This window comes from Myxocyprinus asiaticus, chromosome 24 (genome assembly GCF_019703515.2).
Source record: "Myxocyprinus asiaticus isolate MX2 ecotype Aquarium Trade chromosome 24, UBuf_Myxa_2, whole genome shotgun sequence".
NCBI lineage: Eukaryota > Metazoa > Chordata > Actinopteri > Cypriniformes > Catostomidae > Myxocyprinus > Myxocyprinus asiaticus.
The window spans coordinates 37,329,099-37,462,703 of record NC_059367.1 but is presented as its reverse complement, the minus strand read 5'-3'; the positions used below and the strand labels follow the sequence as shown (position 1 = coordinate 37,462,703).

The window sequence follows — 133,605 nt, the reverse complement described above, 5'->3', positions numbered from 1 at the left end:
GAAGAAGAGGCCGTGAGAGCAATTACAAGACTGCAGACAAGTTGAGTCAACGAGTCTAACATTAGGCTTGCAACCAGTGTGTGACTTGCAATGACTTTCAGATAGATCAACTTTTTACAAAGAATTGCTGTAGGTAATTTTCAGGGCCCAATCTGCTGCAGTTTGTCTTGCAGACCAAAATTGTCTTTTAGCATAGTAAAAGTGGAGACATTTTTCTGTATACGGTTCACAGCAGACATCTCGACTTAAAAATAGAGCTAACAATGTTGGTAACTGAGTGATCTATCCATATAATTCAGACAGTTGATCAAGAAAAGTGATTGATAAAATAACATCAAATTATATACTGTAGCTTTAGAGAAACTTTTGTTTAAAAAAAATACTTTGTCTTCAAGGTATTCCAACATTATTTTTTGCAAAGCTAAAAGTCATTTTAAATACCTGTGATGGTACTGAATTAAAACTGTCCCAGTACAGGTACGGCTTCAAAAACAACAGGTTTAAACCATGCATAATGACAGGTTTGAACAGTTGAAACTCTCCAGGATTGTGTATTTAAGTTAGGTTTAAATTTGTTTCTATATTCTGAAAATTCTGAACTGATTTATGATCAATTTAACTGAATTTATGTTCAGCCCTGCAGTCTTACTGAGGAAGAATTGTGTCCCATTTTGAAGTAAACAATAGGAGTGCTGTCATGCAATTTAATTAAGTCCAATTCAATTATGGAAAATACAAAGACATATGCTTCAAGCTTCAGTGATATGATTAGAGAGATTCAGGCAGACATCTGTCTGAGTCATTTCTTCCTTCATTTCACAAATCATGAGGCCCTGATTCAAGTAACCATTTACTCTGATCTCTCTCATGACTGAAGTAAAAGATGAATTCAGGAGATAGCAAGATATTAGATAGCAGTTAAAGGAACAGTTCACCCCAAAATGAAAATTCTGTTTTATTTACTCAACGTCATGTTGTCCCAAACTTACATGACTTTTATTCTTCCATGGAACACAAAAGGTGGTTAATTTGAAACATATCCTCGCTGCTCTTTTTCATAAAATGTAAGCCAGTGGCGTGCACAGACCTCAGTAGCGAAGGAAGGATAAAAAGGGCACAGAGTTGTTGCTTTATTATTTTTTATTTGAATGAGTAGCATTTATACATACATAACTAATTTTGTTTGCTTTTACTGTATTAAAGCATTTTTTTTTTTTTTTCAATTGTACAAATATTCTCCTTAATTTATCTCCTATGTTCTTTCATTCTTCACTATAAAAAAAAACCCTATTCATCTTTCTCACCTACAAAAACAGTCCCATGGTATTACAATGTTCAGTCATGGTCTATGATGCGGACCATGTCTGAAAACATGTCTTGGCGTGCCATTAATAAATACCATGGTAATCAAATATGGTAATCATTCAGTATGGTAATCCTGTGGTAAAACCACCATGCTTTTAATTCTGGTAACTTTAAGAAAAGCATTTTTAGGGGGGCCTGGGTAGCTCAGCGAATATTGACGCTGACTACCACCCCTGGAGTCGCGAGTTCGAATCCAGGGTGTGCTGAGTGACTCCAGCCAGGTCTCCTAAGCAACCAATTGGCCCGGTTGCTAGGGAGGGTAGAGTCACATGGGGTAACCTCCTCGTGGTCACGATTAAGTGGTTCTCGCTCTCAGTGGGGGTAAGTGGTAAGTTGTGTGTCGATCGCAGAGAATAGTGTAAGCCTCCACTTGCAGAGTCTCTGCGGTGTGATGCACAGTGAGCCACATGATAAGATGCGCGGATTGACGGTCTCAGAAGCAGAGGCAACTGGGACTTGTCCTCCACCACCTGGATTGAGGTGAGTAACCGCGCCACCACGAGGACCTACTAAGTAGTTGGAATTGGGCATTCCAAAATTGGGGAGAAAAGGGGATCAAATAAAAAAAAAAGAAAAATAAGAAAAGCATTTTAACATTTTTTGGAGTACTTTGTGTAGCATTAAAGGGATAATTCACCCAAAAATGAAAATTCCCTCATCATTTACTCACTTTCATGCCATCCCAGATGTGTATGACTTTCTTTCTTCTGCTCAACACAAATTAAGTTTTTAGAAGAATATTTCAGCTCTGTAGGTTGATACAATGCAAGTGAATGTTGGCCAGAACTTTGAAAGTCCAAAAGCATATAAAGACAGCATAAAAGTAATCCAGATGACATTTTATAGTAAAAAAGGACTTAAATATTGAACTGTTTCTCAGTGTCGTAACACTATTGCTGAGTTCGGAATGGCATACTACCCATACTACTCTTACTACTTTCGCCATATGTGTCTATGGCAGAAATAGTATGAGTAGTATGGTAGTATGCCATTCCGAACTCAGCCTATGTTATGTGCGTTCAAGTAATTTTAGTCGAAAAAACTCACCCCTTGCATTTTAATATTTCTTTTTCACTCTTTTTCACTTTCTAGCAAAGCCAGGAAGCTTTTTTAGTACCAATGCAACATGAATATCAAAGCCAAGCATTAGGTGTGTAATAATGCTTTATCTATCTATTTTATTATTCTTGTGCAGCCACATATAATGATGGAAAATTTTGTTTTGTTGCAAACACTTGTTGCTGCATTACACCAGATAAATTAGTTGTATTTTCTGGCAAGTGTTATCATTATTCTTCATTAACAGTACGAAAAAAAAATACATAGGCTATATACTAAACTCCTCAAAATCCTAAAGTAATCTGAATTTTTCCAATTACAATTAGCTTTCACCGTGATTCTTAAATCAACACGCCAACAACTCGGAAAGTCTGGGTTCAAAGAAAATCCCAAGTATCTCACTCATAATTACGACTTTGTGGTGATGCTCATGTGTGCTTAACTTGTAAATTTACGATCATTCTGACATGACTTGTACAGAAGTCCTTTTCGAGTCAATTCAGTCCACTCGGCAGCCATCTTTGGTACATAGACTGGGCAGCTATTTTCTATGTAAACAAGTGGCATAAAAGAACAACTCCTACGATTTAACTACGATTAAAGAACATATTTATAATCATCAGTAAAATCTGACAAAACAATTTTCAGGCTGGTTCAGCGAATGCATATGTGTGTTCACGAGATGACTGACAGGTGGTGATGTCTGTTTCTAAAAGGTGATTGGCTCTTTTACCTGTCAGGTGGGACTTCCTTTATACATCCGTTGGCCATTCAAATTTTTATCCCATTAATTTTAATAGAAGTGGTCCATCTCTGCTAATAGTCTCTGCTTGAACGCACCATTGCCCTCTGTCAAAGCTCTGAAATGGACTAAAACAGTCATATGGACTACAAAATTGGCACATCAAAGCGATTTAACGGCATTTACTTCATAGGAGAGCTACATTGCTTTCATTTAGTTCCTCATTTAAAGCTATTGCATACCTTCAGAAAACTTACAAAATAGTAGCACTAATTTTATTGAGCTTTTTGCCCACTTCCCCTTTTATTACGTGGAAAATATAGGTTTGGAACGGCATGTGGGTAAGTTAAATATTGTATTTATTTTTTATTTATTTTTTTTGCAAACATTTTAATCATCTTGACTGCCATAATTTGCAGAATAATTTTAGGAATATTAAGCATGTCAGTTAATTGTGCTGACTAAATTGTGCAAAAACAAGACCAAGGAACACATACTACATGACACGCCCACTCCAAGTAACATCCCCGTTGGATCACAAAGCGATTCTATTGGCTGAAAGAACTTTTAAACTCCTCTGAAATTGCTTTATGATTCATGTTGTCTTAACCATAGAAATACATACATAGATGCTTTATACCTCTCGTTTGGGTACGTCAACCGCGGCGCCATCTTGGAACGGTCAACAAGAAGAGCTGTTTGAATGTTAGTGAATGGAGAAGAAGCCTCAGACTTCTGCATAAACTGCTATGAATTGACTGACTGGGTGCTAATTTTCAGTACGTTTGCCATGATACATTCATTTATAGAGGACTTTATTTGCAGTTTGATACAGGTGGGAAAAAACCTGTTTTAGAAGTGAAGTCAGGATTTTTTTATACCATCTAAAATATTGTCCAATGTTTATGGAAAATCAGATAATCTGAAAGTTGGCTGGAAAAGACAATAGACTTTTGCAGACCGTATCTGACAATTTTCGTTTGTGTTGAAGGAGGGCTCTTGACCTATCCAATATGGCGGACGAGCCGATGTATCGCGGTCCATAGAAACAGCTGCTAATATAACAAAAATAATGTTATATAATGTAAATATAACATAAATATATTTTAAATTATATTTAACATATATTATTATCAAACCAAAGATATATAAGTTTAAATTAAACATTTCTCTGTTCTGTTTTCTCCAATTATCACACAAGCTAATTGGTTAGCCTATATTAGCTTAGCATAATTTCTTTTCCTCTCATTTTCATCACGTTTACCCTCACTGTCGCCACCTAGTGATACGGCGGTATGATTGTATTCCATAGAACTTTTAAATTGCGGTGTATTAATAATTTTGCAAATTGTTTAGTTTTAGTGGCTAGGATTAGGAATAAGGGTAGCGTTATGGTTTAGTTTAGGGACAATGATAGGTGTAGTTGTAGGGTTGTGTGGGACTTCAACTAAACACAACAGGCACATTGTATGAATGTGACATCCATCTGTTGAAAGACCTCAGCATTTCACAGTTTCATTGCAGGGGGCATAACTTGAAGTGAACATGCCTTGTAGTAGTCTTGAAGGATGCAGACAGACCCTTCTCAAAAACTCAATGCCACATCATCATGATCACGGCCTACATTATTATTCTATTTCAGATTTAAAAATTGTGTATGTAGAAAGAGCCTGAAGCCAGACTTTTCTAAATGTAAAATGATCTATCGTTTTTCTCTCCAAGGTACCACTGTGTCTGTTCAGACAAGAAATATAAATTTTGCCAAAGGGCTAGTTGACAGGCAAAGATCATATGGCCCCACCCTATGCATGTAAGTGTGCTGCGATCAACCTGTGGAGGAAATCCGATCCATTGCGAGTAGGGCAGAGCATAGCCTCAGGGGGACAGGTGCATTAATGGGGGGTGGGGGGGGGGGCACTTGTAAGGAGACTTTTAAAATTAATAATGGCATTAAATCTGATCCTATCCTATTTAAACACACAGACATGCTTCTCCTATTTAATCATTCTTTCCTTTCTTAAAATGTTTTGTTGGTTTCCTAGTCAAATTTCAGTAGCTTCCTTTTCCACTATTTTATTTGTCAAAATGGCTTTGTCTTTTAATAACAAACAAAACAGGATTGAAGATTGATTGACATGTTGAGGCCCTTGTATGCCCTCTGTCATTTCTACCCAATAGATTCAGTTCCATACGGACTCCTGTCAGCAGTGCAGCCACACACACACACACACGATTTAGTCAAGGGGTCACTGACACAAACATGCCCCACCTATGGTTAAAGGGGTTAAAGGTCAAATACCCCTTTGTCTGTCATACAGTGAGAGCTGCAACTAGACATTCTAACATTGAAATGTAGAGGATAATTAGTAGAGTAGCATACATAATGTTAGGCAGCAGCAAATACTAAATAAATGTGTTATTCCAATAGACCTTATTTACAGTGGCGGCATATTTGATTTTGTTGTGAATGAAAACAAAGCTGTGAGGGATAAACTCAAGTCCTTTTCAATGACATGAACTGTATAAATCTCCTAGATCACATCTTAATTTCCACAAATCTGGAGTGGTTTTTTCTGCAAAAATTTCTTGAAAAGATGTTTTTTTTTTTTTTTTTTTTTTTTTTTTTCTGTTTCTTGAGGGGAACAATCAAAAACACTTGGGCTAAACAACAGTCCAGCCCATTGAAGAGACTATAAGTCTATCCCTCACAGCCTCGGTGTCATTCTCGTCAAACATTTGAGATGGCACTGCTGTGAATAAGGTCCAGCTGCTGCAACCCAGTCTCATAGAATGAACATTACTACATTTTTGCAAACGGACTTTTAGGTGCCGAATTCTACGTTTCATCAAAGTTTCCTGATGAAATGACCACTAGAGGCGGTACAACAACTGTGCATTTTGTTCACTTTCACACAAATCACGACTACAACGGCTGATTATGACTTTATAAATAATTTGAAAAGTTATAAAATTATAACTATTTTTTTTATTTTCTCCCCTTTTCTCCCCATTTTGGAATGCCCAATTCCCAATGCACTCTAAGTCCTCATGGTGGCGTAGTGACTCGCCTCAACCCGGGTCGCGGAGGACGAATCTCAGTTGCCTCCGCGTCTGAGACCGTCAATCCACGCATCTTATCACGTGGCTTGTTGAGCACATTACCGCGGAGACATAGCGTGTGTGGAGGATTCACGCGAACCACATTATAGCGACCATGAAGAGGTTACCACCTGTGACTCTACCCTCCCTAGCAACCGGGCCAATTTGGTTGCTTAAGAGACCTGGCTGGAGTCACTCAGCACGCCCTGGGATTCGAACTCACTCCAGGGGTGGTAGTCAGCGTATTTACTCGCTGAGCTACCCAGACCCCCCAAAATTATAAATGTTTATGCATTTTTACAGACTCACCTACATTTACACACTTAATCCAATGTGATTAGCTTGCACGGTAGTGTTGGACTTTGGACTCAGAAGACCGCAGTTCGAGACCAGTCAAGCATACTAGCTGACGTGTGACAGAGTGTCATAGAATGACACGAGATGACGTGGTTGCTTCAGAAAATGTGTTTTTCATTTCTCATTTTGTTTTTGGACACTATTGGTTAGGTTTAGGCATTGGTAAAGGGTAAGGATGCTTATTTTGTGTCTACCTCTCATTTGATTTTAGAATAATATTGGTTAGGTGTAGGTGAAAGTTTTAGGTTAGGGAGGTATGTTTTACTCATTAAAACCTCATAATATTCACCTTAAAACGACACCATTTCACTCGCTTTTGGCGCCCCTCGCTGGACATTTAACTAAGAAACTGCAACAAAATCCGTAATAAGGCACGCAATTTCGTTTTGTTCATGAGACCAGGCTATCCAATAGTTTGAATGATATACAGTACCAAAATAATGTAATAGTTACCTAAGAATTTAATTTATTTTAAGGGATCACAGTTTAAAGACTTTCTTCTTTCATTTAATCCCTTAAAACAACAGACTGTGGGATTTTTTATTTATATTTAAGATTAAAATCTTACACACACACATATACACACACACACACAAAGTAATTCTGCATTGCATACACATGGTTGGAATAACAAACTCAAACTTTAGCAAATCAACAAGCAAATCACAATCAGGAAGCAGACACCCACTAGATATCAATACTAGACAATGCACCATATAGAACTCATGCAAAAATAAATGTATGCGAGTTTGTCCTCACCTAACGTGAATATAAAAAGATCTTTGAGCAGCTGCAGTGCAATACAGTATTTTCATTTAGACGGCAATCTTCGCCCCTTTGAAGATTAGTGATCCCTAAATACTTTATCTACAAATGTCACATTTTCCTTTTCAAAGAGTAAAGATATCAGAGACAGTGATAAAGAGTCTGCTCTGCACTTCACTCACTAATTGAAGATGCTCCATTTCAGACTGAGATATCAGATTCTCCATGGACATGTTCTTGAATGGGCTAAATAGAGGAAAGGTGGTTATATTGGACTGTTTCTACTACTGAAGACAACACCTTGATTTGTTAATCTTAGAAATACCAACGTCATGACTAGCTACATAGTTGGTGTGTGTCCTTGGTTGGGTGAAATGTTGGTGACCTGTCACCCATGACTAAATTCAAAGGGTACATATTCTTTTTCTTGCCACTGTATATAGAGTGGCAAGAAAAAGTATATGTACCCTTTGGAATTAGCTGGTTTTCTGCATTAATTAGTCATAAAATATGATCTCATCTTCATCAAAGTCACAAGTATAGATCAAATAAAATGTAAGCTAATAAACAATTATAATCTTTCATGTCTTTACTGAACACATCCCATTAAACATTCACAGTGCTGTGGAACATGTAAGTGAACCCTTGGATTTAATAACTGGTCTATCTTCCTTTGGCAGCAATAACCTCAACCAAGCATCAAGGTGGTCTTTGGCAAATTTTAGGCACACAGAAAAGTTTTTGTTGGAAAGCAGCAGCTTCCTTTGTAGTGTCCTGCCATGGACACCATGCCTGTTTAATATTTTCCGTATAGTAGACTCATGAACAGAGATGTTAACCAGTTCCAATGATTCCCTCAAGTCTTTAGCTGGTTCTTTTTTTACCTCATTGAGCATTCTGCGGTGTACACTTTGAGTCATCTTGGCTGGACGACAACTTCTAGGGAGAGTAGCTACAGTACTAAATCATCTCTATTTATAGAAGATTTGTCTAACTGTGGACAGATGAATATCTAAGCTCTTCGAGATAACTTTGTAACATTTTCCAGCTTTATGCAAAGCAACAATTCTTGATCGTAGGTCTTCTGAGATCTATTTCTTGCAAGGCATGGTCCATGTCAGCAGATGCTTCTTGTGAATAGCGGACTCAAAATGTTTGAGTGCTCTAACTCACACCTACAATCTCGTTTCATTAATTGGATGCCAGGTTTGCCAACTTCTGACTCTAATTTGCTTTTGTTAACATCATTAGCCTAGGGGTTCACTTTTTTCAACCTACACTAAATGTTTGAATGATGTATTCAGTAGGTACAAGAACAATACAATATGTAAATGCAGGAAATTCCAAGGGGTTCACATAATTTTTTCTTGCCACTGTGTGTGTGTGTGTGTGTATATATATATATATATATATATATATATATATATTATTCAAATGAATAAAAGGATGACACTATATTGTTTGTTAAAATGTACCTGAAAATCAAATCCAGGTGAAAATTATTTTTATAGAATTTCTTCATTTTTTTTTTAATTAAACATTATTTTGTTTGTTTTTATTGCTAGTAATGAAAATGTTTGACTTAATTGCTAGCAAATAAAATTTGCTATTTTGTATATAAAGTGCCCTTCCTTCAGTTTCTTCCTGCTTTAAAATGATGCTCCCACTTTATTTTAGGTGTCTTTAACTACTATGTACTAATATTAAAATACATAAAATACAATGTATTTATTGTATATCAACATGTTATTCTGGAAAAATCTCACAAGATTCACATTTGGTGCCACTAAGGTTGAGGTACAGGTAGGTTTAGGGGTACAGTTATCAGTGTACTTTCAGTATAATTACAGATGATATTAAATGCAGGTACTTTATATGCAAGAACACATGCAACAACATGTATTTACGTAAGTACATTGTATCAAATGCTTAAGTACATAGTGGGTAAATGCACCTAATATAAAGTGGGTCCAAAATGACTAAATATGAATGCATTTGTACACATCTCAATAGTCTATCCATGAATAAACCACAGAATATGCAGCTAACATACTGATTAGTGCACTCACTGTAGCATTAAGGATACTTTCATTGATTTTCTTGCTGTAGTTTGGCCTGACACTGTTCACTTGCCCTCTATGTAACACTTAATGCTTAGAAGTACATGGTTTACATCGGATTCCTCTCGACTTGATGTGGTTCAAGACTGAATTTTTGCTGATGTTGTCAAGTTCACACTTCCAGGCTGCGCCACAGCTGTCCTGATCTTGCTCTTTTCTCCACTTCCCACCATCTGTCCAATGTGATAATACAATTCACTCACACCCCCTCACTTCTCTCTCTCTCACACAGATAAGAGCATAGATGCTGCTTCAAATGTTGCCATAGGAAGAAGAGACGAAAAGGACATATGCCTTCTTGAAACAGGTAATTGTAGCCATGAACAACAAGAGTTGCCAGGGTTCTCCAAAAAGGGACAAGGACAAAGATAGATGTAGACTTCACAATGTATCAACATTTTGGATGCACTTGACTGTATTTGTGCTTGTCATAATCTTAAAAACCCTTCTGATCTAAAGTCTTATGGTTGAAATTGATTTTGTAGAAAAATATAAATTGTCTATATATGACACTTTTAAATAGATTAGTTGGACCAAAGTGTGAAGGAAAAGCAGCCAACAAGTGTCTAGCATAAATATACTGTAGTAATAATGAAAAAATTAGTAGGCCTATGTGTATTCAAACATTTGACTAGTAGTGTATTCAAAAAACTGTTTGAACAGTAAAAAATTTATAAGTTTGGGGCTTAAAGTTATTCAGTTTCAAGTTGGACAACTCGGAAATAAGAATTCAACACAAGCTGTTACATAGAAAGTAAAAGCTGATACATTTATTGATGAATTTGAAGTGTAAATTTAGTGTCCACAATGCAATGCAACAATCCCAATCATGCCTTTTGAGAAAACAGACAGTACAACCATTGTTCCATTTCTGTTTGACCTGCGTTTCCTCTCAGTACAAAACAATGTACCGCAAATTAAAATGTACTGCAACTGTCCTATAAATATCTTGTACACACGCAACATGACAATCGACATTACATTTATACTGCTATATACCCTGTAACCTTCAACCATAGTCTTAAACCATATAAATCAAGCCTTGGCTGCAATAACGTAAGCTGGTACCGGGCAACACAGTTCACTTGGCTGCAGCAAACCTACGTGTTGAGGAAGTGATGCATCAGCCATTGGCAGGGAGCCAGTCACCATTGGAAACAGTGGCTTCAATCTGATGCACTTGTAGCATAGAACCTTGTTAGGAAGGGTCATCCACACTTCTATAAATAAAGCACTAACGGTTATGCTCAGCTTTCAGCTGGCAATTACACAGCAAGCTATGCATTATAATATTTAATCACCCCTACTATCCTACGCTAAATGAGTCAATTTTGTTGTAAACAATTTATGTTTGTATGTAAACTCGTCAGCAAGATATTTACAAGGTTGTTTATGAAGTTTATCGAACCTTGCGGAGTAACGTAAGTGATCAGCAGATCTTTCCCATATCAACAGAGGCACCCTTGCTGTCAAAGGAATAGTTCTCCCAAAAATGAAAATTCTCTCAGTACTCTCATGCCATCCTAGATGTTTATGACTGTTTTTCTTCTGCATAACACAAATCAATTTTTTTAGAAGAATATTTCAGCAAGTGAATGGTGACCAGAACTTTTAAGCTCCATAAATCACATTAGGGCAGCATACAAGTAATCCATACGACTCCAGTGGTTAAATCTATATCTTCTGAAGCAATGCAATCACTTTGGGTGAGAAACAGAGCAATATTTCAATCCTTTTTTCCCTATAGTTTACTATTAATAGTAAAAAAGAACTTCAGAAGATACAGATTTAACCAATGGAGTCGTATGGATTACTTGTATGCTGCCCTAATGTGCTTTATGGAGCTTAAAAGTTCTGGTCACCATTCACTTGCATTGTATGGACCTACACAGCTGAAATATTCTTCTAAAAACCTTTGTTTGTGTTCTGAATGAGGGTGAGTACATTTTTGGGTGAACTATCCCTTTAACACATTGTCATTTAATTGCATGGAAGATAAATGCCTAGGTACATTTTCTCCAAAGATATTTGGAGAACTACTGTACAATTGTGTTCAATGGAAATTTCTTCTTCTTTTTTTTTTCTTTTTTTCCTATGACTACTAAAGAATGTATCATTAAGAGGTACTGACTCATTAAATGGAATAGTTCACCCAAAAATGGAAATTCTATCACCCACCCTTGTGTTGTTCCAAACCCGTATGACTTTCTTTCTTCAGTGGAACACAAAAGGAGACGTAAGGCAAAATAACGGTCACTTTCATTCAATTTCATTGTAAATCATGACAGAATTTTCATTTTTGGGTGAACTTTCCCAATGTAAGACAGAAGATGAGAACCATAAAAAAAGTAGGCTAGCTGTTTTTTCAACTATAGTAGCAGATATACATATAGCTTAAATCTGACATTGTACTGAGTACCATCTGGGAGATAGTAGCAGTTATGAGCCACTTCTGCCAGGCTGCAGCAATGATACACACACACACACACCAAAAAAAAAAAAAAAACATATAGTAACAAAACTGGCCATCTATCAGCTCTTAATAATATAATTTCATCTACAATTCTCATGAACGTTTTACAGTCTCTTTCAAAAAAGCTACACTTCAAAAAGTTCTACATAGGCACCCTGGTACAAAAAAGCAACACAATTCAAATAGTGTAATAAAAATAAGGGTAGAGTGTAAATATATTCATATTTATACATTTCTAGCTATATTTACAAGAAAAGTTGTCAGTTGGATAAACTGTTTGCCCGATGTTAAAATACAACTGGGCAGACCTTAGTGGAATACATTTTCTTAAGTATTTGGTCTGAGAAACAATAGAAAGGTCCTTGTTAAACATCACCAGAAAAAAAAAACTGTCCATCACACTTAATGATATCACTTCTTTAAGGTTTTATCTACTGTACATGACAAAGGAGGATGTTTCAGATATTTCGTATTGAAAAGTCTTCAGAAATGCACACGCTACTACTCTTTGCTCAAGTGCCCTCAGTAAAAGACCAGTTTGTTCTCCTCCAGTTGTATAAAAATAGCCGTAAAGTGGCGATGTCCATCCCAAGCAGTTCATCTCTTGGCAACTCTGTAGTGTGCTATGTGGCAAAGCGTTATCTCTCCAAGAGTTCATGGGCTGAGTCCAGCCAGGTAGCACATTAAAGAGTAACAGGTTCAGGAAGCTCAGCGCTTTTTAAACGGCACTCCGCGGTTGGGGTGCGGGGGGAATTTGGGCAGGCAGGGTTCATCAGCACCAGCGTCGTGGGAGAACACAGAGTCTTCACCAGAGGAGCAGGTAGAGCTGCGTGTGTCTGGGAAATTTGGAGAAAATTGGTCCAGAGACACCGACAGGTCCAGATACTCCTGAAATTAAAAACAAACATACAAAATTGAGTGCAAACAGCATTTACATGAGGGGCAGTATTTAAGATGGAATAAGTCATTTTAATCCAATACACTTTTTGTCAAATTCCACGAATATCTCTTCACGGTCCACTAGCTGTCCATTCTGTGTGTGTGCTGGAAAAAAAAAATCTGGTGTTTGTACATAGCCCTAGCTCTGTAAATGGGAAAATATACAAAGTGGATCAGACCGATCCACACAACACTATAGCGCATGCATGAATTTGGTGGGCGGAGCTTCTGAAGGACCACTGATGGGAGGGGTGTGTTTGTTTGGCTGTTGAGTCCAAATATCAAACAGTCTTTCTCAGGAATTGCTTACTCCACCTTTAAGACGGAAAGTTCACTAAGAAATATTAAGATTCTTTTTGTTGTGATCAGTTAAAAACATTACTCTCACAGTGGATGATTGCCTCAAATATGAACTTAAAGGGGTAGTTCACCCAAAAATGTAAATCCTCTCATCATTTACTCACCCTCATGCCAATCAAGATGTGTATGACTTACTTTCTTCTGCTGAACACAAAGACTTTTAGAAGAATATCTCAGTTCTGTAGGTCCATACAATGCAAGTGAATAGTGGCCAGCTCCAAAAAGCATATAAAGGCAACATAAAAGTTATCCACACGTCTCCAGTGGTTAAATCCTTATCTTCAAAAGCGATATGATAAGTGTGGATGAGAATCAGATCAATATTTAACTCCTTTTTTACTATAAATCTCCACTTACACTTCCACAGTTTTCTCTTTTTGTTTTTGGTGATTTTCATTCTTTGTGCATATTGCCACCTACTGGGCAGGGAGGAGAATTTATAGTAAAAAAAAAAAAAAAAAGGACTTAAAATATTGATCTGTTTCTCACCAACACCTATCATATCGCTTCTGATTATATGGATTTAACCACTGGCGTCATGTGGATTACTTTTATATTGCCTTTATGTGCTTTTCGAACCTTTGAAGTTTTGGTCACCATTCACTTGCATTGTATGGACCTACAGAGCTGAGATATTCTTCTTAAAATCTTCCTTTGTGTTCTGCAGAAGAAAGAAAGTCATACACATTTGGGATGGCATGGAGGTGAGTAAATTACGAGTTTTTATTTTTGAGTGAACTATCCCTTTAACATTGTGTCATAACCAGCCATGACATTAAACATCTATGGAGGCCCTTACAGAACAGAGAGGGAATTTATTTTTGGAAATAGTTTTGCGTTCCCTTGCAATAGTTTTGTGTCCATGTAACCATGGTTTTACTACATAAACCATAGTTGAACTATGATCATAGCAATCAAAACATTTCCCATGCTTTTACATAGTAACTATAGTTGCACTATGGTACTTGTAGTAAAAAAAAAAAAAACAACCACAAAATGTACCATGGTTTTACTCAGTAACCATATTTTGACCATTTCATAATAAAACCATAGTAATAATACAGGAAATCCAAAGTATGGTAATAATAAAAAAATTACAAAAAACATTCTCCCCCAAAAACATGGCTACTACAGTACATGTTACTATAGTAACATGGTTAATTTGTTGTATATGTATCATGCTTTTTAAAACCATGGTTCTTACAACAACAACAATAAAAACAAAAAATGGTTACTATGGACCTTGTTACTGCAATTTTACTATAGTGAAACCATTGTTAATTTTCATAATGGCATGTTTTAATGGTTGAAACCTTGCTTTTAAAAACAAGGTTACCACAAACTAACCATGGTGTTACTATAGTAAGCCTGCAGTAACCATGTTTTTGGCATAATGATTTTGACATACTTTTGGTCTTCATGTATTATTACTATGGTTATACTATGAAAAATGTGGTTACTATAGTAAAACCATGGTTAATTATTATAAGGTATGGATAAAGCTATCTCAAGGCAACCCAAAATAATTGTGAGGGAACGCAAAACTTTGTAAGGGAACGCAAAACTATTTAGGAAAATAAATAAAATCCTCCATGCCCTCAAAGGGGATCCGTAAACATCATGTTTCATGCCATGCAGCATTTTCGTTTAAATGTCAATTTTTTAATCGTGATTAATTGCATAATTCTTTGTAGTTAATCGCGATTAATCGCAGTTTTTGATAGTGCTGAAATTTGACACTATATATAATTCTTTTCCTGTCAAAATGCATTTATTTCCATCTAAGGAAAGAAAACAAAACAATATGTAACAACATAAAGCTTTATTCACATTTTTCCAAACAAAGCTTCTACAGTATAAAGATAGAAATGCACTAAAATAGCATCAATTCAAGTCACATTAAATGCTTTTCCAAAGTATAAGTGGGATATTGACTATTTGAAAGGACTAGTCTCCACATAGGTTGCATATTCATTGCAATGGGCATTAAATCCTTTAAACTCTCATCCTCCACAATATTAAACTACCGGTAGACTGTAGCTATCTGCTTTGTTACAGCAATCGTAAAGCCGCATTCATGATTCGCCTCAGGATGTCAGCGCCAGCGTCAAGCGCTACTTTGAACTCCACATGTTGATCTCGTTTTGGTGATAGTTTAGACTTGATGTGCTTTTGTGGTAATTAAAATGCACCTTAAATAGGCTATAAAACTCTTGATTTCTATCGCAAGTGCCATTCGGGCTTACTTTGTACATCAAATTGTGTAAGGAGCTCCTTTCCCCATCACATTATCACTGACATGGGAGCGCTGTTGTGTGTGTATTGTGAAGTGTGTGTCAGTGTACTGACACGGGCGGACACATCGCAAAGATTCCGTTCTTCAAACCAGTGTTTATTCTGGTTTATGCTGTATTAACGGAAAATGCCTTAATAAACGTTTTTAATTAGTCACATGCATTAACGCGTTAATTCTGACAGCTCTAATTCATAATATATACTAAATATATGAAAAGTACATATTTCTTCATGTCTTATCAGAATAATTTTTAATTGGTGAAAAATTCTAGCACAGTAAAAATACATGCCAAGTCTTGAAATCTCATTTGTGGATTCACCTCAGCTCTGATACAGCTTCTGCAAGGACTCACCTGATTGGACGTCATAGAGAGGGTGCGGTCTAGATCTTCTACCAGCTGTTTGAAAGTGGGTCTTTGAGATGGAACAGCATGCCAACAATCTCTCATCATCATATACCTGCAAGACAAACAGTTGTGGGGTGAGTTCCTCTGAGATCCTTCCAAAATCAAAATTTTTATGAGCAACAATGATGGCTCTTACAGTTCGTGGGTACATGTGGAGGGGCGGTCCATGCGGTGGCCATCCTTAAGCAGTTTAAAGAGTTCCTCTACAGGAACACCTGGATACGGTGAGCCACCAAGAGTAAAGATCTCCCACAGTAACACTCCAAAAGACCACCTAACACACAAAGACACCATCAGAGAGGCCATTATTATTATGTATAGACTTGCGTTTTGTATCCCAGTAAGATTGAGAATATATTCAGACGTACACGTCACTCTGGTGGGTGTAAATGCGGTCAAACAGAGCTTCAGGTGCCATCCATTTCACTGGTAAACGACCCTGTGGAAAACACAATTACTTCATTCAGCAACTCATTACCTCTATGAGGTTACACAACAATCGATATCTGTTTATAACAAATGCTGCATTCAAGTCCTCCTGGAAAGTTCCACCTTACGAGTTTGGAAATCGCAGTGACGACCTTATGTACATTCAAGTTTCAAGTGATTTTTGTCATATTAAAATGGATACATTAAGCAATTTAATATTTCTTTTTCTCTTTTTAACTTTCTGACAATGACACTTTTTAGCACTAGTGCAACAAAATGAAGAGGAGCGATATTTGATGTGTAATTGATCTATTGCGGCCCTAAAGTGGAGTCAGAAATATCGTAATTACAAGTTCAGAGCACAAGTGAAGTCATATTTACAAGACGTTGGAAAGGGTGTGTCGACATGAAAGATGATAGAAAGTGATGATTTTGCTTTATTTTATTTTATTTTTTATACATTTCAGTGCTTTGTTTCAATAATAATTATTTGTTATATATGACAGAGCTTAAAGACACCTAAAGTAACGCTAATGACTCACCCTTCACAGTTTGTTCTGTGCAAATTAAATGGTAATTTGTTAGATACCATATAGTTCAAATAGCTGTTAAAAGTTGATTGGTTTTGGTTTTCAAGATATAGATAGAATCTCCAGCCAGGTTTCCTAAGCAACCAAATTGGCCCGGTTGCTAGGGAGGGTAGAGTCACATGGGGTAACCTCCTCGTGGTCACTATAATGTGGTTCGTTCTCGGTGGGGCGCGTGGTGAGTTGAGCGTGGATGCCGTGGTGGATGGCGTGAAGCCTCCACACACGCTATGTCTCCGTGGCAACGTGCTCAACAAGCCATATGATAAGATGCGTGGGTTGGAGGTCTCAGACACGGAGGCAAATGGGATTCATCCTCCGCCACCCAGATTGAGGTGAATCACTACGCGATCACGAGGACTTAAATAAAAGCACATTGGGAATTCCAAATTAGGGAGAAAAAAAAAGATATACATAGACCTGTCCTCATAGACCTTTATGGTAATTCGGACAAAGACACTGCATGCAAAGTTGATCTGACCAACGGTACCATAGTTAGATCCATTTTTAGATTTTTAATCATTATAGCGCCATCAAGAGGCAGACGTCTGCAAATTTTGTGTTTGCCCTCAGAATGACCCCTTACATATCTGTACCAAATTTGGTCATAATATCTCATTCCGTTCAAATGTTAAAACCGTTTAAGTAAAAGTGGCCACACCAGCTATCAACGTTTTGGCGTACCTTTGCGACGCTGAATCGAAAGTTCAAACTTTTTTTTGATAATTATTAATATTGGGACTCCAAAGAATATTTCTGCACTATTTGGTTCCTATCAGGCAAACAGCCTAGGACTAGCTAGAAAAAGTATGTTTTTTAAATAATCTTAAATATTTAACAAACAATTTGATTCACACCAATGGTTCTTGAGGCAAAGTTGTTCAGAATAAAGAGATCGATCATATGGTATGAATAACATGTGTTTGTGTGAAACACAGCCATATATACAACCATTTATACGCATGATAAATGTGATAGCGCCTTCCGGTGGCCAATTTTTGTCACATTTTTGGCAAAGAGACAAATAGACCTACCATGTTTCATTCCGATCTGCCTTTTTTAACACTATCTAATAGCTGCTGAAATTTGATTGGTCAATGTTTTTAAAGATATGAAACTGTCCTCGTAGGCTTGGACAAAGACACTGCATGCAAAATTTCAAGTTGATTGGACCAACGATTCCATAGTTAGAGCCATTTTTAGATTTGTAATTATTATAGCACCACCAAGAGGTAGAGACACACATTTTTTGTGTGTGTGTGTCCTCAGTATGACCCCATACATAAGTGTACCTAATTTGGTGATAATATCTCATTCCATTCATGAGTTATGACCGTTTAAGTAAAAGTGGCCACTCCCACTACGTATGTTTTGGCGTACCTTTGCGACGATGAATCGAAAGTTCAAACTTTTTTAATATGTTTTCATATTGGGACTCCGCTAAATCTTTCTGCACTGGTTTGGTTCCGATCAGGCGAATGGACTAGGACTTAATTTTTTTCAAACAAAAAGGAAAACAAAAGGGTGGAGCAACATTTTGATGGTATTCCAAAAGAATTTTGTTTCTAGGCCTTACGGTACAAGAGTTATGACCCAAAATGTGACACATTTTTTTTCTTTTTGTTCACTGTAGCGCCCCCCTTTGGCTGATCGGGGCGAGTCCATGCATATGGCTAGCCATCCCGAGTACTACCAGGTTTGGTCTGCACTATCAGTTTTAGGGGAGAAAAATTATAATAATAATAATCCTTACAATTTCAATAGGGTTTCAGCCCTTCGGGCTAATAATAAAATCAGTACAGATACAATAGGGTTCCAGCCAGTGGTGGTGCACTACATTTACTCTGTTACATTTACTTGAGTAACTTTTTGGAAAAAATGTACTTTTATGAGTATGTTTTATGGTGGGTACTTTTCACTCTTACTCAAGTACATTTCTGATGAAAAAAATGTACTTTTACTTTGTTACAATGGGTAGTGTTCCTGTCGTTACTTTACTGGTTTTAACTGAACTTCACAGCTGCGTGCTGTCACTCGAGTTGCGTTCAACACTACAGCAGCAAGCGCGCAAAACAAACATTTCTTCACTCCACACAATGCCTTCATTTTACACCAAGCCAAGAATATATTTCAAGATTAAAATTGCAGCTGCATCTTAAGAAAACAGGGTGAGGTAAATTTTAGAGATTGTGATAATGTGGGCTTGTCTGTGTCATGGTGATGCTCATTCATTTTCAGCGTGAGTCTGTAACTATGGGCTCTTATGACCTCAGTTTCTAAGTTTACATTTTTATATCAGCGCTGCAACATATCAGTGCCTACTGTATAAATCCTTGAAAACATCCACGTTAAGTGCAAATGTTTTGCCCTGCCTATCGCGATTGTGAGCATTTCTGCACATGCAAGGTTGCTGCATGCACAGCGTTTGACAGAGGTATTGTCTTATGGATAACAAGCTTCCAAACACAGAGATAAGGTGCCATTTACTCTTAGTATACAGAACTAATTATCTAAATTCTTTCAACACCGAACTAAATTCACGCAGGACGTAAAAAGCTGTGAAAAATACGACAGAAGGCATGAATAAAGCATTAAATATAATTTGGGACTGTGTGACATTGTTCACGTTTTTCACCGTAATAATTACTAGAAAACAGTTTCCAAACTTCTCTTCTAATTGACAGATTCGTCCAAATCTGAGAAGTGTCCTTAAAGTGATAGTTCAGCCTTTAATTAATATTCTGTCATCATTTCCCTGCCCTCGTGTTCTTCCAACCCCGTGAAACTTTCTGTATTCTGTGGAACCCAAAAGATGCTATACAGAATGTTAGAGACTGACAATCTCAGTCACCATTCCCTTTCAAAATTTGGAGGGAAAAAAAACATGAAGTGAAAGTAAATGATGATTAAGGCTAGCATTCTGTCTAACATCTCCTTAAAGGATTAATTTTCCCAAAATTGAAAATTCTCGCATCATTTATTCACCCTCATGCCATCCTAGATGTGTTTTTTTTTCTTCTGCTGAACACAAAGATTTTTAGAAGAATATCTCAGCTCTGTTAGTTTATACCAGAATGCAAGTGAATGGGTTCCAAAACTTTGAAGCTCAGAAAGACATAAAGGCAGAAATAAAAGGAATTCAAATGACACTGGTTCAATCTAAGTCTTCAGAAGGGATCTGATAAGTGTGGGTGAGAAACAGATCAATATTTAAATAATTTCTTACTAACAAATCTTCACTTTCACTTTCACAATCTTCTTCTTGTGTTTTTGGTGATTCAATTATTTGTACATATCGCCACCTACTGGGCAGGGAGGAGAATTAATAGTAAAAAAGCACTTTATAAATTATAAAGTTATAGATATTTATCTGTTTCTCACCCACACCTATCATATTGCTTCTGAAAATCACTGGAGTCATATGAATTACTTTTATGCTGCCTCTATGTGCTTTTTGGAGCTTCAAAGTTCTGGTCACCATTCACTTGCATTGTATGGACCAACAGAGCTGAAATATTCTTCTTAAAATCTTAATTTGTGTTATACAGAAGAAAAAGTCATACACATCTGGGATGGCATGAGGGTGAGAAAATGAGAGCATTTTATTTTTTGGTGAACTTTCCCTTTAATTTGATGCATGGAAGAAAGAAATCATATGGGTTAAGAACAACATGGTGGTGACAATTTCCATTATTACAATAATATTAGTAATAATAGTTATATTATTAATAATAATAATCATTCTGTAATGCATGTTAAATGTGTATCATGTACTGGAATATAGGAGAGCAAACATCCATTACGTTATATGTGAAAGTAACTAGTTACTCACTACTTGAGTATTTTTTAAAGTAAGTAATTTTTAAAATTATTACTTTTACTTCTACTTGAGTAACTGTACTTTTTCTTGAGTAAAGTTTTTGGCTACTCTACCCACCTCTGGTTCCAGCACCTTCGGTGCATGGACCCCTACATTTAATAAAAATTCAAATTTAGTAATTTTAAATATAAATTTACTTAAATTTAATCAATTTACAGAGACAAGAAAAATATGTGATCCCTTTGGAATTAGCTGGATTTCTGCATTAATTGGTCATAAAATGTGATCTCATCTTCATCAGTCACAAGTATAGACAAACACAATGTAAGCTAATAAACAATTATAATCTTTCATGTCTTTACTGAACACATCCCATTAAACATTCACAGTGCTGTGGAAAATGTAAGTGAACCCTTGGATTTTTGGACCATTCTTCCTTACAGAACTGCTTCAGCTCAGCCATATTCTTAGGATGTCTGGTGTGAACGGCTCTCTTGAGGTCATTCCACAGCATCTCTATAGTGTTAAGATCTGGGCTCTGACTGGGCCACTCCAAGAGGTGGATTTTCTTTTTTTTTAAGACATTCTGTAGTGGATTTACGATGTTAGGGTCATTGTCCTGCTACATCACTCAACTTCAATGAACTTCAGCTGGTGCACAGCAACCCTGACATTATTAGGTATGGGAATCGTTAGGAATTTAACGATTCCAGTTCCAATTCCTTCCTCTTAACGATTCTGTTCCCTTAACGGTTCCAGTAATGATTCCCAGTAGTTCTTTTACTACTTTTGAAGAAGAATTATTTGAAAATAAGAAATGCAATTCTTATTGGATTTACTGTCCTCTGCAGTCTGTTGCCAAATGATGAGATCCTTTAAGATTTCTACAGAGCAGATATAACAAACCAGAAATAAATGTAATACAATTCTTGTAAAAGGTGTGTTTGCTGACTTTTTAGAGGCATATATACAATCCAATATTTGATCCTAACTAGGCCGAAAATATTCTGGACAGTTTCTAAACAAACAAGATATGTGATGGCATATTACATTCATTCATTCATTTAAAAAAAAAAAAACATTTTTATATAAAATTCCTTTTATTACAAAACTCGTGTTTCTTTAATTAAACATTGCCATATGAACAACCAGTCAGTAACTGCACTGCTTGATTAAAGTCTCACAGGTCTAAAGTCACATGGCATAACAGTAACAGTTCCAGAGACAGTTTAGACTGTGTTCTGTTGTCTAATGTTGTACTTCAAGCTTGTAAGACTTCAGCAGTTCTTATTTAATTTCAAGTTGGACATTCATAACTTGCACATGCACCGGAAGCACTTTATGTTTCAAGCTGTAGATTAAAAAGAACCAGCTCATCTAAATCATTCTTTCGGGAATTGGACCATACCGGAAGCGCTGTCTGTTTCACGCTGTAGATTCAACAGAGCCGGCTCATAAGAGTAATTTGTTTGTGTGTTTTATGCTTTTGACCCAGTAGAGGGCAGCGCTGCTACAGAAATGCGCTGCTGGAAACACTGTCAGAGTATTTCAGTATGGTGTTCCAGCCGCATCGGCAGAAAATTCACACAGGGGAATTGTTAACGGAACCGAAAGTCACGAAGATCATCCGATTCCAGTATTTTGTAAAGAATGGAACCGATTTCTGAACAATAACCGGTTCTCGGTTCCCAACCCTAGACATTATCCTGTAGGATTTCTTGATAAACTTGGGAATTAATCTTTCCCTCGATGATGGCAAGTGGTTCAGGCCCCAAAGCAGCAAAGCAGCACCAAATCATGATGCTCCCTACACCGTCCTTCACCGTTGGGATGATGTTTTCATGTTTGTATGCTGTGCCCTTTTTACGGCATACGTAGTGCTGCAAGTTCTTCTCAAACACTTCAAACTTAGATACATCAGTCAACAAAACATTTTCCCAGTAGTGTTGTGGAGTGTCAAGGTGGTCTTTGGCAAACTTCAGGCACGCAGCAATGATTTTGTTGGAAAGTAGCAGCTTCTTTCGTGGTGTCCTGTCATGGACACCATGCCTGTTTAATGTTTTCCATATAGTAGACTCATGAACAGAGATGTTAACCAGATCCAATGATTCCTTCAAGTCTTTAGCTGGTTCTTTTTTTACCTCATTGAGCATTCTGCGGTGTACACTTTGAGTCATCTTGGCTGGATGGCTGGAGAGTAGCCACAGTACTAAATCGTCTCCATTTATAGAAAATATGTCTAACCGTGAACAGATGAGTATCAAAGCTCTTCAATATAACTTTGTAACCCTTTCCAGCTTTATGCAAAGCAACAATTCTTTATCATAGGTCTTCTGAGATCTCCTTTTTGCAAGGCATGGTCCACGTCAGCAGATGCTTTTTGAGAGTAGCAAACTCAAAATGTTTGAGTGCTTTTTATAAGTCAAAGTAGCTCTAACCCACACCTCCAATCTAGTTTCATTAATTGGATGCCAGGTTTGCCAACTCCTGAATCTAATTAGCTTTTTTTTGTCTTCTTTAGCCTAGGGATTCACTTACATTTTCCACAGCACTGTGAATGTTTAATGGGATGTGTTCAATAAAGGCATGAAGTATAATAATTGTTTATGTGTTGTTAGCTTCAGCACATTGTGCTTTGTCTATATTTGTGACTTTAATGAAGATGAGATCACATTTTATGAGCAATTAATGCAGAAAACCAGCTAATTTCAAAGGGTTCACATACTTTTTCTTGCCACTGCATTATCATAAATTCTCTATCTGAATAATATCTTATATTTATGAAACAATTTGTATACCCTGGACGTAGGTGCATCCCATGTGCACTTGAAGGCTGCATATGTATTTTATCATTATCTTGCGACCACAGAAAATGATAGAAAAAGTAGTTTTGTTGCGCAAGCCGGACATTAAACTGGTAGTAAAACTTCAGAAACTGGCTAAATAAGTAGTATTTTCTGGCAAGTTTTATCGCTATTTCTGAGTACACAAAATGTGTACAAAACTATACAATCAACATTGACAATTACTAATTATTATGATCAATACCAATTTGCTTCTGCCATGATTCTTTAATTGATATGCCACCAACTCAAAATAAACTTTGATAAATTACTGTTAAATACGACTTGTGTTATCTGCACTCATCTTGTAAATACAATTATTTCAACATGACTTAAAGGCAGCAAAAGATAACTAGCTGAGATAGTTTCATAGTATTAATTCAATGAGCGCTTTAACATGCACATTCTTACACTGATTATGCTTAATAAGCCGACCACCTGTGTAGTCATGTAAACGCAATAAACGCCTTTCATTTATCGGTGTTAGGTCATAAACAGCATAAGAATAAATTGATCGCCAAGGATAGATTTTTGCCAATTACTCCCATCTCGCTTTGCATGTAAATGTAACGCACTCATGAGAAACTAAATAGCAATCGAAGAAAATGTTGTATAGCAATTTAACATTTTCAATGACTTCTGCCTTATAAAGGTCTTACATTGGTGGTCTTCTTGTAGTAATCAATATGATGGATGTCTCTGGCAAGGCCAAAGTCTGCTATCTTCATAACGTTTTCTTCAGTTACTAGGACATTACGGGCAGCCAAGTCTCGATGAATACACTGCAAGAGAGAAAACACACACACGTGCATTATTCAAGGGAACAATTAATCAAAGTCAAGGAGAAGACTTGGGTCAACAGCAATACCCTCAAGACAAACTATCCAGTCATATGTCAATCTGACTGGTATCACCAATGACAGAAAAATAGCAAGTGAGATGCCAACCTTCTTGGATGCCAGGTATTCCATGCCACGTGCCACCTGGTAGGCGCAGGAGACAAGATCTTTGAATGACATGTTCTCCACAGGCACCTGGTCAGGGTTGTAGCAGTACTCCATTCCGGGAGGACGACGTACACGTAGGTATTCTCGTAGATTACCCTTTGCTGCAAACTCTACAATGACGTAGAGTGGACCTGAAGCAAAAATATGAATATATTTCAGTCACATAAAATGTAGGAATACAACACAAGCTGATCACAAAAACTGGTGGAACGATATCGGTTTTTCAATGGCTGATACTGATGTCTAGAGATCAGAGTGACCAATATAATGCAGATATTTATACATCACAATTTAATGAATGTAAATGTGATGCAAAGAATGTAACTTGTTCAACATTACAACACTTATTTAACATTATTTATTTAATGCACTAATAAAAGGTGTTTATCATCCACTGACAAAGCTGTTGGTAGAGTTGAACAAAAAGCAAAGCAAGTACAGTGATCAACCAATGCTGATAATTTCAAAATGAACAAATGTTTTTTCTTACAAATTATGTGTGATTTAATAAAGAATTTAGGTTATCACATTTATCTAGCTTGTGAAATCACAATAGCTGGGCTGATGACAACATTCTGTCCTTTTGAAGTCAAAAGAGCAGCACACCTAACAAATTGATTATATAATATGAAATGAGCTCAAATTTCTCCCTCCCTCCACCCATCTGTCTCTCTCCCTCTTTCTTCCCGTCTCCTCTACTCACCATCTTGTGTGCAGGCTCCCAGCAAGTTGATGATGTTCTTGTGTTTGCCAATAATCTTCATCATTTCCATCTCTGAGATGAGGTCTGACAGGTCCTTCTCTGTGGCGTCGGCTAAAAAAGCAAAATTGATGAACACACGTATATTAGTGTGACAGGTCACGGAACCTTCAACTTCGAAGGCCATGAGGGAAAAACAGCTGGAAGCTGACAGCCAGTTCAGAGAGGGGTTTTTTTTTTATTTTTTATTCCTCCCTAGATGAAAGGTGTGAGTTTTTATACAGTATATCTGATGTGGACTTGACATTGGACATTGACTCTATTTTGCTGACAATTAATGAACAATTACAGGAAGCATGGCCTCCCTTAAAATGTAATCAGAAATAATATTTAACGTACAAATTCTATATTTTTTGTATATATATGAATAACGATAAATGTCGTTCATCACACAAAGTGATCATATGGCTTCAGGAGACTTGGAATATAGTGCACAAGTTGTATCGACTGTGATTTCATGGCTTTTTTTCTTTCTTTTTTTTTCTTTTTAGAGTCACAATTCAATATCCTTATACAGTGAACAGGGTCCCCACCACTTTTGACCTATGAAATTCCTTGACTTTTCCATGACATTTCCAGTCATTTGTAATTACTGGATACAGACATTAAAAATAAGTTTTATTCAGACCTTTTTGCGAAAGAATAATTCAGACTGATTTGCGAACGGACATCAATATGGCTTGCGAGCAAATTTTACTCTAGAAAAGAGCAATATCTAGCTGACATTGCATTTTTCTTTTTTTTATCCCCCTAATTTGGCATGCCCAATTCCCACTACTTAGTAGGTCCTCGAGGTGGTGCGGTTACTCGCCTAAATCCGGGTGACGGAGGACAAATCTCAGCTGCCTCCGCTTCTGAGACCGTCAATCCACGCATCTTATCATGTGGCTCGCTGTGCATGACACTGTGGAGACTCATGCTATTCTCCGCGATCCACGCACAACTTACCACGCGCCCCACTGAGGGCGAGAACCACTAATCGCAACCACGAGGAGGTTACCCCATGTGACTCTACCCTCCCTAGCAACCGGGCCGATTTGGTTGCTTAGGAGACCTGGCTGGAGTCACTCAGCACACCCTGGATATTGCATTTTTAGTGCTGAGGGGGAAAAAAATGCATATTTACTAGGAATGCACCAATATAAACATTTCTGACCGATGCTGATTTTAACAAAAACCTATAGGTTGATACTGATATTTTGTCATCAGATCACTGTTTTATTTTGGAATTATGCTTTAAAAATGTACAAAGAGGTACAAAAGCTTTTTTATTGTTCTAAAAATGTATAATATCCATTGAACATGGATTGGATCTGTTGAACACATGACAGGCTATCGTTTTAAAGAGAGCCACAATTAAAAATAAATAGCAGATAAAAAGATACAAAAATAACTAAATATGATAACATGATGATTGATACAAAAAAAAAGGTTCTAAAACATTTTTGCACTTTTGTTTTTGCATTCCAAAACAACAGAACTCACATTTTACATGTATGTGCTGTTTATGATAGAACATTACAAATTCATACTATGCATATGTTGGGCAATTCCATGAAAATGTCAACCACATCAATAATTTTTTAACCAAAGGAACGAAAATTTAAAATTCTGTATTATAGTAGTATAATGGATTATGCCATCCAGACCGCTAGAGGGTGCTACTTGACCACACAGCGCTGACTGGAACGCTGAATGCAGACTATGGGTGCCTCTCAATTAGATGCCTAGTTCTCAGTAGTCAGGGCACTGATCAGGGAGTCTGAATTTTTAAAAGCTGTCTTGATCGCAAAATCATTTTAGGGCACTGAAACTTTCGCTCACTAAAAAATCCCACAATGCACCTTAAAAACCAGGTAGCATCGTTGCTCATTGTGTTCCCTTACTGGAAAAGTCGTCATCTCTTCTGAAGTCTCTCAAGCCATTAGAAGACGAGTGCAAGTGTAAATATATGAAGTCAAACCCTTATTTTCTCTTTAAAAGAGATGTTGTTTGTAATGTATTTCATCCATAATGACCATGAAAGAGAAACTTTTAAATATTAGTTGTTAAAAGTAGGTTTAAAATACAATACTTTCTACTTTTATTCCTTTATTTAAAGTAATTTATCTTTCATAATAACACTACGTTTGTCTTCAACGAAAATCAACGATAGTGACATTTATATAGCAATGGTGTTGATTAATAACAGCTGTGCTTGAATGCGCGAGCTTGTTAGTGTCACAGGTAACTGAGTCATAAGTGTCCCACTGTTCAGTGGATTAACACCCTTGCTAGTGCCCGAGTTCATGTGCACAATATATTGATTCATGACATAGAGCACTAGGGAGCTGATTGAGACACACCCTATATTTTCCAATGCAGCCTTTTAAGGTTTATTATTCGCGCAAAGCAATATTGCGATTTCAAGCTTAATTCAATCAATCGTGCAGCATTGATGGATATCATACCAATGTCTCAGAAGTCAAAGTCTGCTGGTTTCAAAGCATTTTGAATGGTTTCCCTTATCATGTAGTCTATAGGTACAACCCCAATTCCGAAAAAAGTTGGGACAGTATGAAAAATGCTAATAAAAACAAAAAGGAGTGATTTGTAAATTATGTTCACACTTTGCTATATTGAAAGCACTACAACTACATATTATATGATGTATTTCCTTGTGAATTTCATTGTTTTTTTGAAAATGTACAGTAATTTAAAAAAAACAAAAAAATCGAGATGGGCAATTTAAGACTAATAACAATTTGAGGACTTGAAATAAGGCGATGTGAATCAGGAGATGTTAAACAGGTGAGGCAATCGTGTCATAGTACTGTATACTGTATAAGAAGCCTCCATAAACAGCCTAGTCCTTCAAGAGCAAGGATCTTTCAAGACTTGTCAATTTGCCAACAGATGCTTCAGCAAATAATCCAGCACTTTGTTCCCCAAAGACAAATTGGAAGGATTTGGGGAATTTCACCCTCTACAGTGCACAATATAATTAAAAGATTCAAGGAATCTGGTCAAATCTTGGTGCATAAAGGGCAAGACGAAAACCACTTCTGATAGCGCTTCTCTGATCCCTCAGACATCACGGTCTTAAAAAACGGCATTCGTCTGTAATGGATATCATGAACATGGGCTTGAGATAACTTTAGTAAACCTTTATTAGTCAAAACCACTCGCCGCTGCATCCAAAGATGCAAGTTAAGACTTTATCATGCAAAGCAGAAGCCATACATCAACACTGTCCAGAAGCACTGCCGACTTCTCTGGGCTCGGTCTCATCTTAGATGGAAAGTAGAACAGTGGAACTGTGTTTTTTGGTCTGTAGAGTCCACATTTCAAAAAGTTTTTTGAAAAACACAGCCGTCGTGTTATCCGGGACAAAGAGGAAAAGGACCATCCCTGTTGTTAGCATCAGGTCCAAAAGCCAGTGTCTGTATGGGCCAGGGGTGTGTCAGTGCCCATGGCATGGGTAACTCGCACATCTGTGAGGGCACCATTAATGCAGACAGATATGTAAAAATTTTGGAGCAACACATACTGCCATTCAGCACCGTCTTTTCCAGGGATGTCCCTGCATTTTCCAGCAGGACAACTTCAAACCAAACACTGCCCGGATTACAAGTGCATGGCTGTGTAAGCAGAGCATGTGGGTGCTAGACTGGCCTGTCTGCAAGGTTAAGGTTAGGGAACACTGGGTGAAAATAATTCCCTTTCGTGTTTCACAGGAAAAAAAAGTTTGGATTAGTCATTCTTGTTCCACTTTTGCTGGAACAAAGTCATAATTCTGATATTGTATGCAGAATATAATATTTTTACTAACAGTTTTCATTGTCCTGTCAATGTCCCAGGTCTGCTAAATCTTTGTTAGGTTTTTAAAAGCTTCTGTACACACTCTGTATCAGTGTCAGAGTGTTTGCTAAAGTTTCTGGCCATTGGATCGCTGAGGAGAGGAAAGGGAGACATCAGTATTTACGCCAGAATAAACACACACTGCTCTGGTATGGTATGTGACACAAGAGCTCCATTAATGTGCTTCAGGGTCAAAGTGGAACACAGACGAGAGCTCAGTAAACCATCACATTCCTCATGAGATACACAATTCCAGGCAGAGTTTGCTGACGTTTTCCCCATTTTTATACCATACACGATAAACAAAAAATAAGCCCTTACATTTGAGCATCTTGACAGCAACCTTGGTGACACGACTGGGTTTGTCTTTGTCCATGCCCACAGCCTCGGCCATCACCACCTGCCCAAAGCAACCTTCTCCAAGTGGCTTCCCAAGAACAAGCCTGAGTTACACACACAAACAAAATTATTTTTTGACAAAGCACTGTGTTAATTAGTCAACATTAATTTCCACTGAATAAAAGTAATCAATATGACTCCAGTGGTTTAATCCATGTCTTATGAAGCTATATAATAGGTGTGGGTGAAATCAATATTTAAGTCCCTTTATAATACAGGGTTGCTGCAGAGTTTTTAAAATCAAATTTAAGACTTTTTAAGACCTTTTTCAATACTTGAACTAATAAAATTAATACTGTATCCCCATACCAAAACAAAACCACACCATCTCAAAACAAATCATGTATCACAGACTCTTACTTAAACAGGTAGGGTCACACATTCAACATGGCCTTAACATTGATTATCAGTAAAACAGGGTAGGCAATATATATATATATATATATATATATATATATATATATATATATATATATATATATATATATATATATATCGCTTGTCATAAATTTCTGATCCTATCCTAATGACTGTGAACTGCTACAAGCCCCCGCGTGCTTGAAGAAAATACAACAGTGCCGTGTTTTCACTTTGAAGGATGCAGCGCAGGCATTTATTGAATTAAATCGTATTCTTCTTAAGTTTGATAATCACATTAGGTCATATCACGATTTCTGTCTTTTGTTGTATCATTTAAGATATTTAAGACTTTTTATTAACTTAAATTTTGGAAAGCTGAATTTAAGACATTTTTTTAACTTTTTAAGGATCCACGGGAACCCTGTAATAAAAACTACCCTCCATGCACAGTAGGTGGCAATATGCACAAAGATTGTGAAGTGCCTGTGAAGTGCCTAAAACAAAAGAAGAAAGTGAAAGTGGAGGTTTATAGTAAAACAGAGACTTAAATTTGTATCTGTTCTCACGCACACCTATCATATCGCTTCTAAAAATATGGATTTAACCACTATCCATATGGATTAATTCTATGCTGCCTTTATGTGATTTTTGGAGCTTCAAAGTTCTGGTCACCATTCACTTGCATTGTATGGACCTACAGAGCTGAAATATTCTTCTAAAAATCTTTGTTTGTGTTCAGCAGAAGAAAGTCATACACATCTGGGATCATGAAGGTGAGAAAATGCTAAGAAAATTTTCATTTTTGGGTGAACTATTACTTTAACATTTACTTTTAAAAGGGAGCATGACATTTGAAATGGAACCTGTAGTAGACATGTGTATTTAATTTATATATATATTTCATCCTATTTAATAAATTAACTTTCATTTTATGGACCATAGTGGAAAACCCCTTATTTTTCCATAATGCCCTAATTTAATATTACTATTTTTAAGGTTAATTTAAAACAATGTGGTGAACATTTTGTGATACTGTATGGAAAAATTAAAATCTGTCAAAATACATTTTGTCTAATCAGTTGAGACAAAAAAAAATCTACATATCAGGGAGTAAATAAGCACAATAAGTCAAATGTCTACATAGTTATCAAACTTTTATTTCAAAAGTGCAAAATAAATCATGTTTCCATGATCTGGCCCTATTAAATGTACTGTAGTTCAGTACAGTCAGTGTGTGTTAGCATGTTACCTGTCTCTGGGTACCTCCCAGCGAGGGTCCTGGGGCAGTTCATATTCAGAGACCCCTGAGAGCATAGGGGAGCCACTGGAGGAGAGACGGGAGGTGCGGACCAGCTTTCCCCCTGAGTGCATTGAAGAGCTGGAGTCCAATGACACCTGCACACAAACACTTAAACCTTACTCTCCATACAAAACTGCTGTAGAAATAAGGATGAAACAAAAAAAATAGGTTGTGTGTATGTGGGTACCTTGCATGAGGTGCTTTAACACCAACATTGATAAAATATCACAAATGTCACTAACCATTTTACTGACATCCAAGAAACAGAAACGATCACAATAAACTGTCATGCTCAACATTTTAAGATGGTAATTTATCTAAATACAAACAATAAAAAAATAAATAAATAAAAAGCTCAATTAACACGGAGGACCAAACCTGCAAAAACAATAAAAGAATACATTAATAAATTAAACAATGGGGTAAATGTTTAATTATTTTCACACAATTAGCCCTAAATGTATATATTTTTGTATTAATGTACTCTTTTATTTATTCATTTCTGTAAAAACATTTATTCTTGTATCTATTATTTCTGTATTAATTGTATTCAATTATTTCTTTATTTATTATTAGTTTATTTATTTTCATATTTATTTATTTATTTACTTCTGTATTTAAAAAAAAAAAAAAAAATTATTCCATATTTTATTTAACTAGAATTTTTGCAGCTTTGGTCCTCTTTAAATTTTCAATAAAAGCTTAAGTTTGTAATTTCACCAAACAAATGTGAAAAAAAAATAAAGACATCTTTCCCAAACACTTCCTCCACCTACCAATGGTTGGGCAAACAAACAGTCCCGCCCCAAACTCACACTATTGGTTGAGCCAGCGTTGCCATGTTGGGCTGGTTGGGATACTCAAACAAACAAGGGAATGTTGTGACAGTGCCACAGAGTCACAGTGTTTGTGAAAATCACCCTACGAATGGCTTTCTTATTGTTGTCTCTGCCTATTAAACTGGTACAGGAGTGTTTTTTATCATAACAAAACTAATCTTTAAATTAAAAAAGGAATACCATTAAAACATCTTCAAACTGAATTGCGGTCCTGGGTGACCTTTATGGTCTTACTCTGACCTCTGACCATTTTCTTTTTGAGATAATGCTTATAGTATAGTACATTACTATAACACCCCAAACACTAATGTTAACATAACAAGGAGCTGTTGAAATAAGGTGTTTTTATGTTTAGTGGTAAAAAGATCAAACCCCCTATCTACTTTCTGTTACCTGTCTGCGCAGTGGGATGCTCTTGGCCAGCTTGTGGACGGCCAGCTGGCTGTTGAAGTCGCTCTTTTTGGCCGAGCTGTGCATTTTGGCCAGTACGGCGGTCACCACCATCACACAGATGAGGAAGAAGCCCACGCAGTAGATCAGCACCTCCAAGTACGTCTGGTTGGGCAGCTGAGTCGGGGGAACAGCTGGATTTTGAAAGGAAAGAGCAATGCAAGGTGGCAGTAGGGGAGGGAATGAGCTTGCTGAATGCTGAAGGGATGAAGTTGTGTTCATCTATAATTTCAGTGCTAAGATTAACAAGGGAAATCTATTCTATTAAATGGCAAAGAGATTCCAGGATTCAGTACCAGCAGAGCTTTGACCAAAACAGCAATTGACCCAATGCCAAGTCTTGCCTTAAAGGTGCACTCAGTAATTTTTTTACACATGTCGTCTTGGGCTTACACTGAGACACAGGGGTGGGGAAGCCTCATTCAAATGTAAAACTTTTCAGTTACAAATGTGTGGTTATGTGGGCATGGCCGAACGATGTCTGTGGAGAGCAAGGCCGGGACAGGAAGAGCGGTAAGGATTGACACCTGGGGCGAATTATCTCTAACAACTGTTTTGTGTTACAGTATAGAGCTGGAGAGAGATAAAGAGCAGCCAGAGCTGCAGCTGGAGGGAGAGAGACCTGAGTCTTACAGTCCTCCTGAGACTTTGTGTTGTGCGAACAAGGACATTGTTGAGTTAATAAGAAGCTAATGAGTTTGTGTGCAGGCTGAAAAGCGACACGAAATAAAATCACCCTGAAGTAAGCTGGTTCCAGATTCCTCATTTTCCCTTAAACTGACCTGAGATTGTCACACAATGCCATTGAAGAAATTCACAATTCACAGTCAGCCATAACTAATTTAATCTATGAGTGAAAGTGTCCAATAAAAGGACAGTTACTGGGATTAAGCGAGAAGTACTCGGTTGGTCATGTAATCTTAACATGGCAGCCCATATGAGGTGATCCTCTCTATGTAGATTCAAACAGCTTTTATAATCTTACTGTTATGACTGGAGTCTTCATCTCATGTGAGTGGTCATGATTTTATACATATGTTTCAAAATGATTAAGGAGAACAACTTTTTTAAAGAGGAAAAATTGACTGAGTGCATCTTTAAAGAAATATTACATACCAATTCTTCCTTAGCAAATGTTGCCGTCCACCATATTACCAGACAAGCTTTTGCTATTTTCTAAGCAAGTCTACAGAAGTCCTGTGCGTTTGAATAGTAATTTTAGAGAAAGCATTCAAAAGTACGGTAAAACGTTGTTGCCAAGGCACTTAGAATTATGAAGCCCATTTCCACCACATTGAGGAGAAAAAAAAAGAAGAAGAAAAAAAAAAAAACAGGCTTTGTTAAGTCATAATTATGAGATAATAAGTCATAATTATGAGATAATAAGTCATATATATGAGATAAGTCTTAATAGATTTAAAGTCATAATTTTGATATAGTAATAATTATAAGATACTAATTCATTTACGAGAGAAGTCATACAACATTCAAAGTCATATTTTGAGATAGTAATAATTATGAGAAACTAATCGATTGAGTAGGGCTGTCAGTTTTTTTAAAATTTTTAATCGCGATTAATCACATATTTTTTGTAGTTAATCGCGATTAATCGCATATTTAAAAAATGCAAGAATTTGACACCATATATACTTCTTTTCCTGTCAAAATGCATTTATTTCCATCATAGGAAAGAAAACAAAACAATATGTAACACCATAATGCTTTATTAACATTTTCCAAACAAAGCCTTCCATAATATATAGACAATGCACTAAAATTCCACCAATTCAAGTCACATTAAATGTTTCCCAAAGTCTAATTGGGATGTTGACTTATTGAAAGAATTAGTCCCCATAGGTTGAAGATTCATTCATATTTTCATTAATTTCATATTTCTATATTCATAATTGTACATTTAAAATATTTCTCTCATAACATTATTTATGCATTTGCAACTGCTGTGTAAAAGCATTTATTCCTGCTCTGTGAAAATACACCTAATTGCCACTTCAGATGCAGCTTCTGTGCCACCTTTGCTGTGTTAAGATGCCGTCAGTCCCCATAGGTTTAATATTCATTGCAATGGGCATTAAATCTCTTAAACTCTCATCCTCCACAATATTAATCTGCTGGTAGACTGTGACTATCTACTTTGTTACAGCAATCACGAAGCTGCGTTTTCTGATTCGCGTCAGAGCGTCAACGCAAGCATCCAGCGCCAGACTGAACTCTGGGCGGACACTCCCAACAAAAGTTTATGCTGGTTTATGCTGTATTAACAGTAAATGTGTTAATCGCGCTTAAAAATTAACACATTAAACTTCAAATTAAATCGCATGTGATTAACGCGTTAATTCCGACAGCTCTAATTATGAGATAAGTCATGATAGATTCAGAGTTATAATTTTGAGATACTAGTTCATTTACGAGATAATTCATACTTTTTAGATTCAGTCAAATTTTTTTGATAAAAAGTCCTTATTATGTGAAATTAATTCAATTAAGAAACAAGTCATAATTATTCAATTCAAAGTCATATTTATGACCTAAAAAGTCATCATTAAGATACTAAGTAAAAATTAAGAGATAGTAAGTCATAACTGTGAGATTAAAAGTCTTAATTATGAGATACTAAGCCATAATTATGAGATGTCATAGATATGAGTTTAATCTTTTGTTTTCTCACTGCATAGAATCATAGTGGGCTAATCAAGGGTGAACACACTGATACATTTTTCAAATATTGTTCTTTAAATTATGAAATACTTGCCTTATTAGCAGAATTGCATCAAATAGTGCTGTGCAAATGCGCCCTTGAAAGGATTTTAAGCAAGAAGAAGCTTTGCCGCAGAAAGAACAAAACAAAGGTGGCTGAGGTGGCATCTATCATTCAACAATAACCTCTGGTCAAAAAATATAGGTGAATACATTGCAACTAATAATTATGATATCTCATTATTATGATGCAGTAGCTCACAATTGACTTTTTGTCATAATTATGACTTAGTATCTCATAATTGTTTACTTTTATCTCATAATTATGACTTTGAACCTAATAATTGACTTTTATCATCATGACTCCGTTATGAATTTTTATCTCATAATTTTAACTTTTTATCTCATAGTTATTCATTTTTACCTCATTATTTTAACATTTATTTTATAATTATGACTTTGAACCTAATAATTGTGACATAAATTATGACTTAGTATCTCAGAATTATGACTTTTTATTTTAGAATTATGAATTTGAATATAATACTTTACTTTTCATCTCTTAAATATGCAATACTAAGTCAAAAGTTTGCCTTGTCAAAGAACAATTTTTTACACGTGGTGGAAACAGGCTTCCATATATAATAGTGACAAGGTACCCAGAGAGGACACTACATGCTAATTACTTAATGTTCATTTTAACTTAACGTATTAATACTGATCACAGTAGAGGTGATTAGTAATTGCTGTAAAATTATGCCTGATAAAAATGGCAGATAAAACACGTTGCAAAGTCACACTTACTTTCACCCACACAAGAATAATGTCCACTTTGAATTTGTAACAATCAATGAGCAAATTATTATAATTTAAAAAATAAATACATTTGTTAATGTAAATCTCTTATCTATTCTTTTGGAAATTCAGTAAAGCTTGTATGAATGAGCAACAGTAACTAAGGGGAAGGAGCTTAGCCAAAGGTCAATTGTTGCGGGTCATGTTATTGCTCGAAGTAAATGCATCGCAATAATATGAAAATGGACTTTGCTTCAGTACTGTAACAATTCCTGCAAAGTTAGGGTGTTTGTTTTATTTTAGGAATCTTTCAGCTTGATACAATTTTTTATAAATATTGCATAAGCAGGAGGCTTAGTTTTCAAGGCTGTGGATGAAAGTTTTTTTTTTTTTTTTTTTATACATAATTGCATGCACATTGTCAATTCTTCGTTAAACCATAAACACTCTTATGCACACACATGCACAAACAAAAAACCCACCAAAAACACAAATCTGTAGAGCAAAAAACAGAGCCTTTCACATGACTGGCACACTGCATGGGACACAAACTCCTATTGTAGCATCATAATTACTTCTTTCATGGATCAGGTTTCACGGCACATTCTTCTGCTTATGTGACAAGCAGAAGGAAACCACTGCTCATGATACTTGGCAGCTCTCACTTGTCGATTAGGCCAAAAAACAGCCTTATGTAAACTCATATGAGCCATTACATTTGCAACCCAAATACAAATGTAAATGGAGAGGAATGGCTAATCTGGGTGGACAAAATCTGAGAGGCTGTGCATTTCAGTATAAATGGAAAGTTAGGTTATGGGGCTAAAATTACACGAGAAGCCTGAATAATAAAGATATATCCTAAGCTATTTGGTTGCTTTTTGCCCCAAGGCTCTGGTTCATAATACTGGGTTTCATTCACACAATGCATGCACACAAAAGCTGTTATTGTATACATTTTCACACACCACACCACACCACAAAACAAAACACATGCAAATGCATTTCACTGACACACTCTACTCCACTTTCCCTTCTCTTTTAATGACTAAATGAAAAAATCAAAGATGACAAATAAAAGTGAATATAAAGCTAAAATGTTCCTGAGTTACCACGCTTGTGTAATGGTTTTTGCAGTAAGAGTTAGGCCCACAATTAGCAGATTGTCTTTTCCTCTTGCAGCATGCAAATACAAGAAGATCGACATTCAACGGCGAGAATTAAAAATAGTTTTCATTCTCAATGTTGAATGTTTCAACATCACAAATACCTCAAAGCACACTTTGCGTTCAAGGATTTGTCTGACAAGCATCTTTATAAATTGAATCCATTCAAAAATTGAATCGATCCGAACTCCAGGTGAGGTATTTATCAGACAAACCCAAGGAGGACATGTCCCTTTGAGTTCCCCCAGATGTCAACATTAAAGGAATAGTTCACCCAAAATGAAAAATGAAAATTCTGTCACCATTTACTCAATCTCATATCGTTTCAAACCCGTATGAGTTTCTTTCTTTCACAGAAAACAAAAGGAGATGTTTGGCAGATTGAAAGCCTCAGTTCGAATGCTGACTGAGACTAATGTACTGCCTAACATCTCCTAGAAAGACAGTTGGTTTGGAACACTATAAGGTCAAGTAAATGATGACTGAATTTTCATTTTAGGTGAACTATCCCTTTACCACTCCTTGGGACGCTTGTCCAGAGTTCAGGCATGCAGAGTAGTTAATTAGGAACAGGTTAATCTTGAAAAACTAGGAAAAATAATTTTATAATGGAAAGAAGTGTTAAAATGGAAACAAAGCTTTCTCAAACCACAAGCCACAATGTATCACCTGTTCTCAGTTGTTATGTTATGCTTTACATAACTTAAGTACATGGTGAGAACAATGGTTGCAATTTGCACACAATGTCTACCTGGGAAACTTTACATTTTTCGTTTGAGATTGTGGGTGGTTTGGCTTTGCCGGTTCCACTTTTCTAAAGCAGTGTTTCTCAACTGGTGGGTCGCAAATAATAAAATGCACCTTACGTTATGACCGTATACTGTATAGTTTGGAGAGCAAAATAAATATATTTATCAACTTTTAAAAGAGAGGAGAAAATGCTTCCCTTTTCTTTTGTTGTTGATGCCAAAGGCTGTGCATCCAATCAAACTCTATGGTATTTTGGCTTGTCAAATTAGGCAGATGTCAAAATATACATGTTGGTTAACACCCCTTGAAAACCATGAACAAAACTATGCAAAGTAAAAAAAAATAAGGTCTCAAGGTCACTTACAGCAAGAATAATCATGGTTTATGTTGACCAAAAATGTGTTTTTTTGTACGATGAATAACTGGCTTCCGAAAGCACAAACACATTTAAATGTAAAGAGATATTTCAAAACAAAAATTGTCAATTTTCCTATTCAGCCTATGACATGTTATTAATTTTATATAATGTTGGGCCTATGCAGTTCATCGTAATATTAATACATTTAGTACCACTTTACAATTAAAAATTAATTAACAGTTAGTTAACTATGTTTATTAACATGAACTAATTATGAACAATACTTTCAGCATTTATCAATCTTGGCTACTGTTAATTTCAACAAACTAATACATTTTTAAAAATGTGTATATGTTGTATATGTTTACATTAATGCACTATAAACTAACATGAACCCAATGAACAATTGCATCTTTATTGATAAACATTAACAAAGATTAATACATTATGTAAAAATATATTGCAAATTTTTAGTTCATAATACCTAATGCATTTACTAATGTTCACAAATTAACCTTATTGTAAAGTGTTACCATAAATTTCAATGCTTCATATGTACGATAAACTGTTGGGTTGCCACTTGATGTCCACGAAAATGTAAAAACACCTAATTTAACCCTATAATGCTGTGTGTATCAAATATGATACACAACGTTTGACAGCTCCCGTTTCACTCTCTGTTCAAGCTGACGAGCCAAACAACCTATGGTATGTACTGTAAGTTCCACATGGCGACATCTAGTGGTTATTTGTGAAAAAAAAAGTGGTTTCAATGTTTCAATCAATCTATTTAAAATGGTGGCAGACTTGCGCAAAAAGTGACTCTTATGTTGGGATAAACGACAGCTTATTTTAATGAAGTAAAAGTGACAGTAATGATTATATTGTTACTGATTATTTTTAATTTAATTTTATTATTTTTTTAAAGTCTTGTTGCTGTTTTGTATTGTACACTGGAAGCTCCTGTCACCAAGACAATTTCCTTGTATGTGTAAGCATACTTGGCAATAAAGCTCATTCTTCTGATTCTGATATTTTAGAATGAGTATTTGCTGAATACTGAATAAGCAACTTGTTCTTGGTTAAAATGTTGTATATTATTTTATTGAAAAACCCCCTTTGAAATCCATGTATTAAATATGATACAACAGGCCTTTGAGGCATATCTTTCAATCACCATTACATTCCATTCATGCCCACAAAGAAATAAAAAAATAAAAAAATAAAAATATCAGAGCTTCGAAATTTCTGACATATACATCTTATAAGATATATTTAAAGTGTGAACTAATATTTCTGTGTATTTTCATATATGCAGCCTGCTCTGTCATTATAAATATCTCATTATTTTACATTACAAGCTATTATGATGTCATCTTACCATATGTTCCAGAGACCCAGCTAAAACAGTTTCACAGAATATTTTATTCAAAATTTAAAGAAGTATTTAGAAACCAAAATTCTCAATTTTACTATAGCCTTTGACATGTTATTAATTTTAAATATTGTTGGGCCTACGCAATTCATTGTAATATTGATAAATGCGGTAACATTTTACAATAAGATAGTATTCATTAACATTAGTTAACTACATTATTAACATGAACTAACGATGAACAATACTTTTTCAGCACTTATCAATCTCGGTTAATGTTCATTTCAACAAACTAATAAATATATTTTTTTTAAAGTTGTATATGTTAACATTAATGCATTATTAACAAGATGAATAACATTTTTATTAATAAACATAAACAAAGATTAATTAATGCTGTAAAATATATTGTTCATTGTTAGTTCATAATACTTAATGCATTTACTAATGTTAACGAATGAAACCTTATTGTAAAGTGTAACCATAAATTTCAATCCTTCATATTAAGGACAGTTTTGTTTACTTTTGTTTGATAAAATGTTGGGTTGCAACTTGATGTCCACAAAAATATAAAAACAAAATTTAAAGAAATATTTAGAATCCAAAATTGTCAATTTTCCTATTCAGCCTTTGACATGTTTTTAATTTTACATATTGTTGGGCCTATGCAGTTCATAATAACATAGATACATTTAAATGTTTGATTTTCAGGACATTTTTGTCTACTTTTGTACGAAAATGTTTTTGATACTGTGTAGGGTCGCTGCTTGATGTCCAGTAAAGAATGTTGGACCAGAGCAAAACCAGTTGAGAACCACTGATCTAAAAGAGAGAGGAAACATGTCATTTTAACATGTTTCAAGTGACATTTCACCAAATGTCTGTCAACAAATGAAGAGCAAAACCACAAAGCAGAAACACAGGGTTTAAAGAATAGTGCTGTTCACAGAGATCAAGTATACTGCAATTTGCTATAGAACCACTGCATGCAAGCACAAAGCTAGTGTTTACTAGAGTCTTAAATACAATAGCTTATGCTTTCCACAAAGTCAAACTATAGTACGTTTGATTTGATGGAAACCATTGGTGCCGCACTGCAGTGGTTTGACTGAATTCGACCCAAAGTGTGAACTGCTGTTGTTAGACAGAGAGAAACCATAAACCAAAAGAGCACCAAAAGAACCACAGATACCTTTATAGACAGTCAACCATGCAGAGTGATGGGAGTGGCCGATAGAATTCCCAGCCAAGCAGGTGTACTCCCCAGCGTCCTCTAAAGACACATTCCTGATCTGCAGTACCTCCATCTCCTTATCCGTGGTGTTGACGCCTGCCGTCTAGACAAAAGAACCAAAGGATGAATCCGGAATGCTCCGGGAAAAAGCACCAGAGGAGAGAGAGGCATAGAGTTTGGACAGGGTAAAAGAGTTAAGAGTAAACAGGACTGTTCCCTGATTGGAAGTGGATCCTTCGATGACCCTGCTGATAGACGTTCGGTTAGTTGGAGAATAGAGCGCATTGCTCCACCTGCTAGAGACCCAACACCTGAGGACGAGTCATTAGAGAGGAGGGTGACATCCACCCACCTCACAACCCTAGTGTCCATCTCCACATGCACAAGATGGGCCACATGGAACATTGCCCAGCAGAAACTGTAAAGAATTGCTCTTTCATACACAGGAGGACTAAACATTAGAGAAGAAGATACAAAGTGATTGAAAAAGAAGTCTTGTCAAAGAATGAGTGGCATAAAGAAGACTTTGTAAGAGTAGGGATGCCAAAAGTACTAGAACTTTGGAACCAAGTCGATACAATAAAACATTTTATTTAAAAAAATGATTTTTCTAACAGTATCAGCAGTGCTGATTCAATTCAGTAGCAGAGTGCTCAGCCATTTTCAAGTTGCCGTAATGCAAATATGTGAGTGTCTATTATGAAAATTAAAGTAATATCCAGGATGAGCAGAAAGGTAGCTTTCTTATTTTAAGGACACAAGTCTTATAAGCCGGTCTATGCGTTTGAATGACAGTTACAAACTAATTAAATCGTTAGGCTTTTCAATGACCATTAAGGCCAAAGTATACTTTGTATACAAAGTATACTCGTGCATGGATGACACAAATTTCATCATCAGCACAGTACGCACGGATCGTCCACCTGTCTAGAAAAACTGGGCTGCACATGAACTGTCCTGAACTGTGCAGATGACGATATTTGCTTTGTGTCAGTGTCTATGCATGTCGTCTGCACATGCGCCAGCCACTGACTGTCCTAAAGAGCATCACAAAGCTGTAATGTGCGCATATGTCGAACACGTCTGTACGGGCTCTCGGGCAAAAGAGTATACTTTAAATCTCTGAGCACTCAATGGTGCACAAGACAGAATGGCAAGTGGAAAAACTAAACATATCCTAGACTTTACTGTAGACCGTAGTAGGTGATGATAGTCTAATAAATGCATGTGTGAATGTCCAATGTTTTGAGGTTGCTATCTTTACTCAAAAAAGGATTTTTGCAGGTCGTTCAGTTTACTTTATTAAAATAAACTACGGTAACAATTCAAGAACATTTTGTCACAATTTGATTTAATTGCGTTCTATCCTATTAAATTTGTAAAATTGAAGTTTAATTAATCCATTTGAGTTTGGACTACATAAATACTTTTGTAGCATTGGGCAGGGGATGTCCATTTCCCAGCATGCTTTAAAATAAATTAAGTTGGACCAACATAAGAAAGTTAATTAAATTAAACATTAGTAAATTTAGTTTGATGAACCTAGTAAAACTGAGTTAAAACTACTATAGCACATTGATTTGACCAAATCCAATTTAATTATGTTGGCTGAATGAAGCTGACTTAATCTGAAAGAAATTAAATTGCTTGTAAAAACTCTCAAATTCAATTAAGTAAGGGTAATGGCTTCATTTTTTGAGTGTATTTGTGATAATCTTATTAATTTTATTGTACATTTGATTACTTTTGTATATATTTTTTAAGTTCTGAATGATTACTTACATAGTACTTGATACACTTCAAAACTGAAAAACATTTACTCAATTAAGAAATACTTGGCTACATATCAGTGTTTTAATTTAATTTGTTAATATTTATACTTATAAATAAAATTTTACATAAAATAATGAGTTAACTAGCATAGTCTGGATTGCTGTGTTATCGAAATTGGTACAGAGATTAATTATTTTTCATTTTTTTGTTTGTTATTGAAATGTAAGTATTTTGACAACCCTACATGGAAGAAAGAAAGACAACAGTTTTTAAATGGTCATGGATCAAAGTAGACCTGAAAAAAAAGAAGAAATAAAAACTGTGAAGCAGACCAAGCCAGAATAAAGCCATTGAGTGAGGTGAAGGAATTAAAACAGACACGTTTTCAAGGTGCCACTGAAATGCCTTTGAAGGGCAAGAGAAGCCAAGTAATTCTTCATAGGGCACAAAACACCCTTATTAGGTGGGTAAAGTATAGCACAAGGATGGAGAGAAGGAAACTTCCAGTATAAACAAAAGCCAAAATACTTCCAGTTGCTCTGCTGGGATTTTCCATGGCGTCATTTATGGCAAGAGGCACCACAGAAATTAAAAATGGAGCGACGGAGAGGGAAGATTTGTTATGGTCACCTATAAGTCTGTTAACAACTCTCTCTACTTCTGTCTAGCCATGTATGTCTGTTTAGTCTGCACAAAATATCTGTCTCTGTAGTAGGGCGCATGTGTTACCTTGGTAGGGGTGTTTAATGACGGTGAGCCATGCTGATTGGTTGGCTTGGCCTATATAATTGGACACTTTACATATATATTCCCCACTTTCTTCTTCGGTCACGTTGTACAGCGTCAAAACCTGTGTGTCCGAGCTGTTGACCCCAGAATGCTGCGGAGGTCAAACATATGTCATAGGTCAAAAACTTTTTTAAATCACTGTGATTCCAATTTTGCTGTAGGACACCACTGTGACCTTGTTAGAACTCTGCATTTACTGTTCTTTAAGAAATAGATTATAGTAGTTTGCCGAAAACACATTTCCTGAGGTTCTCTGTCCAGAGGTGAAAGTTACCTTTTGGAAAGTTACTAGTTTGAGGGAATTACTAGTAAAACAAAGTCACAGAAATCAATTCTGGACATGCACATTTAACAGTGTCAAAAGCTTACAAGAAGTGAAAGAACTGTTGACAAAAAATTATTTTAACTTATTACAGTTTGCAAAAACAAACCAATTTATTTATGTTTATTTTTTAAAGAAATCCACTTACAGTGGTTGATTGTTGTATGTTTGCCCCTTAACAATATATGCCAATGGTATACCAATATTATCCTTGATGAATATTGTAAACTCTGATTTGTTACTTTGTTATTATGTGATCACAGATATGACACATTTAACTGTAATTGACGTGAAAATAGTAAATTGTAACTGACATATGCTGGGTTTCCATCCAACTATTTTTATGCAAATGTAAAATTTGCACTTTAGAAAACCAAAATGGAAATGCATGATATGCACATAAACTCTTAAAATTTGCTTGAACATTTATGCACTAGGCAGAGGTGGATTTTCTAGAGTTTCACATAAGTCAAAATGCGCTTTAAAGGTGTACTCAGTAACTTTTGTCTTTGTGTCATCTTGGATTTACACTGACACCTAGTGTCTTGGATGCAGCATCATTTCAAATCAATAGTTTTCAGTTTCAGATGCCACTGTAGAAATTTATTATTCACAGTCAGCCATGATTACTTTAATCAATGAGTGAAAGTGTCAAATAACAGGATGGTTACCGAGATATAGCGAGTTGTATTCGGCTGGTCATGTGATTCTAACATGGCAGCCCCCATGTGCAGACCCTCTCCATGTAGAATAAAACAGCTTTTATAAGATTACTGATATGACTGGAGTCTTCATTTTAATGTGAGTGCTCATGATTTCCTACATATACTGCAAAATTACAATTAATGTCTTACGGAGTTAAACTTTTTTAATGAGGAAAAAATTACTGAGTGCACCTTTGAGTCACTGAAGTCGAATCCACCACTGCAGCAGCAGCAAGCATGCCAAATAAACACTTTCTTCACTCCACACCATGAAAAAGAGTAGCTTCATCATGCAGTGCCTTTAATTTACACCAAGACAAGTGGATATTTCAAGATTAAAATTGCAGCGTGGTAAGTTTTGGCGATTAAGATAATGTGGGCTTGTTTGTGTCATTGTCATTTTCAGGGTGATTCTGTAACTATGGGCTCTTATGACCTCAGTTTATAAGTATACATTTTTATATCAGTGTTGCAGTATATAAGTTCCTAAATCCATGTAAACATCTGCGTTAAGTGTAAATGTCTTATGCTTTGCGGATCGCATGCTTGACTTCTGGAGCACGAGCTGACAGTATGCCTGCGCCTGCACAGCATTTCTGCATGTGACAGATGCGCCGTGTTTTTCTCATGGACAACAGAGCTCTGAACTTAAATAAGCCCAACATGCTTCCAAATACAGAGATAAGTTGCAGTTTACGCTTAGTGTACAGAACTAATAATCTAAATTATTTCGACACTGAAAATACTGAAACACTGATCTAAGAATCCATACAGGACTTTTAAAAAGTGACAGGACTTTTGAAATAGTGACAGTAGGTGCTAATAAAGCATGATCTTGTTTCGTTTTATTCAGCATTACATATAATTGGGCCTGTGGGACCTTGTTCACGTTTTTCACCATAATTACTAGAAACTGGTTTCCAAATATCTCTTCCAATTGACAGATTCATCCAAATCTGTCAAGCGTCCTTAAAGTGGTAGTTCAACCATAAATGAACTACTTTTACTTCTACTTGAGTAATAATTTTTTTAAGTAATTGTACTTTTACTTGAGTAAAGATTTTGAGTACTCTACCCACCTCTGTTGAGTGCTAGCGCTCCCAGATATATGGAGGATGGCGTATGGGCATTGCAGCCGTTTCAGCCCTCATTATTGGCAACATTTAATAAAACGATGTACAATTGGCCCTATACTGTAAATAAAACTCTCTGCGAAACAAGGAGGTCATTCGGCTGTTCCATCATGACAAGGCGGCTTCCTCAACATAATGCGCATGATGTAGTCAATGGAAACGCGCAATGATTTGCAGAATGCACTTAAAAAATGTGAAACATTTAGATTGAAACACAGCTAATGATGTAGTAAACATAACCATAGCTTGTAGGCAATGTCATAATGTTCAATTTGCAATGTTGAAAAATGTTGATCATGTTGAAACTTCAAGGAAGTTTATAAAGGAAGATTATCAACAACTTAGGGTTGGGCGCTTTTTCCAATTAATTTGAATGTGCGTTTTGACACAATTTTTGACACAATTTTTAATTTTTGCTAAAAATATTGCAAACGCTATAGTTAGATACGTTGTAAATCCACCAAAGGCTGAATAAGGAACGTGACAGGTTAACAACACGGAGACTGATATAAAAGACAGCGGTAATATTCCCAGTATGATTGTACACAGTGTGATTGTAGCTCAGCTTTGTCCATCATGCAGGTATACACTGGCTTAAGACTATAACTGGCCTCGCCATGCGCATGTTGTTGAATGTTCTCCTTTCTTTTTTTTTTTACCCATAAAAAGCATTAGTTACGTGACAGTTATTGCACTTCATTTCAAATCATGGAGAGGCTTATATATATGGGAGAATCAAACATCTGCCGCTCATTTTGCCATGATGATTCAGATAGTTCGCTAATTATTGCTTTGTTCTGTGATGTCTTTCAAGTGTACTGCATCTATAGCCAACATTTGATCAGCGATCATTTTGACAAACTTTGCTAGTTGAATTGTAATGATAAATTATTTCATATTGCTGCGCTGCTCAGCGTGAACCTCTAGAGGGCGCGTCTTTATCTGCAGGGGTTTATGAATATACACAAATTGTTTGATATACATACAATGAGTACTTTCTAGATAAACTTGATAATTTATTGAGATTGATTTCTAGATAAAATGAATACATACATTGGCAAAGAATTATTTTGCAGTTTCTTATTCTATTATTTCTTAACATCTGGGTTTATTAGATTTTAATTTATTTTACATTTACTTTGTTGACAACTTCCCCCTGTGGTGCATTTGTAAATTTTTCTTGCACACCTTTGTTTCCTACAATGAAAAAAACTTGGATTTCTCTAACCAGGTTGCCTTGTATTCTAATAAAGAACATACAATTTGAATCATGTTGGAGTACATTTAAAAGTTGATAAAATCTAATCGTCCATAAGTTTGATTAAAATCGAAATTAAAAATGTTTTGCCATATCGCCCAGCCCTACAACAGCTCTAAAAGGGACAGCTCACCCAAAAATGAAATTCTCTCATAATTTACTCAATAATCTATAAGACTCCAGTGGTTAAATCTATACCTTCAGAAGCGATAGATGCGGGCGAGAAACTTTTTTTTTTTTTTACTCTAAATCTCCACTTTCACTTTTACATCTGAAAGCCACCTGAGGTGCCTGTTTAATTTAACTTTCACATCTGAGAGTGAAAGTAAATGTGGAGATTTAGAGTAAAAAAGGACTTAAATTTTGATCTGTTTCTCACCCACACCTATCATATCGCTCCTGAAGATATTAATTTAAACACTGGAGTCTTATGGATTACTTTTGTGTTGCCGTTATATGATTTTTGGAGATACAAAGATCTGATCACCATTCACTTGTATTGTATGGACCTACAGAGCTGAGATATTCTTCTAAAAACCTTTGTTTGTGTTCAGCAGAAGAAAGTAAGTCATGAGGGTGAGTAAATGATGAGAGAATTTTCATTTCTGGGTGAACTATCCCTTTAATTATGATAAATACTGAATATAAAAATTCAAAAGGCAGTTCTGCCAAATCATGTGATGATATGTGTGGTCCCCTCAAAATGACCAGTGCTCGCTTCTAGTTTATAATTCAGGATGTATTGTTATGCTTTTTATGGGCCAGTTATTTTCCTCTACATTCAAAATAGTAACCAACACAGCCAGCAAATTGAATTTTGCTTAGTTGTTGTTAAACATTATCTTTATAATTAATTTAGGTCCATCTCAGACAGATAAAGAACAACATGGTTTTTACCTTCAAGATCCGAACGTAAGGCAGTCCATCAGGGCCCACTCTACTGCTGTTCACCTCAATGTGTTTTAGCCACTGGATATGAGGCTGAGGATCACTGAAGACTTTACACTCAAACTCCACGTCACTTCCCACCACTGCTGTACGGTTAGCAGGCAACCCAGCCTGAAGGATTGGCCTGTGTGGTGAACGCTCTATTAAACACACAAACACACAGTTAGTGAGGTGGCAATACTAATACATTAAAGGTGTATTCAGTAATTTTTTTCCTCATTAAAAAAGTTTAACACCGTAAGACATGAATTTAAATTTTGCAGTATATGTAGGAAATCATGACCACTCACATTAAAATGAAGACTCCAGTCATATTAGTCACCTTATAAAAGCTGTTTTATTCTACATGGAGAGGGTCTGCACATGGGGGCTGCCATTTTACAATCACATGACCAGCCGAATACTACTCACTTAATCTCAGTAACCGTCCTGTTATTTGACACTTTCACTCACTGATTAAAGTAATCATGGCTGACTGTGAATAATACATTTCTACAGTGGCATCTGAAACTGAAAACTATTGATTTGAAATGATGCTGCATCCAAGCCACTAGGTGTCAGTGTAAGTCCAAGACAACACAAAGACAAAAGTTACTGAGTGCACCTTTATGGCATGCAAACCAGAATTTTGTTTTAATTGCTGCAATTTGGTGAAAATGAGTGGTAATGTTATTTTAAGCCACTGCCTGTGCCGTTAGGTGTTTTAAACAGAGGCAGAAAGTTTTAACAGTGAACAGACATTCTGCAATAGAATAGTAGGTACACATGGAAAATTAGATCAAAAACATATTCTAAGTAAATGCTTTTCCACTGCATTGCAAGAAGAACAGTTGTACATCTATAATATGCATTCTTGCATTACTGTGACGTTAACTAACCTCACTACTCAACAGGGCCGACGGAGTTACTTTTATTTTCTTCTCTTTTTTTCCCCCAATTTGGAATGCCCAATTCCCAATGCGCTCCAAGTCCTCGTGGTGGCATGGTGGCATAGTGACTCACCTCAATCCGGGTGGCAGAGGATGAATCTCAGTTGCCTCCACATCTGAGACCGTCAATCTGTGCATCTTATCACGTATCTTGTTGAGCGCATTACCGCAGAGACGTAGCGCGTGTGGAGGCTTCGCGCTATTCTCCGCGGCATCCACGCACAACTCACCACGCGCCCCAACGAGAGCGAGAACCACATTATAGCAACCACGAGGAGGTTACCCCATGTGACTCTACCCTCCCTAGCAACCGGGCAAATTTGTTTGAATCACTCAGCACACCCTGGATTCGAACTCGCGACTACATTGTCTTTAGTCGCTGAGCTACCAAGGCCCAACCGAGTTACTTTTAAATATCGGTGCAATTAAACTGGATGTTATTATTATTATTCAGGTAGCAAGTTATAAATATGTCGAAAGTTTAACTTACTATAACTTGCTCAGCAACATTATCTTCTAAATGTTGTTCCATCATGACAGTAGTTGACCTAAAACCGAAAACTGACCGTAGAACACAGTTTACTCTAATTCAAGCTATAGCTTCCCTTGTGGCAATGCTGAGAACGCACACTTTGTTGCATTACGAATTGCTCTCAGACACGTTTTGGAATGCAATGACATGTCTTTTGCGTAGCTATAAGTGCTCACGTACTTGCATAGAGTCTGTTTCGGAACTAATAGTGTCTAACCGCATGATCAGTAAACTTTACGCAAATTTATGTTTTGCGTTTGTGTGCAAATGCAGGGCAAGAGTGAATTGTGTGAGTGTCTGAGTATGCTTTAGAAATTAAAAGTGTGTCTTTTCATGTATGTGTATTCTTGTTTGTGCAAATGATGTCACAATGGGCTTTCATCTACAAGGGTGTGGCACTGATTTACTGACTACTTAATGAAGGCATCAATCAAGTCGACGTCAACCCATCATTGTTTTGAATTACTTTATTCCAAATACTCTGATCTCATCTTGAGCCACTAACCGAGTCTCTAACTCATCCACGGAATCAAGTAAACACTTTATCTTTTCAATGGATCATTTAACATGCACCATCAACAGCGTACACATGTCTGTCCTTGATGCACACGTGCCCATAAACACTCACACGCAAGGTGTAAAGTCACCCATTACCTCAGTTCATTTCAGTGAAGTAATGGTAACCATTAGTGGTGCTGCGCCGAACCATTAGCTTCATGGTAAACAACAGCTATTTGCATCTGACTGACTCAAGTAAACACTGAAGCACTTCTGCAAATCTCCCTTGGGGATCATTAGCCATCAACTGTGCTGGCTAAAAACGAAAATCAATTTAATCAAAGGCTTAGCCATAAATCATTGAAATTAAGCTAGTGGGATAAGACTAACACAAATTTGTCTCCAACCAAGAAAAGCCAAATGAGGGATTTAGCAGCACTTGGATAAAGATAGCATTTACATCAAACTAATTTTCAAAATGCATAGGTTCGACCTATCCTTGTAATTCTTTTCTTGCTAAATTCAAATTGCACATTTCTCCTCAGTGTAAATTCTGTAGTTCCGATCTGGAAACTGTACCACATTTGTTTTTTTGAATGTGATTATGCAAATGATTTATGGAAATAAGTATCACTGCTTGTTTTCACAACTATTTATTGTTGAAGTTATGACTGTATAGCATTGTATAGATTGGGTGTTTTAAAAGTTTTACCCTTTGTGAAAGTTTCATATACACAAAATGTAAGGGTAATGCTTCTAATGCCAAATTTGAGACTTTTTAAAATAAAATGTTTTATGACTCCCTGGGCTCTACTTCTTATAAGTAAAAACATCAAAACATCTCTTCTATTGAAAATAATTGTTGGCTTATTTGAAATGTAACTTTATAATGGTGTTTTATTGTATATATAAAAATCAGAATTATATCCTAAATATGTATTTGTACAGTAAATCCAATTATATAATTATAAATCCAAGTATATATTTCTACTTCCTGAATATATAGTTATAAATCAGAATACATAGTTATAAATCGAAGTATATAGTTAGAAATCCGAATATATATTTGTAAATCAGAATATATGGTTATAAATAAGGATATATTCAGTTTTTACATTTATATATTCAGAATATATAACAATATATATTCAGAATTTATATTATTATTTCCTGTGCGACCCCCCCCAATAATAATAATTATATAATATAATTAATAAATGTTCTATTTTATCTTTTTAATAATTTTTTTTAAAGTTGTATTAGGCTGGCTCCTTGCAATATCAAAATTCCCTGTACAAGCTCTAAATAGAATCAAAATACAAGCATTAAAAAATTGAAGAGCTACAACAGGAAATATGACTGACCGACTACGTCCAGTTGGTAGGTGTGATTGATGCTCCCGTATTTGTTCTCCACCAGACAGGTGTAGTTGCCTTTGTCTGAAGGCACTACTGACTCCATTATGATGGTCCACATGTGCTCTCGAACCTGTGCAATGAAAAAATGAGATATACATGGTTTACTTCAGGATTTGGATGACTTTATAACATACATGTATCTGCAAGCGCAGCATTCCGCAGAATTTACACATCCGTTCAAAATGTCCAAGTTCTATGTATCCCTCATACCTTACATGAACATTTTATTAAATATTTTGGCTGATTTGATGATGCTTCCAGCCACCACTAGAGTTCTTGATTCTGTTAAACAAGTCTTAACGTATTTGCATTTAGATGCATTTCATTGGCAATTCGTTGGTTTATCCAAAGCGCCTTACATTACATTCAATGTATACAATTGTCAGCATGTATGTTCCCTGGGAATCGAGCCTTGGTGTCGCAGTTTAGCTGAAAGAACAATATTTAAATGCGTTACACAGAAAAAGTGTGCAAATTCAGTGTGAGACTATATATACACCAGTAAAATAACCTCACAATATATAAACTGTTTGCAAAAATTATGTCTGTGCATGTGTGGAGGTTGCTAAAGGAGTGAATAAGATAAAACAACAACAACAACAAAAATATTCTTAAATTACATTAAATTATTAAAGACGAAATCTTCTTGCAGCCCAACATATAAAACCAGAAAGTTGCTAAAAGCATTAGAGGTCTGTTTGCCTTTCTCTGATCATTTTGATGAAAGGTTGAGTAAGTACATTGGCAGCAAATCTTCATCAGGGCAGTTTAACATTCAGTCAGGCACAAGATCAGAGCTGTTGAGAACAACATGTTCCATGGAGGAGAGTGGGAAACAAGCCACTAAAACTGGCCTCTTTCAAGCCAAAACCTCTATAAAGAGCTGCTAGCACATATCAAGCTTTAGCACTTTAAAAACTGAATTTTTGGAATTAATCATTGGGCATTCATAAACACTTACAGGAATAGCTGACCCTAAAAGGAACTTTCATGTCATTCCAAACTAGGGCTGGGCGATATGGCAAAAAAATAAACTCTTGATTTTTATCAAACTTATGGACGATTCACAATTCGATTTAGTGCTCATGATTTTATACTTATATTTTAAAATTACAATTAATTTATTTACTAGTAAAACTTTTTTAGTGAGGAAAAAATATACTGAGTGCACCTTCAAGAACTTGCATTTTTAGCAAGTTCTCGCATGAACACATGAGTTGCTGTCAACTAGCTTCAAGATTTTCACTGAAAAATTACTTGGTTGTTTCTCATCAAAATCGTATGCCTTCAGAAGACTTGGAATATGATGCACAAGCCGAATGGACAATTTTTATTATACTTTTGGATCCTTTAAGCATTAAAGTTTCATCAAGCATCAACTGCCATTTTATTTAAAAGATAGACCAGGATATTATTATTTTTTTTCTTATGTGATTTGCAAAAGATAGAAAGTCATGCAGGGTTGGAATGACATGAGAGTGAGTAAATTATTACATATATTTTTGGATGAACTATTCCTTTAAAGTTCAAACAAACAGTAAGTGACAGAAAACTTAAACACACTCTGCTTATTCGTTACTCTGGCTTAATGAAATTCAGACATAAAGGCCTTTAGGTTAGGCATAGTTAATAGAAGGTTATGGCCTCTAAACCTACAGAACCCCAGATGTGATCTGCTACACTCACAGTCTACCTGACTTTTTTCGCATACACTTCATGTAAATGAACAATTGTGCCAGACTCGTTAAACAAAAGAAACAAACTTTGAGAGACAGGGTAGAAAGCTGGGGGGAAGGTGACTCCAAAAAGCAGCAGGGCCCCTCAACGGAACCCCCCATAACCCCTGGAGCTCAAGAATACATGTTTGGATGAATTTATGCATGCATGCTCCTCTTGCAATGGCATGGTATTGAGTGAATGGCACTGACAAAAACAGTCCAAGCTTATTACCTGGTATACTTGTGTGTTTGGATAAAAATTGTGTCAATGCACATGTAATTCTGTGCGTGCTTGCGTGTGTGTGCATTGCAGTGGCCTCAAACACACTCCAGATGGTAAAGTGAGTATGCGGTATGGAGGAAGAGGACTAATGCCTCCCAGCTGGGAAACACCTTGATGGGAAACACAGACGGTACAGGTCCACAATGATACCAGCAGAAAATTTCACTTTAATCTCATGTAGAAGAGTGAGGAATGGAATAAAGAGATAGTCAAAGAAAGTAAGAAAAAAGAGAAAGTAAAAGCTGAAATGTAATTTATTTTTTAAATACCCACTGGGTAATTGTTTTGCTTTTTTCTAATCTTTTAAACTGAAAGAAGTATAGTAATAGTATTAAATTATTCTGAAAAATAAGTATAAAATGAGATAAAGACTCAGTCATATTAGTCTTAGAGAATAAGATCCTTCATTCTACTTATGGCATTCATGAGCACCGTGTTGAGATCACATGACCAGCTAAATATTAGTCACTTTATGTCAATAATTACCAGGTAACTGAACGCTTTTACTTGCACAATATATTAATCATGGCTGGTCGCGAATAGCGCATTCATTTACAATGAAATCAATTACGGAGAACTTCGGGTTTTGCGTAATGCTGCATCTATGTTGCTAGGTGTCAGCGCAAAAAAAACTCACACATTTTGAGTGTCCTTTTACATATTTCAAATACCTATCCCAGCTTAATATGCAAAGACAACAATAATTAAGCCATTCATTGGTTAATTTAGCCGAAAACAGACTAAAGACTGTGGCGCTATCAAAATATTGCACTGTCTGTTTAAGCATCCCGACCAGCCTGATACATTGCCTCAACCAATGGCGTGTAGTTTAAGGCGGGACTATCCGTTTGTCCGCTGACTATCCATTTGTGTGAGCAGTGTTCAACAAACCTGTTTGAAAACAATCATAACTTTTGAAATTCCATTTGGTTTTGCTAGAAGCAAAGAAATCACACTGACCACGTTTACATGCACTTAAGAAAACGGTTTATTCAAGGGTTTTTGCAGAAAGCTGCATTAGCGGCATTCTTACAGGTTTTTGAAGAGTGTGCATGTACGTGGAGATGAGAGAGGATACCTAACGTCATAGGATAAAGCCATACATCATATCAACAATTCAACATTTCTGGGAGTACAGCAGGAAAAGAGAAAAGCACATACACTATAAAATATACCCATTTATACACACCCATTTAAAATATCGACGGCCCCTCACATCTGCGAATATGCGTTCAAGTACACTGGGGGAATCCCAGAGTTTGACGTTAGAGGGAAACCCCACTATGTAAAGTCAAAGAAACAAACACAGTAACAACTCTTGAATATCTGGAAAGCGAAGCAACAGAGAATAAAATAGTGAAGTCTTCCTCGGATCCCATGTTTGTTATTTACACAAGCGTTGCTGGGAAATTTTGATGCTGTGACAAAAAGCTGCTTACTTACCGAGCAGCATGTAAACGGGAGGAAAGAAAAAGCCGCGAACACAATGCATGTAAATGGGAATGCCGTTTTTCAGCCTTAAGCAGCTTTCTCACAATAAATGGCTTTCTGGTGTCCATGTACACAACCTCACTGTTCAACTTTAAGCAATGTGCTACAAAAGGGATTTTCAAACCAGGGGGCCACAAGGGGGTGCAATGGAGTCCGCAGAAAATGTACTGAATTTGACATTATTACTGATTTACTCTGCTTTCTAAAGACTAGGTAAATAAATCTAACGATAGTCTAATTTGGGTAGAAAAAAGATGCGCTGTTAACTTGAGACAAATGAAATATTTTAAAAATATTTTAATTTCTTTTGACTTGAGTACAGTGACAATTTAAAAGCAAATTATTTAATTTTGCACAAAACATGTTGTTTTTATAAGATCACACTTACAACTTTTCTCACGTAAATTTAAAAAACCCCTGTGCTACAATGTTTTACAAAAACTAGAGGCACTCTTCTGTTCCCTATTAGAAGACACCAGCATGAAGCAATCAAAACATGCCACATGGTTGGTTTGGACCAAGTGGCTTCACTAACATTTAATAACTTTTGTGTTTTTGTTTTTTTTTAGTTGTACACAAAGATGAATCTCAGTGGAGCTCAAATGCTCAAATGTCACACTAACCAACAACCAAAGAATGAGCAAATATTTTCCAAAAGTACAAATATGGCAGATTACAAACATAATGAGAAATGTTACTCCAAATTTTATGTTACTGGGCAAAACTAGAACAACTGTGTGCCAAATTAAGAGTTTAATAAGTATGAAACAGGTTAGCTCTGGTATCGCTAATTATGTGTCGCTAAGGAATCAAAATGTGATTAAAATGATTGTTATTTTGGTTCTGTTCAAATGACACCATGTTTTAATTAGTAAAAGCACAAAGTGAGTCCTGGAGTTTATTCTGGTCCGAGTAGAACCATTTGCGTAAAATGACTACAGTCAAGCAAAGAGAAGAAACCCACAGATCTAGTGTCTGCCTTCCAGGCACGGCTATTCAAATCCTGTCATGCTATATTGAGGTGTCTGGAAGACAGATCTGTCGAGGAGGAGGTGCTCTGCTCTGTCTCTCTAACCTCCAAAACAGAGTATGTGCTCACCGATAACACATGTAGTATAAAATCTAACAACACACAGTAAACGGTCTGTATTTTAATCTTCTGATGATCTCGTATATTACACAAATACTTTACAATTTCAGTGGTGCGCCTTCAGCCACATCCAGGTTCTCTCACCTTGAATCCTCCTATTCGCTGGTCTCTCTTGAACTCTTTGCCGTTCTTGAGCCACTTGAGGGTTGGGTTAGGGTTACCATTCGCTTGGCAACGGAACTTGACAGTTTTGCTAGCTGGAACCGCATGGAGCTTCTTCTCCATCTTATCAGGTTGAGCCCAGACTGGAGCCATCGCTGTGCAACACAGAAAGGGAAGAGTTAATGAAATCATTACAGAGACCTAAAATGTCAAATGTTCAAGATACTTTGTGCAAAAACAAAATAAAAGGGACAGTTAATGGGATAGATGTCAACCTCATGATGTTTCAGACCAGTCTGACCAACTTTCTTCCATGGAACACAAAGGAACATAGTAAGCAAATAGTGACAAGTAGTTGTCAAGCTCCACAAAACAACAACAAAACAATAACACCATAAAAGACGTGATCTCTATTCTAAGTCTCCTGAAGCAATATGACAGCTCTGAGTGAGGAACAGACTGAAATTTAAGTCATTATTTATTGAAGATCGTCCCTTATGCCCTAGCTGTTATATCTCATTTGCACTTTCGCATATTCATACTGCAGCGTTGCAATCGGTCACATGACAGGCAAAAACCAATGCTATTCAGCACGATTGACATCAAACCTGCTGAGAAAATATGCAAAAGCAAATTAAATTTGATACCAACGGCAGAAGAAAAGGTTTTAACTACTTAAATTTCGGTCCGTTTCTCATGCAAAACTATTGTTTTGCTTTAGAAGACTTTTAATATAGCACATGAGCAGTGCTGGGTAAGTTACTCAAAATAAGTAATCCACTATATATAATTAATTCTATAAAAATATAATCAGATTTCTTTACTGATTACTTAATCTAAAAGTAAACATTACTAATTACCTTTCTTTTAAGCAGGGCTGCAACAACTAATCGATAAAAAAAAAATCGATAATTATCGATAATCAAAATCAACGACAACGAATTTCATTATCGATTAGTTGGATATTTGCAGTAACATGGAGAAGGCCCATCATTGACATCACTTTACAGCCCAGTGAAAAATATGTTGCATGATGAAACTAATTTTTAAAGACAACGGAGACAAGTTGAAGCGGAACAAACAGTTCAACAAAAAGTTGTCCAGCACGTGAGAGCACTTTATAAAGACTTAAAAGAAGATCGTAATAAGCATAGAGTTTAATGATGACCAGTTGTGCATCAGGTAGCCTACGTTGACAGAGTTCATGTGCTGTTTTAATGCGCGAGAGTTGTTTATCTCCAGCGCGAGAGTTGTTTCTCTCCAGTGCATCATTTACATTTTACTGCTAATTTCTGTTTTATAATGTATACAGTGTGAATTCAAAATCAAGCGTGTATTTCGCAAAACAAGTTGTTTTTACCACAAGCGAGTAACCGTTAAACTTTGATGAGTGAGCGAGCTCGCGCATTCGCTTCAATCATACCGATCGCAATGGAGAAAGGGAGCGCAATCATTTGGACATTGCACATCATACCACGATTTCAGTTTCAATGTAATCAGTTGTGCAGCTTGTCATGTTTTAAAGTGAGTAACAGTAAGCACCGAGATGAGACTTTTAAGCGCGAGAGTAAATCTCCACAGGGGTTAGATGACCGTACTACAGTACAACTGTGTTTAATGCTGAATGTAATGTATAATGATGCTAACGGTCCTGATATTTGAAAGTCCTCCTGATAATGCCAAATGCAATGTCTGATTTCACTAGTAAATGTACCATGGCAAACATTATTTTACTCTATAAGCAAACACATATTTTTGAAAAGAATAGTTTAGAAACATGTAATCAGTGACAATACTATTCTAAAACATTCTTAATTTAAAATATTCAAAATGTATGTAATCAATGACAGTGTACAAACATATGTCTCTAACATAATTATGGCTGGGCAGAATAATTTATATTTCTATTCTGGTGTCACTATTGCCCTCTGCTGGATTTTTAGTCACACTCCATCCCCGATGAATCATTTTACTCTTTAATGAACAGTACTTTTTGTTAAGTTTTACAAGTAAAGGAACTGTTCTGCATATGTCCTGAAAGTAATAATAATGATAATGATTATAATAATAATAAATTCAAACTTAACTTTTCATGATTCAGGATTTTCTTTGTTCAATGTTTTGTGAGAGTAAAGAATTGTACCGTAAATCGAACCAAATCCTTACGCCCTTTAACATTTCTGTGGGGTTTTTTTTTTAAATTATATTTTAATAAAATACAGGAAATAAGATTTTTTTTATCAGATTAATCAAAGAATAGTTAGTTGCAGCCCTACTTTTAAGTTACTTTTTAAATATCATTTCCTAGAAAAGTTTTTGGTTTTCCGCTGATTCAAACTGTCTATATTTCCTCAATCATTGTCGCACACCCTTCAGCTGTCACAGAAATGTTAACAGATGTACATATGAATTCATATTTTAAATGTATTATATGTATTACTTATGCGCAAGTAATGTACGGAATTACTTTAATTGAAATTCAGTAACTGTAACCTGATTACCAGAATTTAAAATGTAATGCTTTCCACTACTTTGTTTTTTTTTACTTAAGTAATCCGACTACAGTAGCTAATTACTTTGTAATTGGATACACCCAATACTGCGCATGAGCCGCATGGACTACTTTTATGGCACTTTCTTGGTGCTTTTGACTTTTTAGAAACTTTACAGCCCGTGGTCTCTGTATGCGTTCACTGTATGGAAAAGAGTTGTTTGAACATTTTCCTACACTTTTCCTTTTATGTTTCATGGAAGAAAGTCATATGATTTGGAACGACACTAGGGTGAGTAAATAATGACAGGACTTTCAATGTTGGCTGCTTTAATGCAGAAAAGCAACACAAAAACAACAGAAGGTTCCTGAGAAGTGATTGTAACAAGGTGACCGGACCGTAAATCAAAGGGTGCAACATTTCTGTGTTGGTTGCTGGTTTCATTCTGTCTGATTGGCTTGATGGTGCCCTCTGGACTCAAAGACTAACCAAATCAAAAGACATGAAGGCATTCAGTCTCATAAAGCTCGGCACATACTACTAAACAGTTGTGGTTTTTCACATAAATATGAGCACTATCCCACCAATTTCGTAGGTAACTGATAGTGTTATAGACATTTTTCAGACTTTGGTGTTGCTATGCATAAAGCAATACAAGCTCACACAGACTTTGACAAAGAGTGACTCACGAAGCAGTTTCTGGCTACTTGATAGCTTGGCCTCCTCTGAGGAAGATTCTTCATCATCATCATCTTCTGAGGAAGCCAATACATCTGACCAAGAACAGAAAATTAGGTTATTTAAATGTAATAAACAATCAAAAGTTTTTAAGCAGAAACATACAAATTTTCAATAAATTTTATTTTTATTTTTATACAAATGAGTTCAAATGCATGACCTTAGAAATGCATCTTGCAGCTTTTTAAAAAAGGGCTTTTTATTCGGATGGGACTACTGTAGTTTTCCCTGAGGATGTCAGGTAAATTCATGATTCACAGACATCCTTTGTGGATTTAAATCCTAACATTTACATCCTTCTCACACAACCTCATGAAATGTATTTTTATTTTTTTTCCCTTTTGTCCCCAATTTGCCCAATTCTCAATGCGCTCTAGGTCCTCGTGGTGGCGGAGGACGAATCTCAGCTGCCTCCACGTCTGAGACCGTCAATCTGCGCATCTTATCACGTGGCTTGTTGAGCACGTTCCTGCGGAGACATAGCACATGTGGAGGCTTCACGCTATTCTCTGCGGCATCCACACACAATTCACCACGCACCCCACCGAGAGCGAGAACCACATTATAGCGACCACGAGGAGGTTAGCCCATGTGACTTTACCCTCCCTTGCAACCGGGCCAATTTGGTTGCTTAGGAGACCTGGCTGGAGTCACTCAAACTCAAATTCGAACTCGTGACTCCAGGTGTGGTAGTCAGCATCGTTACTTGCTGAGCTACCCAGGCCCCAACCTCATGAAATTATTGAGTAAATTACCATCGGCTAATTCAAGGGTCCTCTGAGAAATCTAATCCTCTCTAGACAGGAAATGAGCCCGTTCTTAATAATTGTAACTCCAACATTGTTTGGACAACTAATCCTGTCCGATTAGTGCTTATGTCAGTAATTTTATATTTTGTAAGTTTCTAACCTGTAACATTGACATTGAAGTAATCTGTGTGGTTGCTGTTGGGTCCCTGAGCAAAGCAAGCATACACGCCAGAGTCCGCCGGTTCCACAGTCTCGATCTCCAGATGATCATTCCGTAGTTGTGTATGTTCTCCATCAACCAATGGAACATTGTCCTTAGTCCAGGTCACTTCCTGTGTCTCCTCTTTTCCTTTACAGCTCAGCTCCAGTTTTTCCCCTGGATACAAAGTGAACTGTGTGGGCTCAACCTGGGCTACTGCTAAAAACAGAAACAGAGGGTATAAAAAGAGCTCTATTTAGTTGACATATTTCTTATTGAAACAGGAAGTTGTAGTGTGACATACTGAAGCTCTCATCCAAACAGCCAATTGAGCATAACAGTGCCCGCTAAGAATGTGCGATATGTATCGTCTACGATAATATCTTAATTGTTCTTTTAACAATGTGCGAGCTGACATTATCGAGTATGTCACTCGCTTTGCAAAAAATAATCAAAAACACGCCTTGAGAGTCCAAGCATTCACTGCGTGATGTAGCCTAGTAACATAGACTACTGTGCGCGCACATTGAAAGTGCACGCTTTCACTGCGTGATGTAGCCTATTAGAATGCAGCGTGCTAGTATAGGTGTATCAGTTCACTGATTGGTGGATCTTTTGATTGGTGGATCTTTCTCTGCTGGATCATGGGTAATGTAGTTGTTAACCAAGAATTTCACTATTAAACACATTTTTTAAACAATGAAGTTGAAATAACGCAGACTGATGGATTCAACGGAAGCATACACTAATCGATGAACAACCTCAAAATTCACTTTATTCAAAATTCAATTCCTTTAAAGGGTTATATGTTTTAGTTGAAAATCAATTAGTCTATGCTTTTACCAGTCAGAAGTAGGCGGTATTAAAGGGGGTAACATTCTCATTCTAGAAAGCAATTTACTGGACAAATTGAGTGAGTGCAAGATGAATCAATATTTTTGGTCAGTTTTCCCGGAAGACTGTACATTTTAAATGTGGGTATCTGCTATAAGTATTTTTTTCTTTCAATAAAACACTAGCATATAGATACATGGAGTAAAACATTTTTTAATGGGGTCTATAAGTCTAATAAATACATCACTGAAGCCTGTTGCTTTACAGCAAAAATGAGGCATTTTTATCCATTACTGAACCCAGAACATTGTAAGCATTTAGCATCCTACACATGTTGAGCAAAACACCTTCAAGCGTCTATCAAAGATACCATCTCTGTCAGGGCAAAATCAAATCTCAGTTGGAATTAGTCAAGGGCCAATTGTCAGGCCAATTCAGACAGAGAGCTCATATTTGATTATGGGATGCAAGGTTGGGGGCATTGTCTCAGACACAGCCACCTGAGCCCACCCCGTTGCTCCTGGCGACCACTGGAGGAAGAGGGGGGCTGAGATTTGGGGGTGGGGAGGCTTAATATAATTATGCTGATATATTGTCCATCAACATCATGACGCCTGTCTGCTCCCATCAAAAACGTGGTTCGTGGACTGCTTCTTGTAGGATATAAATAATGTACTTGGAGATTATCCCTGTTGGGGTCTTCCTTAAAAGAACAGATGAAGTTGTCAAACACTTCATTTACATGGATACCAGAGAGCAGCTTATTGCAAGAAAGTGGCTTATTGCGGGAAAGCGGCTTATTGTAAGAAAGTAGCTTTCCTGTTAACATGCACTATATTAGCGAAAGTGTATACATCTCTTGTATACATCCAGCGCGGTCAGTTAGGTTAGTCTGGGATTCCGCCAGTGGACGAGTGGATATACGCGAAAGTGAGGGACCATCGATATTTTACATTTGTGTGTATAAATGGACATAGTGTATGTGCTTTTTCCACTGTACTCCCAGAAACGTTGAATTCTTGTTTACATGACGTTTCAGAATGCCGCATACTGCAAAAACTCTGGAATAAACCGTTTTCATAAATACACGTGGTCAATGAGCACATACGGACACGATATGTTAATTGCGGCTACGTACGAACAGTAAGTGGAGGTGAGATTTTTACATTTACAAAACAAATGGTGACTGCTTCATATTCAAATGGTAATTGAATTTAGTTCAGTTCAATAATAGTGTGTCTGACTTGCAAAAAGGGATTTGAATGTTACCAGCTGGTTTCCTGTAAAGGGCGCATAACAGCGTGATTGTCCAAAAAGGTCAGATTTCCATGAAATCCTGCCACTTGCTGAAAAAGACATTTACACTACTGTTTTGAAGTGCATAAATCAAAACAGGGTGATTCTCACAAAACTGACACGAAAAATTTCCTGGTCACCCCAAATCAATATAAAATAAAATATGGAAACAAATATTTAATAAAGAAAAAAGCCTATATTTGGGACAATCAAGATTTTTTGCATTGTGACATTATTAAATGTAAACACTTAAACACATTTCATCCCCCAATTCTAATTACTGTAAAATGTCCGGATGTTTTACTTTTACTATTCCCATTGTTTTCAATAATGATTCTCATTACTGTGACACAGTAATTTTTTACTGTATTGCTATATTATCAGTGTTGGGCAAGTTACTTAAAAAAAGCAATCCACTACACATTACTAACTACTTCTCAAAAATTATTATTTAGATAACTTTACTGATTACTTAATTGAAAACCTAATCACATTACTAATTACATTACTTTTAAAAACACTTGTCACAAACATTTTTTGTTTTTTCTGCTCAACAAATTCAAAATAATGTATATTTCCTTGTCCCTTCAGCTGTCAGAGAAATGCAAACAGAAGTACATATGAAATATGAATTACCATTTTAACAATTTTTTTTAGAAATATTTGTAACCCAAGAAATTTACTTGAAAGTAATTATTTTAATTGAAAGTCAGTGACTGTAATCTGATTACAAGAATTTAAAATGTAATGCATTACACTACATTGTGCCTAAAAGTAATTAGAATACAGTAACTAATTACCTTGCACAACCCCAATTCCAAAAAAGTGGGGACAGTATGAAAAATGCTAATAAAAACAAAAAGGAGTGATTTGTTAATTATATTCACCTTTTGCTAAATTGAAAGCACTGCAACTACACATTATATGATGTTTTACCTTGTGAATGTCATTATTTTGTAAATTACAGTAATTTCAAATCAGATGATTGAAACACGCTCCAAAAAGGTTGGGACAGTCGAGTGTTTACCACTGTGAAACATCACCATTTCTTCTAATAACACTTTCTAAGCATTTGGGCACTGAAATTATGTAGGTCTTTAGCTGCACAATTGTACGGGGTCTTCATTGCCGTATGGTGTGCTTCATAATGTGCCACACATTCTCAATTGGAGACAGTTTAGGACTGCAGACTGCACCCGCACTCTCTGCTTACACAGCCATGCACTTGAAATCCAGGCAGTATGTGGTTTTAAGTTGTCCTGTTGGAAAATGCAGGGACATCCCTGGAAAAGATGGTGCTGGATGGCAGTATATGCTGCTTTAAAATTTTTACATATCTGTCTGCATTCATGATGTTCTCACAGATGTGCGAGTTACCCATGCCATGTGCACTGACACACCCCTGGCCCATACAGACACTGGCTTTTGGACCTGATGCTGATAACAGCTTGGATGGTCCTTTTCCTCTTTGGCCCGGATAACACGACAGCTGTGTTTTTCAAAAAAGTTTTGAAATGTGACTCTTCAGACCAAAAAACACAGTTTCACTGTTCTACTTTCCATCTAAGATGAGACCGAGCCCAGAGAAGTCGGCAGTGCTTCTGGACAGTGTTGATGTATGGCTTCTGCTTTGCATAGTAAAGTTAACTTGCATCTGTGGGTGCAGCAGCGAGTGGTGTTGACTAATAAAGGTTTACTAAAGTTATCCCAAGCCCATGTACATGATATCCATTACAAATGAATGCCGTTTTTTTAAGACAGTGATGTCTGAGGGATCAGAGATCATGCGCATTCAAGTGGTTTTCGTCTTGCTCTTTATGCACTGAGATTTGACCATATTCCTTGAATTTTTTAACTATATTGTGCACTGTACAGGGTGAAATGTCCAAAATCCATCCAATTTGTCTTTGGGGAACAGTGTTCTCAAAGTGCTGGATTATTTGCTGAATCATCTGTTGGCAAATTGACAAGTCTTGAACGATCCTTGCTCTTGAAGGACTAGGCTGTTTATGGAGGCTTCTTATACAGTATACAGTACTATGACACAATTTCCTCACCTGTTTAACCTCTCCTGTTTCACATCGCTCAAATTGTCATTATTCTTAAATTGCCCCTGTCTCTTTTGGAGCGTGTTGCAATCATCTGATTTGAAATTACTGTACATTTTCAAATAAAAAAAATAAAAAATATTCACAAGGAAATACATCATATAATGTGTAGTTGTAGTGCTTTCAATATAGCAAAGGGTGAATATAATTTACAAATCACTCCTTTTTGCTTTTAATTAAAATTACCTCAAATAAAAGGCAGTAGCAAGTTAATACAACTACGATGTATAAATACTTAATTTAAATATTACTTTTTTTCACAATGCGGTAAATCGTAATGACAATTAATATTTACGTGTTGCAGTAATGGGAATTGATGGGATTAAATGTGTGTAACCATCACTAAAATAATGTCACAATGTAAAAAATCTTAAAGGGCCTACAAATAGGCTTAATTTTCTATAAGTAAAATGTAATTATTTATTTTTCCTTATAAATTTGGAGTAAAATAGGATCAGGACATTTTCTTGACAGGTTTTGAGAGAATCAAAATACAAACATTAAAATGTTCTGGAAAAATTTATAAATTTAACTTGTAACTTACCAACAAAGATTTTAAGGCAGAAGACAGTGTTGGTGATATGGCTATGCTCATTACCGTAACAAGTTTTTAATAGTAAGCAGAGCACAAACACATCTTAAGTTTCCTTTTTACTAGTTTTACTGTAGTAACTTCACCCTGTCACTACCACTAACTCCAATAAAGCAGAGTGAGCGAGAGGCCTGTTGCAGCAGGTTTTGGGCTTGTCTCCATGGTGACCTCAGTAGGGTCTAGTTAAGGTATTTCCTGCTTCGCATGTGTCTAACAGGCTCTTAATCCTGACAGGAACAGGGGCCAGGGAGGGATCAACTTTCCCCACCAAAACAAGGCAGAAAAGAATGGGGCACGGAGAAAAGATAATGAGCTAGTAGATATTCAAGCATAAAGAGAAGCTTAAAATGTGCTGCTTACTTGTGTCCTCACCAGTGTTAGTATATTACCTTCCAAGCACAAAAGTAGTGTTGTGCATTACATTTTAAATGTATGTAATCAAATAACAGTAACTGACTTTCATTTAAATTGAAAGATACACAATTCTATAATAATATATAAATGTAGAATACATTTAAAACATGAATAAGGTTAATATGTACCTCTGTTTGCATTTTGTGACAGCTGAAGGGCATGCACCCCCTAACAAGTCAGTGAACAAGGAGGAAATATAGGCATTATTTTGAATCCATTAAATGGAAAAACAAAAGCTTTTCTCTGAAAAGTGTTTTAGAAAGTAACTTAAAAGTAATTGGTAATGTGATTACAATTTTAGAGTAGTTAACTAGTCATTTGTAGTGAATTACTTTTTTAAATGTAACTTACCCAAGACTGGTCATCACTGTGTTAATCACTCTTTTTCAATTTTCACTATAGTCTTTGTTCATAACTATTTAACTATGAACATAGCTACAGTATGTCCTCCTTTATCTTCTCTCTTTTTGGTTGTCTTTGTGAACACTAGAACTATTAATTCACAAAACAATTATGCCAATAAAGGATCTGGATAAAGCATTAGTATTTTGAAGTGTTGGCACATACATTGGAATCTATTCAGACTGGGCAATTTATAAAATATTCATGAAATCTGCGCAGTTATTTTGTTTGTGACAAAAATGAATTAACATTGTGAATAATCGCAATTATTTTCATTTAAATCATCAGACTACTTTCGTAATCCTTCCTTATGAGAGCACTAGCTGTTTTAAGAACGTCTCTGAATTTAAAATCAGTAACAAAAAAAAAAAAAAAAAATAAATAAATTTCAAAGTTGGTAAGCTTGATACTTTTCCATAAATCAGTTCAAATTTAGAATCAGTTTGATTTCTGATTCAAAATTATGATTAATTTTGCGTCATCACTCAAAAATCTCCCTGTGGCTTTTTCATACATCGAAATGTTTTAGTACAATATATGAAGGTAAATATTTTACTATTTAGTGATAATCACTGTGAAAAACATGCCTTGATTATTTTTAACTAGATTTTGTATTGTGGTTTAGTTCTTGCATTAAACATTTGGAATCCACCTGGCTACAATGGCTGCATGGTTGAAATGATGGTTCTTCTGAATTAAAAATACCCTCCTTTTTTAGCCATTACAGAACAAATACAGGTGTCAAGAAAAAGTATGTGAACCCTTTGGAATTACCTGCATTTATGCATACATTTGTGTTACAATCTGGTTTAATCTTCATCTTAATTACAACAATGCACAAACACAATCTGTTTTAACTAATAACACACAAATTATTGTATTGTTCTTGTACATATTGAATCCATCATTCAAACATTCACAGTGTAGGTTGAAAAAAGTGAACCCCTAGGCTAATGACATCAACAAAATCTATTTAGAGTCAGGAGTTCAGGCATCCAATTATTAAAACGAGATTGTAGGTGTTGGTTAGAGCTACTTTGACTTATAAAAAGCACTCATGCATTTTGAGTTTGCTATTCACAAGAAGCATCTGCTGACGTGGACCATGCCTCGCAAAAGAGAGATCTCAGAAGACCTACAATCAAGAATTGTTGCTTTGCATTCAAGGAAAGTGTAACAAAGTTATCTCGAAGAGCTTAAATATTCATCTGTCCACAGTTAGACAAAGTTTCTATAAATGGAGATGAATTCTCTCCCTAGAAATGGTCGTCCAGCCAAGATGACTCAAAGGGCACGCCACAGAATTCTCAAAAAGGTTAAAAAGAACCCTTGAGTGACAGCTAAAGACTTGAAGGAATCATTAAATTGGTTAACATCTCTGTTCATGAGTCTACTATATGAAAAACATAAAACAGGCATGGTGTCCATGGCAGGATACCACGAAGGAAGCAGTTGCTCTCCAACAAAAACATTGCTGCACGCCTGAAGTTTGCCAAAGACCACCTTGACACTCCACAACACTACTGGGAAAATGTTTTGTGGACTGATGAAACTAAGGTTTCATTGTTTGGGAAGAACATGCAGCACTACTGCCATCATCAAGGGAAAAATTATTTGCCAAATTTATCAAGATCAGTTTATCAAGTCCTACAGAATAATGTCAGGGTTGCTGTGCACCAGCTGAAGATCAGTAGAAGTTGAGTGATGCAGCAGGACAATGACCCTAAACATTGAAGTAAATCCACTACAGAATGGCTTCAAAAAAAAGAAAATCCACCTTTTGGAATGTCCCAGTCAGGGCCCAGATCTTAACCCTATAGAGATGCTGTGGAAAGATCTCAAGAGAGATGTTCACACCAGACATCCTAAGAATATGGTTGAGTGAAGCAGTTCTGTAAGGAAGGATGGTCCAAAATTCCTTCTGAATGTTGTGCAGGTCTAATCCGCAGATAACAGAAACACTTGGTTCAGTTATTTTTTCTACAGCACTGTGAATGTTTAATGGGATGTGTTCAGTAAAGACATGGAAGATTATAATTGTTTGTGTGTTGTTAGCTTAAGCACATTGTGTTTGTCTATACTTGTGACTTTGATGAAGATGAGATAATATTTTATGACCATTAATGCAGAAAACCAGCTAATTCCGAAGGATTCACACACTTTTTTGCCACTGTACATACATTTTGAGATATATATCAAATTTGGTAAAAAAAAGCTGACACATACCAAGACATCTTTTTTTTATATTACCCACCACTGCTTTGTCTACTGAGAGCATATGCAGATACTAACTTTCTACCCACAAACCATCAGAGCCTCACTTGACCTCAGCGCCACTTCTAGAGCCAGCAGCTCCTCACATAATAAATGATAAGCAATTCTGACATATTTCAGAAACACAATTGATCATACATTTGTGGCAACGAGGAAGTAATTTCCTCTTGGGTGGCACTCAGCATCGAGCAGGACAGATTCCGAAAACATTTTACACCAGTCAATAAAGAGGCTGTTTACTGTGAGGTATCAAGTGACAATATTCCATAATAATCATGCGGGAGGAAATTATACAGCTGCTTGATAATTTATAGTCATTAATCGACATGCTTCCTTCCAGGATATTAAATGCTGGCATGCTACCAAGCCATAAGTCACTTCAAAGAGCAAAACAACACATGCAATACATGCTGAAGACAACACCGGTGTGCAAGCTATAGAGTCCAGATGTTGTCTGGCACTGCCACAACTACTTAACTGAAAACTAGAGCAGTACAAGAGAAAAATAGACTGATGGTGGGAAACATAGAAAATGTTCTTGAGCACAATGCGAATGCAGAGTTATAAAACGGCCACAACAGTAATATGATTTAAGACATTACAGTTCAATAGACATTAAATGTATAATTTTTATGGATAGTTATCGAAAAAATTCTTCTAAGTAACATACTGTAGTTCAATAGCCTAAATGAATGCGTTTGCCAAGCAATGCAGCGACTTGCAGCATTAATATAGAATGTGTGGTAGCAGGTGTGTGTTTATCGGCACTTTACAACAGTTTACAACATTTTCTCACTCGTCAAAAATTTTAAGATAAATTGTTTGTGTACATTCCTAAGCCCAAGTATGAGTAATAATAATAGTAATGCTTGCCTTAGCAAAACGCCATTAAGACTTGGTCTTGATTCCAACTCAAACTGAACAAAAAGATGAGCTCTTTCCCTTCAAGTCACTCCTCATGGGATCTTGGGCCTGTTAATCCTCCAGATCCTAGGACCAGATTAGGTCGGATTAAAGTCCATATTTTTGGAAAAACAACCCAGCTGGAATAACCATTGCGTTCTTTCATTCCTGCTTCAAGCCATTCGGGAAAGATGATTGACATCGCTGAAAATCAAGTTAATTACACTAAATTGTGAAAGGACATTTTTTTCTCCTCTTTTAGTGGTAGATAAAATTAGAGGTAAGTGAGTGAGTCCCAGGCGGTGCGCAAGACAAGCCATTCGGAAAGAGAGATTGGATACAAAAAAAGGAAGCAATACAAGAGCTCAACCACAGAGATTTCCTTTCGTACGAGAGATCGATGATCTAGCAAATGGGAGAGGTGGTGATGGAGGGAGACAGAGAAAGTTAGAGTAAATGAATAAATAGTTGGAAAAACAACCACCCCTTTATTCCAGTGATTAAAGGGTGAAAAACATCGGGGCGTTCAGTGGCAGACTGGAATGCGCACTAACTCAAGGAATTACACACAAAAGAAACTGTAATACGATCAGTACGTTCATTTTGTGACCAAATGTGATTACTGTGACTTAGTCCATTACTTGTGATTAATGAAGGTGTTGGCTCAGTGTGACATTAAAAAACAGGGAAACACACTCATTTCCTTGGCTGTCTAGATGAGGGCAACTTACTGTCCTACAAATGCAAATGTGAATTATCAAAGTTTTACACACTGTTTTCTCTTAATCGGAGCATAGTTGAGCCAAACCTGTCTGTCACAGGACAGATCGTAGTCTAAGAGATGCAGATCCAATCATAACTAAATTTTGAAAAATTAAGTAGCTACTGCGTTTTGTCTTTTAACAGCAGCAGATTATGGTATGTTGCTTTAATTTAGAACTAATTATAGGGCTGCAACTAATGATTATTTTAATAATCTAACGATTATTAGAATGATTATTCGACTATTCGGCGATTATTGCAATGATTAATCATTAGCCTTTAACCGATTATTCAGCTTGTGCCCCGTATTAAACGTGCTTACTAACAATAAAGAGGACAAAATCATCTTTTAATAACACCTCTAAATGACATTCACTGAAATAAAGGAAAAAAACAAATACTTTTTATTAAGTTTAATTCAGTAAAGAAATTCACTGCAAAAAATCCTATTGTCATCAAGTGTTTTTGTCTTGTTTTCCATTTATAATTGTCTAAACATCCTTAAAACAAGATACATTTACTTGAGAAGCAACATATAAGATATTTAGAGAATGTATCTTAAATATAAGTGTATTTTGTATATAAGTGAATTTTTTCACTTGGTTATACTTCTGCGAGCGCAGTAAAGACAAAATATACTTTTATTCAAGATCTATTCTCTAAAAGCAAGCCTAAATATCTTATATGCTGCTTCTCAGGTGAATGCATCTTTTTTTTTAAAAGGACTTTTAGATATTTTAAAATATTTGTATTTTTAGTATTATATTCAGCATTCTCAGATAACAATTGTTTTTTCCTGCAGTATAGCTGCTAAAGAAAATGTTGTTTTAAAGGAGTTTTATATATTTATATTGGAAAACAAGCCAAAACAAAAACAAAAACGTATTTTGCTGCAGTGTATAACGAGGCGAAGACTACCCTCTCTCACAAAAAAACAAACTCTCTCTTATTAATAAAGCTGCATATTGCCAATTTCTTCATGATAAGGAATGCCAGTTTTGGAGTTTGTAGTTATTTACATGATCTGCTTCCGTATAATTTGAACTTTAATAAAGCTATAACACATTAAAGATAACTGCATTAAAGGTGTTTCCTTTAAAGACGCTTGACATGCTTGACAAGTTTTGCTTCAGCAGAGCTCCAGCTCCACTTATTCCACAATCAGAGTGCTTCTGTATTTACTTATTTTGTATTTTTGCATTATAATTCCCTCATACTTTGCGATCTACATCAGCTGAAGCTGTAAAAGTTTAGGGTGCATCTGGACTGTGAGCTGTGTAATTCTTCCTCTCCTCAGTCAGGCGCGAGCTGCAGTGCTGCTCTCGCGCATCATCATTAGAGGTTCGTAAGATCTCATGTTATGTTAAATGACATCAAATGACTATTCGACAAAGAAAATTGTCACCAATTTTTTTTATTGTTGACGTTGTCGATAATGTCGATTAATCGTTTCAGCCCTAGCTAACTGTAATGACTAATAACAAACCCTAACCAAAACTCTCCCCAAAATGTCCCAAAAGGGAGGTTTCGTTAGAATTAGCTCACTTCTGGGGGAAAACTTGCCCCCAAACTATAGCTAAGCAAACACACTCACACCTACATGCCATTACCACGCTTGTCTTATGCTGGCCCTTCATCAATTAAACCCCACATGAGGACTTGGGTGCTAATGGCATTTGTTCACAATGGCCACAGTTGTACAAACATACGTAATCACTGCTTGGCTACACGCAAATGTGCCCATGTACACACGCACATGCTCTGCAGGAGGGACAAGAATGAGATCAGCGTGCCCTGCTGAATCACAGCCATTGTTTCCCCAAAGTATTTATTCTTCTCCTTCTAGTTAGTAAGTGAATTTTACAGAGAGCAAGATTGTTTGAGATAAAGAGAGAATAAAGGGGGAAAGAAAATATATACAGTATTTACACACTGCGTTCCCAACTCAAGTAATTCCAGGCTGGAAACTTACCATCAATAAACTAGAGCCCACTATCCTCAGTCAAGTGTTGGGGAAGATAATTCAGAACTGTTGATTATGAAGCTGCAAGTTACTCAGAGTAGTTACTACAATCTACAACTACAATCAAGCAATTCTTTTGAAAAAGCATTTAGCATTAGGTATGAAAGTTATGGATTAACCATTTTGAAATCGAAATATGACGTGATGTAATTATCAAACCGCAAAGGCTGTGATTTAATTAAATAAATAGCTGGCACGCACTAATCACTGTGCTTACTTTATGTGCGCAGCTCTGTTCTCTGTTCATACTCAAAGCACGTTAAATTTACAGTGCTCTAGATTCACTAATTGCACATTTTTGTAATTCTAAATATTCTTGGCCACTAAAAGTTACTATCCAAATCTAAAGTAACCTCATAACACCAAGCTTTTGTGTACAGAAGATGTGGATGTGTGCATTTCTCTGCATTAAAAGATGTGAAATTTAAATCAAATTGTGCTTCCAAACTATTATGTTTATACCATCTATTCTATGTCTAAATCAATTTTATGCTGATTTTTCTAAAAATAAATCAGCAAAATCAGGGATTTTTCTAAACCCTTCCTCAACCTCAAAATGAATAGTGGCTAAAGCTCATATAAAAAAAAGTAGGATTGTGAGCCAAAGGAAATTGTAGGGAATTTATTTAAAGACATGACAGGATCACAAGTCGCTAGCCCCATGATTTCAATACTCATCCCTCTGCTGAGATTAATATACCCACGATTTAACATCTATATACCTAGATGAAGTTATAAATGCATCGAATCTCAATTTCTAAAAAGAAAGTCCAATTTTTGCATGACTTCCAAACAAATACTCATTTACCAAGGGTTATGAAAATGTTTCCATTTTATATCTTTACTCTCTTCTGATTCAAATGAAATCACAGTATTTTCTCAAAGTGACAATGTTTAAACACTTCATGAAGTGTTTAGGATGTCCTGTTGTTTGTGCAGGTTGCATTCCCACCTAGGAAAAATAACAAACAAATGTAACCAAATGCCGGAGTGTCAGTCACTCATCAACAGCTGAAACTATCATTTATACCACAGGAGGCCCTGGGGGAATAGAGAGAGAGGAGCGCTCTCTGTCCCAACAGAAGGAAGAAGGAAGAGGAGAAAGAGGAGAGGAAATAAGCAAAGGGTATCAGCACGCCTGGCTATTTGGCTGTCAAACGTTAAGTGGGGGAAAGATAATCCATCACATTCTGGTCTGGTCTTCCTCTACTCATTATAGTCATAACAAAATCCTTAAGGCCAGTGTTCAATCAAGTAGTCAGAAACAAAATTTATAACTAAATAGCCAGAAATCTATGGGGATGATTTTTAAATGCAAGAGATCCCGGATTTAAATCCCGGACGAGCCCCCACTTTGTGTTATGACATTCACCTCACATTCACCCCAGGGACAATTTAAACTGGTATCAGGGGGTACATGGATAGATTTTGATGTTATTTTGTTACATATAGAAAGCAGAAATGATTACTTAATTGTTAAATAAAAGCACTATTAGGTCTTTCTATAAAATGTTTTTCCATGATTGCCGACCAAAACTATCAAAATATGTGATGGACAAACAAGTTAAGGCAACATCAAATTTAATGTTTTTCTTTTTTTTTTTTTTTGGCGAGTCATTGTGTTCGATTTGAGTCAGAGTCAAGATTAACTGTTTGCTGCAAGAAACCCCAAGCTAGAAAAACCTTAGTGACAAAACGTCTTGGTTACTGTTGTAACCTCCATTCCTTGATGGAGGGAACAAGACCTTGTGCCGATGTAGTGACACTATGGGTCGTGCTTGGGAGCCCCAAACACCTCTGATATTTGAGAAAAAGCCAATGAGAATTGGCGAGTGGAATTTGCATGCCATTCCCCCGGACATTAGGGTATAAAAGGAGCTGGCTTGCAACCACTCATTCAGGTTTGTGCCGAGGAGCCGAGACAGAGTCTCATTAAGAGAAGCAGGTAGTTCAGTGTTGTGGCAAGAGGGACACAACGTCTCGTTCCCTCCATCTGGGAACAGAGGTTACTACAGTAACCAAGACGTTAACTATCTGTCACTCACTCAACATTGTGTCGATGTAGTGACACTAGGGGTCCCTATACAAAATGCCACAACCAGCTGAACTGTGTTACGTGGATCGGCGTTGCAGGTGCAGGCAGGCCTAATAGCAATCCCAACGCCCCACGTACGTCGCATGGTCCCTCGTACCCCAAGGGGGGGACAAAACGTACTTACAATGGGAACAGTCCACACCAGCCGCTTCGGCCTTTTCTCTTCTTTTTCTTCCAGGAAAAGGAGAATTCACTCAGCTGGAGCCAGGTGTTCTTTTTCCCCATGGGGAAAAGACACCGGGAGACCACATCCTGCCCAAAGGGGAGGTTAACATGTGGAGAATACGCCACATAGACTTACCAACCGAGAAGTACCACATATTGAAAGAAGCCCCCGCGGTAGGTCCTACCCAGAAGGGAGGAACTCTACAAACGCAGCGACTGGTGGCAGAGCAGGCTCTGCCCAAGGGAAGACACGGGTTTGCCGTCAGGGAAACCGTACTGTGGAAAAATACGTCACATGGGGATACTAACAGGCAACCAACACATATGGAGCACCTATCCCAGTACAGAGGCTGACCTGACAGGGCATACTATTGCAAGTACTGGGCCTGGCATCGAATTCCTCCACCGAATTCGCCTGCCGCAGGTGCTGAGGAGGAAAGACATCCAGGGTTCACCGGTCCTGGGAACTCACGTGGGTGGAAAAAGCACACGGTTTCCCCTCTGGGAGGGGAAAGGCGCTGTGCGCAAGCGGCATACCCGCCCAGCTGCCCGCATACTTACCTGTTCGTACCTGCTAACACACGGGTTGGAACTGGCTCAAACCGGAGATTATGAAATCTCGCACTGGTATTGGGTGTCGCCCAGCCCGTTGCTCTACGGATGTCTGTTAGAGAGGAGCCATTCGCCAAGGCCCAGGAGGATGCCACACTCCTAGCGGAGTGTGCTCGTACTCCCAGAGGGGACGGTGCACCCTGGGCCTGGTATGCCAAAGCGATGGCATCCACGATCCAGTGGGCAATCCTCTGTTTGGAGACAGCCTTCCCCTTCTGCTGTACCCCAAAACAGACAAAGAGCTGCTCAGAGCATCTAAAGGTCTCCGTGCGGTCCAAGTAAACATGCAAATCGCGTACCGGACACAGCAACGACAAGGCTGGGTCTGCCTCCTTCTGGGGCAACATTTGCAGTTTCACCACCTGATCCCTACAAGGGGTAGTGGGAACCTTGGGCACAAAGCCCAGCCGGGGTCTCAGGATCACGTGAAAGAATGCCGGACCGAAATCTGACAGAGAACATCTGCAGGTCCCTGACCCTCTTGATGGAAGTGAGTGCAGTCAGGAGGGCCGTCTTCAAAGAGAGGGCCTTTAGCTCAAACGGGGCTCTCTGTAGGCCCAGCAGAACCACAGAGAGATCCCACGAGGGAACGAGGCACGGCCTAGGATGATTCACCCTCCTGGCACCTCTAAGGAACCTAAGGAATCGTGGTGTGCCGCTATAGTGGCCACATACACCTTCAAGGTGGAGGGGGACAGCCGCCCCTCCAACCTCTCCTGCAGGAAGGAAAGCACTGATCTGTAGGCAAACCGAAGGAACGGTCTGTGTTGAGGCAAAACCGAGGCATGAGAGTATGCGTCCTTCAGGTCTAACGCCGCAAACCAATCTTGATGCCAGAAGCATGACAGAATGCGCTTCTGCATCAGCATCTTGAACGGAAGCCTGTGCAGGGCCCGATTCAGTGCTCGCAGGTCCAAGATTGGCCGCAACCCACCGCGTTTCTTTGGTACAATGAAGTAGGGGCTGTAGAACCCCTTCTTCATCTCGGCTGTAGGGACAGGCTCTATCGCATCCTTCTGTAAAAGGACTGCGATTTCCGCATGCAGGACAGCGGCGTCCTTGCCTCCTACCGTGGTGAAACGGGCGCCATTGAACCTGGGCAGGCGCCTGACAAACCGAACCGTGTAGCCGAGTCGGATCGTCCTGGCCAGCCAGTGCGACGGGTTGGAGAGCGCTAACCATGGCTCCAAACTCCAAGCAAGGGGCACCAAGGCGACAATCGCGTTTGACGTACCTGCGGACGGGGCCTCGCAGCGGGGCAGAGCAGGAACAGCTACGTCGAGAAGCCTTGGGTCCCGAACCCGTGGCTGTGCTGAGAGAAACGCTAGAGCACTTACCTTGCTCCGCATACCCACCATAGGACCGGTCAGCGACGGGAGAGGAGGCTGAGCGTCCTCGTGGCTCGTCACAACCACCTTAGCGTGGGTGTGTGTGTGCCGCAGCTGGGTGCACGTGACAACGACGGCCGTAAACACCGAGTGTGTGACACAGAGACTAAGGAAACCGCTCTTTTTGGACATGTGGCAAAATCAACACAAAAGGAAACAAAAGATTCTCCTCCCAGCCCTCCAACGGGGATGGAGTGGTCTGTGCACCACCTCCAGACTAACAGCAGATCTCCTCACCCCTGGGACAGCCCGTCTCAGGGACGCTTAAAAGCCTTCCTGGGGTTCATGGCACCGGACCGTGGGACAGGGGTGTCAGCTTCCTGCGGGGGGCTCTACGCCGGGGCCAAGTGGTTGGCTCGGGCTGAGGCGGAGTCAGTGTTGCTGCCACAGGAGGATGCCCTCGGCGATGAGCAGACAGGGTGCAGGATATCTTGAACCACGTGGGATAGCCTTCGTCTGCTTCTAGACTGTCGAGAACTGCTGTTCGACGGTGTCACCGAATGGGCCAGCCTGGGAGATGGGGGCGTCAAGAAAGCGAACCTTGTCGGCATCCCTCATCTTCACCAGGTTAAGCCATAGGTGGCGCTCCTGGACCACCATGGTGGACATCACCTGCCCGAGAGCCCGTGCCGTGACCTTCGTCGCACGTAGGGTGAGGTCGGTCACTGAGCACAGCTCCTGCATCACTCCCAGGTCAGGGCTACCCTCGTGCAGCTCTTTCAGTGCCTTGGCCTGGTGAACTTGCAGGAGGGCCATGGCATGTAGGGCAGAGGCGGCCTGTCCAGCGGCACTGTAAGCCTTGGCCATCAGGGACGACGTGGACTTTTAGGCCTTGGACAGGAGCCTAGGGCATTTCTGCCAGGTGGTGGCATTTTGCAGGCACAAGTGCACCACAACCACCTGCTCCACCTGAGGAATCTCTGTGTACCCCCTGGCCGCCCCACCGTCGAGGGTAGTGAGAGCGGAAGAACTCAGAGGCTGGGTCCGGACAGTAAAAGTTGCTTGCCATGACTACGTGAGTTCCTCATACACCTCCAGGAAGAATGGAACTGGGGCGGAGCGTGGCTGTGAGTGGTGGTCTGAGCCCAGGAACCAGTCATCGAGCCGCGAGGGCTCAGAGCAGGGTGGAGGGTTCCACTGGAGCCCGACGCTCGCTGTAGCCCAGGCAAGCATGGCCACCAGCTCCGCGTCGGTCTCAGACTGGGCAACCACACCCGCTCCCATTGGGGTCCCCAAATCTCCCCCAGCGCTAACCGTCGCAGCCTTGTGCCCATAGGCAGAAGGACCAGGGCGGGGAGCGGGAAGCGGCTGGAGTGGCTTTCCCTCTGAAGAAGGAAAGCCGGGACCGCAACGTTGCCATGGTCTTGCTCTCGCAGTGAGAGCATGAACCATCCACGAACGCTGTTTCAGCATGCCTACGGCCCATACACGTGAGGCAACGATCGTGGCAGTCAGAGGCGGAGAGATAACGACCGCATCCAGGAACTACACACACAAACGGAAAGGCATCTTTAAAAAGATGCTTTCCGTCAGTGCTCACTCTTTTAGAGAAAATATACTCTTTTAGTTGCTCAAGTGTGGCTGCTGAAGCGCCCAGGGGCTTTCTCTGCATTTATCTGTGCAAGAGGGGGAGAACCCGCTGTAATATCCAAAAGCCGCGTACAACACTTTTGTTTCATCAAAGGTGAATGGAACGGCAGTGGATTTCACCGCTCGGCTCAAAAGAACAAATCTGAATATTTTTCTCAAATATCAGAGGTGTTTGGGGCTCCCAAGCACGACCCCAAGTGTCTCTACATCGACACAACGTCAAGTGAGTGATGAATAGGGAACACTTACAATTATAATAAAGGGTTTTCTTAACTTAAGGGGTTTCTTGCAACTGGGTCTTGGTTTTTAACCTATAAGTTCGAGTCAAGTCAGAGTCTAAAAAGGCTAGAGTCCGATTCAAGACCATAACAGAGCCCATAACAGTCGAGTCCAAATCGAGAACGGAAAGTGAATTGGTTTATAAACCTAAATTCAAATTGCAAATGTAAACTCAAAACTAAGCCATTCCATCAATATTTTAAGCTTATTTTAACCTTCACAACTAAGAAAAACAAGCGCTTTTCCACCATCGGGCCAAAAACAGTTCAAAGTATGGTGAGTAACAGTTCCAATAGCATTTCTACTTGGGAATGATTTAGTACGGTACGATTAAAAACCGTTCCAGGCCGGTCATGAGTGTGCGTCACAGAGATGTACGGAAGTGAACATTTGTTGTTAAAAAGTATTGTTTTGTTTCTAAAAATAATCAATCATTTGGGTTCAGAAGAACTTTATTTGTCGACTGGAGTCGTGTGGATTATTTTGATGCACCCTAAATATGAATTTTGGACCGTCAAATCATTTTGTAAATTCACTTGCATTGTTTAAAGGAGGAGGCCTGAAATGAAATCCTAAAAATCTTAAATTCTGTTTTGATGAATAAAGAAACTCAGATACATCTTGGATGGCCTGAGGGTGAGTAAATTATCAGCAAATTTTAATTTTTGGGTGAACTATTCCTTTAAGTACTCCAACTAGCCACTTTAATAATATTAAGGATAATGCAGAATGATATCAGTACAATATCTGCTAGAACACATTTCAGGGTTGCTGTAGATGAAGGGGTACTTGAGCCTTATTGATGTGGTACATAAGATGACAAAGATTTAGAAACACTGGGTTTTAAAAGGCATGACTTTGTAATTTAGTCCCATTGTTATGGCATAAAAGGGTAGTTTCTCAACGTTCCCACTACTATGGTCTTTAAACATGCTTAGATGTTACATTTCACTAACTTTCTTACGCAATGCAAGTTTTCATCAAGAGTACAGACCACAGATCTATGCTTCACCGACTTGCACCTATCTAAAAAAAAAAAAAAAAAGAGCTTCTTTTTCCCAGAAACACGATCTCCACTGTGGAATAGCACCACAGGGCGGAGTACTTTCTGTCTCTTCTTTTAAAGGCAGTAATTTATAGCGTCTCCGGTAGTCAACTCTTCCCTTGACAACAAATACCTTTTCATTACAAAAGGAGGAGAGTGAGACAAGGGGAAGGGAAGAGAGATAGAGGGGGAAGAGAGAGGTATTTTAGCTTAGCCGAAGGCTACAGATGGCAGCTATTTCACACCTTCAGCTCTGGGGTAAATTCAAACCAACCTGGTTTATTTAAAGCCTTCACAGTCGGTCAGACAAGAAGAGACAACTCATTTTATAATGGTTGTAACTGTAATGTAAGGCATTTAGAAGTCTCCTGGGCTTAATGTATTTCCGAATCCCAAAAGATGATGATAGAAGCTAAGGAAGCACGTTTGGGCCTGTGAGAGACACCAGCACTCGCTCTGCTGGAATGTTGCCAAGAGACACATTTTTCAGGGTTTTATTTCAGCTGGTGTGTTTTTTTCCTCCTGTTTCCCTCTTCCACTCTTCGTCTATGAGTTTTGGAGTCCAGGAAAGTCCATGGGTTATAAACAGCTTTATAGCATAGAGAGGTGGATATGGAGAACGAATCATATCAAAGTGTAAACTTTCACAGCTTAGAGTAGAATGTGCTTTCCCTTCTGCATAAATGTAACACTTTCTCTCGGCTGGGCTTGGTGTACTGGAGATATATGTATGGTCTGAGTATATAATGGTCCATAGATATTCCATACAGTCATACTGCTATAATAGTACATCAGACAGCTTACTTTAAAACTTAAAAGGGCAATATCATGTAAAACAGATAAACGTAAAGCTCCCTCGTATGTTCACCCAGTCCATTTATGAAAACTAAGACCCAAAAATTACACATTTAGAAATCTTCATGCCTATGGCAAGCTTAGCCAATCATAGCAGAGGTTATTTACATATAGAAGTTATAAAGGTACAGTAGTAAAAACATGTCTATTTAATTCTAGGGGTGTAACGATCCATCAATCTGGATCGATGCATCAAGACAATGACCAATGATCCAACGTTATATGTAACATCGATATAGACATTTTTTAAATATGTAACTTTATTTTAATACTCTCATGTCAGGGGCCTGGGTAGCTCAGCGTGTACTGACGCTGACTACCACCCCTGGAGTCGCAAGTTCGAATCCAGGGTGTGCTGAGTGACTCCAGCCAGGTCTCCTAAGCAACCAAATTGGCCCGGTTGCTAGGGAGGGTAGAGTCACATGGGGTAACCTCCTCGTGATCGCGATTAGTGGTTCTCGCTCTCAATGGGTGCGTGGTAAGTTGTGCGTGGATCACAGAGAGTAGCATGAGCCTCCCATGCTTTGAGTCTCTGCGGTGTCATGCACAGCGAGCCATGTGATAAGATGTGCAGATTGACTGTCTCAGAAGCGGAGGCAACTGAGACTTGTCCTCCGCCACCTGGATTGAGGTGAGTAACCGCGCCACCACAAGGACCTACTAAGTAGTGGGAACTGGGCATTCCAATTTGGGAGAAAAAGGGGATAAAATTATTTTAAAAATAATACTTTTAAATACTCTCATGTCAGCCTGTCCGTACGCATTTCCATCAGGCGATGAAGCAACCTTATTACATTCATTTGACTTTGAGTGCTAAATATACTTTTCATGTGGGACACGGATGTGCGTGGAGTCTTTGAAGCCAAATTGTGCTCTGCTATCCATGCCACGTGTGCACGTGTCAACCGGGCTTTCCTTAAAATGTGAGCTCTCGTGACAAACACAGAGCGGCTCACATGGGCGATTAATTCGGGCTTCCATCGATATCGTTGCGCATGTGACCCATTTGAATTTTACATGAGAATTTGCTATTTTAAAGTACCATGTAGCAGTTCAACCATGTGAAACATCTTGACAAAGCCGACATTCTGAACAGCACCAATGAAGGAAAGAGAAATCACCTGCTCAGCACCAGCATCAGTTATAAGACTTTACACATCAACACCCTTACTAACATTTATCCCAGTTAACTGTAACAGAATTTGTCATTACAACTGTGGAAGTTGTAGCCAAGAAAACCACAGATAGCACGGATAGTTGGAAACAAGTCATCATAGGTATGCAAGTACTTTGAACTGGATTAAACTGAAAAATTAGCTATCATCAAACGAGTGACGATCATGTGTGTGACTTTATTTTTTATATTATTTGTCTGTATAATTTTTTTCAACATCTGAAGTACCTTATTTTGTTGTGGATGCCCCAATGTGTATACAGAGAGCTGAATAAAATAATCAAATTATATTTTGGTTGCATTTGAGGGCATTTTTTATTGATTGTGTAAAATAGGCACATAATATCAGAATATCAATCGCAGACCCCTGAATCGAATCGTATCGCGGCAGACTTTGAAGTATCTGCAAATATCGGATCACAGGCCAAGAGAATCAATTCAAGATTGTATCGTGATGAAATGTCCGATTTACAGCTCCATTTAATTCTAAGGGTCAGCAAGAGGGTGGAAAAAATACATAGTCATATAAAACTAAATGTTCGAGATCTTGACTAATATTATAAGTGGACTTCAAGGGAAAAAGCTAAAAATGTGTAGATTTAAGGAGCCTAATTGGAAAGATGGCAAATGTATTTCGCTGAAAGATTTTCCGATACTACAGAAATAACAAAGAAACCACTTACCCTCATCTTGGGTGGCAGGTCTTCCCTGGGACTGAAGAGCCTGAGTTAGGAGTACTGATATCAACAGCAGCATAGTCTTCATCATCATCATCATCATCATCATAAAGGGTCCTCTACATCTGAACTCTGCACCCAGCCCAGTTCTCCATAAACACAGCTAGGACATCAGCACTGTGTGTGACAGAGAGAGAAAACCACAAACAATTCTTAATACAGTTCTTCACAGGCGCTGCTGATCCAGTTCTACTCAGCAGTCACTGAGAGTCTGTCCTCTGCACTTTAATAACTGTCTGGTTTGGTTCAGCTATGAAATCGGATATCAGAAGACCGCAAAGGACAATTCGGACTGCCGAGCGGATTATTGGTTGCCCCTTGCCCTCCCTTCAAGAACTGTACACTTCCAGAATGAGAAAAAGGCTGGAAAAATCATTCTGGACCCCACTCACCCAGCCCACTACCTTCTTGAACTGTTGCCTTCTGTCTGACGCTACAGAGCACTGAGCACCAGAACCGTGAGGCACAAGAACAGTTTTTTTTCCCCTCAGGCTATCCATCTCATGAACAGTTAAATCTATACTATAATTACGTGCAATACACAGCCTAGTCAATTCAATTATTTAACATATCCTACCTCTTCTGCATTACATCCCCTTGCACTGTATATAACAGATTTGTATTTGTACATACTATATGTATATTTTAATCTTATTGCGTATGGCTAGGTAAAGATTAGCTAGGTTTTTTTCTGTAGAATAAATGTGAACTGGTAAATCATACACAATAATACCAGGGATATTTATTAATAAAGTAAGTAGGGAAACATTTTATTTCAAGTCTGCTTTCTGAAATATTGAGCGAGATTACATGCACGTTCTTTCCTACTTTTATGCATTTTAGACTTTATGCATTTTGAGCAAAGCCAGATCAGATTTTCATATGAATAGCCTATTAAAACTTCTCTCCCACCCATTTTGGAGGCAAACATGAAGACGACGACAAAAAAACATTGCTGCATAAGGCCAATAGTGGAATTATAATAATTTATAATTTTCTTTATTTATCACACATTATACATTTTGCACATATACAGTGAAATTCTTCTTTTTCACATATCCCAGCTAGGCTGGGGTCAGAGTGCAGGGTCAGCCATGATACAGTGCCCCTGTAGATAGGGTCAAGGGCCTTGCTCAAGGACCCAACAGTGGCATCTTGGCGGTGCTGGGGCTTGAACCCCTGACCTTCTGATCAGTAACCCAGAGCCTTAACTGCTAAGCTACCACTGAAAAAGCATGGAAGGCCGGTGATATGCAACCTACAATAGAGAACATTTTGTGTCCAGGTTGAGCTTGCATCAACAAAATGAACAATACCAATTTGAACAGCAAGCTGAAGCAGTTACTTTTACATTCATCACAAAGGAGTTCCTTTTTTTCTATGTGACATAACTATAAAACTGACATAATTGGTACATAGCAGACTGCATAAACCTTGACGTACACATTTTTGTAGTTGAAATAACAGTTACAGTGAAGTTCAGTGTGTGGGTCACACCATCTGTTTGTTCTCACACACAGCACAATATACACAGAGACAAAGAAACACAAACACACACAACAGAGATCTGTCAATTCTGTGCTGGTCTAGACCCCAGCATGACCCCAACACACCATTTGTCCTGGTAGCTATCGGAACTCATTCAAACATCATTTACACATTTCGACAAACAGCCCACTACAAATGCATTGGTCTGAAAATAATTTTGTGACAATTCATTTGCCAGATGTTTTCAGTTTGGTTTGTTTAACTGGAGCAATTCTACATTAGTCAGTCTTAGCTTGCAATTAGGATTTTGTCTTAAATTCACAAAATGTAAAATCAAAGAAACTAAATGTTGACGCAAACTAAAAGTTACTAATCCTTTAGGTTAGGGGTTTCATTTAGACTCCGATTTATACTTCTGTGTCGAACCTACACTGTAGGCTCTGCATAGTGGCTAACACTGTGGTTATTTATAGTTAGACCAAAACAATATAGACCAATACTTGCTTGACCATTACAAAATGGTGTTGTTTAAACAACATTTTAATGGGTGTCGTTTTAAAGCTTAGAAGCTAGAAATTACAATGCATATAGGCAATATAACCAACATGAAATGTCAAAAAATGAAATGTGAAATATGATGATCATTTACTGTACACCATACCGTCAAAACATCATACAGAACGGAAAGTTCTCGAGAATACAACAAATATTGTTTCACTCACATACCAAATTTATACTGAGTAAAAGAGCACGAGGAAAAAAGCACAGAGTTCATAAGTTGTAAACAGATGTGTCTTTTTGTCACATTTTCACTTGTAACTTCATGAAACATAAACAGAATATAAAAACAGCTGATGTTCCCAATTAAAACAATGCTCCCGAGTATAAACACAATGTGATACAATGCATAGATCTTAAAATAATCTTGGTGAAAATGTGACGCTACCTCAGATATCTTTTTGGAAATTCTGGGGGACAGTCTCTGGTTACAAAGCAGATCAATCACAGCTGTTGAGGTCTGCGTCGACACAACACATTGTTACATTTTTGGAGATGTGCACGTCAGGCTACGGTGGAGGCTACGTTGTAACCACAGTAGCTACGCATAGCCTATGGCATAGGTTCACCGCAGAAGTATATATCAGCCATAAGATTTCAACTTAGGCCAGTGTAACATTCAAACCTCAAAGCATGCAAATTATTATGAAGAGTTGTGCTATTAACTTTCTAAGCTTTCTACATTTTTCAGACATTCCATTTCTATCCAGCAGAAAATTCAACTGTGAAAGAATCCCATTGACTTGCTTATAGACTCCTATACAGGGAAACGAGTCATATCTAGGGACCAGAAAATCATAGAGATTGGGGGTGGGCTCTTTTGACTTAGCCCATTAAGAAACCACCTAACAACCACCCAGAACATCCTAGCAACTGCACAGCAAAGCCCTGGCAACCACCCACAAAACTTCAGCATTGATGCGGCAAGTTTTGCACAGGCAAACACTTCTTCAGAAAATGTAAAAATCAAGTTCTCTGGACTGATGGTGTGTAGAAAAATTAGATGAGATGCAAAAATCCCCAAAATATTTGTGTACACACCAGACTATTCCATCACATTCACTGCTGCTCCAGAAAGGTCAACAAACATGAAAAAACACCAAGACATGACACTGCATACACATATAATAAAACTCCCTATAGAGTTTGTCTGTTTCATTTTCAGCTATACCTGCAGCTGGCTCAAACAAACCAAAAGAATAGAGGAACAAGGGACGGAGAGAGAGAGGGGGGTTGTCAGCCTCTGCTGCCAACAACTCCAACCACCTGCCAAATACTGAAGGTGACACAAGGAGATTACAACCTACCAATAACCACCCGTATCAGACCAAAACACACATAAGCTCTTCCACACCCATCAGACTACATGGCCAAGACGTAATTTAGTCAAGAACAAATTTTGACCTTATATGACTAATATGATCGTGTTCTGTGTGCCAGTAATGTAATAAGCATCTAGCTTAAGCGCTCAATAAGAAACGCTAAACGTTTAGAGGATCTGGAAAAAGAGAACAGATGAAACTCTCAGATTTGTTAAGAGTACCTTCAAACTACTGAAAGGATTCTAGCTAAACCTTAATCTGTCCATTTTTATGTCAGCACACTTCTTAAAATTAAATTAAGAACCAACCCAGTTGAGCCGTGGCCTAGTGGTTAGCATACATGCTCTGACACATCGAGTTGTGGTGTTACAATTTGAATCTGTAACATTTCCTGATTATACTGCACTACCCCTCTACTTCACATCACTTACTGTCCTTCATTAACGCATTAATAAAAATATCAAAAGGCCATAATGGTAAAAAAACCCATTGAAATACTTAAACAGCTAACCAGCAGACAGACACTCTAATCACAACAACTATTTAAAAAACTCACGCCATTTATCCACAGTAGGTACCCAACCTCAAACGCTCTACACAATTCAAAACTAAAACTTCTACAATAGTTTAGAGAATATACACTCACTGAGCACTTCAGGGTCTTAAAAAAGTGCCCGAAGTGGTCTTCTGCTGTTGTAGCCCATCCACCTGAGTGGTAACCTGAGTTACCGTAGCCTTTCTGTCAGCTCGAACCAGTCTGGCCATTCTCCGTTGTCTTCTCTCAACAACACCATTTGGCAACATTCTGAGTAAACACTAGAGACTGTTGTGCATGAAAATCCCAGGAGATACAGAAATACTCAAACCAGCCCATCTGGCTCCAACAATCACGATTTTTTCCCCATTCTGATGGTTGATGTGAACATTAACTGAAGCTCCTTACCTGTATCTGCATGATTTTATGCATTGCACTGCTGCCCCACGATTGGCTGATTAGATAATAGCATGAATAAGTAAGTATAAAGGTATTCCTAATAAAGTGCTCACTGAGTGAACTACATGGTAATACAAAATAATCAAAGAGTTTTTTCCCTCTTTTAATATTTTGTTTTACAATGTAGCTTTCGAAAGTTTACTACAAAATCCCTTGGCTGAGATTCTGCTAAAGTAAATGTTTGAACACTCTTAAAAAACTAGTTTCTCAGTTTACGTAAACTATTTCTAACTTAAACAGCAGAACAAACATTCAGCTGATTACATTTAACGTCTTTCCACAGTGTTTGCTTCAAGAGAGAAAAAAGGAATGGAAATCAAACAGAGGGAGAAAGAGAGAGAGCGTGGAATAAAAAGAAATAGATCAAGTCAAGTGGAAAGAAAAGTTAGTACCCTAATTAATGAAAACCAGCATGTTTTTCTCTCCCTGTGATCACTGAAGGGAAACATGGCGAGAGAGTAGAGCAGGTCCAGCTCATTACTGCTGCCTACTACTGAAGCGGAACATTATAGAAAACAGCATTGGTTTGTGTCGGAGACGGGACGCCTGACCTCACTCATTCCACCACCGGTGGGAGCCAGAGCCCCAGCCGGCCCACCGAACCAAGCACCTCCAGACTGCCACTCCATGGGGAGGCCATTAGAGCCAAGCTGATGCACTTTACCAACAAACCTCTTTCCTATTCCCTCTACTCCTCTCTTTCTGGATTTTTCCTTTATCTTTTCTCTACACTTCTCATACAAATCTGATAAACCTTCTAAAATCTCAGTAATCCTTCTTTCCAGGCTCTTCATGAAAAACCGAGATACCAGACGAGCTTTGAATCCCAGACTGAATCTAATATCGAAAAGAACATCACTGTAAATTCGGCAACAGTAGGTTGAAATTTCTTTAGCTGAAATCGGTCTTTGCTTACTGAAATTCAAACCACTGCCCCCAGTGGCTGAAGCTGGAAGTGTTGTTGAATGTATGGGCATGTGTGAGCTTCAGTGTCCAGATGAGATGTCCACAGAGTGTTGCCAAAAGCGAGCTGTAAACAGAGTTGTAAATGATGTAATAGTCAACAGGAATACATATTTTATTAACCATACACACTAACCCACACCCCAACCCTTAACCTAACAGTCAGTGGAGTAAAAATGTCCAGTCAGGGTACAGGAACATTCAGTAGCAACGTTCTGTCGCAATGTTAACTTGTCATGTGATCATGTCAGAAAAACGAGATTCCGGACGAGCCCCCATTAAACTTAATTTTGAAAAGAGCATCACATTGTTATAATACCTTAACCTTCCACACCTAAAAAAAATACATTTTAGATAGTTATATAAGGAAGCGATGTTGTTGTTTTGTCATGTGGATATGTTTAGATAAACAGCATAAAGCATTAAGTGTCTCTTCAGAATCGTGGACTGTAAATTCTGTTTTAAGGGCTACAGTATGTAAACAATGTATCATGTTAAAGCTCTCAAGACAGTTGTGTAATAGTAACTTTCCTTTAAAAAGCACTGGGCAATATTTTTGCTGTGCCAGCCCAGCCCTGCCAGCCCAGTAAATTAGAGGGCAGAGAATTCCTCTTCACTCCAAACTCAACAACATACTTCCACCAGAAAAAACACCCACAGGAGAGCACCTCTTTTCTTCTCTCCATCCAATTGCTTCCTTTCATTTTCAAACAACGGAACTTCAGAATATTTCGTTATGAAGAGCTCACTCCAAGATATCAACAACAGACCAAAACGTGGTTTGTAAGCTTACCTAACACGTAAAGCAAAACACTGGGGAAAAGAACACTAAATCCTTTTTAAAGTAGAACTGTATCGAGAAAATCTTTCAGAGACTTAAGTATAGCCGGACAGCAAACTCTGACTGAAAATAAAACTAGCCTATTCCAGAGTAAACATAATTATTGACTTTGATTAATGCAACTCAATTAAACAGTCAACCTCTGTAGAAATACTGCAGATGTTTCCAGCTTATGCTTTCAAGCTAACACCTTCACTGCAAACCACATAAACTGCTGACCTGTTTGGAGCGACTAACTGTAAAAACATTGGTAAGATCCAGAGGGATCATAATGATTTCCCCTCCAATTTCAGTAATTGATGTAATTATAGACCTAAACGACTGCATTTAACAAGGTTGTTTACAGGTCTTCAGTATTTAAATAGTTGAATATAATTCAAGAAAGCTATCAATAAAATAACAAAGGAAAGCACTAAACGTGTAAAAAGAACTGTCTGAGAAAAATTTGTTTCCAGATTCCAATGACATTCCATATCAACATATCTTAAACACAAATTTGAAACTCTTAAAAACATGGTGCTATGGAGCTATGATTTGTTTCTTAAAGGGATAGTTTACCCAAAAATGCAAATTCTGTCATCATTTACTCACCCTCATGTAAACCTGTATGACTTTCCTTCTTCCATGGAACACAGATGATGATGTTAGGCAGTATGTTAGTCTCTGTCACCACTTACTTTTATAGTATATTTTTATCAGACAAAGAAAGTGATTGGTGAATGAGATTAACAATCTGCCTAACATTTCCTCCTGTGTTCATACAAAATTGTAACAACATAAGGGTGAGTAAATACATTTTTGTATGAACAATCCCTTTAAAAGCAACTGCTTTCTGCCTTTAACTGCCAAAAAATGACTGTAATATGCTCACTTTGCATTTCTACAATGTCTTGCAGTATGCACAAGTCTGCGCATGCTGTTACCAGCCTGCATGCCGCCATTTGGAAACTGTTTCGTTCCCCAGTCACTTCCACACCACAAGTGAAAAGGTGGAAACTGTCTGTAAATGTCTTTCCTTAAAAATGACAGTGGTCACTTTCTGGAAGCAGAACTGGAAGGAAGAGTCAGAGTGTGTTTAAGTGTATGTAAGACTTTGATGTCATGTGTATAGCAATATTTAAGTTCAAGACTATTGCACAGTCCAAGACTGAAGTGGGGGATGCCTTTGCAGTATTATCTAGTGAGAGTGATGAGGAGGATAAGAGGGAATAACACTGTGTGGTCATTGCAGTATTGCCTTGCCATTTACAAAGTGACAAAACACAAGCCATGGAGCACAGTAACGTGCATCGCTCAGCAAGGATGCATATAATTTTTTTTTATCGATCTCTGTGAAAGGTGCATTTCCTCTGCTGCCAAAATAAGGACTCAAATATCTTTAAGCTGAAGAGTCATTTCTGTTCAAGGTATTAAAAGCATCTGAAACGCTTCCAGGATTTAATGTGCCACTCATATTTTTTATTTTTTTGTGCTGTTTTTACAAATTAACCTTCTGCCAGAGTGCCATCCAAAACCCATACTTTAGTATAGTTATGTTGTTGTTCCTTTTACTTCAGAAAGATAAACCACTGCAAGAATGAACATGCCCTTTCACACCAAGATTTAACTTTAGGCATTTATTTTGACAAAGGGTATCTGAAAAACTCAGAGATGGAGTGAATACTGCACTGACAATGATTTCCATGAAGAAAAATGTAGGCAACATTGAAAAAAACAGTGTAGGGACAATTTCTACTCAGAATGTAAAACACAAATTTTTAAGGGCCCAACTCACAAGAAAAAAATAATATTCATAGACTAGCAATCATATAGATCAGAATCTCAAATCCAAAGGAAAACACACACTTTTCCCCAGAAGCTACAAAGAGAAAGACAAGTTATATTTACCTTTATGAAAGTTACAACATATATGTATAGTTGCTATTGAAAAAGTTGTTGAGATACACCAACCTGTTTGGATAACATACTCATTGTACAACATGGATTTAAATCTGAGATTTAGTCAAGAGCGCACCTGGAAATACAGGCATGCGCATCAACGCACTCACATAACATTTCACATTTGAAGATGTATTTCACAGTGTTTTCTCAATTTATCACGGGCTTCCTCGTATAAAAAAACAATATACAGCAAAAACATAAAGCCAGACAGCCTCAGGAGGAGACATAGCCTATTTAAACTCTGCTCAGTCAAACTACTTTATATTCAACCACTCTAAATAAATTCAAGAAGCAATGGTATACGGACTCTTAACCCTTGTGCGTCAATAAAAACGTTACTCAGAGGTCCTTAGAGGACAAAAATGTCTGTGTCAAAAAACTGCCATAAAAATATTATATTTTAATATTATTTTCCACTTTCACTGACTTAGATTTTTTAACCAACATCAGTCCTGATCAAAACTACCAAATATTCATTCATTTTCAGTATTTTAACCCTTTAAATGCCCGTTTGTTAACATAATACCACTGTTGATTTTTTTTACACACACACACATACACACAAATTTCTCAATACACAGATACAAAAGACACTCTGACATCCATACCAACACACCCACAAAATTTTAGCTGCATCATTTATTCAATTGGCCTGCAGTGCTCTAAAATACAGCAAACTGAAAATAGGGAAAAAGCATGTATTTGCTCCATAGGCTAAACATGAGAAAAATGGCACCATCTGGTGGAAAACATTAAACATTTTGATGCCAGAGCTCCAGAATGAAAGCATAATATCATAGAATTCATGATTGTATGCTTTAATGGCACTGGGATCACATATTGCCATTTTAATGGGTTTCAATGGGGACATTTTTGTCCTGAAGGTCCTGAGTGTAACTATTTTGTGTACACAGTGTAATATAGATGTATTATAGGAACTGAGGTTGAAATATCAAAATTCCCCCAAAAATACACACCTTTGGCAAAATGTATGCCGTTGGCATTAACAGCCAAAATGATCGAAAAAACAAAAAATAAAAAGACATGTCCCTAAGGCCACACAAGTGTTAACATATTCCGACAAAACAAAATACAAAAATATTAAATATATTCATTACACGGCGCAAGGAAAGAAAATGTCAAACATATACATGAGCTCATTTCTGGAAACTTAATGTAACTGTCATCTAACTCTTCCAAGCACATGTTGTTAATAAAACATTAGGGGACTATAAAAACTCAATTACTCTTATTCAATTTTAAAACAACAAAGAATGTTTATTTTGTTAAAATGAGCAGACTGATTCAAAGCATTCACAGACATTCCTCACCTTTTCCTTTCTGAAAAGAGTCAATCCCAGATTAGATTTAGCAGAAGTTCTTATAAAACTCGTTCCTAATGGTTAGTCACAAGACGAAACTCCACATTTGTCCCTCTGTCGTCTTTTTTTTTTTTTTTTGTGACTCTTTGGTTTTAGAAGGTCTTAAATAAACCACACAGAATTTACTGGGTTTTTCCGACTTGCCGAAAATTCGTTTGAAATCAGTGAAAATACTCAATGGAGGCGCGTGCCCGTCCTGTAGATCGCGTTAAGATTTCGTCCAAGTAACATAACGTTAAAGACCTGCTATATCAACAAACGAATTTTCCACCGAGTTGGTCTGGTTTTCTTCTGAAAATCCCACCCGTGTGGTTTTTGTTTGTGCACATGCGAAAAGAGGGTAGAAGAAAAAAAACTTTTACCTCTATCGCTACTTCTGTCGAAAATATACTCAAAGTCCAAAACTAAAGCCAAAACGCTTTTATCTGCGAATTCACTCGATCGCCGTACTTTGTACAGTTTGGCTTGCTTCGCAAAATAACTTTACTTTTGCATCTTTTGCAGGTTTGTAGATAGTCCGTGGTGTCGGCCTCCCCCTAGCACTTCAGAAGACACGGCGAGATTCCGCAGTCATGGATGGAGTGTGAGCAATCTCAATCTCACACACTCTGACATCACTGAGCATAAGACCTGACTCCCCCCTCCATCAGTAACACCTCAGTACTACTAAACAGCTCTCCCGGTGCATACTGGGATTGTAGTTTTTCCACTAACACTGAATCCCTCTAAAACTCTTTTAAAATACCTTTTCCTAAAGAAATACTACAACATTCTTAACTTTAAAAATAGATACGATACCATCCTAAATAGATACAATAACAAACATTCTAAATAGATACATTTGCCTTTGTAAACGTTTCAAATGGAAACACAATACCATTCTAAACACTATACATTATAAACAGATACAGTAACACTCTAAACTTTGAAAATACATACCATAACATTCTAAATAGATCCAATAAAAACATTCTAAACAGATAAATAATCATTCTAAACTTTTAAAATGGACACAATAACATTATAATCATTCAACATTATAAACAGATACAAATACATTCTAAACTTTGAAAATACATACTATAACATTATAAATAGATCCAATAAAAAAACATTCTAAATAGATCAATTATCATTCTAAACTTTGAAAATACATACCATAATATTATAAATAGATCCAATAAAAAACATTCTAAATAGATACATTTGCCTTTGTAAACGTTTCAAATGGACACAATACCATTATAAACACTCTACATTATAAACACATACAATAAATTTTAAACTTTGAAAATACATACCATAACACTATAAACAGAAACAATAACAAACATTAAATAGATAAATTATTATTCTAAACTTTTAAAATGGATGCAATAATATTCTAAACACTCTACATTATAAGCAGGTACATTAACAATCTAAACTTTGAAAATACATACCATAATATTATAAATAGAAATAATAACAATTATTCTAAATAGATCAATTATCATTCTATACTTTTTCTATAAATTGATAGCATACATTTTAAACATTCAGCTTTGTAAACAGATACAAATACATTCTAAACTTTGAAAATACATACCAAAACATTCTAAATAGACACAATAATAAATGTTTTCATTCTAAACTTTATAGAATTGATAGTGTACAACAGCATTCTAAACATTCAACATTATAAACAGATACAATGACATTCAACACTTTGAAAATACCATAACAGTCTAAATAGATACAATAACAAATATTCTTAACACTGCAGATACATAATAATTCTTTACTTTAATGATACAGTAACATTCTGAGCTTTCAAATGTATACAATTAAATTCTAAATAGATATGCATGGGGACCATTACATATCAGCACTTTACTTGCATATCCTGACGTTCTGTCAGGTTTTGATCATCATCTTGTGATATGACTGACTGACTGTACATTATCTCTCTTAATACATGGTTACTTACCAAATAAATAAATAAATAGACATGAAATTTATTGATCTGAGTTAAAATTGTTTTACTATGTGAAAGGAACCATCACTGTAAAAAAAAAAAAAAATTTGTTTGAGCTAACTTAAAAAAATCAAGGCAGCATCATGCAGTCAGATTTTTGAGTTCTCTCAACAACTTAATTGTCCTCAGTAACATTGCTTTGTTTAGTCAATGAAAATGTGTTTGCTCACTAAATGCAAAAATTCTTGTTGAGAGAACTACTAATTTCTTGTTCAGCCAAATTTCAATTCGCAATACTAGAACTGTTTCAGTTATTTTTACATGAAGCTAACTGCAATCTTTGCCTCTGAAGACAGGTATACAATCGCTTGACATAGACACACTATAGACCTCAACCCTTAACCCACAAACCAACAAATCAATAAACTTATAAGATGAGCTCCTAACATTACCACACAACAATTGACTAATAGTGGCAACAAAAAGCAACAATTACAGCATAAATAAAATCAATAAACAGCAAAACATTAGCCTTTATTACTGTCTGCATAATTAATTGATGTTGCAATGCATGCTGGGAACTCACAAACTCTGTTAGGCTATTTGGGACAACATTTAGGTGAATATTATTGGTCTAACATGTGTTTTTATGTAGATGTCACTCAAAAAACCTCATAAGCATGATAAAATCCAATTTCATTTTTTACATGGTTGCCATAGCCAATGTTCAATTATACAGTTTAGCAATCATTATACAAAAATATTTGAGCATTTAGTACTGCGATTGACCAATCAGAATCAAGTATTCCAAAGAGCCATGTAATAAGATGGGATAGTTGACATTAAATTCATTTCCTTTGGTGTATCAAAACTATTTTTTTTTATAAATAGCATTATTTTATAATCCTAACATATATGTTTTGTATGACCTTATATTGTTTGAGCTACTACTTGAAATATTTGTACTTTAAAAAAAATACATTTCAAACACTACATTTAAAATGAATGCTATTTTATGCATCAATAACATTCTAAATATCCTAAATAGACACAATAACATTCCAAACACTCAAAAGATGTTGTTAGGTATGGAGGATGACTGATAATTTCTGTTGTTTTTCTTCTTTCCCCCTGTTGATAAAGCAGCTCTACTAATTCTTTTTGTGTGTGTGTCAACAATGTCCACACACCTCTGACACGGCTTGTGTTTGCTGAGTAAAGATGACCATGGCAAAGTCAACAGCCTGCACATTTACTATCTCAACAGCAGGAAAAGATTCAGTCAAGCTCCAGATAGTATCTCCTTTTTTATTCAAACTACCATTAGTTTGGGGCACTATAGCATAGAAAAGGGTCCTAGAAGTATTTTCTTAAAGGAGCAGTTCACCCAAGTAATTACTATTATTATTTTGTTATTATTTACACATGTTCATGTCGTTATACATGCAAGTATTTTTTCCTGTGGAACCATAAAAGTAGTTCATACAACTATATTCATACGGACTACTTTTATATAGTATTCAAAGTCTTATAAAGTTATTCAATAGCTTTGTGTGATAAACAATCATAGTCTCAAATGAGATATGATGCCTGTGGCAAAGGTTCAACATCAGTCATGACATTTTATTACAAGACACTTGAGGATGTTATTGACATCCGGTGCAGTTAAAATGAAAAGATACAGAAATACTACCATAAAACCAAACAAAAGATAAGTCTGAAGTGTACTGTGTACAATTCTGTACACAGAACTGAATTTTTACTTATACATTTTTTTCCTCTGAAATTCTATTTGAACAGTGTTTATTTGTTAGGCAATCTTCTGTTTACAGTTGTAAACCTTCTGCAGGGCTTGAGGTGACAATTTTCTCTCCACTAAAACCTTTATTGACCCAATTTGCTCTCCAAAAAGCAGCAAAGTCCATGAGAGAGACAGCAGACGCCTCTGCAATGTATAACACACCACTTGTGCTCCAAAAAGGCCTCAGGACTAATGCGTCTTTTCCGTATGTATTTTCTGTTGACACAAGGTTTTATTGAAACATCAGTTACTTTAACATTATTATTTGCTCTGTGACAGAGAAATGACTTTAATCCCCTATTGCCCATTAGACCATCAAATGCTTTAGCCATGCCCAATCCCACTTATGTAAGACCAGATGCTGGTAAGACCTACAAGATACATTCCCTGAAATGAGGAAGTGCTCCCTGGAGTTTATTTTGCACAATACCAGAGCCTAGGAATAAATCTATCTAATTGTCTGTTTGCCCCCTAAACCCTGACTCCCCACCCCCTCTTATTCTTCAGCAAGCAGGCAGCTGAATCTGAAAGGGTCCCATTGACCTACTAAAGGGGACTTATCACCAAATACAGCAGTGAATGGAGGTGCCAATGAGGTGTGAACCGGCCTCAGTGAGACTAATGAGGGATAGACAGCAGGAAAGAAAAAGGGGAAGGGTGAAGACAGACGTAGACGAAGAGAGATGGAGAGAGAACATGTGGTCAAAAACACCAAAGCACAACTACAGAAAATATAACAAAACAGCAAATCATTGTTGCAGCTCTAAACTAACTTGACCACAAAGAAAATGTAATATATCAGGTAAAGGAACACCAAACAATGTTTTTGTTTTTGAAAATGTCTGTTTTTCAAATGTTTTTTTCAGCAAAGCACTATTATTTTTGGTCATACTTAGGGTTAAAGGGACAGCTAACTCAAATATGGAAATTCTGTCATCTTTTACTCACCTTATTTTTGTTCCAAACCCCAATGACATTCTTTCTTCTATGGAACACAAAAGGTAGACTGTTAGGGATTGAAAGCCTCAGTCATAATTCACATTGATTGCATCTTTTTTTTCCCATACAATGACAACACTGAGACAACATTATCATATAGAGACCTTGGGGACTCTTTTGACTTGGGCCAGTAAGCAATTGCCTAGCAGCACCATAGCAACCACGCTGCAACATCCTGACAACCAACACTGGAAAAAATTAATTTTTATTTGCAAGTGCACACAGTTTTTAAATTATAGTAAATTATAACAGTATAGAATTAAGTAAAATCTACTTAACTTCATGACATAACATTGATTAAATTGAGTTACTAAATTTAACTTAACATATTAAATTTGACAAATCTGATGTACATTTAATGGCACACTGAAAAGATAACAAACAATCAAGAATAATATTTACTTATAATGTTGCATTCACACATAGAGCCTTTTCCAGAAAATTACTTACAATTTCCAGTTTAGAGGTCATGTGTGAACACGACCCTTTTGAAAACACTGGTAAATTTTGCTCTGGCAATTTTTCCTATAAATGACCTATACATTTCCTTATTGATGGTATGTGTGAACAGCACATTTGGTACATTTACTAGTAAAGGCAAACCAATGATTTTCTTGTCATTACCTGGTTGCATGTTTGAACTGGGCTACACTGTAAAAAGTGGTAACCTGCAATTGTTGTCTTAATGAGCTATTTCTACTTGACCTAATCTTTAAAATTACTTTTGGTTTAACCTAATGTATTAAGGTTTATTTAATGATGTTCCATACTATTTTTGACTTGAATAAAACCACTTAATTTAGATGTTACCACATGAAGCACATTTTTTTAGGTTGACATTTTTTTTCAGTGCATAAGCTTAAGCATTCAGTAACACTTTATAATAACTACATGAATAATCCTGAATTAATACCTGAATTAATAGTTACTTCAGCATAAATTAATGATGAGTTAAGGAATGGACTAATCAGGAACTAATGAAGAGCTAACATTAACTAAAACATGAGTCATTTGAATTCATGCATTAATAACGGCCACCTTAATTACATGTTAGTACATGTTTGATATTTAATGCATTAATTAACATTAATAAACTAAATCAAACAGGCTTTATAAGAAACAATGTGAAGTACTACAACCTTGAATTAAATGTGCATAATTTGATATGGACATAATAAAAAAAAAAAAAAGTATAACTTTTGATGTCTTCAGTTTCACCACAAACATCACTGGATGACGCAAGATTATTCTGTATAATTCACTTGGATCATCCTTATTAAATGTTGAACATAAAAGGAATAGTTCTCCTATCATTAACTCACCCTCATGCCATTCAGGTGTGAATGACTTTTTTTCATCTGCAGAACACAAATGAAGATTTTTAGAAGAATATCTCAGCTCTGTAGGCCCATACAATGCATGATGCAAGTGAATGGGGACAATTTTTTTAGGTTTCAAAAAGCACACAAGATATAAAAGTAATCTGTATGACTCCAGTGGTTTAATACAGTGGTTCTCAACCCTGTCCCTGCAAGCACCCCAACACTACACATTTTGTATACAGTATCTCCCTTTTCTGACACACCGAGCTGATGAGCTGAATCAGGTGTGTTTGAGTAGGGAGATATCGAAAAGGAACAGAGTTGAGAACCACTGGTTTTAATACATGTCTTCAAAAGTGATGCAATCATTTTTTGGTGAGAATAAACCAAAATGTAATACATTTTTCACTGTACATCTTGCCATTGCAGTCTTTAGGCACAATCATGATTTCAAGCTCGGTTACACTTTCTATTGCTTGACACATGCACAGAGTGCTAGATGGTGCAAGAAAGTGTAATCGAGTTTGAAACCATAATGGCCAAGTAAATTTATTGTGAAAAAGGAGTTATATTTTGGTCTGATCTCACCGAAAAGCAATAGGACAACTTCAGAAGACATGGATTAAACCACTGGAGTTGTATGGATTACATTTCTGATGCATTTATGTGCTTTTTGGAGCTTCAAATTTTTGGTCACCATTCATCATTTAATGGACCTAAAGAGCTGAGATATTCTTCTAAAAATATTTGTTTGTGTTCTGCAGAAGAAAAGAGAGTCATGCACATCTGGAATTTCATGAGGGTGAGTAAATGATGAGAGAAGTTTCAATTTTGGGTGAACTTTCCCTTTAATGATTGCCACCAATAATTATTCTTAATAAAAATAATTGATCTCAACCCATTCTCTGTGATTCTCCATTCCTTTCCCTTCATACTCACCCTACCACTGTGGGTCCTACCACTCAGTTCACTTGTCATCCAAATGCAGGCCATGTCCGCATCTCAGCTTTTACACTATGACAAACAAACCAAATGACGCTAAACAATACGTGATTTAACTGGGATGAATACTAGTGCAGTACATGTGTAGTTGATAGTAAGTTTATAATTATGTGCCCCACCAAGTAAAGTCATGACATCAGAATCAGAATCAGAATGAGCTTTATTGCCAAGTATGCTTACACATACAAGGAATTTGTCTTGGTGACAGGAGCTTCCAGTGTACAACCATACAAAACAATACAAAAACAGCAGCAAGACATATATAATAATAAAAAATAAAAAATAATTATACACATATGCACAGACACACACATACATACATATACACATGGGTAGTGCAAATCTAATACAATCTGTTATGTACAGTGTACATACAAATCTGTTATGCACAGTGCAAAAGTTTTTTTTTTTTTTTCTCCAGAGGAATGAAATGGCAGAAGAGGTTGGATGTGTTGGATAAATATAAGAAAGACTAAACTGTGTATTGCACATAGTTATTGCTCAGTGGGGCAATTTAACTGTTCATGAGATGGATAGCCTGTGGGAAAAAACTGTTCCTGTGCCTGACGGTTCTGGTGCTCAGAGCTCTGAAGCGTCGGCCAGAAGGCAACAGTTCAAAAAGGTAGTGGGCAGGGTGAGTGGGGTCCAGAGTGATTTTTCCAGCCCTTTTCCTCACTCTGGAAGTGTATAGTTCTTGAAGGGGGGGCAGGGGGCAACCAATAATCCTCTCAGCAGTCCGAACTGTCCTTTGTAGTCTTCTGATATCTGATTTCGTAGCTGAACCAAACCAGACAGATATTGAAGTGCAGAGGACAGACTCAGTTACTACTGAGTAGAACTGTATCAGAAGCGCCTGTGGCAGGTTGAATTTCCTTAGCTGGTGAAGGAAGTACAACCTCTGCTGGGTCTTTTTCACAATGGAGTCAATGTGTGTCTCCCACTTCAGGTCCTGTGAGATGGTTGTGCCCAGGAACCTGAATGACTCCACTGCTGCCACAGTGCTGTTTAGAATGGTGAGGGGTGTCAGTGTTGGGGTGTTCCTCCTAAAGTCCACAATCATCTCCACCGTTTTGAGCGTGTTCAGCTCAAGGTTGTTTTGACAGCTCAAGGTTGTTTTGACATGATGCTGCATTAACAATTCATCTGTTGATTATAGTTCATGGGTTGTTAATGAGTTAATAATGATGTGCCCCACCAAGTAAAGTCATGACATGATGCTGCATTAACAAGTCATCTGTTGATTATAGTTCATGGGTAGTTAATAACAGCCGCGGCCTGTGCATTTTAAGTCTAGGCCTTCAGTGCGATTCATGCCATTAAGAAAACACAGTTTCACAACGAATAAGACAATGTATGCCTATCATATATTACGTGGCAGTCAACTAGTAATACCAAGCGACATTTTAAAAACACGTCCATGCATGAAAGCCAGAACCAAAGAGGTCTAATTCCAAGAAAAATTTTGTTTCATCAGGGTACACGGTTACTTTTCAAAACTTGATCCGACACTGAATGCTCAAGCAGTCTAATTTACACTTAGAAAAATCCTGATGTTGCTTTAACAATGCAAAAAGTATTTACCAATTTGAATGAAGTGAAAATCAGTCTGTTTAATTAATCAATCACACGATCATGCAGAACATCTCAGGTTTTTAAATCCATAAGGATATCTTTCTCAGTGGTGATGTGGCAGTGACAGCCGACTCGTCAGCAAGATCTTGCGCTCTTCGCTTTCAAATTACGTACATCACTTAAAGCATGATTGCATTACTTAAGGCCAGCTAGAAGGCCTGGACTGGGACATATCCTAAAGACCACACCCACCAAGAACAAATAAATCAATCTGATTGGCTGATGAATCTGACAATCTGACTTTAGGTGCCCATTCATTTGCATTGTTGAGGGATTCTGTAGAAATTCTGAATATACAAGTGTCAATCTTCCACCAAGATGCTTTAAATGAATGAAATCTCTTTTAAAACATATACCAACTCAAAAGAAATCCAAACATACTTGTTAATACACTTTTAAATGATTTATAAGGTATGTTTTATCTCTCTCTATATCGCCTGATGTCAAATCGGAAATACTAAAAATGCTAATGTTTGCACTTAATATGTTCAAATAACAAAATGTATTCAAATACTCCCCATAACGTCGTCAAAATGGATATTATGAACACTCTGACTTCAATCCTTAATTCAGTCCAACAAAACAGCAAATAATTTTAGATTAAAAATGTCAGCATTACCATAGGAAAAAGTGGCAAGCAGCCAGCCAACAAACTCTCCACATACTGTAGTTCAGGGCAGATATGTAGCGAAAAAGTTCACACAACAAATGATTGAATATTTACATGCACAAATGTCCACAGGAAAATTAACAACAACAACAACTTCTGATGAAACTCACAAAGTAACCATAAAAGATATTGAGAAATATATATAACAAAAACAAATATTGATCCAGCAACATAAAGACAAACTTCCTATTGCTATGGTATGAATGATGAGTGAATTGAGTGGTAGGATGAGTATGAAATAAAAAGGATGGAAAATAACATAAAATGGGTTGAGATCGAGATTGTCATTTTTATTTGTGTTTTTCTTAAAATATATGTATATGTTTATGTCCATTAAAAAAAATGGCAGGATTATACTGCGTCATTCAATGATGTCTGTGGCAAAACTGCAGACAGCTAAATGCATAACATTTTTAAATTATGACAACATTAAATATGCATGTTAAATTCAAGGTTGAAATACTTCACATTCTTTCTTATAATGATTTAGTTTATTTCTTAATATTAATTAATGCATTAACTATCAAACATGTACTAACATGTAATTAAGGTGGCTGTTATTAATGCATGAATTCATATGAGTAATTTTGTAGTCAATGTTAGCGCTTTATTAGTTCCTGATTAGTCCATTCCTTAACTCATCATTAATTTATTCGGAATTAGCTATTAATTCAGGTATTAATTCTTGATTATTCATGTACTGTTATTATACTGTAAAGTGTTACTGAGCATTTAAGTACAAATGTAGAATTTACTTAATATTTTCAAGTTAACACTTAGACCCCATTTCCACCTGGTATTACGATGCGTCTCGCGTGATCCAGTCACATGTGGTCAGGTGAGACACATCGCTGTTTACACCTGGTCACTTAAAATCATATCTTCTGTGACCACTTGTATTCGGATATGGAGGGAAGGGTCTTTGCTTCATGACAACATACATCAATCACTATGTCAGTGTGTTACTGCATGATGATAATGCGCAACAATGTCAGAAAAGAAACCGCGAAAAAATGGCGCACTGTTTCTCCCAGATGCAATTGAAATTGAATCTAAGCACAAACGCAACATGTCAAGCAGAATTATCTGTTATTTTAGTGTATTACCTGTATAAAAGGAGCTTCAGGTGTTCGTGCTTGTCAACTGTGTTGATATCAGACACACTAAAGAAGATCCATGAAGCTCTTGTGATTGTGTATGTATCAGCTAATTTACATTTCTGATCAGACAGCTGTTTCCTTTAAAAGCTGCTCGTAAACGGCAAAGTTTAAACTCTTGTTTTAGTGCAGCGGTTGATTGACCGGTGAGGGGTGGTGCTTCACTGCTGCCGGGACACATGCAGGACTGATTAGCAATTACACCTCAAATGTGATGTGGTCACATGCATTTTTGACCACATTCATATAATATTGATTACCATAAAAAAAAAAAAAAACAAACAAAAAAAAAATTATAATAATAATTATAATTTGCCCCTCCTTTTCTTTAAAAAAAAAAAAGCAAAAATCTGGGTTTCAGTGAGGCACTTATAATGGAAGTGAATGGGGCCAATCTGTAAACGTTAAAATACTAACATGATCACACGGGAAATCGGCATGCTGTTTCCAAAAGTTTGTCACACACTTGCTGATTTTTTTGTGAGATCAGGCTGAAAATACTCACTGTTTTCTGTATAGCCAAAAGACGTAAATAATATGCGTGTTAACATGATTTTATTGTGATACAATCACTTATTAAGATTTTCTGTGTAAAGTTATTGCCAATTTTACAACTTCATTTTCATGATGATGTAATGTCAACAAACCCTAAAATGACTATAATAATTATGATTTAAACAACTTTACAGCTCAAAAAATACACACGTTTTAACAAAAGAATAAATGTAAGTGCTTTTATAATATTATAAGCTTCACATTTCTGCCTTTAAACCCTCAAAAAATTGGCCCTATTCACTTCCATTGTAAGTGCCTCACTATAACTCAGATTTTTGCTTTTTTTAAAGAGGGACGTGTTGAAATAAATTTTTTTGTGGTAATTAATTATGCTACAAATGCTGTCGATTGAGCTTAACTTGTATTTAACCTGGAATATTCCTTTAAAACACTTGCAACCTCTCAGCAACCTTTGCTATAGAGCACACAAAGATAAAAGATCTATCTGGAAGCCATATTTCCATAACTGTCGTATTTCTAGATCCCCATATGTGACTTTGATGCTCAAAGTGAGCTTATTGCCACTTCATCATTGATAAATCATGTGTGCTCAACATTCGCTTGGCATTTCTTCAATGGATCTGCAAATCATATTGACTGTCTGTAGGAGATGCTGTGTTTGAATGCAATCCTCTTTTGGAAGTAAAACATGTTGTTAAAATCATTGTGATAACTGTATTCTTCACTACAGAGAGAGAATTCAATAACTTTATTGAGTTTGTTCTTGTTGTGTACTGTACAAAGCTAATCACATATTTCTAGGAAAATATTTTATTCTTCATTGTTCAGATCTTTGAAAACCACTTGTTTTAATTCTAGATTTACAGCTGTATGGCTAAAATCAATTGGGATTATTGATTACCAGACAATCCTATAAAAGGTAAAGCTTGTCTGTGCTCACCTCAAAGCTTTTCCCCATGATAATTACTAAAACTTTAATTATCAGAGAGCTTTACAACTTCACAGAGTATGTCTGCATGTTATCTAATTATTATAGATCGGTTAGATTGCCTGTTGCATGTGAGAGAGTGGAATTCTATTGGTGCTATTTCATGAAACTTTTTTAAATGCCACAAATATATAATAGAACCGGCAGGAGAGTAAAGTGAAGACCAAAATTGTCACTGTTAATTGCACCGTTAGTATCTATAACACTTTGTTTTCCATAACTGTCATAAAAATGCTGAAATTGATCATATAATGTTATATTTCAATATATTAGTACCAAGGGGTCAAGGCTTGGCAAGTTAGCATTGGGACTGTTCATGTTCTTAATGTGTTATCAACCAATCAGTGCTGCCATGACGTCATTTTCCAGAGTGATAAGTCGCATGACATTTATGGTTCAGGTGATTGGCTCCAAAAAATGTGCCCATGAGCAAAAATGGTAGGATGCAAGTTGCATACTTCCAGGGTTGCATGAACCAGCCAAGCAACTGCCATTGAGATTAATGTGAATGCCAAATCTTCGCTCACCTCCAGGTAAAATACTGTATATACCTCCTTGGTTGATACAATAAGTTGTTGTTGTTGTAGCATCATTCAACTTGTAACAATATCTAATACAGCAAGCCTTTCAGTCTACTGTCTGTATAGGCAGCTGCCTTTAAAAACCCATGAAATCAAAATTGGAGTTTTGTGGCCTTTAGTCCATGGGTGTTTCTCAATGTGCATTCTTATGGGTTCTTACGTTCTCGTGGACTTGTTCGACATCATCATCCACTGCCGAAGTTCAATTCCAATACTCAAGAATGCAAGTATTGAGAATGCATTCAACTACCCGGATGTGTTCTTGATCAGGCCGAATATTGAGGATGAATCGGATGGTGACTTGTGGGCAAGAACCCATTTGAAGTCCCAGAAGTCACAGCAGCACTACGGTCGCAGACGAAGGACGTTTGTCATGTGTTCCCTCAAGAGTTTCCCGCTGTTAGCTTGCAAAAGTCTGACGGCTTGTGAGAGTTGTCATACTGCGTCAACATTTGTTGTTTTGTTGAGCATCATTTTAATATAGTATAAACACATTGAGGAAACAAGTGTTAACAGACATTATTCTTTTAACGTGTCAGTTGTCCTACAAATCCTCACTGGTGTAATGATAATAATGTTGTCACTGGTATGTGATAATGCCAGTAGTTCTCACACTGGCTTCAAACGTGCTGGGATGGGCAATTGCGCAACAGGAAGATCGCAGCACATCTCAAAGCTTGCAATAGAGGCACTCTCCGTCCTCATGTCCTTCCGAGTTTGTTCTTCCAAGGTAGCTTGGCAAGACTGGTTTTCAAAATAACGCAGTTCTGTTCTCTGCATTCTTAGCATCGAGAAACACTCCATGTCTGTATGCTTTGAAGTCATCTATAGGCAAGTGCACTCAAAGTTGACAAAAGTAACTTTTAGTCAATCACATTTCAAATTTGCAATCTTCCTCTCTGGGAACACAGACCATAGTGTTGATGATTCATACTCAAGGGTGTATCCAAATCTTTGTCCAATTAAATGCTCTCTAGAATGATAATGTGTCCCCTAATACCACCTGCAGTAGCAAATCATCCCTGCATTCCAAATAGGATTAACCCCTTAAACTGTGGTGCATTTTGGGCTGCCTCCCGCAATTTTTCACACTCAAATTTAAAAGCTCACTATAGTTGTCTCATTTTTCAGAAAACCCCCCAATTAAAAAAAGACTAATTATTCATAAATTATATGAAAAAAATACTGTGGCGGGTGAGCAAGAGACAGACACAGTGGGTGTGGCATGGAGCCTCGGAGAGGCATTTATTGGAAATAATAATAAACAAAATGTCCATAAAAGGAAAAAATAAAGTGTCCAGGGGGAATGGTTTTCAAAATAAAGGGGGAATGTGGTATACTCGCAGTGAGATGGGGCTCTGTGAAGGGCGGGGAAGTGTCCAAGGAATGGCCCAGGCTCCCCTCCTGGGTCCACGGCATCCTTGGTGGCCTGTCTTCCCAGGCCTGCGGCAGGTGAGAGGGGAAGGCAGCCTGGCCTCTAGCCCGTCGACCGCGATGCATGCTGTTCTGTCCCCGGCGACACATCTAACTCACGCCAGGGGCCCGAGGAGCAGATCCGGCGATGCATCAAATTCAAAAAAGTCATGGAGATTTGAAGCCGGCTCCCAGAGAAGAGGTGCGCTCTACGTTTTAAAGACAGTGGTGATGAAGCATTATTTACATCAGGTGTGTTTCATCCAGTACTGGTCGAAATGAGCCTTAGTAACTATGCACCTCTTCTCACTCTCCAGCCCACTCCTGTTGTGAGCCTGGCTGAAGGACGGCCCTATGAGGCGAGGCGACGATAATGAGAGGGAGGGGCGGGTCGTTCCGCCACAATACATTTAGTAAATTTCTGTGCCATTTTTGGCCCGAGTCCCCATTAATTTCCGACACTATTGGCATTGTATCTTTCTAAGGTATTTAAAAGTTTGTTTTAGACATATAGTAGCAAGTAAACAAGATATCCCCAAATATATGTCAAACTACAATGTGTTAATGTTTGACACAGTGAAAACATTGCGTACCTTAAAAACAAGTGAAGTTTGATCAGTGGTTAAACGTGTTCAAACAGTTCCCTTGTACCTGAATGAACGGCTACTTTCCAGAATAAAATTAAATATACAGAAAATCACAGTATTACAGTTCTTGTATAGTGACAGGGCAGAAAGTCTTGGAGAGACTAGAGAAGAGAGGACATTGGTGGCAGTTTATGCAATCTGCTGTGCTCATGATGCTGTGCCCTTCGGGCTTCTGTCGTTTTAGTTTAAAAACAGATTTAGCGCTTATAACTTTCTTCTTCCAAAAATTCAGAAATATTATGTTTTTTTTTTTTTTTTACTTATTAATTGTGGTGAATAATAACTGTATGGCGTTGAATACTTAATTTTTAATCAACTTAAGTAAAAGTAAAAGTACTATTATTTATTTTAAATTAAAAAAGTAGAAAAATTTACTCAAGTACTGTAATGAGAGTAGTTGTAATTCATTACTGTCCACCTCTGTTTGGGATGATATATAACATTTTATCATCAATAGTCGAAAACATATTTTTCTGATGATTTGTTTAGCATGATTTCCTGATGGATGGCTTGTTTTTTTCTGGACATCTAAGATATAACATTGGATTATTCAGCCAAGCAAGCTCACAGACAAGTAAAAAATGGCAATTATTTTAGAAAACTGCCCAAGGTAAGAGCAGATATAAATCTTTTGGCTATTTGGAGCTTACAGCAATAATGATCAGTGCATGAAAGAGATGTTTATATTTGATGTCTTACAGAAATCATATTTGACTTTATGATTCTTTTGAAAATCTTTCAAACTGGGGCATTAGGGCAACAAAATTAACTGTACAGTCACGTGTCTGAGAATGAGAGCTTTCATTTGACATATGATTTGTCCATTTAGGTGCTTTGTGAAAGACTTCTACTTACACATAAATAATTCTACCACATGACCTCTAGGGGGTGCTAATTTGCGATGCAAATGTTTTGAGGACTTATTTTGTTATTTTATGTAACATAAAAGCAGAAGTGGTACAGGGACTTTACCATTTTAAGCGCAAACTTTTTCCGCGATACAACGGCCCCCTTTGGACCTGCCGGCGGGTCCATAGATTTTAATGGTTAATCAGCCTCCAAAGGGCACTTAGAAGGGAGAACAATCATGATAGTCATGCTATAAGATCACTTCAAACTGAATTTCCAATAAAAATGATTAAAAAGTTTTGGGCCTCATGTACTCAAATAGGAGACAAAGGCAGGCCTACATACAGTCATAAAGCCTGACTGCGGCCTGTAGGAACACTCAAAGCCTGATAGCCACAACAACGGTGCCAAAATCAAACAAAGGGAGTCTAAAACAGAGACTACAGATCCCATCAAGCCTTGCTCACTTTACACCTATGAGTGAAATTCTGAAGGATCGAACTCTCAACTCCTATTGGGTGAAACGTATGACAGAACGCGTCCCTCAACCATGACGTCATTCGAGAGTATAAATCTCCGGAAATTCCTTCTAAGCTTTGCTTCCAGAGACAGTATGAGCCACGTCTAGTTGTAGTCCTGCTGCTCCCAGGTGTAGCCTCGTTGCCCAAGGAAGTAATGTACATACCTGAACTTTGGCCATACAATCTCCATCTTGCTGGACGAGCTGAGATTTCTCTGTGTTCCACCAAGCACGCTAACGGATCCAAAGGAGACCGCCAAGCAATACACGTCTCACTCTTTTGCCTGCAGAAGTGAAGAAAGAAGATTTCTCTTCCTTCTTCAACCGAGTTGACTACGCTGATATCTCCGCCAACCTGCCAAGAATCAGAAGCCGTACCGCCTGCTAACACAGCGAGAAAACGGCCTCCCAATATCACCCGAGCTTCGAGGAACCAAGTCGGAGTCAAACGTAGGACAAACACACATTCTACCCATGTCCTCATGTGACTCAAGTAAGAGGTTTATGTCTGGGCAGAGAAATATTATTATAGTGTGTTATTCTTGTGTAACAAGGTTGTTGCTTGTACAGTTTACAGACCGCGAGTCCGCTCACTGCTGCTAATAATACTCAAGGTATTAATGTAACTCACTGTTACCACAAATGAGATTTGCTGTGTTGTCGTCCAGCCACATTGGGCTGTTTGTGCAGCTATCGCGGGTGAGACCGGCACACTGAGTTTATTCATTAAAGAACCAACGACCATGGTAGACGAATTACAAGCCGTTCACCGCGTCTCTGAGTGATAAAACTAATGGTTGCCTTCTCTCCCATGATCGCAAAAACCGGCTTCGGTGACGTCACTCTGTTCTCTCTCTCTCGTACAAACCGCACACACACACGACCCCTCACAAACATACCCACACACACATTTGGTGAGCAGATAACTTGGCAATAGAGCCCAGCTTTGTCCCTAAGTTATTGTACCAGCGGAGACACTTGTTAAATGGGCAGATGCCATTAACCAGTCTCTCCACCCACAAACCTTGCGTGACCTACTGTCTGCGAAAGCCACGACTGCCATTTTGTGCACTCCTACTCTCCTTACACACACACACACACACACACACACACACACATACACACTCATATTGATGCAGCTATCATTATGAGGACTCTCCATAGACATAATGATTTTTTATTCTGTACAAACTATAGATTCTATCCTCTAACCCTACCCCTAAACCTAACCCTCACAAAAACCTTCTGTATTTTTACATTTTTATAGTTTTTTTTAAGCGATTTGAATTATGGGGACACTAGAAATGTCCTCGTAAGCCACATTTATAGCATAATATCCTTGTAATTACCAGTTTGTAACCTAAAAAATGTCCTCGTAAACCACTTAAACCTGCCCACACACACACACACACACACACACACACACACACACACACACACACACACACACGCACACACACACACACACACACACACACACATACATACATACCTTCCTCTCATGTATTATAGGCTTATTTTTTACCATATCTAATCTATAATAAATGTTACTGTTTAGTTTGTAGTTGTAAGTCGGAAGTTTATTGAATGCATTGTATTGATTATTAATTGATATTACTGCATCAATAAACTTTGTTATACTTTAAAGAGAAGAGTTTTGGTTTTGTTCTGCATGCACCTGTGTCAAGGGCTGGCAGGGGATGTCAGTGCTCGGATTCAAGCCTTCATTGTTTTCCTTTTGAATGTCGATGTTCTCCAGACATCGACTTTCCTAAGAGAACAATCCTATATTGGGACTGTTATACTGTCTGGTTATTAGTCCCTGATTCCAGGGTGGTGCCCCGGCAATATTAATCCTTATTAATATTCTATTGATTTTGATAATTGATAGTTATCTTTGATGATTATTGATTTGAAGGATTAATAAGCTAATGTTGATTCTAATCAATGTTCTATTGATTTTAATAATTAATAGTTGTCTTTGATAATAATTAATATTCTATTGATTTTGATAATTGATGGTTATCTTTGATGATTGATGATTTGAAAGATTAATAAGGTAATGTTTATTCTAATCAATGTTCTACTGATTTTAATAATTAATAATTATCTTTGATAATGCTAATAACCAAACCCGCTCCTGAACGAAGCGCCCAACAAAAAGTGAATTCCTTAATGACTGTTATTTTGGAGCCCCACAACTTTCAGCCTTCCAATGCTCTCACAGTGGATGTTAAAGACTTTGAAGGGAATAGGGCATAGCAAGGGTGTAGATTTGGCTTGAATAATGGGGAGTGAAGGGGGTGGGGGGTGTTTGTACTTGCTTGTTTTTATTATTGGGGGGGGGGGGGTTTAACTGTGAAGAGGAGTGTGCGCACACACACATACACACACACACAGGCTAGTCACAAGCTACCATAAAGGGGAAGTAAAAGCGAAGGCCTTGTGTTATTGGGAGGTTTAAATAAACTCTGCTCAGATGTTTCATTATTTAGCATTCCCAGGGACCTCTGCATAGTATTGGAAACACACAACACAATATCACCAACTCTCACCTACTCACACAATTTCGGTCAAATGACAGTCACAATTTTTGCATAGGTCAAATAAGACAGATGTCTTTGTCTTTTCAGCAACAAACACCTGTCACTAAACACCCATTTAACTATTTCCCTTTAAAACAGGCTGTTGACTTCTGCTTTGCTTCACAAAGACTTCATCCTCCATGTCTACACACCTCCTCCCTCATTTTCAGCATAAGGAAATTCTGCAGGCACGAGTAAAGACAGGAACCCTCTCATCCGTGGAGAGGGGAAAAAAAGAGAAACCCACACAGTGTCATTCGTCGGCTTTAAGAGGATAGGAACCCTCTCTAAACAATGGAACCGTGGGATTATGTTTGCATACCGATTTACATACCCAGCTTTTAGGCCCTAACTGCTCCCACGGTCTCTCTAACCATTTCCTGGGCAATCGAGAAAGATTTTTTGCTATAAAGATACTGGATATCACTATGATACAAGGGCTGATAAATGTGTTTTCAGACATGTGTGGAGTTGTTAAGATTTGGATGAGGTAACTTGTGCAACAGCAACGTTGGAACCAACTCCACTTGTGATAAAGCTCATGCACCTGTCAACACCGCATTGTGTCCTCTGTCAGCCTTTCTGTGTCTTTCCGGCATATTCTTCTGTGGCTTTTGTTCAGGATAGATGGAGCAGCTCAATGAACTGTGTGTGTGTGTGTGTGTGTGGTGGGTTTACTTAGTCTCCTATGAGGACAGAACTGTCGTAAGAATAGTTTTTGTATCACTCTGCTGACATAACATTGAAAAATATCTTTCCAAGAAATTTCAGTAGACAAAAAACTCCAGACAACATGAGTTGTGGAAAATAAATGTGATCTAGAAGCTTTTTGATAACTTTATACAGTACATGTCATTGAAGAGATAGTAAGTTTATCTCTCACAGCCTCATTTTTATTCAGTCATTGTTTACTCACACCTGTGTTGTTATAACCCCATATGACTTTCTTTCTTTTTCTTAACACAAAGGGAGAACTTTTGAAAAAAAATTGTGCTAACTGATGTCATACAATGGCAGTTTATGGTGACTACCTCTTCAAGCTTCGAAAGGATGCAAAAGTATCATTCAGAAGTCTAATAAATTAATGTATGTGCCTCATGCCTTGTTCTGAAGGCATACGATAAGGTTTGGTAGAAACAAACCAAAATCAAATGTATTGTTTAGTGAAAATGCTCACCAATCATTGAACTCCCTTGCACATTTATGAGTGCACAAGAGCAACAGTTACACTGTCCCCACCAGCGATTCACCTCTACAGCTTCAACTACGGTCCAACAGCAGTGGTATAAGGTGTTCTGCGCAGCCGATAATTCATCCGGTTTTTCACTGTTCTTGCAGTCTCTTCCCTCCTTCTAATTCTCTTTTGAGGAGACATGTCTCTTCTGGAATCCTCCAACCCAGAAGAAGCTGTTTCCCTGGTAGATTCTGGGGATGACCAAGACAACGGCCAAAAGATCCAAAAATCCCTACCAGTACACTCAGGTAGAAATGTCAGTATTCTGAGCAAAACCCGCCGGAGTGCTCACCTCGCGCTAAAGTGCGCTTCCATCTCTGATTGGCTAGTTTCTTGGATACTGGAAGATCTCTTCATCAGAAAAACATCTCCTCCAACCGGTGCGTCCCATGAAGAGCTATTTGAGTTCTTTTTATCCTCCCAAGACAACACAGCTCCGACCCAACATCAGCCCCACTGCTAAGCCAAGGCCAAGCGAAAACATCATAATGTCAAGGCATCACCTTCACCACCTCCGGCAAAAAAGAAATACCCCGGCATTTCTTCCAACAATGATCCGGTCATCGCAACAATTATGGAAATAGGGGGCCTGGGTAGCTCAGTGGTAAAAGATGCTGGCTATAACCCCTGGAGTTCGCTAGTTCGAATCCCAGGGCATACTGAGTGACTCCAGCCAGGTCTCATAAGCAACCAAATTGGCCCGGTTGCTAGGGAGGGTAGATTCACATGGGGTAACCTCCTCGTGATCGCTATAATGTGGTTCGTTCTCGGTGGGGCGCGTGGTGAGTTGAGCGTGGTTGCTGCAGTGGATGGTGTGAAGCCTCCACATGTGCTAAGTTGTGCGGTTTGACAGTCTCAGACTGGGATCCTCCGCTACCCGGACTGAGGCGAATCATTACGTGACCATGAGGACTTAAAAGCACATTGGGAACTGGCTACAGCTCTCCTGGCTTCTGACAGCAGCACACCTTTCATCCCTGCAGCAGCAGAAATTCCACCAAGCCTCCGCAGCAAAATACTAGCAGGTAAAGACATTAATCTTGTTAAGATTATTAATCTGCACTTCTGGACTGATGGACAGCTGTATAGTGGATTGTGGTGATGTGTCTATAGTCTTGAAAGAGTGTGACCCCAGGCTCTCTAAAAGTCTATCCTTAGCCAAATTGAATGTTGTACAGGGACACCATATGTGAAATATTTCCCGAGAGACATGTTGAATTGGATAATTACTTGGCTATTATCCCTCACCTACAGTGTTGCGCTTTTCTATGAATACCACAAATCTTTTTCAGCCAAAGCCGCTCTCTATATCCAACTTTTTAATTTGAAGCTGGATTGGTCCGTGATTGATCTTGAGCTTATCAGTAGGCAATTCACAGGTCATCAAGCTATTTCCTGCTCTGTCTGTGGATCATTCGTTCACTCTGCAAAATTGTGCCCCAGAACAGCATTTCAAGCAACACAGGATTCCATAGCATCATCCTCCAAATCTGAACCTAGATCTAGGTTTCCCTCTCGCCCCACAGGAAAGACGAACACTGCAGATTACTATACTCCAGAGCAAGCCCGGACCAACAAGAAAATTAATAAACATCCTTCCACTCCAATCAACGTGTAAGAACTTTCAAAATATTTATCCAAGCATCCTAATCGCTGTTTCTTAATTACTGGTCTTCTACAAGGTTTTCTAGCTGGTCTTAGCTTCATCCCCTCCTCAACTCACGTATCAACAAATCTTGTGTCAGTGCTGAAAGATCCCAAGGTTGTTGATGGCATAATTCAAAAAGAGGTTAAAAAGGGCTATTTAATCTCCGTTCTCTATATTTCGCATTAATCCCATAGGTCTGGATACCAGGAAATATTCAGGTAAAAAACGCCTTATTATTGATCTCTCTGCTCCGCATAACAGTCCGGTTCCCAGTATTAACAGTCTCATTCTCTCTGATATTTTCCCCCTATCCTACGCTTTAGTAGACCATGCAATTCAGTTTATTAAAACTGCTGGCAAAGGTGCCTGGCTAGGGAAAGCTGATTTCACAGATGCATTCAAAATTATGCCCCTTCATCAATCGCGATGGCACCTTTTCGGAATCAGGCGGCGTTCTAAGTTATACTTCGCTGTTTGATTAGCTTTCAGCTGCCGCAGCAGCCCGAAGATCTTCAACACTCTATCAGAAGCACGTTGTTGGATCCTTCACAATAAATATAAACTCCCCTTTGTTTTACACCTTTTAGATGATTTTCTCGTGGTCGCCTTTCCAAAATCCCCGCCAGACCGTAGTATTTCCACCAGAAAAATCATTTTTTCTCAAACTCAGAAAAAACTCATTTGAATTCATCAATGTATGTCCTCTTTCGTTTCCGCTAAAATCATATCCTAGCATGATCTACTTTCCCTTTTAGGGCACCTTAATTTTGCTATGTGCATTATTCCCCAAGGGTGTGCATTCATATCAAGATTTCTCGAGCTGTCAAAATCTGTTCCAAACCTTCAAGATATTGTCACACTCGACCTAGACTGTCAGTCCGACATGCAATTCTGGGCTTGCCTTTTATCAGATTGGAATGGAAGAAAGCATCCCCAAAAGGCAAAGATAAATGCTAACCTCTCACTCTACCGTTATTACACAAGATGTTGCACCTTTTAAGATCTGGGGTTTACGATACATACACAAATGATCTTTTAGAGTGCATTTTCCTCACAGTCTTTTAAGGGTTTTTAACCTGTTGATGCTCATTGAACCCACCCATGGGTTTGACTTTACTTTGCTTAGTAAAGTATCAGTAATCAGTTCACATTTACTATATAGTGTAGTCAACAAAAAGTTAATAATGTTGACAAATTATACAGATGTATAATTTGTCAACATTATGAACAATTTTGAACAGCACACTACATAGAAAATGTAACTAAGACTATAGTAACTATGTTTTTTGTTTGGTTGTTTGTTTGTTTTTTCAGAAACCATCGCTTTGATACAAGTAGCCATGATTTTAATCCAGTAATAGCCTACTGTAGTATCTATATAGTAATTATGGTTTTACTACAGTCATATTGTAGTAACCATGACTGTAGCAACCTTGGTTAATTTTGTGGTTTCTATGGTTTTACTACAACTACCATGGTTAAACTATGGTTACTGTGTTATAATACATATTTTGCTTTAGTTTGGGGACAAAATCTGATAAAAACCTTTCTATACTATATATATATATATATATATATATATATATATATATATATATATATATATATATATATATATATAGTATATCTGTAGTATTTATAAATAACTATTTATAAAAAAAAAATGAAAAAAATTGAATTCTACATCCTTATTTAGATAGCAAGGTAAACATTGTGTATCTGGAACAGGTTGTGCCTACATGGTCCTCACAAGGGTATTAAAATCTGAAATCACCTACCAAATTTTTTTAAATAATTGTAATATTTTTTTCAGTAAAGGTTCATAAGAAAGAAAGAAAGAAAGAAAGAAAGAGAAAGAAAGTTTTTCATGTTTAACACAGATCTGTCTTTCAAATCCAAAAAGATTTTCTAATCAAACAAGAATTCATCGTAATTGCACTAGTGTGACCTCATACAGAATTAAACAGGATCTTAGGCATCACACATTAACGTACAGGGTGTGGGCTGCTCTCTGCAATTTTAGCATGACGAAAATGACAGGGAAGGCTTTTACACCAATTCCCCCAGCAGAATATTTTTAAAATGGGGAGGATGTTTTCTCTACAAGCACATAGCTGGCTGCAACCCAGGTCTAAATAGCTCAGGATACTTTTGACAGCAAAGTTAGTTGTGATCTGTGAATATAAAAGCTTTTGCACAGCTGCAACAGTGAGTTTTTGTTGAATGGGCTTTAATGTGTTGTGGCATGTCTAGTGATTAGATAAATAGTGCAATGTCTGGCTGGTTTCAACAATGAGGCATTAAAGCATTCAGTGTAAATATTTGTTTTTATTTGTTAAGAGACAAATATCTCTCTAACATAGAACACAATTCATGTCATTCATTTGAAGGGGTATTCAATAATTCCTCACAGAGTAATGCAAATAATTATGATGCTTTTGAGCATATTACATTGCCATAATAAATAACAATATACTCACTGTCCTTCTCCAGAATATTTTTTTTCTTTTCGAAAACACTTTCTCTCCCTCTCTCTCTTCAATAAAAAAGGCTGAGCTGAGACTGGAAGTAAACACGCATCAATATCACGAGCACATCAACACCAAAAAAATGAAAACCGCACCCATTGGATATCCCAGTGTATAATTTGACTCTAGAAGTGATGATGTTATCTCCTCTGGCTGGAATACATTTTCCTGTGTTGAGATGTGATCCTCCTCTCGTGACCTAAAATGAGCCAAGAGATGCTGATGCTCAGCACATACCAACGTGCTGAAATTATGACCTTTAAGTGAGATTTATTTCAAACTTTGCTCTGTGCAAATTCCCGTCCAATATTGCAGCTGTTATTACAGATTGTGTTGCTCTCAACTGAGTTGCTCAAAACAACAACAACATTGTGGCCAAAAGAAATTCCAAACATGTATAGTTGAAGAGGAGTAGATTGGATTCAGCCTGCTCAACATGTGCGAAAGTCTACCAGCCATAAATTGTGCAACTGGCCCATAGAATTTAGTTTATACCCTGTTGAAATAGTTGAATTGCTAGTCACCAGTTTAACCATCAAGCCTCTCTGACATGAAAACACTGTGAATTCAGCAACAGAAGGTCGAAAATTGTGCTTACCGAAATTTGAATCACTGCCCTCAGTGGCTGAATCTGGAAGTGTTGTTGAACACATGGGCACCTGTGAGCTCCAGCTTCCGGGTGATATGTCCACAGAGTTGCGCCAAAAGCAAGTATTTATTGTTGTTAATAATGTGGTACAGTCAACAGGAATGCATACTTTACTTAGGGATATCAATAGATGAAAATCTTTTATCAAATGTGAATTATGTGACATGCCGATTAATTAATCAAATTAATTGCATATTGATATTTAGTTTTTAAAAGGCCTCTAGAATAAAGATCATTCAATATAAAAAAATACATAATAGTCCAAATAATTCTAAATCAAATCTGTATAATAAATATATTCAGATTGATATGCGCTATGTCTGTACTTTTTTAAATGTCTGTTCATGTACAAATGTGTCAGAGGGACGCTTTTGGAGCATCTCACTGGTTTTCAACGTAATAAACGTCACATTTTTAGGATGCTGTGTCAAGTTTAGAGTATTTGAAACTTTGAAAATCTTGTCTCGAGATCCCTGCATTCTGTTATGCTTCACCCAGCTGTCAAGAACGTGTCCTGTGTGACCACTCTCATTCTGTGGCTGCGCTGCTTGTTAGGTTTGTTGAGATGCACTTACTGCCCCCTGCTGATGCCAAGGAAGGGGCGTGAGCTCCAAATTGGCACCAAAGAAAGAGGGAGCCCCTATTCCCTAACCTTTTCCCTAACGTTAAGCCTTTTAGAGTTGCCACAACCCCCTTTTGGAGTATCCCCACCCACTTTTGGAGTAACCCCGCCCTCTTTTGGAGATTCCACCCCCACTTGGAGGTCTCCGGCCTGCAGCTATACCTACTTGAAAATACCTGTAGAAAGCTATCAGTTGCCATTCCCATTAATCTCTATTGCAGTGCTCAGCTTACGCAGGGTCCCCCTGAATCTTGGCACCACTTGCTCTGCAGCCATGGAAAAATTACATTCTCACAATGCTCATAAAACAACATGCGCGTGATAATGGTAGGCTACAGTAATGTGAGTGTGGCCTGGGTGATCATATGAGGCATATATAAATTAAAGTTAAAATTAAAATGGAAATTTACACCAGACCCTGTAGAGTGGCGATTAGCACAATTAAAAAGCTGTCTTAAATATGGCATTATTCAAGACTGAGATAATATGAATTATGCATTACCAATTAATTCACTGTATGTTTTTTAACACGTTGCTATAATCAGTATTGTTTACATACCATTGATACAGGACTGCAAAATCAAGAGTTCCCATTTGTTTATTAGATTACTGAGGCTGTCAAATGCATAAGTATGTGCATGAAGTGTAAGAAACAGGTACTTTATTGTCATCTTTTGCTGTCAAACAAGGACGTGTAAGTGAAGTTTGTTTCTAACCTAATGCGAGATTCTTTTTGCGTTCTTACGTTGTTGTTGAATTGTTTGACATCATCGCCCACTTCCAAAAAGTAAATAGTTAAAATGTTGTTGAATATACATATCACAGCAGAAAGTTGTTAGGCAAGACAGATTTTCACAAGAATGCAAGAATGAGAACGTGTTCTTAGCATTTAGAAACACAAAATATTTCATTCCTTTTTACTATCAATCTCCACTTTCACTTTCACATTCTTTTTCTTTAGTTTTTGGCGATTCACATTCTTCGTGCATATCGTCACCTACTGGGCAGAGAGGATAATTAATATAAAAAAAAGGACTTAAATATTGATCTGTTTCGCACCCACATCTATCTTTGTAATGTTTGCTGCTGCTGGCAATGACAATGCAGACGAAGACGAATAAGTAAAGAACCCAAGTGCAAATTTATTCCAACAGTGTACTCAAAACCCTAACTACAATCATAAACATAAACATGAACTTGACATAACATAAACTTGGCTTGGCATAACTAGAGTGGACATAAACTTGAATAAACCAACAAAGTTACATTCACAAACAATACCTGACAATGGACCATGGAAAACATGAGGGTTAAATACATGACATGGGAGAACAAATGACAAAGATAACCAATAAACACAAAGAACTCTAAACAAGATAACAAGACAATCAACCAGTGAAAACAAGACACATGAACATGGAGGGAAACATGAAATCACATGACAAGGGAACCACATGACATGAAACAGGAACTAGGAATTTCAAAATAAAAGACATGAAAAACGTGAATCAACAAAATACACATGACAATCATATAGCTTCTAAAGATAAAGATTTAAACCCTGGAGTCATATGGATTACTTTTATGCTGCCTTTATGTGCATTTTGTACCTTCAAAATGTTGGTACCCATTCACTTGCATTGTACGAACCTACAGAGCTGAAATGTTCTTCAAACAAACTTTGTTTATATTCAGAAGAATAGAGAAAGTCATACGCATCTGAGATGGCATGAGGGTGAGTAAATGATGAGAGAATTTCATTTTTGGGTGAACTATTCCATTAAGCACCGGAGAGTGTAGCTCCTGCATCTACCAGCAGGGGCTAACCAGCCAATTCCCGACCCCCTGGCTGACATGGCTCATAAAAACATGAAGTTAGATGTACTTCAAACGTAATATACTCAAATGGTAGTTAACGTGTTATTTTTATGTATTTAATTGCACTAAATTGTTAAATCGACAGCTCTAATTTTATTAACCATACCCCCTAACCCTAAACCTAACTTTGATATGGAGTACAAATATAATTTTAGAACAAAAATGCAACCTCTGAATTGCACTCACCTTTGTTTATGTGAAGGTGATTACTTTCTGACTTCCATGGGGCCATAACCCGTGTCTCGAAGGTAGCGCCAGAGGGAATGGTGTTCACGCTTGAACTGATGTCTGATGGGGGATGGTGCTTGTCCATAACTAATCTGACCATGCTGGTTAACCATGATTTTTGGCTGGTGAAGAACATGCCTATGCTACACCAACAATAAACCAGCATAAACCAGCTTGGACCAGCATGGAAATTAATGCTAGTCTAATGTCGTCTTTTTAGGAGGGTGCTCTATCATTTGAAATTGAACAAATGCTTGAATGCACTGAAAGCAGCTGTAACCATAAATGCTAAATGTGCTTTTCTGCATCATATGTTTTAAAATAAACTCGTTTGCACTACATTTTATTTGTGTTTTAGGCAATCTACAGTATTCCTTTATCTAAACTGTGTGTTCACTTGTGTAGTGTGAGAAGATATCTTTGGAATTCTTTTGTGTTTGACTATAAAGTTCTTCATCTAAAAACAGTTGCTGATGACACACTAGAGGCGGATACACAGTTTGGCTTCTTTAATACTTCTTTTCTACTTCTATTCAAACTATTTCTCTTGTGATGCAGTTCTCTGCTCTGATTCCTACTTGTCTTTTTCTTTTCACATTTGAACAAAAAAGGTGGACCTGGGTGTGAACATATGCACACTCGATGTGTAAATTGTTATCATGCCAGGATCAGCTGCCTTTTGTTAATAAACAATCTGAACCAAAAAAGAGGGTGTGGCAGTTGAGTAAAGCAATTTCATGCTTCTTTTTACTATGCCAATGTTAAAACCTAAACAAATGTTCACAACTAAGACTCTCCTGACTCATTTGAGGTTTCCAGTTTGATTTAACTGTTTCCGAAAATGCGTTTAGCAGCAAAAGGAAAGTAAACTCAAATCACTTGTAAGTTCACAAGGTTTTGGTTGAATTATGGTGCATGGTATTGGAAAGAATGCAAACGCTTTTTTTTCACGCTGTATATGTGATAATGCGCCATATGTGAACAAGACATAAAATAAGGACAAAGAAAGAAAAACAACATTAGTACACACACTATGATCTGTTTTTCTTTTCTTTTGTTTCTTTTGCTCATTTGTCAATGTCAGAGGAGCTTAAGTGAGTTTTTGTCCAGTTAATATGTAGTCCACTGTCTATGAATGTATGCCATTCAGAAACATACCTCACATGTTAGAACAGGCCCACAGTGATAGAGCACTGTAGTTTACTGTAGTCTTTAAACGACTGTCCAACTGTAACAAACTTTGAAATATTTTTAATATTTTTAAACATCACAAACGTATTAAAGTGCTCACTAACAATTAAACAGCATGCAATTTGAGTTTAAAATGATAGAGTTTGTATATACTTTATATATATATATATATATATATATATATATATATATATATATATATATATATATATATATATATACTCTTTTTGATAGCTAGGTAATCACTGTGTGTGTGTGTGTGTGTGTGCGTGCGTGTGTTTATGTTTCTGAAAGTGGCATATGATTAAACAATTGTACATAACTTAAAAAACCTATGTGCCTTTACCTGATAGGGATATAAGCAGTTGGCATGCTAGCTGAATAATCTACAGTACATCTAACAATTATAATATTCACGGTTACATATTTTGATTTTCATGCATCATTTACATTTATCTTTTTGTTGCATATACATCAATACAAATTTTGGCTGTTTTTTTATGTAAAAAAAACAACAACAACTGTTTAACTGTTTATAAGTAACATTGCTTAATAATAATACATCTAGAGATCACTTAATAACATATTTAGTCATTTATAAAGCTATAAATGTTTATTTTATTATTTTAAAATAAGACTCAACTTAGTTATTTATAATTTTCTCTAATTAATTTAAAATAAATTAAAATACATTATTTTAATTGATATTGTTATAAATTATAGAGGGCCACATTACTCAAAATTAAATCATTAAATAATTATTGAAATATTTAAATAAATTATTAAATACATAATGAATTGAAAACAAAATTAAATAATAATAATTAAATCAAAATATGGAACACAATTAAATCCTTCTTTGATAATCTTGACTTATAGTATTAAAAATGATATCAGTGATCAGGGATGTGTGTGTGTGTGTGTGTGTGTGTGTGTGTGCTCCATGTGCTTTGATTAGGCCTAACCTAACTAAATGCTTTTAAATATGTATACTATTAACATCTGAAGGTCATTTCTCTCATGTTTGTTATTTTCTTTCTTTTTTTGGTTTTTTTGTTAATGTTTTAAGTTTTAAAGGGAACAAGTAACTTTATTTCAAGAGACAGTATATACTGGGTAGGCCTTCTTTTTCATTTTCATTTTTCAACTTTTTGCTTTATGTCAGTGTTAGACTGATTTACATCATTATTAGTAGTATTAATGATTAAATAGACTCTCATTGATTTGTTTCTCATGTAAGGCATGTAAGATCACTGTACCTTTAGTTTTCTTTAAGGAATATGGATTCGTGACTCATTCCTGGACACATGTAATAAATGAACATATTGTTCATTGCTACCAATGGCTGTTTCATAAAGATTAAAAAAAAATTAAATAACAAAATAAATCAACAAATGTCCCTTGTATTTCATTTAAGCATTATGTTTGGGTTGTCACTCAACGGCAATGGGCATCACCTTTCAAAGTAGGACGTCCTCTTCCATAATGACCCTCTCACATTGCTACAGTCATTTACAGCATTTATTTCATCCAGCATTTCCCTTACATTCTCTGATTGGGTGGAAATGAAGTAATTGTCAACATTTTGGCTGGCAACTTAATCTGCAGATGTCTTATTGCCGTGGTTGCGGTGTAGAAAAACGTGCCTGAATTCACTAAAGAGAAATCGATTTTGAAAGGTGACAGCCGCTGTTGTTGAGTGACGTGCTAATAGCCGTAACACTGAAAATGAAAATTAAAAACACATGAAGCTCATGCTTAAATGAAAAACCAACCCAAAGATAATGTTAAAATAAAAATGGACACAAACTAACGATAAAACGAAATACACGGGACATATAATGATTTATTTAGTGAATTACTGATTATTTTAATTATCTTATATTTTTTATGATTCCATTATGTATTTAATGATTTATTTAAATATTTATTTAATTATTTAATTTTGAGTAAGTTGGCCCTCAATAATAATTAACTTAAACGTTCATGTTGCAGAAACATAAATACAAATTTTATCTGTTTTTGTTTAACAAGAATGAACTGTTTAACTGTTTTAAGTAAGATTGCTTAATACAAATAAACTTAAAAATAACTTATATAGCCATTTATTTATTTATAAAATATTTTAATTAATTTAAAACAAATAATTGATTTTTATTTATATAGTCATAACTAAAATAAAAATAAATTTGTTCTTAAAATGATTGACATATTTTCAAAATGAATTACATATACAGGTATATGTAATGTTTATTTTAGCTAAATGGCAGACATATGCAGCACACAGTATTTGAAATATATCACAGGAAACAGCTTTCTCACAGATTATTTTATTCATGTTGTTTTTATTGGCATTCTGAGAATATTAGATAACCAACACTGTATTAAACACAGGGGTTAAAAAGGGTTAATGTCTTGCCATTGAAGTAAATCATCCAGTGAACATATTTACATTTGTGCATTTGTCAGAAACTTTTACCCAACTCAGTTAACAATGCATTCAAAATATACATTTTGTCCGTATGTCCCCTTATCAAACTCATAATCTTGGCATTGCTAGGAACACATTTACACATCAAAGTTAGTAACATTATTGATTTAAAGCCACATTTGGGATTAAAACAAATCACTCATACACTAAAAAATGTGGGTATTTTGCTATTACATTAGCCTGATCCTACCGAACCGATGCAGATACACAGCGAATACTTTCATAGTCAGAGTTAGAGGTCTTGACCCTGCTAAGTCTGCCTGTGAAAGGGTGATGCAGTATTTTCTCTTAATATCACTTAACACAGCTCCACCCTTTGACTGTTTAACACACCCTACACCTGACCTTGATCCTCTCCTTTTTCTTTGAAACCTCCCATCCCGCATCGCGCTCGTCCATGCTGAAGGCTTCAAATGAGCACAATCATCAAAATGACATGCTGTTTTAAATCAAGGGTGAGGATATTCAATTACTTTTCCCTCTGCCTCATTCTACCAAGTTCTCTGTTGCCTGCAGTATGATGCCATCCACATAGATTAGATTACCATCCACTGTCACTCCCCCAGTCTCATCCAGTGTAGGTCTACAAAGTCTATTAGGTAATGTGGGGCCTGTCTACCTCTATAGATGTGTTGTGTTGTCTAGAGACGTGATGCTCTTTGAAGTGGCTGGCCATGCTACAGCCACTTACCTGATTAAAGCTTGCTCTGAAACAAGATGCACTTTTACAGAAAAACGAGGGAAGAGTGAAAGAGAAAATAAGAAAAAAGACCAATTCAAATGCAACTGAAGTGTACTCATATTATTAGTGGTGTTTGTTAAAGGAATAGTTCACTCAAAAATGAAAATTATCTCATCATTTACTCATCCTCATGCCATCCCAGATGTGTATGGCTTTCTTTCTTCTGCAGAACACAAATGAAGATTTTTAGAAGAATATTTCAGCTTTGTAGGTCCATACAATGCAAGTGAATGGTGACCAGTCCTTTCAAGCTCCAAAAAACATAAAAGTAATCCATACGACTCCAGTGGTTAAATTCATGTCTTCAGAAGTGATATGATAGGTTTGGGTGAGAAACAGATAAATATTTAAGTCCCCTTTACTATAAATTCTCCTCCCTGCCCAGTAAGTGGCGATATGCACAATGAATTCAAATCGCTAAAAACAAAAGAAGAATGTGAAAGTGAAAGTGGATATTTACTGTAAAAAAGGACTTAAATATTGATCTGCTTCTCATCCACACTTAGCATATCGCTTATGAAGACACGGATTTAACCACTGGAGTCTTTTATGCTGCAATTACATGCTTTTTGGACCTTCAAAGTTCTGGCCACTATTCATTTGCACTGGACCTATAGAGCTGAAATATTCTTCTAAAAATCTCTGTTTGTGTTCAGCAGAAGAAAGAAAGTCACACACGTCTGTGATGGCATGATGAGAAAATGATGAGAGAATGTTCATTTTTGGGTGAACTATTCCTTTAAGGCAAGCATCAAAATTAATCAGAATCAGAATCAGAATGAGCGTTATTGCCAAGTATGCTTACGCATACAAGGAATTTGTCTTGGTGACAGGAGCTTCCAGTACACAACAATACAAAAACAGCAACAAGACTTTTAAAAAATAATTAAAATTGAATAAAAAAATAGATAAATATTGAAAAGAAAAAAGTATATATAGAATACACAATAGACAATATATATATATATATATATATATATATATATATATATATATATATATATATATATATATATATACACATATACATATATATACACATACATACATACATACACACACACATACACATACGTAGTGCAAATCTAAATACAAATCAGTTATGTACAGTGCAAGGGAATGTAATGGCAGAACAGGTAGGATGTGTTGGATAATATAAAAAGACTAATGCTCATACTTAGGGATATGCATTTGGACAAACCCCTAACCCTAAATATTAAAATTTGGTAACTTGTCCTGCGCTATTTGTGCAAATCAAGTGACAGAAAGAAAAGGTGTGTTATTATTTTTCTAAACAATCAGACTAAGGATATAATATATTGAACAAGGGACCCTATTTGTAAATAAAAAAATAAAAACACTGTTAAGATACACTTTAAAAAGTGTAGAGATTCTCTCTAAATGCACAAATCAAATCAAATCCCTTTATTGTCACTCAACCATATACACAAGTGCAACAGTGGGTGAAAGTTTTGTGTGAGGTTCCAAGCAACATAGCAGTCATAACAGTTACAATAAACATCTAATTTACACATAACACAGTTTTACACATCTGTTACACAATATACACTTGATAATATACAATATACAGTATACACAAAATAAGAAGATTGTACACAATACAAATACACTGAACCCCCCCACCCCATGTAATTAGTGGAAATACATTTTAAGAGTTTATGTTGACATTCAGCTGTCGGTTGATAGTCAGTTGCCAGTGTGTTATTAAGAGAAGTATAAAATGTGTGTCCAATCTGAGGCTAATAAAGTGCGGTGCTGATATATGTATCGTGATCAATCAAAAGTTCAAAAGTCTGATTGCTTGGGGGAAGAAGCTGTCATGAAGTCGGCTGGTGCGGGTCCTGATGCTGCAATACCGCCTGCCTGATGGTAACAGTGAGAGCAGCCCATGGCTCAGGTGGCTGGAGTCTCTGATGATCCTCCGAGCTTTTTTTTCACACACCGCCTGGTATAGATGATGGAGGGAGGGAAGCTCACCTCCGATGATGTGTCTGGCAGTTCGCACCACCCTTTGCAGGGCTTTGAGGGTGGTGCTGTTGCCATACCAGGTGGAGATGCAGCCAGGCAGGATGCTCTCTACAGTGCTGATGTAGAACCGTGTGAGGATGTGGTGGTTCATTCTAAACTTTCTCAGCCGTCTCAGGAAGAAGAGTCGCTGGAGAGCCTTCTTCACAATGGCCTCAGTGTGGAAGGACCATGTGAGTTCTTCGGTGATGTGGACACCGAGGAACTTGAAGCTGCTGACCCTCTCCACTGGTGCTCCATTGATGGTGATGGGGCTGTGTTTTCTGTCTTTTTTCCTGAAGTCCACCACAAGCTCCTTGGTCTTACTGACGTTGAGGGAGAGGTTGTACTCCTGACACCAGCGTGTCAGAGTGTGCACCTCCTCTCTGTAGGCTGTTTCATCATTGTCAGTGATCAGACCTACCACCGTAGTATCATTAGCAAACTTGATGATGGCATTGGAGCTATGTGTTGCATCTCCAGTGATGAGGAGATGTTGCTGCCCATTCTAACCACCTGGCGTCTGCTTGACAGGAAGTCCAGGATCCAGCTGCACAGCGAGCTGTTTAAGCACAGAGCCCGGAGTTTCTCATCAAGCTTGGAGGGCACTATGGTGTTGAATGCTGAGTTGTAGTCTACAAACAGCATTCATATGTGTTTCTTTTTTCCAGGTGGGAGAGAGCATTGTGTAGTGTAGATGCAATGGCATCATCAGTGGAGCGGTTGTTGAGGTATGCAAACTGCAGTGAGTCCAGTGAGGCAGGCAGCACAGAGCAAATGTAATCTCTGATTAGCCTCTCAAAGCATTTGCTGATGATGGGGGTCAGAGCAACAGGACACCAGTCATTTAAGCAGGTAATTTTGGATTGCTTTGGTACAGGCACAACGGTGGACATTTTAAAGCATGTGGGGACCACAGACAAGGAGAGGGAATGGTTGAAAATGTCCGTACGCTCTGATGATGCAGCCCGGAATGCCGTCTGGACCTGCGGCTTTACTGATATTCACCCGTCGGAAGGACCAGGTCACATCCGCTACAGAGACGGAGAGTGAACTAACCTCTGTAGCTTCGGCCGCGAGAGCTCTCTCCGTGAGGCACATGGAGCAGCAGGAGACAGGAACACTGAAGGCAATGGGCAAAATAGACAGTCTGACTCAATTGAGCAACCAATCAGAACATATGGGATATTTGCTAAGGGACTGATAAATTCACAGAAGGCCTACCTCTTCAGTCACCACTACACCACTGGCTCACCCCACCTGGCAAAGTGACACAAACATCAAATGTCAGTCAAATATCCTCTTTCCATGTCATAGCTAATATTCAGGTACGATTCAGAGAACCGTGTCTGTTTTTATGGTTTGGCGGTAGACAATGGCTCTAGTTTTGGCTCTGCAAATATCCTGTTCTCTGTGTGGATCTGAAAAACTTTCTTCCACGATGTCTTCCAACACCCATAAATGTGGATATAAAACCGTCTGAAACCGAACCAACATTCAAACACAAAACACTACTTTCTGAGAGTGGCAAGGGGAAGTGGATTTTTAGGGAACTTTCATTACTTCTACAAATAAATCTCACTCAACCCAAAAGGATCCAAATTATTCCCTTTGTGGTGTCTTTATCCATGGGATACTAAAAAAAAAAAAAGAAAAAGAGAGAGAAAGGAAGTAAATGTGGTTAAGCTTTAACCAAAGGTCTTTATGTAACAAAGTGCTGTCTCTTTATATAGTTAAAAAAAAATACTTTTAGCTTTTGACTCAGAGGTAATGTTTCACTCAAAAATCTATCTATCTATCTATCTATCTATCTATCTATCTATCTATCTATCTATCTATCTGTCTGTCTGTCTGTCTGGCTGTCTGGCTGTCTATCTGTCTCAGGTAGCCCTTAAATAAAAATGTTTTGATGATTCAAACAGAAATCCATCTGTCCATCTGTAGTCTATCTGTGTATAGTTTAAATCTATCTATCTGTGTATAGTGCAAATGGAGTAAACAATTAGTATTAACAAATAAAATTAAAACAGTTAAATAATTATAAAAAAAAAAAAATTACATTTGTAAATAAAATAAACTAATGCATAGAAAATTGAAACATTTGAAATTTGCAAATAAGAATAAATTATTAAATTAACATGATTTAAAGAGGTCCTGGCATACTCTTTAATATATACTGTGCTCAAAAGTTTGCATACCCTGGCAGAAATTGTGAAATTTTGGCATTGATTTTGAAAATATGACTGATCATGCAAAAAAACTGTCTTTTATTTAAGGATAGTGATCATATGAAGCTATTTAGTATCACATAGTTGTTTGGCTCCTTTTTAAATCATAATGATAACAGAAATCACCCAAATGGCCCTGATGAAATGTTTACATACCCTTGAATGTTTGGCCTTGTTACAGACACACAAGGTGACACACACAGGTTTAAATGGCAATTAAAGGTTAATTTCAGATTAGTTTCTGTGTATAAATAGTCAATGAGTTTGTTAGCTCTCACGTGGATGCACTGAGCAGGTTAGATACTGAGCCATGGGGAGCAGAAAAGAACTGTCAAAAGACCTGCGTAACAAGGTAATGGAACTTTATAAAGATGGAAAAGGATATAAAAAGATATCCAAAGCCTTGAAAATGCCAGTCAGTACTGTTCAATCACTGATTAAGAAGTGGAAAATTCGGGGATCTCTTGATACCAAGCCAAGGTCAGGTAGACCAAGAAAGATTTCAGCCACAACTGCCAGAAGAATTGTTCGGGACACAAAGAAAAACCCATAGGTAACCTCAGGAGAAATACAGGCTGCTCTGGAAAAAGATGGTGTGGTTGTTTCAAGGAGCACAATACAACAATACTTGAACAAAAGTGAGCTGCATGGTCGAGTTGCCAGAAAGAAGCCTTTACTGCGCCAATGCCACAAAAAAGCCCGGTTACAATATGCCCAACAACACCTTGACATGCCTCACAGCTTCTGGCACACTGTAATTTGGAGTGACGAGACCAAACTAGAGCTTTATGGTCACAACCATAAGCGCTATGTTTGGAGAGGGGTCAACAAGGTCTATAGTGAAAAGAATACCATCCCCACTGTGAAGCATGGTGGTGGCTCACTGATGTTTTGGGGGTGTGTGAGCTCTAAAGGCACGGGGAATCTTGTGAAAATTGATGGCAAGATGAATGCAGCATGTTATCAGAAAATATTGGCAGACAATTTGCATTCTTCTGCACGATAGCTTGGACTTTCCAGTACGACAATGACCCTAAGCACAAGGCCAAGTTGACCCTCCAGTGGTTACAGCAGAAAAAGATGAAGGTTCTGGAGTGGCCATCACAATCTCCTGACCTTAATATCATCGAGCCACTCTGGGGAGATCTCAAACGTGCGGTTCATGCAAGACGACCAAAGACTTTGCATGACCTGGAGGCATTTTGCCAAGACGAATGGGCAGCTATACCACCTGCAAGAATTTGGGGCCTCATAGACAACTATTACAAAAGACTGCACGCTGTCATTGATGCTAAAGGGGGCAATACACAGTATTAAGAACTAAGGGTATGCAGACTTTTGAACAGGGGTCATTTCATTTTTGTCTTTGTTGCCATGTTTTGTTTTATGATTGTGCCATTCTGTTATAACCTACAGTTGAATATGAATCCCATAAGAAATAAAAGAAATGTGTTTTGCCTGCTCACTCATGTTTTCTTTAAAAATGTTACATATATTACCAATTCTCCAAGGGTATGCAAACTTTTGAGCACAACTGTATATATATATATATATATATATATATATATATATATATATATATACAGTTGTGCTCTATATATATATATATATATATATATATATATATATATATATATATATATATATATATATATATATATATATACATACAGTTGTGCTCAAAAGTTTGCATACCCTTGGAGAATTGGTAATATATGTAACATTTATAATATATATATATATTATCTTCCCTAAGGTCCACTTATAATGTTATCAAAGTTAAAAAAAATATATTTTTTTTGCACCAAAACAGTCATAATTTAGAAATATATGATCATTTTCCACCATGTCTCTGGCCCTCTGACTGAAATGCTAGGTTTTGGCCTAAGTGCCACCTTTAATCTTCAATGTTAATGCCCACTGTTATGATTGGTTAACATCATGTAGCCTGTCGAATAAAGCCATACTTGAAACTCAATCAGAAGAAAATTATCAAGCTCCACAACATTATAAAACTAAATTTCAGGGTTGCACATAACGCACATCCAACACATTGCATCCAAATATATTAAACTGTTCACTCAAGCACACCAGCACCATAAATTATCAAACAGTCATGACATTTGAAATATTCATGAATGAAACAGTTTACTAAAAGTATTTTGATCAGTTCCAGCAGTGTTTTTAACTGCCCAATCCTTCAATAACAGTTCCTTTGCAAAGCTTGAATTGTATTTTGACTGGTTCACAAGAAATCAATGCTGATATGAGCTGAAAAAACATACAATCCACATTGAAATACGATAAAGACACATGATGCACACATACAGTATCATCATGTACTGATGTGCACATCACCAGAAATGCATCCAAACGCTCAAAGACATCCATCAAGTGAATGACGTTTTTGTGCTCAAAACAGCAAGACATATTGCAGGCGAATGAAACAGAATGGGGTCTCCATTTCAGAATTATAACTTGACACCGTGTCTTTCAAAAGCTGTGCGAGATACATGATAATGGTCAAAGACGTCTGTCTAGCGCATGTTTATATACAAAAACAATTCAAATTTGGTGTCCAGGAATAGTTAGTAGGCCACACTAGGCCTGTCTGTTCTGCTCTCACTCACTCTGTGTACAAACGGAGCGGCAGTGGGCGGGGCCAAGAGTACGATGATGTAAAGTATGCGTTGATGTTGTTGCTGTAGAGGTGGTCATCAATGAATGAGCCCCCAGTGACATAGGAAAGTAGCGGAAGTAGAGAATGAGGCATTTTGCAGCTTGTTTTCAACAATGGTTGAATTGGGGATTCAATTTTTGAGTTTTGAAAATGTACAGTATGTTTTTATAGTAGAATGACCTTTTATATGTCAAAATATCAAGGAAAATTGTATTCCTTATGACATGAGTCCTTTAATCAAGATCTATCTGTCCATCTGTATAGTGAAAACAATTAGTATTAACAAATAAAATGAAACAATAATGTGAAATAATTGTAAAAAAAAAAATAAAAAAAAAAAAATGACAAAAGTGTTGTAAATTAAATAAGGCAGAGTAAAATAAAAAAATTAACAATCAGGAAACTCAACGAATAGAAATCAATTATGAATGTTACATTAATCAGGATTATATCTATCTATCTATCTATCTATCTATCTATCTATCTATCTATCATTAGTGCATCAGAGAGTTCATAGCTGAAGTGAAATAAAAAAGGCATTCAACTAAATTAAAACACTGCGACATTCACCAAACAATGAAGAAACTCCCACTTTTCTGGTTAGACTCTTTTAAACTTCAAACTGATATCAGTTCCAGACTTTGCAAGAGAGTATTTACCACATCAAGTGTGAGATATTCCTTTATTCACACACAACCTCACACATCAAAACGTAGTGCAATTCTCCTACTTCTCATCTTATTGCACATTAAGGTCATGACTTGTTTCTCTGATTTTATGAGAAGCTCTTTGGCAAACACAAGGCAGTGGAAAGTCTCTTTGAGTGATTGTTTAAATTCTCCCAGAATCAAGCATCGACTTGAATTCGGCATCTGGCTATGTTTCTGTTCGAATGCTGCCCATGCCATCTGCAATGAATCAGTCAGACTGCTGTAGTGTATTAGGCTGCATTTTCCATGGCAGTGTTTGCAGCCATATGCACACAGGGCCTGTTTTGTAATGAATGAGGTCTGTAGTCCATTTTTCCCATGACCCAGCCAGAATGGCATCAGTTAAAGGTGTGATTGTTGGAGATGCATTATCAGCCAGTTAAGGAGTTTTAATCACTCTTGTTAGGATAAGAGAGCTAACTTGCATAGGCAATATACACATCCCTTTCCCAGAACACACACACAACATTCACACTGATACATGCTTTCCTGCCTTGCACACAGTGTATTATGGCGTCAGCTGCAATAAGCTCCAGATGGAAGCTGGCCTTTCTCCAGACAAGACCTTGGATGTGGTGAAGAAACACATGTGTATGCACGCACACGCACGCACACACACACACACACACACACACACACACACACATGCACACACACACACACACACACACACACACTCACACTCACACTCACACTCACACTCACACTCACACAAAGAGATGACATGAGAGATAAGGCCTTAGACAGAACAACAAAGTCTAATAATTAAAATAAATGATTTCAACTGAAGTAATATGGCATGCAGACAGACATGAAGGAGTAGGAACAAACTTTACAGCCAAACAAATTCTAAAGAGATCCCTGTCGCTATTGTGGATGTAAAAGGCCCAGTATGTCTAGATGTCATTAAAATGTGCGAGGGAAAAGTGCAAGTGGTTCATTTTCATGAAACAATGCAGTTTGTGTGCTATGTGTGATATAATTTGGTCAATGACAAATAAAGATGTTTTTTCTAATATAAATAACATTTTAAAACAAAATTGCTTATTTTAAAATAATAAATAATAAAGCATTATGCCAAACTACTTTCAGAATTTCTGTTTTTTAATGAAACTTTTTTATCTCTGGACAGTAACACCATCTAGACATGTTTTTCACATAAAAATATCAAAATTACTTTTAATTGCCATTGAACCTCATCAATGAGTTTTGATGTGAGCTATCAGGTCAACTATGCAGGAACACCAAGTTTCAATATTCATTTAGGCTTCCATTATGTTAAACGTTTGTGTAAGACTCACGTCATATAAAGTAAAAAGATTATACACACCTCTGCTGACATGCAGAACATTTTTAGGGCTTTTGTATAAACACAACACCCACTATGTAATTTTAATGTACACTTTCTGACCAGTGTAGTGGGTTGTCTAGGAATTTTTAGAGTTTATGTGTTAAAATAAACATTTTCTTGGGCAGGTCTGTTTAGATAATGAGATACACACCAATAACAAACCCATTGCTAAATGAATATGTGTGGTAATGATGTGGTTTGATGTGGCTTCTGAATGCTGTAGGTGTGGTAGATAAATAGGCTGAACTGAAATACTTTGCCCTTTCAACATTACATTATTTTGGTGCGCTGATTAAGCCATTTTTAATGTGCTTTTGGCCTTTATGAGCCCAGTGTTTATCCAAAGCGGATGGTGATTCATATAGTTTAATCAATAAAATGTTCAAACCTCACAAGCCTATATGAGAGAAAACAGGTTTTGTTTCTTCATTTGTTTTCTTTCTACTCATTTAATCCTTTTAATAAAACAATTTATGATACTGATGATACATGATTGAATGATACACACTTAACTTTTAGTTAACACAATGAGCATTGTGTGTTTGTGTTAGTGCAACCTGTTGCTTATTACAAAATGTGTTTTCTATAATTTTGCTGTGCAGATTCTGCAAAAACAATCAGGAAAGCAGCCAATGGCATGTGCATTCACCCTGAGGAGGATATGGACTTCAAAAGAAATAAGCTAATTCAGAATTGTGGAAATATATGCTTAAAAGGCATTTAGACACTCTTTATAGACAGCTTGGACATACATACTGTATGTGTATGGATATATAGGACATATGACTGACTAAGATGTTCTTTTATTATGTACTAGAGTTAGGAGTTTGTTCAAAAAAAGTTTGAACAATAGTAATAGTCATGCTTTGCTTTGTGTACAGTGCTAATAATTTTACCCCATTTTGTGCTGACTTACATAATTCATTGCATAACAACTCGTATACTACTCCTGTAATTATAATACAAGACATATCTCTATTATAGAAGTCTCTATATCTACAAAAAGCCACTTTGTGGATAAGGGAGACAATATTTGTTTTTAAATATTTTTTTTCAATGTTTACAATTCTTAGTGAAGTATGTTTTTTAGTGAAAAGATTTTTTTCTTTTTTTTCTAAGGGGTGTGTATGGTTCCACATGGGCGTTTTATTGGAGACAATCTAACTTTTATCTGTTCTGCGTTACTGGGAAATTGAATGAGTCACTCTTGGATGTAGGTGTTTCAGTATAAACTAAAACAGTTTAAATGTTCCTTCATTGTGTGCAACATTATTCAATCTCTGCAACTGTAAATCAATACAAAGTAATAGTGTGAGTGATACTAAATATGCATTTTGTTCTAAGGAAATAACAGTGCTTATAAGGCAGCAAACATTAGCACCAGACAGGCCCTTATGGCATCATGGCTGGCCATTATATTTTGAGTGCTAAACACTCATTGTAAGTCAATGGACGATTAAAAACTATAATAATAGACCTTCCCTAGCAGC

General features: G+C 37.2%; 1 protein-coding gene and 1 long non-coding RNA gene across 8 annotated transcripts; both read right to left on the bottom strand.

Annotated features, from left to right (window-relative positions):
• Window positions 1-11,943: 11,943 nt before the first annotated feature.
• Window positions 11,944-91,864, bottom strand: LOC127415449 (fibroblast growth factor receptor 1-A). 7 transcript variants are annotated; one of them, XM_051654187.1, is made up of 19 exons: window positions 91,221-91,864; window positions 87,061-87,174; window positions 81,729-81,899; window positions 60,196-60,453; window positions 59,238-59,321; window positions 56,039-56,211; window positions 51,259-51,382; window positions 47,885-48,075; window positions 43,511-43,661; window positions 32,553-32,749; window positions 31,276-31,421; window positions 29,589-29,710; window positions 25,371-25,481; window positions 24,608-24,798; window positions 24,320-24,442; window positions 16,350-16,420; window positions 16,118-16,255; window positions 15,928-16,033; window positions 11,944-12,868 (listed from the first exon to the last, which is right to left on the bottom strand). In XM_051654187.1, the coding sequence occupies exons 3-19, from the start codon at window positions 81,829-81,831 to the stop codon at window positions 12,689-12,691; spliced, it is 2,469 nt and encodes an 822-aa protein (XP_051510147.1). In that variant the 5' UTR covers window positions 81,832-81,899; window positions 87,061-87,174; window positions 91,221-91,864; the 3' UTR covers window positions 11,944-12,688. The 7 variants fall into 7 exon arrangements, with proteins under 7 accessions (XP_051510147.1, XP_051510151.1, XP_051510152.1 ...); XM_051654191.1 differs by having other exon boundaries at window positions 32,559-32,749; XM_051654192.1 differs by lacking the exon at window positions 43,511-43,661 and adding an exon at window positions 40,967-41,111.
• A 3,255-nt stretch (window positions 91,865-95,119) lies between these two features.
• LOC127415501 (uncharacterized) lies at window positions 95,120-115,369 on the bottom strand. The gene is made up of 3 exons (XR_007892945.1): window positions 115,273-115,369; window positions 95,978-96,014; window positions 95,120-95,245 (listed from the first exon to the last, which is right to left on the bottom strand). It is a non-coding gene; the product is annotated as an uncharacterized LOC127415501 (long non-coding RNA).
• Between the last annotated feature and the right edge of the window lie 18,236 nt (window positions 115,370-133,605).

Coding starts and splice junctions, on each gene's coding strand:
- LOC127415449 (XM_051654187.1), bottom strand. CDS start 81,831: ATGATGATGATGATGATGATGATGAAGACTATGCTGCTGTTGATATCA. Junction 60,454..81,728: donor ACCTGCCACCCAAGATGAGG/GTAAGTGGTTTC, acceptor TTCTGTTTTTAG/CAGTAGCCCAGGTTGAGCCC. Junction 12,869..15,927: donor TCTCTATGACGTCCAATCAG/GTGAGTCCTTGC, acceptor TTTTAATTTCAG/GAGTATCTGGACCTGTCGGT.